Source organism: Seriola lalandi, unplaced genomic scaffold, assembly GCF_002814215.2.
Source record: "Seriola lalandi dorsalis isolate HSWRI2012SDOR001 ecotype SW California unplaced genomic scaffold, Sedor1 jcf7180002054735, whole genome shotgun sequence".
Lineage (NCBI taxonomy): Eukaryota > Metazoa > Chordata > Actinopteri > Carangiformes > Carangidae > Seriola > Seriola lalandi.
The window spans coordinates 2,098,438-2,234,870 of NW_019525288.1; the positions used below are offsets into that span (position 1 = coordinate 2,098,438).

At 40.1% G+C, this 136,433-nt stretch overlaps 1 protein-coding gene across 3 annotated transcripts; it reads left to right on the forward strand.

The window, feature by feature from the left end:
- Positions 1-59,459: 59,459 nt before the first annotated feature.
- pcdh17 (protocadherin 17) lies at positions 59,460-117,490 on the forward strand. 3 transcript variants are annotated; one of them, XM_023424355.2, is made up of 5 exons: positions 59,460-60,150; positions 60,957-63,761; positions 83,047-83,105; positions 83,620-83,789; positions 112,592-117,490. In XM_023424355.2, the coding sequence occupies exons 2-5, from the start codon at positions 61,266-61,268 to the stop codon at positions 113,287-113,289; spliced, it is 3,423 nt and encodes a 1,140-aa protein (XP_023280123.1). In that variant the 5' UTR covers positions 59,460-60,150; positions 60,957-61,265; the 3' UTR covers positions 113,290-117,490. The 3 variants fall into 3 exon arrangements, with proteins under 3 accessions (XP_023280123.1, XP_087034912.1, XP_023280122.1); XM_087178786.1 differs by having other exon boundaries at positions 60,957-63,551; positions 83,617-83,789; XM_023424354.2 differs by having other exon boundaries at positions 59,461-60,150; positions 83,617-83,789.
- Positions 117,491-136,433: the final 18,943 nt, after the last annotated feature.

Genomic DNA, 136,433 nt, shown 5'->3' on the forward strand with positions numbered 1-136,433 from the left:
AACAACATTTATAAATCCAAATGGGAGAATGTCAAAGAGAGAGAACTGGTAAAAATAAAGTAAACTTGCCTGCCAGAAAACATCAAGAATGCATTAGATGGTGACGTGAGGAAAATAAACCCCCAAGATTTATTACAAAAACAATGCAACACATCCAAACTAGCTGGGAAAAAAACATATAGTGCTATAGTCTGTATTACAACCCACAGAGTGGTAGCCAGTGCAGTCTATACTATACTAAGCCATCACTCATGTGACAGAGCTGAAAAGCAAAAGTAATGGCAATTTCTATAGAATCCTGGTTTTGAAATCTTGAGAAGTTTCATATGATATTGGACACAGTGAATGAAGTCCATGGACTTTATGATTATCTGGTACAGTCATCTGCCTTCAAAGCAACACTTGAAACTACCCTACCTTTATTTCTCACAATGCCACTTGCTGTTGTTGAAGTGCCGACTTTGACTGAAATAGGTTTCCAGGCAGTACCTGAAGTAACTCCATTTTCGCAGCAGTTCGATTAAGATGATGACATGGAACCATTACAAGTAGTGATGGAAGATTTGATGACCTGACATAATAGTTAATGTACTCTCCTTTACTTGTAAAATGGATAACTACGAGCAGTGTGACTTTGAGCACAGTGTGAGGAACGTTCATGCTCAAATATTACCTAAACCAAGGAGAAAGGCTGACATTATTGGACGCACGACATGATCTGATGTAAGTTATGCCACTTGTCCTAGGAAATACTTCTCAAAGTCAGTTTCTCTGTTTACATTCCTTCTCTATGAATGATTACACTTTCATTACTTCATACAAAACCAACACAATATGATCCATTCTGCTGTGTCTAATCCACATTTGAGTTTATTAGAAATACAGTCGTTTTCCTTCGGCTCAAAAGCAGTCCAATAATAGGGAATGATCAGCCAGACATGCCCTAGCATTTTTAGAGTGATACATCCATGAAATTGGATCCGCTTCTCACACTTTCATCCCAATCCGTTATTAATATTCTATATCATCCACACTCTTCCTGTGCTGCATCCCATACTGTTTAGTGGCCTTGCAGGAAACATTTGGCTTACGATTACACAAGCAATTAAAGTGTGTTTTACTGTACAATAATAAGACTGTTCTAAAAAATAACTGTTTCAAAGACAGGTCTTAAAGGCAGGAATTCCCCCTTTGAAAGCATAAACATGTCCATAAAATTCATTCATTACATATGGCCCATTGGGATTGATGAATGTCAGTGTCTGTCTCTGAGGGGACGCTGCCTTCTGTGTGTATGCTTTGCTGCTATTGTCACATTTTTTTTATTTTATTAAATTATTTCTTATGTTGGGTACGTGTAACTCACAAACTTTACTGAGCCAATTCCTAAAATAGTACCAGTCCTGGTCCTATTTTGCAAGTTGTTTAAAAATTTGGGTAATTTCTTTTTAGCTGATTCAGATGTACATTTGTAATAAAGCTACTACAGTGCCTGTCGTTAGGGGCTAATTGCTTGACCTATGTTAAACCAGGTTCCTCAGCAATACACCCATGATGTTTGAAGTCAATCGGATAAGCAGTTGACAAGAAAATTGAGCCAGACAGAGATTCCTCCATTTATAGTTAGAGACTGATGACTGTTTTGTTGGTGTTTTATCCAAATCTTGTAAATCATAAACATATTGTTCAATAACACAAATATTATAATCATCTAGTTGTATTAAATACCATCTGACAGGCTTTATTTTTCTTGCTGACCGAGGAGGGCGAAGGCCTGCCCCTCCCCTGCCTCAGACTGGGTAGTACTCAGCCAAGTTAAGGCATAAAGAGTAATGATTTATTAGGGTGATAGCAAGAATATCAGGGTAAGCTAATCAGAGGCCGGGTCTTGGTGAAAAAAAAAACTTTTCTGTGGTTTTGCACTTTAGATACAATGGTTATGAAATTGTTTTTAATTCACAAGTTGAAGATCATAAGCAAGGAAGCCAAAATTGTTTTAAACACGAGTTGCAGAATTTTGCTCAGGATCAAACACAACTACAAGTTAATGATGAGACACAAACAGGAGGTGAGTGGTTTATAAATACCTGTGTTATCTAACACTAGAAAACACCGCCTTTAAACGAGCTGTTCTAATTACACAAGTTGGTCACCATAAATAACCACAATGGGTAACGACTCAGCTGCTGTGACTTTGGCCTTGTTCAAATCTGGCATTAACATCCGTCTCTGGCGATCCGATCACGAGTGGACAGCTTTAAGTATGTCGGTTCACACCTGCCATTAAAATGCATCTCCACATGCGATTCCAGTGACCACTTGTGATGGGATCGCACTTCCCTGCTTTATATGCAAATAAACACATATGCATTGTTGTTTTTAGCCAATCTGACAGACGGGTCTGTTGTGTTTGTGTTTGTGTGTGTGTGTGTGTGTGTGTGTGTGTGTGTGTGTGTGTGTGTGTGTGTGTGTGTGTGAGAGAGAGAGAGAGAAAGAAAGAGAGAGAAAGAGGCATGGGCTGAGTGAATCATTGCACTCTGCACAGCTCTACAATGAAAAAAGGTTTTAGCCATTTGAAATAGTAAAATCTTTTCAGTTCATTATGAAACAGTGGCAGGACTGTTTAGACAGTGGCAGAGGACATTAGTAGAGTAGACGGTCCTTCAACGTGGCCCAGGATGCATTTACACTGCCAAAAGAATTCCCATATGTGGCCCAGACCACCTCCGGATGTGGTCTGAGTGATCGGATCTCAAGTGCGTCCTCAATGCATCTTGGATGTGTTCACACCTGAAGTTAGAGCTATCTTGCTGTGATCGGCTCATCTGAGACGGATGTCAATACCAAATCTTAACAGGGCCATTGTGACCACTGACCAAACATTTTCACACTTTCAGAAAATGCTGTGAATGAATTCTGTTGTAATGAATACCTTTCACACCATTCACAGAGCAAGCTGCCAAGGACACAACCATTAAGTTCATGTAACTTCTCCTGTCTAAATGTGAACATTTTAATGTGAAAAGACTTGCTTGTTGTGATTAACAGTCATCTTCAGCTCTATGGACATTTTGGTTTCTTTCATCTTACTGTGTGTGTGGCTCTTCTTGTGGCAGTTGACAATGACTATTGATCGTTGACACACTTTCATAGTGGTGTTTCAGTTGTGGCAGCAGGTCACAGATTCCAGGCTTACAGGAAAACAAATTATTGTGCCTACAGTTCAATGTCCACCATTCAGGTACACAGCCAAACCTCACAGCCACTGTCAATTGGCTAGAAATTACAGAATTACAGAATGAAACCGAATGAAGCTTAATGAAGTGAATATCTAAGTAATACAAATGTGTGTTCCCATAATGAATAGACATGAAAGGCCCCAGACTCCCATCACCATCCCTATTATTTACTTGGTGACTGAACAGACCAGGCAGCCAATTACAGGGTCCGTCAAACTGTCAATCATCGTGAAGCAATTCATAGAAATCAAACAGTAAACTGTCACAGCGACATTATCAGGTGCTGAGGAGAGAGAAAAGAGGATTATCAAGCACCAGTTTAAGGAGCAGGATGTGTCACTAAGGAGGAATACAATCAATGTTGACTCTGAAAATTGAGGAAGATGGAAAGAAAACTAACCTATAACCCTATGGCATTTCCCACACATGTTGGCTGCTTATTCCCCAATGGATACAGAAATCACGCAATAAACTAGATTAAGATGAAATGTGCTACCACGTGTTTTACAAGAAGATACCACCTGGCGCCAGCCAATAGCAGGGTGCAATTACAACAGCATTCTTTAAAAGCTGCTATCTGTCATTTTCTGCGTGCTCAAACTTTAAAATTGAATACTACATTTTTGAGTTGCGGTGGCGGAAACCATAACCAATGCCATCCATCGAAGGGGAAACACAAGGATGGGGGCAGCACAGGACGAGGCAGCCTGGGATTGTTCCCACAAATGATGATGTCTGGTCAAATAATAATAATATATTTTATTTACAGGTGCCTTTCAAGGCACTCTAGGACATCTTACAACACACAGTAAGAGGATTATGGTTCCTGGAAGAGCACATAACCAAGCAGAAAGCTTTCAAAAGCCATGGAGAGATAATGGATGAAGAATACATGTATAAACGGAGCTTTCTTCTTGGCTGTGGCTGGTTTGGAAAGGAGAATAAAATTTCCACTTTAAATCCTTTACCATATTCTCCTCCTCTCTTTCAATTTTGATACCTTTGCTGCTTTCATCCAACTGGTCCAGCACCAGACTCTGCTTGGCTTTATCTCTGTCTTACTTGTCGTCTTCCATTTGTCGATTGTTCACATATAGATTGATCCCTCTGTTTCCCCGTGTGCCGCCTTCGCCCTCAAACCTGCTGCTCAGTGACCGATCAGCTCTTGTGTTTTTACTTTCTGGTCACAGATACTCTTTTTGTTTGACTTTCAAATCTATACCTGCCTGACACTGTGCATCTGATTGCTTATCAGTTTGTGATCCTCAGTGTCTGTAAATCTGCTGATCTCATATCCGTCTGCTGGGTGCTGTCTGCGCTTGGGCTCTTCAGGAACGTTACAAATCCATTTAAAGGTTGGCAGGTGTGCTTATAATTGCAATCATGGCTGTTTGTTTGCTATTATTCACACACACAGGAATCAACAGGATTGTCGTCGGTCCATGTGGTTTGCTGCTCTAATGATACAAATATCCTGATCAAATCAGACTGATCTCATTCACTTGAATCACATATTGCTTGTGTGTTTCTGACTCACAGAGTTGTGAACCTCAATAGTAGCTAAAGATCAAAGGCTGTGCCCTTTGAAACAGTAATAGTAAATCTCTCCCTCGATGGGTAAAAGAGACAATGAGAGCAAGAAGGGTGAAGAAAAAGTGCTTGGTATTGGAACATGTGTTTGCTTGGAGGGGGGATGCATGCCTGCATGTGTGTGATTTCATGTGTGAGTTAAGTGAGTATATGTTTTATTACTGCTCCGGCGTCACCGTTTTCTCCAGTGTATGTACCCTGTTTACTTTGTTCTTCTCTCCATCTTCCCCATGCTGTGTTGGCCCCCTTTCAACTGGCAGCTTTCCAAAAAGAACAGCTTCCAATATTAGTGTACTTGAATGCACACAGACACACACACACACACACACGCATACCATATATACACACATGCTTTGAAAATGATCCTGAGACAATATTACTAAGTCTGGTAAAAGTGAAATTGGCTTGGACACAGCTATCTCGAAATTGTGGGTCTGCCAATGAAAGTTTTACCATTCCTTTCTAAACTTTTTTTTTTTTACACTAAAGTGAAATAAATACAGTGTTGTCCTGATTTTGTGAGTGGTATCAAATTTACTGCAAGATCTTTTTAATGCAAGGACAAACCTTGCGATAGGCTGCTCCTGGTCCACCCTTGCTCATAGAACCAGGGTTACAGTTTGCAGTCGTATTTCTTGTTCATGTTGCTGCACAATATGCAGAAATATATAGATATGTAGCCCAAATTTGCCACAAGTAAACTGGGGTTACACATTTGCCCATTGCTTCATGAGTATAAATGCTAGCTTGTCATAAACATGTTTATTTTATCAGTTGAAGGCAGTAATGGATACGGTCCGAGGCGTTGTGGCCACCGGTCTGCTGACCCGTCTCTGCTGCAGACGTGATTTCAGAGCAGGTTGTCTCTCTTGCTAGCTTTTTCTTGCAGCAGAAGTGTCATGGTTGTTGAGGCAGCCACACTTGCTTCTATTTTCTGGTCTCTCCCAGTGCTTTCTCTGGTATATTCCCCACATGCACTTCTGCATTCACCTGTCACCGCTGCATCTAATTAGCTACCATCCCTAGTGTATTTATGCCTTGTTTATGGCCAAGACATTGGAAGTTGGAAGTGGGAGACACATCAGTAACAAACTCTGTGCATTCCAGATAGTAGGCAGGGAAGACATGGATGCCCGGGTTTAGTTTTTTACTTGGCTTCTTATGAACACCAGAAACTTGAGCGGAGATAGTGCTTGACTCATTTAAAAGAAGACTCTGCAAATCAAACAAAAGACAGAGGTGTTTCACCACACTGTTCAGTAAACTGGCTTTTTAACTGCACGTCTGTACAGTTTTGGTTGCCTTGTACTATAGAGGCTGATTTGGGAAGCATATGTTATTCATGCGGTGTATGTGTGCAGCCAGTCTGACCTGTGACATCTCAGGCATATGGATACACAACACATGAGCATGCATAGGGACATGTGTATCAGGAATCTTACTTTGCCATTAAATATTCATGAGCTTGTGGAGACAGGTTGGTAGGAAAGCTAAGCACAATAATGCAGTACATATATACACTCACCAGCCACTTTATTAGGTACACCTATTCAACCGCTCGTTAAAGCAAATATCTAATAGGCCAATCACATGGCAGCAACTCACTCACTCAACTGCATTTAGGCATTTAGACATGGTCAAGACGATCTGCTGAAGTTCAAACCGAGCATCAGAATGGGGAAGAAAGGTGACTTAAGTGACTTGGAATGTGGCATGGTTGTTGGTGCCAGACAGGCTGGTCTGAGTATTTCAGAAACTGCTGATCTACTGGGATTGTCACGCACAACCGCTGGATACTAAAATATCCAGTGAGCGGCCGTTCTCTGGCTGGAGAGGAGAATGGCCAGACTGGCTCAAGCTGATAGAAAGGCAACAGTAACTCAAATAACCACTTGTTACAGCCGAGGTATGTAGAGGAGCATCTCAGAACGCTCAACACGTCGAACCTTCAAGCAGATGGGCTCCAGCAGCAGAAGACCACACCGGGTGCCACTCCTGTCAGCTAAGATCAGGAAACTGAGGCTACATTTCGCACGGACTCACCAAAGTTGGACAAGAGATAATTGGAAAAAACATTGCCTGGTCTGATGAGTCTCGATTTCTGCTGCGACAGTTGGATGGTAGGGTCAGAATCTGGCATTAAATACAATGAAAGCATGGATCCATCCTGCCTTGTATCACCAGTTTAAGCTGGTGGTGGTGCTGTAATGATGTGGGGGATATTTGCTTGGCACACTTTGGGCCCCTTAGTACCAATTGAGCATCGTTTAAACGCGGCACTAGCAAGGTGTACCTAATAAAGTGGCCGGTGAGTGTATATACCTTTTTATATAACTTATTCTGAATTTTCATAGAGGCAATAAACATTAACTGTCAGGCTAAATTACTATGTGCTTCCACAATGTCCAAAGCACTTGAAGAATGCAGTTTGCAGACTTCTCATTGTTAAGTCACCACTGACATAATGAACTGTAAGGCTCATATAAGTCTCTTTTGTCACAAGACATTCAGCTCTCTTCAGATCCTTTGGAATTCTTCCTCCACATTTGGTATACCGAACACGCAGCACAGCTTTTGAGAAACAATTGCAAGAGGGGATTATATAACATTTGTTAAGGGTATTAATCATTTTCTTTAAACCCCCATTGTGCATGGCATTGATGGGAACCCTGTCTTTTGCCGAGTAATAAGTAATGGCCTCTGTTCTCTCCTTGCGCCTCTGGGAGTTTCACAGACACAGGGATACATTAAACAGTGTCTGTTCTGCTGGTTTGTGAAATAATGAAAGGATGGTGTGTAGAGAAATGAGACAATAGTTTGCTTCGTTTTTATACATCTAAGAGTCTAATGTTGAATGATCATGTGTATTAATATTATGTCCTATGAGATTGTAAATTTTCCCACTTCTGTTTTGGCCAATTATGTTTGTTCTTCAAACTACTGTATTACATGTTCTTTTTCTTTACTGCAATGTTGCATGTGGCCACCGCCTGCAGTATTGAGTGTGGTATAGCATGATGTATTTATGTATTTACAGCAAATGAAGCACAGGTTATGCACTGTAATATGAGCATGGGTTAATCCCCTTTAATAGGCTCTGTAAGAAGCCCTGCCACCACACTAATATTTAAATGTTCTTTCCAAATCAGGACAATCCCACACAGTGCTACCTATATTCACATCTGCCTACAGTATATTCACGTCTGAACAGCATCTTCAAAGTATGCAACTCCAGCAGGTGTTCAGTTAGAAGGACCCGTCTGTTCTGCTAGAACTAGGGTTTCAATGTGTAATGTTCAATTGGTTTCACACTGTTTCCCTCTAATGGATCCCGCCGTGATCCCCTGTTGTGACACCAGCACGGTAAGAAATGGACATGGACCTGATGACACAAGAGCTGACCAGCCCTCAAGGACCCCACCATACCAAGGATGAAAAGGCTGAACACAGCCTGACTGACGACGCACAGTAAATACACGACACTCAGCTGTGTCTATATGAGGAAAGGGGAGGGGCTGCAACAAACATACAGTGAATTAACATTAATCATTCCTCTCAGATTCAGCACTTCTGTCAACCAAAGCGTGTTCTTCCACTGTGCAACCAACCTAATCTGCCAGCGTAGACACAGGTGGGAGACAGTGGCAACCAGTGAAGCCCTATCTCCTGCCTGTCTGGCACACTGGTAATCTTGCCAGGAGAGACATCTTCCTCGCCACTGTCACACTAAAGCAGCAGGACACTTGAAGAATTCAAAGGGATCTATGCAAGGGTTCAGCTCCATGTTTAGACTGTGAAAAACCACCTCACTTGAACTTTTACCCAGCTAATGGGGACAACACCCAGTGGCCCAGTAGCATAGACCCCAAGAAACATGCAGTACTGGAGCTGAGCACAGCTCCCTGAAGAATTTGGGGCTGTGAATGTACATAAAAAAACGGTATAAAGCAGGGCAAAATGTAGCACCTTTCAATGTCCAAACAGCGTCTGTGCGCTGGCAGAGTGCAGAGATCACTCACTTTCTTCATCGAAGTCACAGCCGGCAATTAAGCTCTCTTCAAGGGGAGATCAGTTTAAGAGAAATGTATTCATCGGCTCACAAGAGAGAGAGAGAGAGAGAGAGACCTGAGCACCACAGGAAGCTCCCACTGGAGGCGAGATGGGTGAAGAGTCAATTCACTCAAGGCAGAAACCGTTTGAGGAGAGGGTGACAGAACAATGGACTCTCACCAAAACCGAAACGACAGAAGGAAACGGCAGATATGTATACCTGAAAGCTGGAGAGCGACACGTCGCTGTCGATGGAAGCCGGATGAAAGACAAGACCGAAGAATGTCTGAACCCAGCCATCACCTCGCAATTTTCACGTTCACACCGAAGATCAATGCCGTACAGTTCTCAAAATGGTCTCAATTCTACATTTTCTTTTGATTTTAAAATTATGCCTTCTATAACTTTAGAATACATAAAGTCAGAAGTCATTCTAAAAGCTGTCTTATATTTGTTACTTTACATTAGAAATATCACATACGGTGATATGGTGATGGTGTTATTCACCTGCTTCTGTTCTAAAAGGACTGAAAGATAACCTTCAACATGTGTAATTAGTTCTTTAATTCTTTATTCATAAAGTGACCCCTAACCTAATAAATACATGAAGTAATTACACATGGTAAGACAATACAGGTAACACAAGCAAAGGGTGGCTGCATAGACAGATAGAGAGATTCAGTACATATATTGATTTTTTTATTCTTAAATTCAAAATAAAGGGTATGCAATAAAGCATCTGGCTTCAATTATATTGGGCATGAAACATTGACAACCTTAGATATAGGTGCTATGGTGGAACTTTATCACCACTGCACCTTAAGCTGAATTGAATGAAATCCCTTGGTTGTGGCCTGAGGGCCTGAAAAACAATCTGGACCTCAGAGGTGACAGCCCATGGATAAATAATGTAAATACTAAGAGACAACCTTTTATTGAAGTTTTTTGTGTGAGGGGACTATGAATGACTATAGTGAGCATCCCATGTGCCATGGGACAAAATGCTGTCACTGCACTGTGTGTGAAGGGCCTCGAGTGACATTTGTCAGTACGCCTGACTAACATTCTAAATTAAGCACATAACCTTTATGAAATGATAATCAATCATGTATCACCAATACACAACCGCTCAGCCACAACACAATGCTGTGCACACAAATGTTTTATTTATTAAAGTAGAGGCATAGTCGTTGTCTCAGTTAATTCCATTTGGTCTTCCATTATGCTGTTGGACATGTCTGCAGAGTCCAGAGCCAAAAAGTCTTATGACATATTTCACACTATAATTGTTTTTCTTGTCAACGCATAATCAAAAGTTAGTGAGCTAAAGGTGAAAAATCCACTCACTTAATGGCTGCCAACGTAACTTTTGTTATGTTAGTGTATATAAAATTAGGTAACAGTGACAGATTCTGAATATTTCAGGTTGAAAAAGATTAACATGACCCACCCAGTTTGACATAATGTCCTTTCAGACATTCACAAATATTGATGCACAAGTAAAAAAAAAAAAAGTATAAGACTTATAACAGCTGTGACTGTGATAGATGTTTGATTTCACAGTAAGTAACATCAGTTACCAAACTCACATTGTTTGAGGCCTGTGGGTGTCCATTGACTGCTTGGCTCACTTTTTAAAGAGAGATTTATGAGAAAATAGCTGCACCCACAGCACAAATAGCCACCGTGGACACCAGGCTTGGGAAGTTAGATGTTACTTAAGCTCTTATTGATGAAGTCAGAAGAAAAGTAACCTGTTGAGTCACATGACTTGACCTAAGTCAGACTTAGTAGAGGGGCTAGTCTGAAAATAACAATATTTGGATTGCAGGGGGAAAGAGAACATAGCACAATGCAGGTTCCACTTAGAGATGTATAGTAATAGTAATAACTGGAATGGCACTCAGTAGAGCGTATACCTCCAACAAGGCCAAATATTCCTGCACTTTAAAGAAAGTGATTAAAAAAATTCCTGCATTCGCCACTTTGACTGGATCCAAACCAAAATTTAATGGGTTTTTCCCTGGCCCATGCATTGCATAGTCCTACTGCAAAATAAACACACCCAGGTGAAAACATAACCTCCTTGTTGGAGGTAATAATAACAATAATAATTTTTTAATATTTTTTTTAGATAAAAATAATAATTGTAGCAGTGTTTGTGACTTCCACAGATCCGGACTCTACATTGCCCCAAAATGCCCCACTAATGTTTTTTTCTATTAGTAGAATTTATAAGGTTTAAGCTGCTGCAACAATTTCCATTAATTTTGAAAATAAAAATGAATTTTCATGACCACTGTTTTTTAACTGATTTAAATGTGGAAAATGGGGTAGCCTTGGTAATCAGAATTTCATATAACTTGACTTGTGACTTGCTTGACTTAGAAACAGGGACTCGACTTGACTTGCTTGATTCTCACCACAGTAACTTGAGACTTGCTTGTGACTAGCACATGTGTGACTTATTCCACCCTCTGCTATTTTGAGAGGTGAAATATAATTTGATGCAACTATTCAATATGAAAATATAACAAACATGCTTTATTACATTATGTAATGTCTATGTTGCGGTGTGCAAAACACAGCATTTCTGTCAATGAATCATTTGATATGTGTTTTGACTGGGTTTCATTATGGGCACTTGGTTCAATAAAAACCTCGATCTATACATGAAGAGGAAACATGAGGCAAACCTACTAATAAAGTAATAAATGTAAATAATGCAATGTTCAGACTGTGTATGAATACAAATTGACATTAAAATGTATCTCTGAAATTCAAAATGAAATCCGTTTCATCTTAATGAGGTAAAGCACATCAGAAAGCTAAAATTATCATCAGGATTAAAGCTGTTGTCTCCAACAAGGATGCAAAATAGTCATATTGAAACACATTTTCAACTTCACTACATAACCTCCTATGTATGTACCTATGTAACCTCCTCTGTGTACAGTATGCCTCCCCTTAGTTATAGCTCTCTTCATTATGGCTTTGCATAATTACTTGGTATTTTGTCAGGTGCCACAGAATGCATTAACCATTAACTGTGTCTAACCAGCCGCGACTGTGTTGCTGGTGTTATTTTCACCTTGTGAGTCTTTGTGAGTCTGTGTGTGTGTGTGTGTGTGTGTGTGTGTGTGTGTGTGTGTATGTGTGTGTATGTCACTGTGGCAAAATGTGGTCCTGTGAACACCTACTGTAGCAGGAACTACCACAGAGGTGGGTTTAAGTACTTTGTAGGTGTTTATATGTCTGTGGACAGATCACGACTGCGTCACAACCGTGCAAGATACAGTCACAAAACTTTACAGGTGTGAAGCTGAAATCATAATGAATGCTGAGTTTGAAGATGGGTTTGGTCAACATGTTGGAAGATTGTTTACAGTTCAAATAAATGTTGCCATGATGTATGTAAATGAACTGCAAATTTTGTGAATACACTTGCACAGATTGTAGATTTATGAGGCAAACAGTTGACACACAAATGTTTCCCCTTCTGTCCTGGGGGCTGATAAATACAGCATTTACATATAATAATATTAAATGTGATATATCTACGGACATACATGATAAAAACAGAAGCTCTTTGATAAATGAGTTCTGTTGGGCGTATAATTCATCTCCATGATTAACTTTGATTATAGAGAAACTGTGACCTGACTTAATTTATCACGAACATTCAAAACTGGCTACAGCACTAACAGGGGACCTGCTGTACTGGTCGTATTAAGTCCCTTAATATTTAGTCTCATCATTAGGAGATAGCTGAACAGTATAATTCACCTTGCTGAGTCTAATCAAGACCTCCTCTCTCTCCTTTTCCCTAGATGTTCCCCAACAAAAGCTTCAGAAGGCACAGGTTCAAACAAGAAAGGACGTGCCATTCTACAGCAGTTGATTACTGCCAAAGATCCCATTCATACATCAATTGTGGGAGTCACCTTCAATACTTCAAAAAAAGCCTCTAGTGAAAATTATTCTGTGTACAATTGAAAAAACATATCTCAAGGAACACTAAAGAATAACAAATGAAGCATCCATCTTGATAAATTGACTCTCAAGTCAATTCTTCTCCATGTAATTATAGTAGAACACTTATTGTCATTACACTGACTTGTTGAATAGGAATGTGGCTGAGATACCACTGGTTCAGACGAATCCTGTCAAACAGCTGTCTTTCATTTCTTTACCCTGAGGCTGTTCTGATGTCAGGTCATATGTGGCCATTACTTTTCCTTTTTTTTTTCATTGAGAAGCAATGACAATTCAAGTTTATTCAGGTATACATAGAATGTCAATGTGACTCATTTTACTCCACAAGACTAGCGTGGAGGCTAAATAATTCATATTGCAGGCTGCAAATGCTCACACAGACTTAATAAAATCAGCCTTACAGTGTAATGAGACAGACACACAGAAATTCACTCAAGCTTCTTTTCACTTTGGATGCAGCAGGTTTTGTTTCCTGCTTCAAATGATGCACTTTGCTGTGGAAAAATGTGCATTTTATGAACACTCCGAGTTAAACATCTCAAGTTTAACCATACCATGTCACACTGCATGTTGTTCCTTGTGAGGGAGTGATACAATTTTAAAAAGTAGAGGTCGAATACATACATAAATGAATTATAGAACCGGTAAAATGCCTCTTTCTAATTCAATAATTTGCAGTCCTCTTGAACTGCCTGCCTGTGTTACTTTTTATTAATGTCTGCAGTATTAAAACATCAGTATACAGGCCTCCAACTACAAGGACAGAAACAAAATTAAGCCTTATTGGAGGGGAATAAGAGACCTGATGCAAATTAACTTTGACTACTTTTGACTACCTAGCTTTTAGTAACAACAGCTGGTAGCAAATGAAAATAGCAATATAGCTCATCTTTATCTTAATATGAAGTATATTGCTGTATCTAAAACATGTAATAGTAATGGACAGACAATGACCAGTACAAAAAGGGAAAGTGTCTCCAGGACACACTGTATCAAGGAGACAGAAAGAAAACAATTGAAAGTCATTCAGGTGCCAGAGAAGCGACAAATTGATTTAAGGTCTTGACCATTAGTAGCTTTCTGGAGCCCCAAGAAAAAAGGAAAAGGAAGTTTCACCTTCTCAAACAGTCTCTGACAGTGAGAGATTTTGCTTAGGGTAGGCTAGTGTTGCTTTGAAATAAACTGCACATACCTGGAAACAAAAAGAAAGTTAGAGAGCCAAGAGCTTTGGGCTAAAGCTCAAAAACCGAGGGTACAAAGTTCAGCCTGTACCAACTTTAATTAAAGGGCAACTATTGTGCTTTTCCTTATTTTCTGCTATATGGATGTACATATTAAATGTGGCAAAAGTTTCAAATAATGAGTTGAACGTATGTATAAGTAATCCCTGTCAGAAAAAAGCGCCCTCTGACTGATCTGAACACTAAATCTCCAATGTTTTGTTCTAATTCTGAGAACAACTGACGTCAGCTTTTCACAGTTTTCTTTACATGTTCATTTACTCCAAGCTCAGATTGTTCTCAGTATTTTAGCAACTTTCCCTCACGTACATCTATTAACAAAGGCAGATATAGAAACATTTTTATACACAGATTGTGCTTGAAAGACTAAATCCACTGTTATTGTCACACAATAAGTAGGTAATGGGTGTCTCTTCATAGGCACTGGGATAGATGTCTTTCCCGTCACCTATGACCCTGAACAGGCATGTTTAGGTTATAAGGAATGGAGTGATGGAAATTATTTATATATGTTGACATATGATAAGCTCCATGCTCTATCCTGTCTTTTGTGACTGTTAAAGTTTTGTACCTTTTCCTCTTACATCTGTACTAGTTAGACTATTAAATGAGATTGTCAAACACTGTGTTGCCTTGTAATGAGACCCATGTAACACTCGTTGCACTCTTGTTTTCTGTGCCCTCGTGACACTTAGCATTTGCTTATGAAAAAGAGGCATCTCGCCCTTTACTTGCACAAGTACCAAATTATAGGGATAAGATGCTATTTTTAACTGATTAGACCATCGAAGGACCTTTTTAATTTAACGGTGATAATGGAGAACTGGATACTTACACAATAATAGCTTATATGAGAAAAAGTGTTTTAGAGTGTGGCACTACAACACAACACTGTGTGTGCTGTTGGTATTTTGCTGATGTTTAATTAGTGAGATTTATAATCTGTTGCTGAGACAGCTGTGACACAAAAACCTTAGTGAGAAAGATTACATGGAGAAATACAGTAGGCCTAGTTCCTTAATATACTGCAGATTCCCTGAGCAATGAATAAAATATTGCTCCATGTTGCTAGTAAGCCTCAAGAGAGGTTTCTGTTTTATGTCCACTTACAGCCATGATCTTTCATGCCTCCAGTGAAACATCAGAGAGGCTTTGAGTTGTAGCTGACCATAAACTATGGTTGGTTTGTAGGTAAATGGGGGGTACTGCCTTACTTAGAGAGACCACATGTTCAACAGCCAGTGAGTCTGACCAGACCTGCATTATGCCAACAATATATAAACGCCATATGTTTCATTAAAAACCTTAAACCACCAATCAGAAACTCATTTAGAAATTCAAAGTCAGTAAATTTGACAATGTCATTATAGTCCATGCCAGTATCAGAGAAATGCTGATGCAGGTTACTTTTTGAAGCCAAGCTGGCAGCTGTTGATAGATTGCTATAGGACACAAAAAGGTAAATAAGGTGAAGTGACACCAAACATGTACCTGATAATATGATACCTGATAATAGACACCTAATGGAAGTGTTGTATTGTGCCTGACTGACACTGATTAACCAATTACAGTGCTTGGTGGGAAGAGTTGGATAACCTGGAACCTGACTAAATTAAATGTACTGTATCAACAGACCTCTGTTATGTTTAACTGCAAACAAGGATGGAGATGCTGGTACTGTTGTTTCGACTGATTCTGTTGTCAATCACATTAGAGCTCAGCAAATTCAATATAGTCCACTGTTTGTATCATGCAAGAGCAGCATTAGTGTGAAATTCAAATAATTACCAAAACTTTTGGCATCATTAAATAAGAATAAATAAACTTGCACATTCTGGAGCTTCTCAAACCGAGAGGGAGGTGTGTTCTACTGCATAAGACTCCCTGAGAAAGTTTAGGCTGCAAACAAATATAACAACAGCAGGAGAACTTTGGAATGATGGATAGGCAGGCTAGACTTTATTCCATAAGCTGACATTTTTTTCAGCCTTCTTCAATACAATATAAATGATTTGTATTATACTATAATGAGAGCGCTCTGGAACACCAGAGGCCAAATTGTTTGGATTAAACATAATCTTAAATAGGTCAGGCGTTGCCTCCTAGGTTAGATTTGTCAAAATTCACCTTTTCATAAAATAGAGCATAATGAATTTTTTATTTTTTTATTTTAACTAAAGCTCATCAGGCTCTGGTCAATTTCAGTCATTATCAATATCCTCTATCTTATTTATAATACATTGTCTTATTTGAATTTCATAAATAACACTAATATTCTCCCTCATAAGATCGTCAGGATATTATGTAAAAGGCTCCAGGGATCACACTGCAGTGTAACTTGCTTTCCCTGAAATGGCGGAAACGCTTGGAAGGTGCTAATTTTCTTTCCCCAGAGGTGAGGAGGCCAGCAATCCTTTACCTTCATTATACAGCAGATGCAATGATGAACTCTTTGTCTTAGAGGCAAGTCATTTAACCTCCTCCTCTTACCCCAGCCATGCAGTTTGTCACTGTACAGTCATGCCACGGCAACGCCAGAGGAGAGCCAGAGGGATGAATGTCATATGAAAGTCAATGGACAGAAAGGAATTAAGTTGGCAGTTGAAGACGAATCCTCCACAATGGAGGTTGTGATTAGAAGGAATTATAAAGCACATGACCACTGGGGACTTAATCACATGGAAAATACAGGGGAAGATGATGAAGATAAAGTGGCATAGAACAGAAGAGAAAAGAGCAAGAGAAAATTGCACAGGCAAAGTCCCTGGCTCATAATGACATAAATATGTATGGGAATTCAGCTTGAACACTAACAATACCAAAGAAAACAGTAAGGCGATATTTTTGCACTGCTTTGTAACATTACCATTCTTTTTCTCATAGGCCTCAAGTTTAATGAAGGTGTTGTTGTTGTTGATGGACAGCACAGGTAAAGCTATACCCCTGATACAAGACCGTGCATGATCCCAGCCATGGAGGGATAGGTGGGAATAATGTTATCTGAAATTCTTCAGCATTTGTCTTACCATGTATTTATATGAAAGTTTATCTATAACAATAGACTCAACACTGCTCTATAGCCAAGTTTCCATCCAAATATAATGTATGCTATGTGAATATTTGAGATAAACAGCTGGTATAACTACTTCTCCACTTGAGCACCGTTGAACCTTTGCAGAAACAGAAAAGGATAATGTAATGAATAGAGCACCTATCAAACTTCACACAATGGGAAACAATATTTTTCATGAAATTTAAGTCTGCTTCATGTATTACTATTATTATTAAGAGGTCTCCTAAAATCTTTGAGATGTTTGAACATTCAGTTTTTTTTTATTGTTTATTTCTTTGTTTTTTTAAGTGGAAACTGGAAGCACATGAAATCAGGTGGATTCAAATGCATTTTGTGTCACAATTTTATGAAAGTTTGTTGTTGCTATTAGTTATAAATGTTTCAATTTTAGTCATGATAATCCCTAATTTTTCTATGAGTATGGTAGGTCAGAGGGCACTAAATACACTGTTGTGTAATGATCCTCATCTACTGTTTTGTACTGTGTGTAATAATACTTCATTGTCTCAATCAGAAATAAAACAGTCTGCACTGAACAAGTTTTGATCCAGAATCCCAAAACTGCATTGAATCAAATTAATGCTGCTTGCTTCACCATGTCACATGACATTGAAACCCCGTGGGAGCAAGTTGACTTCAGTTTTCCGAGTCAGGCGGCTGCAGTTGCTCTCCGCTGGCTTCACCGACTGGGAGCCACCTCTGTGACGACAGCACTTTATCTCGATTGGCTGAAGGCTTCACTTACACACATGACGTGTTCTACGTTTTTATTCTAAGAAATTCAGATCCTCCTTTACAGAGATGGACAAAGTACACAGCTCCATTACTTTAGTCAGAGTATAGATACTCCTGGTCAAATATTACTCCTATACAAGTGAAAGTTGTTCGGTTAAGTTGTTTATTTGAGTTAAAGTACTGGAGTACTTGAATTTAATACTTGAGTATTCAAAAGTACATTTTTTTTATGTCAACATATTGTCGTGTCGTTCCACATTTACAGAATGTAATGACTCTTAACCAACCTATTGCATGAACTGACTGTAGAATCTGGAAAATAAAAGCTTGTATAATATGATAGAAATACTGTAGACATGGACATAAAAACAACTGAATCAGCAAAAGGAGCCTTTGTTTTCGTATTTTCTTTAGTCTTAACTCAACTTTAGTGATGAAGTCTGGTCGTGGTAAACAGAAAACATTTCAAATTTAATGAATCTTTCTTCAAACGTTCAAACATGTTCTTCAGATCAGACCCTGGTGAAGAATCTTCTGCCTCATCTATCTAACGTCAGCATAGTTAAGACACTGACAGGTTAAAACATGACTAACAGTGGAGGAGTTGGCTGTGGTTGTTTTTTCTCCCGTGATGAACATAATACAGTGGAACAAAGTTCATTCGTCTGACTAAAAGCCGCTTCAAAGTAAGTATACTTCATAGTAATGTGGAGTCAGAAGTACAATATTTGTCTTTTAAGCATAATAGAGTAAATGTCAGGAGTTTCCAATAAGAATATTACTCTAAAAATACTTGAAAGATAAGCTTAAGTACAGGACTCAAGTAAAGGTAGCCTACTTAGTTAGGCTACTGTCCACCCCAGCTCTTTTATGGTTATCTTAGCAATTTATTTGATCTCCTCCTTCTGACAGCTCTTTTTAAATATAGACACCAACACTAGAGTTTTCATTTCCAGCAGAAAGCTGTAAAGCAGTTAAGATCAGAGTTTGTTACTGTAAAGGAAATAATGTTCTCATATAGGTCATATTTTTTATTCTTTAGATTTCCTTTCTTTTCACCTCCTGACAACATGGTGACCCTTGTTTTTTTATTCTCAAGTCTTCGGTTCTCAGTGAAACAAAAAGTGTGACCTTTCCCCCAAATACCCTCCACGTTTTCATAAAACATTACTAAGATTTAATTTCATGTGTTAAAAGTCTAATGGAAACTTGTGTCTGGTCTGAACATGTTTAAGAACATGTGCATGTGTTTGGGGGAGTAAACTGTGTGAATAGATTTTGCTAAACAGTCATGTTTGTCACATATAGTCATATATTGAGGGTAACAGTCATCATTTTTAAAATTTTCGGGGGTGAGTTGTGTGAACAACCTGCTGCTGTTACACAGGTGAAGTCGCGCAACGGGAAATAGACTGTCGGCCGATTTAACTGCAGTCGTGTGACACTCCGCCCCGGAAGTCACCGGCAGCTCACGGTCACAGTCAAGTCAGGCCAGTCAGCTGAAGTCTAACACACCTAATGACTTCTTACCTTTGCAACCATTCTCACTCCTCGTGCCTAAACCTAAAAAAATCCAACCGGTGAAGGCAACGACCATTAGCCAGTCAGAGGCAATGTAGGGCGGGACATGTCAGCTCTTTAGAAGGGTCCGTAAGCTTACATCCGGGTACTGTAGCATTGATTGCTAATCGAAGGATCGTCACCACTGTGGGGCCTGTTGCTAACAGGTGTCAGGCTAGGACTGACTTGGCGGCATTTGAGAAGCCTCTCTAACCACCCAACTTCAATTTTCTAGCCAGACGTTTTGGGAAAGAAACTTTCAGCCGTGCATGTACATCAACTTGGTTTGCTAAATGGAAGTGGTTTTATTACGTGACGGAGTGTGGTCAGGTTGTGTGTTTTGCTTGGGTGAAGAGGCAGCAGAGGGAAACCGGTTGATGTGGTGACCCTTCACCGTCCCGAGGAGCTGGACCCAGTCCGTCCTGATGGCCACATTTGGAGTATTGTAACTACTGGAGCACATTGTCTGCAGCTCAAGGTAAGTTATTTGGTTTAAACTGCCGCCGAGCAGCTTAATATTCAGCTGTCAATTACTATTATCTGATATAACTTTGTTGAAAAAACTTGCATATTTGGATATGTTCTTGTGTGCTGTGCGCAATGGGCTTGTGGACATTTGTTTTGCAATGTTGTGGCATTACTGTGAACTATTATTGTGCAATAGCATTACGGAGTCCTTTTTTTAGAGACCTGGCTGCTGCTGCTGTTGTTGATGCTGCTGCTTTTTTGGTGTGTGCAGTGGTATTGATGTAGGTTTATGTTGTATTTGTATGGGTTGTATTGTATGGGTTGGGGTAAAATGCTCCTTCCACTACAGCACCCCCAATTTAAAACATCTTCTGGCAGCCCTGCTTAATGCAGTCAATTCACAATTAGAGATGAATTTGTCTTTTGTTCTTGTGACCATGTTTTTATTGCACTATTTCTGATCCAGGAACATACGAAAAGATAAGGAAAGGGAAATATAAGATATTTTTTGTTTTAAAGACCAGAGGCTCTTTGTCATTTGGACTGTACATCTAAACATTTCGAGAAGGGCAGTATCAGCAACAAGCAATTATCAGTGCACTCAGTCAGTGAGAGTAGATGTGAGAGAATGAACACATTAATCATTGTTATCATGACTGCTACTAGTATCAGTCCACTACAGTATGTGGGTTGCATTAACGTGAGTGGGACTGTGCATGCATGTGTAAAAAGGGCTACAAAATGTATTAAATGACCAGGTCCACGAGAGAAGCGAGAGGTGCATCTTTGTAGGTGTGCATTAGCAGGTTATTCTTTTTATCACCAAACTCTGTGTGAGAGAAGAAAGGAAAAAAAGTGGGAGAGAAAGCGCATGGAGGTCATATCTAGAAACAAACTGTTGAATTATTTACCATGATAACGATGATGCAAGAGGATGGATTGGAAAACATTGTGGAGGAAAACACTTTTGCCCAGTACCTCGGCCCACTCAACTCACATCGTAAAACATGAGACAACTGGAATGGGATCAGTAGTTACTCGAAAGAGTTAAGGAGAAGCCTGAGGCTGTACTTTAAAGAGAAACCAAAGTGTTGTCAGAAGTCATTCCAAACATGCAGGGGGCTTTGATATTTAATGTTATGAGTTTCTTTATTTTGTTATCATCAATTTTTCCTGTCTATTTTTTTTTACATAAAATTTGAATTCTCACAAACAAAATAGTTGTGCATGATATCAGAGATTTTTTTCCTGGGATTAGTGTCACTTATCAGAACTTGTGTAAATAAATTGCATAATTTAGCCCTTTGATCAAAATGTCACCAAACCTTACAAAATATTGGACTTTTCAACTCCTCTAAAATATAGCAAAGACAAATAGAAACATAAATAAATCAGAGTCAGATGTTGTGCTTCTCTTAAATTACTTACAATGCAGCCACGATAACCTTTGTAAGTCTTATTTTCAAGAGCATGCTTAAGCATTTCTGACTGACTATTGAGCGCTCACACATCATGTTTGGATACACTTCAAAGTGGTTGAGTCTGTAGCATCTCTTGAGCTTTGGTCTGCATATTTTATAACTTCTATCATAAAATAAAAATGATGAGGGGTAGTGACTCAGTTCAAAAAATGCAGATATAGCCACCATGTGGTGATTTCTAATTAACTTATTATTGAGAAACAATGGAGAACAAAATTGTAGTAGAGTTTAGGGTAACATTTGTTTCAGACCAACATGCAAACCTCTGAGTTACATAATGATAAAGAACAACATACAATGTACATGATGTTAATCATGCAAAAAGGAAGAAAGAACATTGCTGAAGGAAAAGTGTTCCTTTTCGACTTATTCAGTGAAAGAAATGAATGCTGAAGACAATGTCACTCATTGAAAGGGAGGCTTTTTTCTCATTACTAAAGTAAAAGTAAAGTAAAATCAACAACAGCAGTTCCACACCACAGTTCATGCAAATATTTGGTTTCAATTACATAATGCCAGGACCATTTCTAGAGTCTGTTGGGGCCCTAGGCAAAAAATTGCCAGAATAAAAAATGAATGAAATCTAAATACTTTTTTTAGGTAAAATGTTCACATCAGAATTTTCAAAATATAAATAATAAAGAACAATACAAACCCAAATAAATAACAAAATAACTTGAATGTTGTCACATTGTAAACCCACATTACAAGGCCAGTGCTCATCAACAAACAAAGCTCCTTTAGGGTTTAGGTTTCCTACTGAGCCGTGTTGGCAACATAATTATTTTCTCACTAGATTTGGCGACTTTTAAAAGCCCTTAGCTACTTTCTTTCATAAAAGCAGCTGGCAGCATATCTAGTGACTTTTTGGACAGACCTTATATCTTCTCCTTCTCAGTGAATAAGCTCTAATGTGGCTGATGGTGTTCAGTGGGTGGGCCAGACAGAGATGTGAATAGGCTGTGAATGGGCGTACCTAACAACCAATTACTGAGCCCCATTGTTTTTATTCTAAATGACCTAACTTTACTATCTAAGTTTGATTTTGTGGAGTTACCAATAGTGAATTTATTCCAGTGCTCAATTAATAATATTTCAGTTACACAGTCTGTGCAATAGCCTGCATTGAAACATTTTTTAATACAAGAGTGTGAGATTTAGCTGCACACTGAGGAGCTGGGGAAGCCTCTGCATAATGCTAAAGCTCCTGTCATCCAAAAAAGAAAAAAGCATGTCTATATCTGTGATCTAAAAAATTTAAATTACACTTTAGGGTAAAAAAAAAATCACAACTCTTGGTCTAAATACATTATAAAAAATATGAATTTTTAAAAAATTGCATTTGAGGTGACGACAAATAATACAAAATTAATGATTTAGCTCAGTTCAGGGTCCTGGTTTTGTGCATTTTGGGTCACTGTCACATGGCATTGATGAATCCATGATATAACAGAGCCACCATTAATGTTATTGGCAACACCTGTACTTTTTCTGCTATGACAAGTCAAAATGTCTGCTGCAGAGAAGACCTACACAGGCTTCACATGATGTGTCAAATGTTCGTTTTGAAGCTGGAAAAATTTTAAATCGGCACAAATGAATCTTTAAAAACATAAAACCTCCCACAAAAATCACATCAGCTGTTTTCATGTAGGTTAACATTTTACTATGAAATGGCTTTTTAAAAAAAAAAAAGTATCATAAAATAGTGGTCATTCACCAGATTTTATACAGTCCAAAGAAAACAAGAAACATTTGCGGCAACTAAGTAAATCAGATTCAAGAGACGGGGGCCATAAAAAGTTACAATGTAGATCAGTACATCAAAATGCAAAGTAGAGCCCACACATTTTCAAAAAAACAAGGAACATCAGAAGACTTTAATTATACAAATACATGTAGATAAAGATTATACATATCTTGAGGCTGTAGCTGTCATGCCAAATCTGTCATCTGGGAAATTTGTCAGTAAGACAAACCAAATCCTGTCAAAACCATTAGAGGATGAGAAAAAATAAAAGACTGTGGTGTACTGTGTGCAGTAACTGCTCATTTATATCCACGTATGGATGAACAGAAATCTGACATTTGTAATGGTAACCTGAAAAAAACGACGGGATGTTGTCATCCATTTCTGTATTCTCTGATGTTGGTTCTCGGAAGGTAACCATCTGAAGATGCAAGGAGCCCTATTGAAGAACATAAACACGAACACGAAAAAGAAAGCAATTTTTAATTGTCAAAGTCTTTAAAAACAAAAATAAATATGCAATGAACAAGCAATTCAGGCAAATGAAGAATCTCAAGCAACAAAAAGGAGTTAAAGAAAAGTTCATAGAAAGATTGTTATCATAAAAAATCCTTCAGTGACACATGTTTTAAATGAACTCACACTGCCTAAGTAGATCGATCTGGCACCCCTGATGGCAACAGCTCACTATGGCCTAGGATACTATTTCAACATTTATTGTGTCATTAAAATTTATTTGCTCAGGGGAAGGTCATTCCTTTTTAAAATTCTTGAGGAGGGGTCATTAAAAACTCTTACTTAAGGTAGGGTCATTAAAATTTAATCCATCTCAATTCCTACAGGTATCGCAAACATTTTATTAACAACCCCACACCGTCAGATGTTTTATATATCACAAATAGCGGCAAATAGCTAAAGGAAATGTGCTGCTGTGATGTATCTGATTCAAGCCGTACTGTATCTGTTGTGAAGGCAGACTCCTGGTTTCTCCTGGTCGTTCATTTACACGAGCCCGATGCAGGGTTGTGCCTTTATAATGAGCCGGTTCTCACCAGGAAGAATGAGAGCATTGCTTGTTCATCCAAATGCTTAAAATGACAAGCTGCCTTTTGCAGTCTTGTGAGTAATGATGCTACGTAGCAAAGATGGAAGCAGCATGACACACTGGAAAATTCTTAGGGAGGAGGTTGGGTGCAAAAGGTGTGTGGCAGCAGTAGTATGTGCAGTCGATGTTGATATTTTCTCTCTAACCTTAACCAAGCAGTTTTATTTGTTAACTTTGCATGCTGCCAGGAAATGCACAGTAGGTTTGTCAGAGCTTTTTTTTAATGAAAACAGACATTTCTACGATGGCTGAAGATGATGTTGGTGATAGTGGTGAGAATGAACCCATGAAGTAAAGTTTCAGGTCGTGAAAACCAAAAGGACAAGCTGAAAGACGCTAAAAGTTTCTGTGTGGCTGAGGGTAACTGTGGAGCCTGGTGATAATTCACTGTGGGTTCATTACTACGAGTGAGCCCCCTGACATTACATCAAGTCACCTGATTCATTGTTATTATAAAATATTGATCAGAGCAGCTCCAAACAATCCTTAATCATAAGTTGACAGGTCAGAAAATGCTCCTATGTATCATTTTTTGCAACATTTTTTTTTACTTAGGTTGTACTACAACAAACTACCACTACAATCAACCATCTTTGTTGTTAAGGTATGAGGATTTGTTATAGCAGAATCTTGGCCACAATGTTAAATAATGTAGATTAATAATTTTAACTTTATATGCATGGGAAATCATCTTTATCTAAGTTTGTATAATGATATAATATTTAACTGCCTGCATTTATGTATATAAACTTATATACACAATACAGCATAGACTCATATATGTACACTTGTGTATATTCTGTACATAATGAGGCTTGTAATCAGTTGAAGGAAAATAGTACGTGTCACAATATTGACTTTGGAAGACCAAATTGAAAAGCTCAAAGCAGAAATATATGTTGGCAATCAGAGTGAATAATAACTGTCTGCTTGATATGCACTAGTGAGGCTTGAGATCACTTTTGTATGTTTTTGCTCAAGTGTAATTAAGTTAATGAATCTCATTGCAGATGCAGAGCATAATAAGATTAAACATTATCAATGGTAGTGGACTTTTCCAGCCCATCAGATTTACACTCCAGTCCCAAGGGATCTGTGTATTATCAATTAGGTCTGAAAATGAGGAATGTTCTTGCATCTTGTGGGGGAGGAACAGCACCTCTCTGAAAGTCTGCCATGGCCTGCTGCTCATGTTCACACTGATCTTGTGTGGTAACTCCTACGTAAACACACATGCACACGCACACACATACACACAAACTAACACGATATATAGATATCAACATTATAGCTTCAAGCTCACTGATTCCAGTTAACATACATGTAACATACAAGTAAGTTCACGAAGCACATAGAAACAAGGGACATGCACTTCAACCAAGCATATACTAAAAGTGATACAGCTGAGAGACTATGGGCATCATAAATATTTATAACTTGAATAAAGATCAACACGTAGTCACTCTAGATATTTTAGTAGACTATTGGTTGAACATTGCAAACCACAAGCGAGCTCACCACTGAGAGTTAAACCCACTGCATTAGCAATAAAGTAATTATTTATACAAGACATTAATAAATCAGCCTCATTATGAGCTTGGTTATGTTTCGTACTTCACATGAAAGTTAAACTGATGTAAGACCTGAGCTGTTTTAGGGTTGTGATCTAATTTGGGATTACTCAGCCAAAGAAAGATCTGTCAAAAGCACCCACAGGTTTGTTTCATACTACAAACTTTAGGCTACATTTACCATCACACAGTTTTGCTCCTATGGTTGTGGACAAATGCACCAATCACTCAACTTGCTTCTGATTGGACTGGAAATAAATTAGCTACCAAAATAAGGTTCCAGGTGTGTTTTGAGAAATAGGCTATGCAGTTACTGAATTATGCCCCATTTCATATCTATCACACCAAGGTTGGTGTAATACTTAATCCTAAAGTTCAGAAGTACTGATGGGTCTAATATGTATCTGGCCCGACTTGATCAGTTCACTGTTATCCAGTCCATGTTGTTGTGGAAACTTGGTAAATGTTGTCTGGCTCTGACTTTACGGTGGCCCTGAAAACACACCATTTCACAACACAACGACACTTCAGATTACGGAAAGGGTGGAACAATAATTCAACTATGTGACTGGACAAAACCCAAGTCAATTCAGAGTTTATTCAAAGGATTTGTTAAGGTGGATTGGTGGTGGATTAGATCAATTGCTGTGATTGATGGTTTCACTGTCAGGCAAATGGTGGCATTCTGGGCATGTGTTGACTAGAATCGTTAACTACATGGAAGTCCGTTCGATAGCTAACTGGCCAATAATTTAGGCCTTTGGTGGAAAAAGCTACGCCTGGAATGCTTAATTTCCAACTAGAGTTTGTGTTGCATAGGCCCTCTGCATCTTGTGGCATCATGTATCGGGCCGAGCTGCAGACCTGCAAGATACGATGAAAGCATATTGAGAATTAAACCATGTCATTTGCTAAAATCATCGGTGTAACGTCAGAAAGACGTTGTACTCTAGTGACTGTAATGTAAAACAGATGTTAAATTTTTTACAGCAGAACTTGAAGTTTCTTTAAATGATTGTTGTAAATGAGCATTTCAGACCAAAACAAATTCCCCTCACATTCTCAGTCAACTGAATTAAGTTATGTGTACTTGAGAGCCAATTAAAAACAATCCAGCCACAACCATTAGCCAATGCTAGGATTGCTGTGATATGCTGACATGGCATTGCTGGCAGTAATCCAGCTAGCGATAGCAACGTTTGCCGAACACATTCATAATATGGGTAACAGCAAGTTGGCTGAATTATCATACCTTCTGTAGCCGGTCACTAACGATAACAGGCATGTAACATTTAGAAGCCATCCAGTTACTTATACATTTAGGGGAAGAAAAGCCAGTCCTGAGTCAAACTGGAGCCTCGTAGTAGCTCATAGGACTCTCCATCTTGGTAAAGCAAGACCAGTATGGACTAGGAAAGATTCAAGCCTTCCACTTTTCCGCTGGGACTGGCCACACAAATGACACTGATGGAGCTGGTAAAGACACTAACAGATGTTTTGAGGGTCCCATGGCCAGTCCACCTGTTTTTCTGACATTTAACTTTGGTCACCTAACGTCAGAACCTATATTCAACCAAATGTCAACATCTAACCATGTTGGTTGCCAGCTGCGTGCCTGCTGGGTGTGTTCACTCAGGAAGCAGAAGACCTGGGCAGGACTGCCACTAGTTAGAACTGGTTAAAGATTAGTATGTAGAAGCATGCATTACATGTTTTAAAACACCATATCTGACCTTATGTCAGCATTGTGGGCCAAATATCAGGAATACGCAAAACACATTTTTCAGAGAGATGATTTCAATCATTTAAACAACATATTTAAACAAACTATAATGCAGAGCTTAATAGATGTGAGTCATTTGATTGTGTTTCAGGCACCCTTTGGTGGCAGAGCTATGAGGTAGTTTCAGTTCAGTTTGCTTTCAATTAAAAGTTTTTGCTGGAACAAAACCTGAAAATAGTCTATGGATAGACGCAAACTAATGGAAATAATAGAAAGAGAGAAAAAAAACAATTTTGATAACACCAGAAACATCATGAATGTCATTGCTCTTGAAACGATTTTACCAGGGTGTTGAAGAATATTTCTTTACTCAGAAAAAAAACTGTTTTGAGCCTGAATTAACTCACAGAACGTTGCCAGTCAGTCAGTGTGCATGAATCTGTACGTGCACATGCAGCCAAATCCAAGGGAAGGAGGAAGTCATTAAAAGGGTGATTCTTGGCCTTGCTCAGTGTCTGTTGATTTGTTCACTAGTTGAGGGCAAAGTGAAGGATACAACCATCAAATGGACATGAAGAAGCCAGAAGGAAGTGGTAGAAGATGCGATGCGATGAGAGGTGGGGTGGAGGTGGAGGGGAGAGAGGAGAGGATCTGTAGGAGACTTGGATTTGAAAGAAATCTATTAAGGTATTAAAAGGAGGAACATGAAAGACATTTAGGCTGAACTGAAAGGTAGACAGCACACACTTCATAGTGTAAATCACAGGTGTACTTCTACTGCATGAAAAGGGAAGGTGTCCTAAAACAGTCTTTCCAAATATAAATAATGATGTCTTCTAACTTCCTCGTTACTCAAATCTCAAAACAACATCTTGTTTCACACACTCAGCGACCCCAATGTCTACAGCAACAAAAGAGTGTTTTATTGATGGTAAAAGCTCATCTCTACACTCCAGAATGTCAGGGCATCAATGAAAATACATCACGGAGAGGAAGCAGTCAACTTCAGCCTCCACACTGACAATAAATCTGAGATTGAGAGGGCCTTGTAGGATATGTGAAAAAACTCGTTCTTGCTGATGAGAAAGGTACGTGACGCAAAAGGACGCTCCATCTAAAATGGGCTTCTGTCAACACAGAAATGGAGGGGATGAAGCAGCGCGGGGGAAGGGGTGGGGGGTGGGGTGAGCAGTGGATATGCGAAGGACAGCAGATGAGCAGTTGTCTCCACACCAGATTCATATTCTCTGAGCCTGTCAACAAGACACTTGGAGAATACATTTGATTCCAATGATGGGATTAACACGGCAGGGATGGGGAGAACTGATAAAGAGAGGAGTAAGGTGTAAAGTAGAGAAAATTGGGAGAAAAAAGAGCCGTTGTTTGAGAAATAACAGCTGCTGCTGCAGACTGAGACAGAGGGAGTGAGTGCACTGAAAAACGGTGAGAAGATGAATCTCTGTTGGCCTCGAGTTCTGCAGACACTCCCAGACTCACCTGACCTTTGCAAACCTCACCATTTCACTTACCTGTTATGTTTGTGGTAGCAATCTGAGCATTTTCTATTGTGGCGGATTTTTTGTTGGTCTGTATCAGACAAAATGTTCCCAATGTAAACTGAATATCTATCTATCTATGTATCTATCTATGTATCTATGTATGTATCTATCTATGTATGTATGTATCTATCTATCTATCTATCTATCTATCTATCTATCTATCTATCTTACACACAAACAGCAATAGCCTGCATTGTGCTTGCTAGCAACAAAACATGTTTTCACAAGTTTTGTCTAACAAGGAGACACTCTAGTCAGGCTTCAAATTGTACAGCTACAAGCTCATCCCTGTCAACCTCTCCAGCTTCTTTCCAGTCTCTTCTTCCATACAAACACACAGCACTTGCCTCCTTTGTATCCAGCACACTGCTAACTGAAAGCAACAGGACCACGAGTGATCGACAGTGTGCAGAGTTCCTTGCTTCTGTTCGGTCTACAGAGTTTTGGTTCCATGCACCTGTCACTAAACCGTCGTGGTGTACAAGACCTCTTTTGAACTGTACCATGTGCACCACAGAAATAATTTGAAAAATACAATAGGCTTTTGTGTTAAAAAGCAGCTACTCTATCTTCCAGTCTGCGCTGCTTGTGAACACAACTTTAAGTGTTGTCGGCTCATTTGTTCACCTTATTTGTACTTGTTTTACTCCATTGCTTTGGAGGACTATACTTCTGGCTCTTGTTTACACTGGGCTACATGAGATATTATGTAACGTTTAAATATCTACATGATTTACTCTGCATGAGTGAGTTAATATGTAACTAACCGTGCAACTCTGTAAAATTAATATTACATTACAATATGTGATAGTATGGAAAACAGTTTAAAAGGTGGAACTTCCACATCTGCAATTTTAAGTTGTCTTATTAAGTCTTAATTAGTGATCATACTACTGTACATATTTGAACATAGTTTTCATTACTTTCCTACGATTAGACTTTGAATATAATTTAATACAAATGATGACTTCTTTTCAAATAAATTGTCTGTTTATAAACACTTGAAAACATTATTATACATGATGTTTATTTGAGACAGAAGTGACTGCAGAGATAAAAGTACAATAACAAAGTACAACAGTGCAGAACAACTAGAAAGATTTTGCTCTATCAAAGGCTTCAGATTATATGTATTGGCTTTTTCATCAGGCCTAATGACCATTACATTTTTATTCCATTTTTTTTTTTAATTCTGTCAGAGCAGAAAACTATGGTATCAGAATATTATAACATATTAACATTCTCATTAAAGGCACATCTAATTTAATTAATTTGAGCAAAGAACCTGAGGAGTGAACTCCATAAATTACAAGACTCAAAACTGACTAAAGCATTTCTTTTCCGCTGCGGTGAGAAAGTGCAGGAGCTGATCCAGTGCTTTGGAACCATTTTACAGCAGCCATGTCACAAAGCTCCCTTGGCACACAATGATTTGTAATTTGTAATTACAAGGATTGATTAAAATGACCTCACTGGGTTACAATTTATTTAAAAAAAAATCCAATTATTAGACCGTTGAGGTCTTCAGCTGACAGATTGCAATTCGGCAAAGCATATCTGGGAAAAGAGACATGCAGCCATCTCTTACCAAGGGTCAGATGTTACAAAAATAATGTCAGCTCTAGGAGAAAACCATCATCATTTCTATGCATCTCCAAAATCAGCATTGATTTGATCATGCAGTATGCACTCATGCTACTTGCCATACAAATATGATTTTACCTCAGTCTCCCTTAGTCATTGTGAAATCTCTGTCTAATGTTCCATCTTTTTCAAATAGAAAGAGCCTGGATAACAAATTAACTTAGGCTGGACACAAAGGCAGAGGTGGGGGAGTGGTATCCGTCACTGGCAGCCATCACATCTGTCACCACTCTTCAATAACTCTCAAAATGTCGCTCTCCTTTGCTTTTAATCAGATCCTGCCGTTACAGCACTCAATTTGTCTCTCAGTTTGTTTCGACAGACTCTCAGTTTGTCTCGACAAGCTGGCATGCTGTGAATTATGTAACAGACCCCATTTGAGAGCTGCGATAACTAATATACATGCATCAAAATTCATATCTCTCGCAAGGTCCTAAATTATTTGTGTAGCTTTTGCAGCGCAAATTAAATCTCACAAAGATGTGTGCTTTGCTACGTGGCTCCATCTATCTTAGTCTGGAGCAGTAATTAGATTATCATTCAGCTGATGAGCTCCCATCACTCGGCCACCCATTTACTGAACTACTGTATGTACACACTCAACACAAACAGACACACACAGTCTTGCTCTTGCTTTTTCTTTGAATACCAATTGTAAGCAGTGCACACAATGTTGAAAGCATTCAGTTTAAGCTGGTGTAGCAAATGTACCTGCAAACATATGGACAACCACATATTAATGAAAGATTAATAATATACAGAAATAATTGTGATGTTTATTTTTACCCATGTAGCTTGTGTTCATTAAAGGTCCCATATTGTATAGAGTGTGATTTCCATGTCTGCTTTAATTATAAAGTAGGTCTAGATTCCAAAATAATACTATGAAAGTATCAAAGTGCTCAGTCCATGGATTAACACACACATCCTGTATTCAGAAAGTGAGCCTTAAAACGAGCCGTCAGGACCTCTGTAACTTAGTGATGTCACAACAGAGCAGTCACCGATCTCAGCCATGCCCCAAGCCCAGCCCACCTTGACCCAACATCCAACCTTGCAGGATCTGGTTTCATCTGGGTGTTTACCTGAAATCTGCAATAATTTGTAGTCAATCACTCAGAGTTCAGTCAGCCAATCAGAAAAGAGGCTCAGAATCGCTTGTCTGATTTGCCGACCTGTTGTTGCTATAGCTCCAGAGAGAAGCGTGAGAGAGATGTAAAATTACATTGAGATGGTTTTTGGTGCTGGTATAAAATATGGGACCTTTTTTAATTAATTTGATCATTAAAAAAACCTAACTTAAGGGGAGCCTTAACCTACACAGAGAACAATACCTACAGTCTACATATAATTTGTGTGTAGTGAATAGTGCCTAGAGGGTGAGAGAGAAAAGAGAAAAACAGAAAGCGAGAGATCACAGTGAATAATAGCAAGAAGTGTAGAAAGCTTGGAACAGATCAACCATGAAGCCTTTGAGAGTTATTAAGTTATTAATGATGAGTAACTATTGATGAGTCATTCTGTTTACACCGGTTTGGCCACCCTTCAAACCAGGATTAATCAAACTAAGCCTAATCAATAATGAAAATAACAGCAAGGAGTAAGAAGATATTTTCACTCCTTGCTTTATTACATTTACTGGACACCAGAGCTTCATAACTGGAAAAAATTAAAGTTTAAGGCAGACAGCTGGATCCTCCGTTGGCTTGGCACCAGTGTGACACAATTATAGTAATTCCTCAGCACGACCACAAATTCTTACAAATACTTCTGTGTATTCAAAAGCCTGTTTGGGAAGGAAATGATGTTGATTTCCACCCCCCTGAAATGTCAGTTTCCTTTTTCATTTGATTATATCAAAAGATTATCTAAAGCATGGATAAGTGGAGGGAATATTCAACAAAGATTTAAAATTTATGTCACATTAACGTCTGAAATCATTCAGACGTTAATGTGACACAGGCGAGGTCAATGCCAGGGATAATGAAGAACAGCAATGTAACAAGAAAAAAAAATCTGTGGTTGAAAGGTCAATGTTTGAAGATAAAACTTTAAAGTAAGATTTAGTTTAAAGCAAAAGAACAGAACACTCAATATCAAGAAACTCTAATCTGATCTTTTTGGAAGCGAGAGAAGAGCAGGGATTGGACCACATCTTTTTTGGCAAGCTTAGGGGTCTGATCTGAGTATGTAACTTATGCAGGGCATCATCCCAGTTTCACAGCTGGCTTCCAGAACAATCTCTCCTCAAACATCGGACAATCCATCTTGCCTTTTCATGCTATTCTGTACACACAAGAAGAAAAAAAAGTGGGGGGGAGTAACACATCACAAGAAGAGATTAGAAAGATGCTATCTAGCCTACATCTGTGCATACCCCTATCCAAACTATTAATCAAGGATTCATTTTCCCCTTCATCGTGAGGACTGTTAATTCCTTTAGGAGATGAGAGCATTACTACATCCTTACCTCTGTAAGCTCTTCATTTCTGCAGATTTAAAACAGCATAGTGTCAAATCTCACAACAGACCGGCAGCTCCACTTTGTTCTAAAAGCATTAGTCTCTTAATCTCTTCTTTTTTGTGTGTAGCAACAGGAGTGGTGCAACTAAGCCACAGCCACTCACAAGTTAAGATGGTGAATAAATCAAATCCGCTCAAGCAGCTTATAGATGCGGCAAGATTGCAGCGAATGCCATATCTGAAAGAGTCCACTTTTTCTTGTTTATCAAACGTGTGTCCCATCAAGGATCTGGTTTCATAGATACTGTGCATGATTTGTTTTGAACCACCCCAACACAACTGTCATTGTTTACCGATTGCAAGGCTGTTAGTGTAATGATAAATCTTTTTGCATGCATGGTAAACAACAGGTGCTGCTCCTTTCCCTTCTCCACAATCAAAGACAATAAAAGAAAATGAATCCTATTTTGTGAAAATAATAATAATAATAATAATTGTGAAACCCATCTTAGTTGGAGTAAATCTATAAACATAGCGGTGTTGTTTCTTACCATGCAGCAGTTTGTTAATAATGTTTGCACCATTCTGTGTACTTGTCCAATAATTGCCAATAGGAATGCGTTGGTTGGGAGCACCTTGAAATTGATTGTTTTAGTCACAAACTCTGATATGACTCTGTTTACATGTCACCACTACACACAAGGACAATTATTTCTATTGGCCATCCACATATGGAGTAGTTAGTCAGCCAATTTCAAGGGGGCGCCTCTGTCCTAGATCTTGAAGGATAATAGAGCCAGTAATTATGATGTGTTCATTTTAATGGAGTTTTATTGACAAGCATGGTAGCAGCTCAGCCTTCGCCCCCAGTTGTAACTGTGTGAATACAGCTTCGCAACTCAATTAGATCTGACATTGTATTTGACTCGGTGATAGCACATACAGGTGAGAATGGGGGAGCAGATGTATGCTAGAATGCTAAGCAAATTCATTTGTTTAAAATGAATCATGAAGGAGGTTAATGTTAACACAACTCAAAACAAATACAAAAATTCACTGTGTGCATATATTAAAAATAATTACTCTCTCTTATAACCTTAACAGAGACAAGAGAGAGCACAGGAAGTTGTAGAGGATCAAAGGTTTTGAGAGGATAATTTCCCTTTTCTTTTGTGCAAAGTGTTCGTAGGATATTTATTATCTTATTTTGATTAATTCAACGATGTACATGTTTTTGTTTAACAGATGAGAAGTTTAAGGCCCAAGGGTCACATTCTTGTCATATTCATTTGATTTCCTGCGTTGAGGAGATACAGCACAAGTAAACCAACAACAAAGCAAAGTCAACTGCCTTTTCATTTTCTAAACCTCTTTTTCTGTTCTCGCTCTCTATTAACCTCTTTATATATGGTATCATCAGTCTGACACTTTCTTTTTCACTGAGCCTCACTCTGGATAGGATGTCTTTAACATCCTTTTATATCACTCTTTTACATTCTCTCATTTCTGTCCTTTTCTTGTCCTTTCTGTGTTTTTATATTCATTACTTCAGATTTCTACTTTCATTCCTTTCTCCCCACTTCTCTCTTTTTTTTTTTTTTGTCTCTTCCCTTGAGACTTTAAGGTCATGGTCAGCCATTTATAACCATGTGCTTTAAATGCTGTTTAACCTTATCTCTGCATGCTTTATGGATGCTTCATGACTGATGGCAGAAAGCCTCAGTACTCTATTCCAGGTACTGCATGCAGACAAGAGCTCTCTCTCTACCTCTCCCTCTCTTTCCGTCTATCCGTCTATGTCTCTCATCCTCTCTTTGGACGGTACTTGTCATACGCAGCTCTCGTGCATCAAACCCCCACCCCCGCACCCCCGCACCCCTATCCCCACCTCCACCCCAGTATACAGGTAGTAGTGTTAGAGCTGAGACTCTGACAAATAGGGATAGGGATGGCCGATCACATGATTCAGCTAGCCCACATCCTGTGTGCTCCCTGTCGAAGGACACTGACGTCATGGGGTAGAACCAGAGCTGGTGCAATGACTGTGTCAATGTCACCTTATGTTCTGCTTAGCTGTTAGCATAGTGTGCTTGGCGCCGCTGCTCCTGTCGTTATACTGGCCTGGCAGCCCTGAATGTAGCAAGGTGGAGGCAGTAGAGTGAGTGACAAGTCATCCTAAACTGCCACTTTAAAACCTGCTGTGGCTAATGATGTGTATCTAAAAGCAGCGTGTGTGTGTGTGTGTGTGTGTGCGTGTGTGCGCGAGCTTATATGTGTGTGTACGCACATGTTGAGTGCTTGTGCACCATTACATCTGAGGGTGTCGTTTTTAATGTGTTTTCATTTAGTTTAGCAATAAAGACATTGTCCATTAACCTCCTAATATAAATTTAATCTATTTTAACCCTTTGGTAAAGGTCAAAACACAAGAATAATCTAATTAATGGCCAAATAATGTTGTTTAGCATGCATTGCTTCTTCCATTTCATGAGCATGCCATCCATTTATATATTAGAAGAAACAGCATTCTTTAGCCTAAAGGAGTTGTGTACATTTAAAGAGAGCTATTCGTGATATCTCAAGATCGTTAAACCTTCTCTGATTGCGCAGTCAAAAGATTGGTATAGTTGCTCTCCATATCATGTGTCCAAAATGTAATGTTCCTTTTGTGTCAGTCACCTAATTATCTCTAAAAATAATAAGTTTGTCTGTTTTATTGTAATCTGCAAGCATATGTGTTTTCTAAACCTCTAGCTGCACAGCACAATCCAAATGGTACTGTAAAGTGTGCAGCCTAATTACACTTCATTGTCAGGGGGTCACTTCACATCAAAAAAGAAACCAATCTCTTCTCCTTGAAAGCACAGAGAGATGATAGGAGGTGTTCACTGCGTGTGTGTGTGTGTGTGTGTGTGTGTGTGTGAAAGAGAGAAATGGAAAGAAGTAGGGACTGCACATGCACATGCACATGCGCTGGTGTGTGTATGTGGCGGGAATACTAAATAACAGTAGGGAAAAGCCCTCCAGCCACTGTCAAAATTATCTTCTGTAGCAAGTCCCTGTAGCACTGCTTGGCTCTATCAGGAGCCTGTGGGTTGGACTCACAGTCGCAGCTCTGCTTGCAACTTGGACAAACCATCAGTCTCAGTCTCACCACAAACTTCCTGCGGCCTTACCTTATTGCCGACAACATCAATGCAAAATAAATAAGTAGATCAACAGGCATGAAGTCAAATTTAACAAATCAGTTATGGCAGCATGTACGGGCCTTTCTCTCTCTTGTCTCTTTCTATTTCTGCATTGCCATACCCAGTTGCCAGGATACCACTTCTGTAATGCACAGTCCTAATTGTTTTGACTGAGTAACAAGCTGTTTAATAAAGGCACCTTGTACAATGTTTTGATTCAGGTCATGCACAAGCTCAGTGGATTAATTTGAGGAGGTGGTTGTTGGTAGTGGAGGGGCTGGTGGTGGTGTCTGTACATGTTCAAAACAGCTACACATAAACATGTACATCAATTATGTTGGATGGTCATCTACAGCTCAACATGAGTTGACAATAGTACCTGTAAAAAGTATCAATTTTATCATAATAAAGGGGCCTCTTTGCCTTTTTTTTCTTTTTTTTTTTTTTTGCTGTAATATGGCTCTTAAACGAGAATGGCGTCTCAGCAAGTAGCAACACATGCAGAAGGTGTTGATATGTGAAAGTTACCAGTGCTTTTCAGCTGCAGTAAGCCGACAAATGGCAATGAGCCAAAAGCAAAATTATGCCAGTGTTAAGCTTTAATACCTCCATGGACCTTGGTGCTGCTGCTTTTTTGTGGTATCTTCCACCTCAACCCATTTTCCAATTAACAATAGCAGCTCTTTCCAAAAACCCTGCAAAAAGTTCACAAATACAGTGAGCCTCCAGGAAAGAAAAATCTATTCCACTATTCAGCTTTTTGCACCGACAGCATGTCTAGAAAGCGGCAGCTGCTTGGGAACTCAATATTAATTTGACAACCGATATTTTTTTATGTTTATTTTTGTCGGAAATTTTATATCCAATATATTCAATTAAACCTAATTTTGATTACACTCGAGTGCCTTCCTACACAAATGCATTTAACATCATGCAGCCAACTAATCACACTTATGATTTCATCATAATTTCTATTTTGATCGATGTCATGTAAATTTTTGCTATTTCCATCTCAGGCACTACTGACTGTTGTTTAACTATTACTTTCATACATCTAAAAGAGAAACCTTGTGGTTTTTTAATATATATATATATATATTTATATATATATATATTATATTATATATATATATAATATATATATATATATAAAGAATATAAATAAAGAAATTTAGGCATTTGATCAATACTATGATGAAATATCTTAAATGGACATCTGTTGTCACTTATTTATTTAGCACTGAAATATTCTTCAATATAAATAACCACATATTGCACACATTATACTATTCATCTACTTACATTGTGGGAAGCTTACAGAAGAAAGAAACTAAATGCAACCTACTTTTAAGTGGTACAGATAAACTAAAAATACAAATAAAACGTAATTACAAACATTGTATTCACACAGGTCAAAAATGATGCAGAATACATATGTAATTGTGATCGCGTCCCACTAAGTGGTGATTATTTCCACATTATGTACTGTAAGTAGGTAAAGATGTGAGGATGAGAGAGCAACTCAGTTGCTCACTCTTGTTTATGTTGGGAGCCTTTTGGTGCAGAGGATAATGCACTCAGGTTTCCATCTGAGCAGTAACATAAAACCTTTTGATTAATTTCAAATGAATTTTTCTTGTGGTGAATGTATTGGCAATTTAAAGTGCTCTTAGCATCTTTAAAAATACTAATGAAATCTTCTCTGTCATATAAGTACATTAATGTACAGTATCATTGTTACATGAGCCATAAGGTACAAAGGGGATATTGTACTTGAATAATAATAATTACGGACAATACTGGCTCCAAAGCCAACTCCCACAGGCTTGCAAGACAATATGTACATCATGCTGTACTTACTGAACATAAATGTGTTTTGAATAAAGTAAATTTAGTTATTTCCCAAAGCTTTACAGATACATTCAACAACTTTTAAATACATCTCTAGTCTGATTGAGACAATGAGAGACATGAAAAGAATCATTTCATTTTCAAGTTTTTTATTTAACAAACAAGCATCTGTCCTCCATTGCTGCATGACTTTTACTTGTGCTAAACATCTACCTAATGGTGATGGTGTACACTCACCGAGCACTTACATCATACTAAAACTAAATAGGGCCTCCCTTTGCTCTCACAACAGCCTCAGTTCATTGTGCCATAGATTCCACAACATGTTGGAAACATTCAGTGCTGTCATGTCCATGTTGACATGATTGCATCACATATTTTCTGCAGATTTGTCAGCTGCACATTTGTGCTGCCAATCTGCTGTTCTACCACATCCCATAGGATCCAGATCTGATTCAGATGGAGACTGGGGAGGCCACTGAAGTGCACTGAACTCATTGTCATGTTCAGGAAACCAGTTTGAGACGACTTTTGCTCTGTGACATGGTGCATTATCCTGCTGGAAGTACATGTTGGAAGATGGTAAATTATATCCATAAAGGGAAGCACATGGTCAGCAACAATATTCGGGCATTCAAACAATGATTGATTGGTATTGAAGGGCCCATAATGTGCCACCACCACCAGCCTGGACTGTTGACAGAAGTCAGGTCGGGTCCATGGATTCGTTTTGTTTATGCCAAATTCTGAATCTACCATCTGCTGCCTCAGCAGAAATCCAGATTCATCAGATCAGGTTAAGTTTTTCCAGTCTTCAATTGTCTACTGCTGTGCCCACTGCAGCATCAGACTAATGTTCTGGGCAGAAAGGAGTGGAACCCAATGTGGTCTTCTGCTGCTGTAGCTCATCCACCTCATTGTTTGATGTGTTGTTCGTTCTGAGATGCTTCTCTGCTCACCACAGTCGTAAAGAGTGGTTATCAGAGTTACCATAGCTTTTCTGTCAGCTAGAACCAGTCTGGCCATTCAACTCCTCTGACCTCTCTCATCAACAAGGCATTTCAGTCTTTTTTTTTTTTTTTTTTGTGTTTGTTTGTTTGTTTTTTGTTTTAGAAACTCCAGATATTTGCACTTAAAATATCCCAGGAGATCCACAGTTGTCTTAACATGATGAGCCAGATGGTTTGTTGCAGGGAACCATCAGGGAAGGCTTCGTTGGAAACTGGAAAATGGGAGACGCTTTCAAAAAAAACACTTGGCAGGTGATTGGAGTGAACCATCTGTCTATCATATGATGTAGTAAAAGAGTGCCAAAGAGGAAACACAATACAACAACAACCACCAGTCTGAGGAGCTTTGAAAGCTAGTTAGCATGTCTTTAGATGATTCTTGATATTTTCAAAAGGAAAATCTTTGCTTAAGAGGCTCTTTTATGAATACCAAAACAGTCGCTTCTCCATAGCTGCCAGTAGTTCCTCCGATTGGCCCAAACCACTGTTATTCTGCCACAAGTGAATAGCTTGGAGCCTGGCAAGATGGTTCCTAGTTTGCAAGAAATACAGCTGCTGCACAAGGTTAAAATAGTGTGATACCAACAGTCCTGCCACAGTCAAAGTAACTGTGATTACATTAAGTGAACCTGTAGCTGCATGATTATATGCTTTGTGCTGCTACCACATGATTGGCTGAATGGATAATAAGCAGGTGTACAAGTGCTTGAGTGTATAGACGTAATGCTTTTTTCTTTTTTATAGTAACACAGACTACAGATGAATCATAAAGTTACTTTTAACAACATGCTCTTTTTTTTTTGCTTTAAATCAACATTCTAAATGCATTTTTTCACAATAAGAAGCTAATTTACATTTCTTTGGGAAATCAGATCCTCAATTGCCTATGGAAATAATGTTCTCCGGTAAGGCATTTTTAAAAGTCATTTCAGCATCTCTCTATAATTATTAAAGAAATAGTTTAAAGTTTTTGGAAATGGGTTTATTAGCAAAAAGTTTGACAAGAAGACTGATGGCAACTTACTTTTGCTTTTTTGCCTCCAGAGACATACATAGACATTTGGTGACACAACTAAGGCACCTTAACCAATCAAAATATACAGTTCATGTTACAGATATACAAAGACTATGCTATTACACAATATGCATAATATTGTCTATAATGTTTTCTGTAAAGTCAACATCAATATGATATAGCCCTATTACTTATGGCATACTTCATCAGTGATTTCAACTCACCCTCTTGTAATCAACAGTCTCTTGTGATAAGAGCGCCAGCACTTTCTGTGGTCGTTGCTCTACAACCACATATTGTTGTTGTATAGTGAAAATTGGTCCAATGGACATTATGCTAAGGACTACTGTCCATTAGACATGTAACAGGTCTGTGTCAACAGATGTGATTCTAGTCAGACAATCGGGTCGAAGACAACGCTCAAGTCACTTTACTTCATCACAGAGTGAAAAATGTGAATATGAGTAAAATCCAATGTGTTTGTGTGGTCTACAAGAAAACGAATCTGGGAATTAACATAACAGGCCACGTAACTTCAATCATTATACAACTGAACCTATTTATCCTTAGCCAGTGCTCAGTTTGGCCCACTGTCTCCTTAATATAAAGCTACATTAACCTTAGTTAAACAAGGTCACCATTTAACCTATTACAGTGCTGAGCAATTATGAGCTCCAGGATGTAAGATTTAATGTAACATGATTGGATCAGTAATGAAGATTACATCAAAAGAAATTGCACAAGCCCTGATAATTCTTTTTACAATTCTTAATAGATAGTAAAATTTAAAGGCTAACAGTAATAACAATTGCAACACACTGACCACAAAACCAAACCCAAGTAAATCCCCCAACTAAACTAAACAATCTTACAATTCTTCCTTATTTTCAACTAATCATGCAACTTGACTGCTGAGTAAATCACTAATGTTTATGTATATAAATCGATATATAACAAATAAATAAACTTACATTGTGTTCATTCACACACAATGGCAAATGAAGAGTCGGAGAAAGAAAGACGAAAAAACGCAGTCACTGACGGAAACTATTGCAAGCACTGAGAGTGATGACGTCACCACCCATTGAACAGGAACCCAGCGAGAGCTGCCGTTTGTGAGAGGATTTTCACCTTGTATTTTTTGCATGAGTTGAAGGGCTTCCGGGTTTGTAGAGTCGGTGTGTTTTATGCCCCAAAAAAGCCAATGAACCAACTGTACAATTAAGGTGTGTGTGTGTGTGTCTCACTCACTCCTTTTATCTCTTGTCATTTATGAGCCACTTCAGCCCCATTTGTATCCCTATATCCCTATTTACTACTAATTCTACACAGCTGTCACTTAATTATCAGAAATATCGTTGATTTATTTTATTTTCCAAATCAACACATAGCAAAACAAAACCGCTAAAAGTCCACTACATCTGTTGATATATTTTATTCCATTAGTAGTTAGCCTTTTATTTCCTTTCCAACAACTGCTCTCGAGAAGTATTCAAAATATGTTTGTAGCAGTGATGGTGCTGTATGAAGCACTGCCTTGTTGGGAATCTACACCAATTAAAATACAACATGTGAAATGTTTCTTTTAAAGAAGGGCACAAAGTAGTTTGTTAAATTGCTCCAGCTCTGAGTAATGTGGGCTATACCAGAAAACACTGGAGTATCACAGAAGATATTTGAAGTAAACCTGTGTACATTGTTATACCAATGGAAAATAACTTCCTGTTTATAATTGTCAGTCAGTTTGAGCACAGGGAGGCAAGCGTGAGTGCTGCATGCAAATGACCAGGACGTCTCTGCCTGGGCTCCACGGGGGATGCTAATGTGAGCATCAAGCTTTCTTTAGAATGCAACTCAGACTCGAGTGGAGTGCACACAAACATGAACTTATACCTGATGAGGTGAGCGCTGTCATTCAAATGCATCCGAACCAATCAGCATGTGACAGGATTACTGACTTTGCCCTTGCAAAGTCAGGTCCTCTATGTCTGAGGTAGCTTTAGAAAACCACACTATTTTCTCAGTTGTCATTGGACTCTGAAAGACAGCTCATATGTATTCATTACACCTTTGCATAATAGTAGTTTTCCTTCATATAAGCCATACATTATATTGTCTTAAACCTTTTCACACTGCAGTTTGCATGAGTGGGTTGCATGAGTTGACTGTCCATTGGATATTTCATTTACTAGGTTCTTTGAAAGTCTAAAAGCGATGGATCTTACATGAGAATGAGTTGGATTTGAATCAGAAATATCAAGCATAGCTTGATAAAAGTATTTCTTGTTGAAACACACTAATTACCCAAATATTCAGAAAAAGGAATGTCATTTCCCTGTTATCCATTTCACTTTTACAAACCTCATTTAACATTAATCATTGCTGTAATTGAAGACGATGAACAGGAGGGACATTATCAAGATGACTTAGATGTTACACAGACTAGTTCAGTTTTACATTCTTGAAATGCTCAGCTATCAAAGTCCATGACAGACTGAGACTGAAACGTTTCTCAGGATCCTGTCTGTCTAATAAAATGTCTGGTAAATGCAGAAGCGATGGTGTTCACAAACACTTTTCCGCCCACAGTGAGTCACATTACATGGAGTGTGTGACTGTACTGTAAGCTGTGAGTCAGATATTACAATACTTTTTCTTGGCGAGATGAAATGTTGGCCAAACTAAAATGATTTTTTATTTTGTTTATTTACCATTAAACATAATTATTACATTTGAGAAGTATGTTTGATATGGTTTCCATACATCCAGTCACATACAAGCTGTCCAAATAATTTTGAGAAGAACAAAGGTGACAAATAAGAGGGATCCTTCTCTGCTTACAGACCTAAAGCATTATTGTGCCAGGTCAAGTTTAACTCTATTTTACCAAGACTCTGTTCAAGCATAGGGATGAAGCCAGAGACTCGCACATCTCACCATAGACAATACACATTAAGGAAGTGAAGTTTAGGCCACCACTTTTGACCCTTAAGGGAAGCCATCAATGTCAGTCTCTCGTACACATATGGATGATATGACGCTGCACTTTGAAGAACGTGAACAGTCTAGAAGACTGAGTAGCATGGGAAGGGTGGGCCACGTTAAAAAAAAAAAAGGAAAAGAAAAAAAAGCTCACTGAAATCACTTTCTATTTGTGTTACTCTCTAGCAGAGACTCTGAGCATCACTACTTCTTCAGGGCAGACTGGGCGCTACACTGACCGGGCTGGAGCTAGCTGGTTAGCATGCTAACTTCATTAGGAGAAAGAACTTAATAGAAATAGAAGCAGAATTTTTTGTGGTGAAAGCCCAAGGGTTCCTTGTATATATTCCATTTTCTAAAACAGTGTCCAGACAGACTGGCCCGGCATGATGACTTGCAATATTGTCACAGTGATAGATAACTGATACAGAAATTCTCAATAAGTCCTTTATTGACTTTAATCTTTTCTCTCAAAATCACCAGGGGGTATTTTATGTGTCAACCTTTAAAAGCATTGAATTCCATGAAGCGAGTCTATTTCAGTTCAGAGTCTCTGGTAAGACAAAGGATAAAACTAAAGTTGTCACAGGTTCAAGAAAATGAATCACTAACGCAAGCACAGAACCCGATAACACCAGTAATTCTTTTTAAAAGAAACGTTAATCCAATCAAGGCCTAGTTGGGCCAAGAGGCCATCTTTGCAGCAGAGCTCCTCTGCTTTTGGCTGATAGAGAGACAGAGAGACAAGGATTACTGCCATCCAAACACCTGGCCTCTCATTGAGAGAAGAGAAGCTATAAATCAGCTGAGGTCCCCATTTACCCTGCTCTCTTGTTTTCATCCCTGTCATATACACCCGTTCAGTTTAGATTGGTGTATTGAGTTTGCAGTCGTATTAAACCTGTTAAGTATGGAGTAGAACTGACGAGTGTGTGTTTGTTTGTTCAGTTTTCTTCTGTTGTGGACCTACTACATGCTCAGTTATTGTGGCAAATAGTAAAGATTTACACACCATAATCATAAGCACCGAAAACACAAAAGAGCACAGACTGGCAACTGGATGACTGTGGGTTTGAGTGTTTGGGTAAGATCCATTAAATCTGCTTCAGTATTTATGCTAAAGCGGATTGCTGAATATTTTAAGGTGGATTGTCTCACAAACGAGATAAGTCTTGTGAGGTGGAACCATATTAGCAAGAGGTGACACTGCTTCAGTGTAAGCACCCATGTTTGTGGTATTTTCATGTATTTTAGATTTTAATGGGAAATACCAAATTGTATTTTTTTTTTTTAGTGGCCTTAAAATGCAGAAATGTCCCGCTATTCACAAGCAAACAAAAAGATTAGCCAAAAGTTTGAAAAGATCAATAGTATTCCTGCTCATAAATTGTGTCTTCTGTTTTCCTATTTCAACAACCCTCCAACCTGAACAGCCATGTAGGTGGTCTCTCCCTCTGGTACGATCCATTGAAGAGTCTCCTGAAAAACAATGCCCCCACAACATTTGTCCTCATGGTTACGATGGTAAACATGTGGTTAAGCTTATGGAACATTCACAGTTTGATTAGGTTAAATGTAATGACTAATCGGTTTAAACAAATACCATTTATATCCAGCATACTATATGCATGAATGCAGACTGTGAATTATTATTTATTTTAGTTATTTGTTATTTTAGTTTGGGGTTAGTATATAGCTGAAATATTTAGGTTTGTCTCACAGTCAGTAGTGGAACTTATGAATGTACTTTGCACTATATGATCAAAATAATGCCTTTGGCACCAACCTGAAGCTTTCCTGTGATTGGTTTTGAGACCATCTGTGTAGAGTATTTCTGGATTAGTGCTCAAAAGCATCTGTGGTATCTCTGTTTCGAGCAGCAGAAAAGTTTCATGTAAAAAGGCACCTTAGATGCTTCTTTTTAACCCAGATCTTTGCCTGAAACAGAGTTTTATTCAATAGACTGACGCTTTCCCATTGATTATCTGGGGCCAACCCAACTTCTCTTCTCTATGTAGGGGCTGTTTTTCAAAACAAAACCATATTTTCTGTTATGTTTACGGCTGCTAGTCTCGTTTCAGGAATATGGAGAAGAGAAGGCATAATGAAAACAGCGTGGGACTGATGAGAAATAACCGAAGACTTGTGGCCAGAGACTCAGAAGGACTGACTCACTCTAATGGGAAGAGCCCTTTAATGAGAAGTGCTAGTGATTGTAGGTGGTGGTATTAAGAAAGGCAAAGGAGGATTGAAAAGTCAAGGGTTGCACTTGCTCACCTCCTTGGGCTTTGTTCTCCATTACCACAGTGGTATACAGTAGTCGTGGCACTGCTTGCATTATGCTCCAACATCAAAGAGGAAACTCATTTTCTGCCTCTTTAGCGGAAGACCTGGGGAAACAGAGATGCTGGGGTGGGAGTGTGAGGGAATGGTGCTGTCGAGGGATAATGTGTGTTTTCAGTTGCTAAGGAACTGTCTGGCAGACCATCAGAATAGATGGAAGCAGAGAGAAAATCATCAGAATTAAAAACAAAAACAAAAAAAACCCAACCTTTTAGTATTATTGCAAAGTCAACAAGGGTTCTCGTGTACTCTGAAACTCTTCATTACTGCAAAAATATTAGTTAATCAAATCATTTTTTCCATAAATTATGTTGACTATTGATTATCAGGACTGCATTTTTCAGAAATCTACAATCTTCTGTTGTAACGTGGATGTTACTCCTCATTCTGTCATCATTTGTCATCTTCTGCGTCTATTTTGAAGAGTAAGAAGGAAGAGCACTGAAAAACGCTGATAACAGTGAATATGTTTTCCAAGCAGACGCAGCTCAAAGCTGAAATTATCCTGTTAGAAAAGAGGATCTGGACTAAAATTGTGTCGACAAAAGGCTAAACAATTGCTGTTTTATGCTTTAAAGCAATCTTGCTTTGTGCTGTAAAATTGCTACTCTACGTCTGTTGCTTCTATTTCTAATATTGCTAACAATTCACGGAGCTCACATTTACTGAGGACCCACAAAAATTCCAGTAAGATTGTTTTCATAAAAAAATGGCAACTCTTTTAGAAATCACAGCTACTGTACTGTCTACCGTTGCTACAATATAATGCAAATGCTTATATGAGAACCTTTTGTTGTGGGTTCATTGTTGATAATGAGGGGTTAAACCTTCAGGTCTTGTTCTGTAGTAAAGCTGGTACAATATCAATTAACAGATTTCCTTATTCATTTTATCATATCATCAATATTCATCATTACTCTAAGCTTTATTGAACAATCATGGAACAGAAACCCAGATACATGAGTTTATGTCTTCAGTGGCAGCTTGCTGAAAATGGGGTTATAACATCATGACAGCACTCACGCCTTTCATTCACAACAATTAGTATTGGCAAGACAACAACATACGTCACAAAAATGTAAACAGATTGTTTTGAGGGTTTGGACAAACTACTGACGTTGTTGTTTTTCTGGCAAGGGTAGTGTCGACTGAAACTTTTGATATTCAGTATAATTTTCCTGATATTTTAAAGAACTTCACTCTTCAGTTGACACCTTGGCAAAGGCGAGAAAGCTGCTAGCCATAGCAATAAGGACCCTAGTCCAGATAGAGGCAGGAGATATGCTTAACAAATGTGTTACCTTGGCAAAGCATAAACACAGCAACCAACAAGGCAACTTACTATAACTGCTCTAACTTGGCCAGTCTTTGGCATGAGAGGTGAACTCAAGACCCGAGAACATTAACTGTGTCAGGCAACAGGTGAAGACAATGATTGGACATGGTAAGTTATTGACTGGCACTTCCCGCTGCTGACAACCTTGCCACTGGCGTGGGCAGGGAAGAAGAAGCAGCCAAGATAGAACCTTTGGCCAGTCCCAGCCTCGAGATCAGCATCATGGAAAGTTCTCAAGTGCACAGTCTAAACATGATGTAACTGTAAAACAACTGTTCAGCTATAAACTAAGTAGAGAGAAAGGCAGAATCCTTAGACAATAAATACAATTTAACAAATAGACAAATGAAACGGTGAATCACACAGTGTGGTTTATGTCATTCTAAGCTTGTTTTGAATATCAAATCAAGCCCCCCTATCTATCAAGTGTGCCCCGATTCATCGTGTAAGTTTACAGACATACTGTACCTCAGTGCATTCATTGGATGTTATGTTGAATGCTGGCTTTTTTTTCTGCTTGGAGCTACTTCAGAGGAGGTGTTTTTTGGTGGTTGTACTTGAAGGTTGTTTTTTTTTTTATTTATTTTATTTTTTATCTAATCCAGTAAAAGATGTGATTTATTCCTGTTGCTTCATGTTGCAGCATAGGTTGAAGCTAAAAATAATAATAATAATAATGATCAAGGCAGAAGCTACGGCATAATTGATTTTCAGCTATCGATATTTAGTATATGTTCTTTCTCTTTCTCTCTTTGTTGCCTACTGTTTCCATGTGGGTCCTTAATAAGACCCCAAAAAATATCACACTGCGATTTGATGCCTCCTTCTTCCTTGTGTCCAAGCAGAAGACTACAATTACACGCAGTGTCCATAAATTACTATGTTTACTCCTGCTTCTAGCATGACCTTCACCAGGGGCCTTACAAACACTGGGAAAAAAAAGTAGGCTAAGAAAAAGAAGAGAGAGGACAGGCAAAAAAGAAATTTTTAGATATGTTTTATTTGTGATCATATTACTGTAAGAAGTGCCAATTCAATAACATAAATTTACATATTCATTCAGTGTCAAACATTTTGAATTACCAATAATATTTTTGCCAAATTATATTCATATTAAACATGGTGGAAACGGCGAGTGTAATTGAGTTCACCATGACTTTGCAACCACATTATTACTAGCTTCTAAAAATGTACAATAAAATTATGTTTTTTTTCTATTTTGAAAATTAGAAAAGTGAAGAAAGAGACAGGAGAAACACAACTATATAGTGTGGATGGTCAACAAGATGTGACAAAAGATCTGAAATTGGCGTTAAAGGCAGACAGAAGGGGGTGAAGACAGAGACAAAGAGAGTTCGTCATCCAGCTCCATGAATGATACAGTCAGTCAAAGTCTGATTGCTCCTTCTGCAGTCGGGATACACCTGCGTGCTGGGGTAAAAAAGGGTAAATGAAGTACAAAACGTATAAAAAAAGTACAAAAAGTGAAAATGCAACAAACTCGACAAAGCCATCTGTTAAAGCACTTGGATGCTGACATAAAAACCAGTGGCAGATGACCTCTGACACTCTCCCACTTCTACAAATACCAGAACACCACTGTGTATAGCTGACATTTGGAGGGCTTTATTTTTATCTCTGGAAAAAAAAAATAGACTGCTCATTTCAACACAACAATCTGTTCTTCGGTACATATTTTAAAACTGAAAAAAAAAAAATCAAAGTAAAGTTCTTCTCTCTTACTGCAAAATCTTTCAAAAATAGAGGGACCATCACAGAACTGAAAGCTTAAGGATTTTAAAAAATCAAATATTCGTGTACTCTGTAATTAACTCTAATATCGTCACCTTCCTAAAATAATGGCCTAAGTCATTTTTTGACAAAAATGTTTTTTTTGCCTAAATCACCCCCTCATGATGCTGGCCACCTCTGGTAAAATCGCCTGAATCCTCAGTTGAGGGGAACATGCAATTCTACCCCTGTTGTATAATGGCCTATGTCTAAAGTGTGACTCTTTTGTTGAGTTTTTTGTGTTTCCTGAAAAACCTGAAAAAATGACTTAGGCCATTATTTTAAGAGGGTGTCGATATGATAATTTTACATCTGATTTACAGGATATATTTACCTGATATCTTGAATGATGTCAGTAATATGGACTATCCTTGTAAATACAAAAGTGAACAAACTTGTCACTCAAAGTTAACTAGCTATAAAAGAAAACAGTAGCATCAGTCGTATCATTATGTATTCAACAAATGCAGAACTCCCACTGGAACAGCCTGTGGCATACCACAATTAGAATCATATCAATACCCTGACCACAATAATTAACTCTATTATGTAGATAAATGGCACATTATTCTTGCAATGTGGACTTCTAGGCATTTAGATTTGACACGAAGTCTCCTACATTAATTAATAGGTACTTGTTTGGCTGGGTTAATTCTTCAAACAGTGACTGTGCAATTAAATATGGATGCCGCAAAACCAAATACATCCCAGAGGGAGTAAGACAGTGGTTTAACATTAGGCCAGACTGATTCAATATTTACCTCGCTGAACTTCACTATACCGCTATCAGTGCTGCTTTCACAGTGACGCAACAAAATTATAACCTGGACGTCTCAAATGGAATTAGAATCATCCACACCGTTATGAGTGACACAAATAAGAAAATAACAGGGAGAGAATACAGTGGTGTATTCGTAGAAAGGCTTGTTATGCGCCTTGATTTCTTTTAGATGGTATGGGGATGAGTGACTTACACGAGCGGTGCTTATTAGTGGTGTATAAATGCTCTGGCAAATGGGCTGATCTATTATATATAACATGAAGCACTGGCACTTTCAAACAGGTAAAGGGGGATTTTAAGAATAAATGTGTGTGAGGACACATTTGAAGTTAATTACATGAACATGCTGGGAGTGAATTCATAATTTAATTGACATTCATAATTCTCTACTATTGGTTAATTAGCTCTGGTTTGAGATTTCTATTAATCAGAGTACTTCATCTGCATGGCACGATGACATTATGTCAGATTATACAATCTAATGCATTTTCCAGGAAGTAAACAGCTACAGATAGATGGATAGATGTTTACCGTTTAAGGCCCCAATTATGATTTTCTCATAAAAACTGCAGGTTTTAGCCCACACATGTAAAAAAAAATCTTAAAAAATACATGTGACATCATGTAATGGGACAGAAAAGTTCTTCTAAACTTACCACTAGATGGTGCTAATGTGTTTTCCTCCCTATTCCTATCAGCAGATGGATGTCCTGTTTGTAATGCTTGAACCATTAATGGTTAAACACATAAATTAAATATATTCAGTCACAGATGAATTTCCTACTGTGCTAAGAAGAAAAACATTTAAAAGGCTCACCTTAGTATGAGCTGTGTGCATTTTCTACAAGGACAGAAGGGAAAAAAAGAGTGTGCTGTTTCCATTGACAACCAGACATTAAAGTATGGTATGAAGTATAGAGAGTACTTTTTTTTTTTTTTTTTATACAATTGATGAGGACTGTGAGGATGCAGAAAACACTTGGAATGGATTATGGAAACAGTGTAAATTGAATACAACATATCACTATCACATAAATAAGCTATTACTCCTCAAGCCATTCATCTTATGGAAGCACCAAGCAGCTTTGGCTCCAACAAATAACACGCCGTAAATAACTGATGTTTGAGGGAAATGTGAAATGTAAGTGCCTCAGTCTGTTATTTTGCATGTTAAACATCATTGTGAGTAGCACCTGTAGACACTTCAGAGTCAGAAGGTTATCTGCTGCTGTTGTGTATATCAACCGATGATGAACACAACCCATATGCATACTTCAAGGCCTTGAGAGTCTACAAAGACTCGCAGCAGCTCTGAGGGAATCAGGTGCTGCTGCACTCTCACTTCAGCGTGATACACATGTAAGCGCAGGCACTGCACCGCTCTATAGGGATGGGTTGGAGTCTTTGTTTTGCATTCAACCCCTTTGATATCTCCTGGTGGGAAGGTGGGGTAGATGAGGCGGGGGAGGAGGGGAGGGGAGGTAGGGCGAGAGGGAGGAAGGGGGGTGGGGGGGGTTGCATGTGTTTGCTAGTAGAAGACGGAGACAAAAATTGCAAGAGGTGAGCGAGAAAGAGAGAGTGAAGGAAACGAGGTGGGTGGGAGGTTGATGGGAAGCACAAAAATGTACCTCCTGTTTTGCCTCTGCTGTCCAGGATCAGAGCACGGAGCCACTGTGGATTACTCACTACATGTGTTAGCTTGTTGTTATTTATATAAGCCACTGTTCTGTGAATATGAAACAGTGTAGGGTGGCATCCTGGATGAGGAGTCTCACATCTTTCTGTTAATGTAAATGTAGAACATTATGAACCTTGCAATAGCATCTTGTGACAAGTGATCGTGATATCACAGTAGTTATCTGCCCGTCCAATTTTTCCCTTCAATCTCGATTCGTTATATTGTCACGATGTTGCACACGTATGACATACTATGGAATGTGGCTGAAAAACGAAAAACAATCACCCTCGGCTTCACTGTTTAGGTTAATTCACATTCCAGCTTGGTTTTCAGATGCAGCTAGCAGGTGGCTGTTTTCAGGCAAAAAGCTCTGATAAACCCACCGTACGCTACCTCCTCGCTTGTAAACACAGTGAAGTATTTAGCAGCTAAATATCCAGATATTTCCCCGAAGAGTTGGTGGAAACGAGACCAGAGCTGGCCACAAAACACAGCTCCAAATGAATGCTAATGCTGCCTCATATTTGCTGGGTTTGTAAATAAGCAATTGGTTGCTAACGCGTTTGCCTCATAACATAAATAGACGATAGTATATCAGTGTTGTGTTTCAAATGTGATAATACTGCCCCGAGAAGCCAAAATCTCAGCTAATGTAGGTTTAATTTAAAAATCCTGAAGTTGCTGATAAGCAGAAAGAAAATCTGCTTTTATAAATCATTACCTCTTCTCCTACTACCATGCTTTATAGTTTAGATTGGCTGATTAGGACATGTTTTCAGCTTTAAGTTGATATGTATTAAAGCTTTGCCCATTTATACCTGGAATAAAATGGTGAATGCTTTTTGAGAGGGGACTGAGAATTCAGTCGTTTAGCTGTATATGTAATGGACTTCTTCCTGATTCCTCTTGAGAGCACACCAGCTTGATGTGTTGAAGGAACCAAGCTGAGTCACTCTGCATTAATCTCCATACAAGTTCAGTGAGGGAAAAAAAGAAAAAAGAAGTTGTCGACAAATGTTCCCCCAGGTCTGGGAAGGCGGTCACCGTTGGCACCACACTGCAGTGTCACTCCCATCGCCTTTAAAGGGTGGAGGAAGGTTACTCTGTGTGGGTGTTTGTCTGTCTGTGTGTCTACTCCCTGACATCCAAGCTGACCGAAGTGACTATGGACCAGATGGACCTTGATGTGAATGGCTTGATCAAGTGGAGCGTTATCAGACCACCCACTCTGGCTGACATAAGCTGTGAGGGCTAAGCGTATTAGGAGGCAGGGGGTCCGAGGGGACTATGGAGACACTTCAGAGTAATAAACTCATCAGGAGAGAGACAGATACACCTGTTTGCTACAGGGTGACTGAGACAGAGGGCACAGAGAGGGAAGGAGACAAGAAAGATAGAGGGAGGAGTGGTTGGTATAGTGCACAGACAGAAAGAAGGAGATAGCTGCTGAGGAGGGATGGGGAGAGGGAGATAAAGAGGAAGAGACAGAGACGCTCAGCTACAGAGGGTGAGACTGTAACCATCCCTGGAGTCAAAATCGCCTTAGACAAGACAAACTGAGCTGGCCTAGTTGAGTCCAAGTCAAGCCAAACACCAAAGAGGAAATTTCAAATCCTGTTTACAAATCCCCAATCTTTTGAAATCAAAACGACAATGCTACTCAGACGTGTTGTCGAGTAAAACAGCTCAATTAGGAGTTCATTTGGGGATTCATTAAGATTAGTTTCTTGATATCAGACCCAAACCAAACCCTCTAAAACAAGACCTTGAGATATTATGAGAAAATATGAGGCAAGTGAATGGCTTTGAAAATGCAAATTCACAATGTTTTTGTTGTAGTCTAGCCTTGACAGACATGGGGTAGCTAACACTGACAGGCAGCCATGTAGAGGAAAGAGCAAAGGCTATTAAGTCCAGATAAAATGAGCTGAGATGTGAAAGTGAGAGAGATACAAATCCACTTCTTCCACATACAGTAAGCCCAATGCAGGACAAATATAGACACTCTACTAGGTCACCTATATAAAATTGGTAATTTTCAACAATCCTACAACACTTGTTCTTTCTGATTTTCCAGAAATAATGCAGTGACCCATATGGTTCTACTTCCTCTGTAGAAAATCACTTTGACCTATTTTGATGTAAAGTAGTCCATGTTCTTATTTCTGTCTTTTGTCATATGAACCAATGAATTAGACGGAACACGGGAGCAAGTTTGGACATATGCCTGTGCAGTCCAGACATTATTCAGTGTCATTCCAAAAAAACTACTATTGATCTCACTGCAAGCAAGAGCCTGCTGACCCGATACCATCCTAAAGCATTATTTTTCTCATTATGATTTACGTGAGACTTGGTGGTTAGATGGTGCTTTAAACATAAGATAACTTTGTGTTGCAAATTCATATGTGAAAAGGCAGCTTCCGACTCTTTGAACAAGACCCTGTTCTTCAACTTTCACGGGCTTATTAAAGTGTTAAATCATGAATGTCATTCTCCGTTTCAGTACAATTTATCAGCCGAGTTATAAAAAAAGCTTTGTCCATTCAGTGATATTAAAACAGGTGCGCATCCTCTTGCAAGTGGTTGGGGTAAGGATAAAAGATTTCCACTGTAGATTACAATGTATTAATATAGATCCTGTGAGCAGGGGTGCAGCTGAAATTGGACGGCAACAATACCTGTCTTCAGTGCATCGTAAAATTACTGTTTTGTTTATTATTTAGTATCCTTGAAATACTTTCACCTGTTAATCTCCCCTCTGTCGTGACCTGAGCAAATGGAAGGTTCCAGATTGAGAAAATGTGTTGCCAGTCACTTGTCTGTCGGGAGGGATAAGGTCTGTCAGGCTGAGGGTTTCATTAATAGAGTTTACTTCGGTTTAAAGTTGTCTTTGTTAAACTTCTTGTCACCCTTTTGCATGGACACCTACCTACACTTGTTGCAATGTTGTCAGCATGACATGCACAAATAGATGTCGATTATTTTAAAGTATGGTGAATTTTAGAAACAAGTAGGAGAACATACATCCTACATATATATATATATATGTATGGTCATGTCTCTCACATATGTACTCAATCTCAACAGCTTTAATTTTAGACTAGTTTAAGTCAGTATCACCTTCTTGGGAAACTACCTCGTAAAATTTCATGAATTTTTATTTATCAGATGCTTTCGTTCAGCCGACCACGAGTGCAAACAATTGAATCAGGTGTTGCTCATGAAATTGTGTAAAGCAATACCTTGGTGTGCATCACTCAAATTGCACAAGGTACGTGCGACAATGAACTGTTATTAGACTGAGTAGTTTTAAATTGTTATGCTAATAGGAGAAAAAAAGACATCTTGCTAATAAGTGTTGATGAAAAGGTATTGTCTGTGTATTATTTCTCAGGTGGCCTCTTCTGTCACTTTGGTGAGCCCTTTATGCTACCTAATAAACACTTCTGTTGTGTTGCTTTAATTAATCTCTCTAATATTGGTAAACAAAGCAAAAGGAGTGCAGGGGAAGGTGTAAATGGTTGGCACCAATACCAGTGGCTGCCCAGTCTGAATTCTCACGCAGAGTTTTGAAACTGTATGAAAAGTGTTTCACTTTCTTTCTTTAATGTTAGGGTAAGATTTAAAAGCCCACCCATGCCAAGGGGGGATGTCGGTCTCATTGCCTTGTCTCAGCAAGACACCTGGCTCTGCAGGTGAGAGGAGAGGTAATTATTTGCACCTCAAGGTGAGAAGAAGACATTCTGTAGGTATAACCACGGGCACGCCTCTCATTACCGCACCAGTTTCCTGTGTCCAGTCTCAGCTGGCCAAACGAGATTTGGCTCTTTGTGAGCACAAGGTGTTGCTCACAAGCTATAGGAGGTGATTGTAATTCATCTCTCGTTCGTTTTCTGTCAGAGGAGAAGAGCGTTATTCCGCTAAGAGAATCCTGAGAGCACTAATGTATTGCATCCAGCTCAATGACTCCAGTTCAGGCATCCAGAGGTACAGGCTGTCCATGCAATTTGCTTGCGGAAAAATCATGCCTGACAAGAATTCTTCTCATTTTCACTGTAGCGTACAAGCAGGTCGACTTGTAAATATCTCACAAAAAAAATAAACAAAACCCTTTTCACTGAGGTAATCCAAGGTCATGCCCTCCACCCACAAAAGCTCACCATCCAACAGTGGAGACTGCGATGAAGCAGAATCTGTTGCACAGCGCGCAGTGATCGGGAAGTATTTCTTGAAACAGTGAACATTTGGTTGACAGAAAAACACACAGGCAAACAAACAGAAACAGGCGTGCGAGCAGATGCAGGTTGTGGTTGACCATTGAACACATTCGTCTTGTCCAATAAACTCTTTAAAGGAAGCATTCATTACCCGCAGCCCATGTAAGGATAAATTAGAAATCAACATTGAGACACATAGCTGGAAGAGAAGGAAGAGAGAGGCTGCATAGACAGATGGATTCCCATGGCTCAAACTGTAGCCCTGACCATGCTCATTGCTACTTACCGCTATTGAACCTCTTGAAGCAGCTTAAACCTGCATTGGCAGTCTACCTATATGGGCCAATGCATTGATAGCTGACTTTGCTTTCCGACCGTCCTCCTGACCTGCTCGTATAAATGCAAGGTAGACATAACACCGCTTTGGTGAACATGACTATTTTTGTCTACTGTTGTTGTTGAGGTGTTAATAGTGTTACCGAAGATTTAATCAGTGTGCCTCAAACAAAGTGCTCTGCTTAAGCTCGTCTTTCACTCTTCACACAATTACATCTTTGGCTTTTCGTATGTAAGATCAAGTGCCACATCACGAGAGCCTTCTGAGGAGAGGCGGCCTGAAAGTGTCCACCATTTTCCACACTTCTACATTCATGCTGCCCCTTTGTGTGATGGCAGACTTTTTGCAACACTTTATGCAAACTAGTTAATTTGAAATGTTTTGAGACTGACTGGAAAAATGTAAAAAAAAAAAAAAAAAAAGAAGAAGAAAAAAAAAAGCCATTATGGGCCCAATAAGCAAGCAACAGAGAGCAAGTGGGCGAAAGACAACCTGAATTAAAACTGAAAGTTAACTTTATTTAAATCTTGTTCTATGAGATGCTATTGTTCGCAGTTTAATTCTGTGGTTTGGCATTAAATTGTGTGAGCTACAGCCTCTTTTAGATGCTCAGTAATCAAATATACAGTATACGGGTTCAAATGCGGGTTGAACTAACTTTCGGTGAAGTGTGTCATACGCAGGTTACCTGTAGGAGAGAGATTAATATTAATAGCCTCGTGCAGTCAGACTGCATTATACTTGGGTGCTGCAACTACAGTACAGAGGGCTGAGGGTCTTTCAAGAATGAAAGAGACACATCTCCTTAAAAATATCATCAATGCTACTGTCTCAGCTTTCATACTATCATAGGCAAAGACAAAGAGTTACTCAAACTGTGTTGGGAACCAGCTTTACTGCTGAACCATAGCAAAGTGAAGTAAACAATGAGATGCTACACCCACTCTCCCTCTAAACAGAGAACAGCTGAACAGTGTAAAGGAGAAAAGAGGCGCAGATTCAGACGGCAACATGGAAAAATGTATGTGGGAGACAAACAACAGGCAGGTAAAAAGTAGCGGTGAAAGAGGTGACAGGTTGCTGCTGGAAAAGCTCTCCATGTGTGAAAGTCAGCTCTGATTCTTTCTTTTTTTCCTGACAGAGGTTGTAGAGGTAAAGCTCACTCTCTGATTCCACACGGTCCATCTCCATGGCTTAAATTTCTTTATGCTGGAAGAGTATAACATCTTTTATTGCTTGAGGGAAGAAGAAGTGAAATCAGAGTGTAAGAGTGTAAGGAAAGGTAGAAAAGAAAAATTCAAAAATTGGGTTAAATAGTGTAGGCAGGGAAGAGGCCTTGTCTCTGTTATTACCACCTGAAGAAAGGCCATCACCATTAGATTGAAATTTAATTTACGGAATAGTGTTTTAATGCACCTGTTCACCAGCAGCCCATTCCAAATACGCTTTCTGTCAGTGCATTTCCTGAGGGCCATTTAATTGGGCTAATGAAGAAAGCTGCTAATGGCTGGGTTTATCTCTGGCAGCACTGGTGACATTTCATCAAGGCAGGTGATTTTCCAGGCATTGTTTAAGCTCAGTGTGTAGCATTTCATAGTTGGAAAGGAGAAGAAAAAAGGAAACATGTTATTTGCATAAACTATAAAAGAAAAAACTGCAGTTGGAACAATGTGGTTTTGATTTAACTTCATCCAAAAGCAGATTGAATTATTTTAAAATTATTTTCCGCACATGTTGCAAATCATATTTGGAAAATCACCTTTGCTACTCAGCAATTCGTCTCGGGCTGTATCATTTGGGGAATGACCACATAACATTGAAGACTTCAGAGGCAGGCATACAAAGTGAAAAGATATGCAACACACACACACACACACACACACACGCGCACACAGTATGCAGATAGAGACAGTGATCTGACATTTACCTTCATCAGTTATCAACATCTTGACATTAGTACATCAAACCTGCTGTTTCATAATGAGCTTCAGTCGCAAACTGACTAACGAATGATTCTGACACTCTTGTCATTCCCTCCTGTCAGGGAAAGGTCAGTGGCAAAGTCAGAGAGGTTGAGACCCATGTTTATACATGGATGGACGACAAGATTAAACTGAACAAAGCTGACATGTTGAAAGAGCAATACCAAATGAAGGGCATGGTTAAACTCTGACAAAACTGCAGCTCTGTGACAAAGTAACACTTGAGTCAAAAGCCAGGCTGGCTTTGATATTTTTCTGATATTTTTATGGATATGGAGTGAATTGTAATTTAAAAAGCTAAATAATACAAATGTGAATGGCATGTTTGCTTAGTGATTAACAATACTGTTTCACATCAAGAGGGTCAAAAAGCTGTTTTTTTTTTGGAATTGTTGTTTTGCATGTTTTCTTGGATCTTTCATTGACCCCTGTGCTCTTGGCATCTGTCCAGTGTGTTCCCCTGCACTCCTAATAATGAGCTGCAACTACATTATTTTCATTGTAGAGTGATCTGTTGAACATTTTTCTCTGTTAATTGTGTGGTGTATGAAATGCTAAAAAAAAAAACAAAAAAAACACACCCATCACAGTCTTCTAAAGTCTGAGGTGATGTCTTCAAAATCTTTTGTTTATTCTAACAAACAGTTCAAAATACAAAGGACTCAGATTTTCCATCACACAAGATGAAAAAAAGCAGCAAATCTTCACTGAGAAAGTAGAAATGACTAAAAATATAACTGCATTTCCAAAATTGTTGCCAATTGTTTTCTATCCATAGACCAATCCTTTCACCTCTACTTCCAGTGCTGAGGAAAAAAAAAACTTTTTAATGGACATCCTGTTGGTTTTTTCTATTTAGAACAGGAACTAGAATAAACAGATAAGATGGAATGAAGTTTTCAAACTGTAATAGTGATAGGATCATACAGAAAAGGATGGGCTGGGATCCCTGTCATTTCAAATGCCTGCTGCAATCATCAGCTCCAAATCTCATAATCTTTCTGTCATAATTTCCCAGGGATTCAATATACTTTTAATTACATACAAAATTGTTTAAGCAATTACGGCTGCTCCTCAGGTGGCATAACAGGCCTGCATAATAACGCAGGATACTTTCATAGATAATATATGTAAACACTGGTACTGGGAATTTTCCATAATAGAAAACTTTAACTTTGAGGAACAATAAACTTTGAGTGATGTGTGCTACATTCACGGTCAAACTTATAATGCTAATGTAAACATTCTTAAGTAACCACATATATAGGCTATATAAGAGTACTATTTAATGTGTGCTCTTCTTTTACATTATACTCATGCCGTCTCTGTTCTGACTCAATTTGAATGAATTTCAGAATAAAAGTCAGCCCATTAACATGAATTCATTTCCACTGAGTTGAAATCTCTTTGTCTGCCTTTTTGATAAACGACTTAACTGAAATTTCAAACCACCCCAGCCTGGCCCCTGCGCGTCTCCTGGCAGGCGTGTTCAACGCACGGTTTCCTTTTTTGTAAACAACAATGAAGTGTGATATTTGAAAAAAACAGATGCGCCACCGGTGAACTACGAGCCACCAATCATTTGTAGTCTGTATCCAAAGCGGCTTTTGAATCCCTCCTTCTCTTCCCACCTCTTCAAATTCATTGGCCGCCAGAGGAGTAGCGACAATGTTTAATGCACCATGCGGTGTCCGGAGTTCAGTCAGTGAGAGGAAGCGCTCATTGTGCTTAGGGCTGTGTTACGTGCGGAAAATACTAAATAACGACTGTGCGTATATATTCAAGAAAATCACCCCTTTTTTCCCTGACAGCTACAGAGAGACTTGTAGCAGAATGCGGCGTTGTTGCTGACCACCTCCTCAGCAGCTGTCTCCCTGTGTGGACTTTGACGGGGACGGCGGACAAGGACAAAAATGCCACTTCGGGAAACAGTCACCCAGCGATGTTTCGGACGGGGGAAAAAGCACTGATTCCCCTTTGAATATCCACTTTGGATCTACCTTACTACACATCTGGATTTTGTCTTCTTCTCCTCCTCACAGAGTGTTTCTCCGAACAGTTTTCCTTCCTGAAGAACGGTGACTCACTGCAGGCAGAAGGCGAGCCGCTGCATCCTAATCAGACAGCGGATAGGACTTCAGCTCATTGACATTACAGTCATACTTTTGTGGAGCACTTTTTTTTTTTTTTTTATTTCCACTGCGCTGCACTGTAGCCTGCCTGTACGGAAGCTTGTGGATTTTTTTTCCTGCACAGAAAGGGGAAGAGGGATACGGGTGGTACGTTAGTGAAGTGGTCAGGGGATGAAACTCTCCCTGAACCCTGCTGGAACTGAGTGTTTTGATTTTTACACTTGTATTTTTTGGACTATTACAGCAGTTTCTTCCGGTAAGTTTACGTTTTTTTCCCTTCATTTTTTTTTTCTCTTTAGATCTGTTTGTGATTGTGTAATTTCCCACTACAAGCTCTGTCTGTTTCTCGTTTCCAAACGGTTCCTATTTAGCAACCATTCCCGTCCATGCGGATGCAACAGCTTCTACCAGGGACCGTTGAATGTTGCAGAGAGAGGGAGAAACAGAGAGCAGCAGTGAGAGAGAATTACACGGCTATGCTGAGATGTTGGCAGCTCATTTCAGATTTTTTTATAAGGCTCATTTTAAATATCCGGATTATGCGGATTTGTTAATGCTTGTAAGACGCTCATTTTATACACACTTACTCCAATAGCCTCCACAATAGGCCATCTTCAATTGTACGCCTGCAGTGTTTCCATATTATTAAAGTTGCCGTATTACAGTTTCAGTCAGCATTCTCGTAATGTGTGAATGGGCCATTATCATGCCAGGGTCAGGTCGCGCGTTGCACATTAGTGATAGATTAAAAACTGCATTCTGAGTCTCGTGTTTATAATGATACATGTGGTAAATAAGCCACAGGATGAATCTTTATTTCCCTGTGTATCAAGGCTGCGCAGTGTCTTCCCAAGGTTAACTAATTGACAAGCTTCCCCCATAATTGTGGAGATGAATTACACATGAGCCCTGTTTCATTCTTGGCACAGCGGTGGATCTGATTTCTTCCTGGCAGAATGGCTAGTGTAGCGTGGTCTGTTTTTTTTTTTGTTTTTTTTTTGGGTGACCATTTGACATGTATAGATTATAACAAACATATTTTTTTCTTTTTTTCTTTCTTAGGTGGTACGAGTGATCACTTACAATGACTATTCTGTTTGGAGACTGGATCGCGACTACTGCTCAGATGAGTCTGGGCGCTCAGCTGAATATAAATTAGGTGTTCAGCGCCACAGATTGCTGGAAGAGGCAGAGGAAGAGAGCGATAGAGCAAAGACAATCTACAAAGACTTAATGCCAAGGCCTCACATGATGAACAGAACTCTTTTTTTGATCCCAAGTAATAGAAATACCAAATTTGAACAAAATATCAACAGGTCAAAGGAAGCGTAAAACACAACACAGATTATAGCGGCTTTCACTGGAGTGGGGATGTATCTTTCTATTTTCTTTTTCCTCCTCTTATGGGCTCAAGCCCTGACATTGAAAAACTTGAATTACTCTGTCCCAGAGGAGCAGGGTCCGGGGACAGTGATTGGGAACATTGCCAAAGATGCCAGACTCGGACTCGAACAGATTGGGCAAGGAGGACAGGGTAAGAAAGCCAACTTCAGGGTGCTGGAGAACTCAGCCCCGCATCTCATTGACGTGGACCCCCAGAGCGGACTGCTGTACACAAAGCAGCGGATCGACAGGGAAACATTGTGTAAGAGAAACCCCAAGTGCCAGCTCTCCATGGAGGTGTTTGCCAATGACAAGGAGATCTGCATGATCAAAATAGATATTCAGGACATTAACGACAACTCACCCATTTTCCCCTCAGATCAGATTGATATTGACATTTCTGAAAACGCTGTGCCAGGGACACGCTTTCCCCTGACCAGCGCACATGACCCAGATGCAGGAGAAAATGGGCTGAAAACCTATCAAATAACACGCGATGACTACAATCTGTTTTCCTTGGAAGTAAAATCCCGTGGGGACGGGACAAAATTCCCAGAGTTAGTTATTCAACGACCATTGGACCGAGAAGAACGAAGCCATCACACCCTTATTTTGTCAGCCACTGATGGGGGTGAATATCCTAGGTCAGGTACCATGCAGATAAATGTTAAAGTTATTGATTCCAATGATAACAGCCCTGTGTTTGATCAGCCTTCATATGTTGTGGAGATTCCTGAAAATTCACCTCCTGGTAAAGTCCTTATCGATTTAAATGCCACTGATCCTGATGAGGGCAACAATGGACAAGTAGTCTATTCTTTTAGTGGCTATGCTCCAGAGAGGATCCGGGAGCTCTTCTCCATAGATTCCAGGACAGGGGTCATAAAGATTCAGGGTGAAATTGACTACGAAGAGAGCCCAGTTATTGAGATTGACATCCAGGCAAAGGATCTAGGTCCCAATCCAATCCCAGGCCATTGCAAAGTTACTGTTAAAGTGCTTGACAGGAATGATAACTGGCCATTAATAGGCTTTGTGTCTGTGAGACAGGGAGCCATCAGTGAGGCAGCACCTCCAGGCACTGTCATTGCTCTGGTCCGTGTCACAGACAAGGACTCGGGCAGGAATGGGCAACTTCAATGCAGAGTGCTAGGTAATGTCCCTTTTAAACTTGAGGAGAACTATGATAACTTCTACACAGTGGTGACAGACAGGCCCTTGGACAGAGAGGTGCAGGATGAGTACAATGTCACCATAGTCGCCAAAGACAATGGCATTCCTCCTCTAAACTCTACGAAATCCTTCACCGTAAAGATTTTGGATGAGAATGATAATGTTCCTCGCTTCACCAAGTCAGTTTACCTTCTTCAGATACCTGAGAACAACATCCCCGGGGAGTACTTAGGTTCAGTTCTGGCACATGACCCAGACCTCGGCCAGAACGGCACAGTGTACTACAGCATAATCAACTCCAACGTGAGTGGGGGTGATGTCAACACCTACGTTAATGTGAACGCTGCTAATGGAGCCATCTATGCTGTGAGATCCTTTAACTATGAACAAATTAAGTATTTCGACTTTAAGGTTCTAGCGAAAGATGCAGGATCTCCTCACCTGGAGAGCAACGCCACAGTGCGCATCAGTGTTCTGGATGTCAATGACAACATCCCCGTCATTGTTCTGCCCCTACTCCAAAACGACACAGCTGAAATTCATGTGCCGCGTAATGTTGGCGTTGGCTACATTGTCACCACAGTGAGGGCGGTGGATAATGACTATGGGGAGAGTGGGAGGCTTACCTATGAGATCTCAGATGGCAACGAGGAGCACCTCTTTGAGGTTGATCCGGTGACTGGAGAGGTGCGAACTGCCCACCCATTCTGGGACGACGTGAGCCCCATTGTGGAGCTGATCATCCGAGTATCGGACCACGGCAAGCCAACTCTCACTGCTGCCGCCAGACTCATCATCAAGGCTTCCAATGGACGTCCCCCTGATGGACTGCCGCGCACAAAGGACAGTCAGAACTGGGATATGTCCCTGCCTCTTATTGTAACTCTAAGCATCGTATCCATCATGCTTCTAGCTGCCATGGTGACCATAGCAATCAAGTGTAAGCGGGAAAACAAGGAGATCCGTACCTATAATTGTCGCATTGCAGAATACTCGCACCCTCAGCTGGGGAAAGGCAAGAAGAAGAAGATTAACAAGAACGACATCATGCTGGTGCAGAGCGAGGTGGAGGAGCGGGATGCCATGAATGTGATGAATGTGGTAAGCAGCCCTTCCTTGGCCACCTCTCCCATGTACTTTGACTACCAGACACGCCTGCCACTCAGCTCACCAAGGTCAGAGGTCATGTACCTCAAACCCACTGCCAATAACCTCAGCGTGCCCCAAGGCCACGTGGGATGCCACACCAGCTTCACAGGCCCAGTCACCAGCACTACAGACACACCTACTAACCGCATGTCCATCATACAGGTAAGAGAAATTGCACTCTTCTCCTTCACTGTTGTGCCACCGTTTTCACGTCACACTCCTCAGAAAGCTCCCATGTCCTAGATCAACGCTTGTAAAATGAAAGAAAAAGAAGACAAGGACAGGCAGAGGCAGAGAAGCCCAGGAGCACAGAGCGAAAAGAACGAAGGGAGGGGTGAGCATTAGAAGGATTAAACAGTCATTCTGGTGCTCTCATAGAACACAGCCAGTGACATCAACACAAATCAGTTGTGCTTCAAATATGTCACGACAGGCTTTTCAAATCTGTTTTCCTGTAGAAATTTTTCATAAATCACTCAATCACTGTTATTTCATTCCTGTGGGGGAAAGATTTTAGCCTGTGGCTCATTTTTAAGCAGTCCCATTTTAAACTACCCAATTGTCCCACAGATATTTGCATGTCCTAATCCAATAACAATAATTATTTTGAAAACATACCTGTATATTACTTTAATGCACATAGTAACAGTTGCAGCTGTAATGTCATAAAATGAGAGTTAAGTTACTCAAAACAATGAGAGACACTTGTTTACTGTTTCATGCTACCGTTTATAAGAGATCAGTCATCAAATTCTGCCGCTCTTTGTAGTTAATTCTAGCGATTTTAATTCCTAGAGATTAGCAGATTGTACTTATTTTCACGGCTACTTTATACGTATTTGTGTGGAGCACTTGGGTGTATAAGCCTCTAACGTGATAACTTCCCTGTGTCTTTGGCCTTAAGCCCATTAAAAGTCTGTCGTGTCAGACGAGGATTAAGACCTGCTTAAGACGGTGGTATGTAACACTGGGGATAATGGGCAGTTCTAGCATTGTGAACTCTTTTTCTCATGTTTACCTATTGTTAACAAATAAAAAGTTTATGTTCCTAATGTAATTTGATAGAAGAAAGAGTCATCCACGAGTTTTATTATTATTACTTTCTGCCTGGTACTATTTGGCAGAATAGGAGAATTCTTTCAGTTACATCCTGATGGACTGTAACTATTAGTGTCTCGATTAGGCTCTTTGCTGTCTTTTCTAGCCCGCTATTTGCGCTGGACTCGGATGTGACGATGACTGTGATCAGATGTGACGTGTTCCCACCAGGGAGGAAGGCCACTGTCTGTTGTTCCCACTCTCAGTCTCAGCTCTGCTTCTATTATGAGCCAGCTGCATAGGGCAGGGGTCAGCACAAAGACCGTTAAGGCTTCCTAATCAGAGGGACAGAATAATTGCTGATCCATTCTGCAGGCTGTTTCTCTGCCTATGCAGCGATGATAAATTAGACTGTGTGAGGCTGTTGCACACCCATTTTGTGCACTTCTTTTCTCTTCCCCCCTTCAGACTGTCAAAGGGGAAAACAAGCAGAAGCAGCAACAACACATTCCTTAGTGTCTTGTTTACAGAGGGTCCCCTCAACGCATCAGGCGTGCAGGGTGCTCTATTGTATTATTCAACAGAAACCTGTGTAGAGGGAGATGGCCTGAGGCATTAAGTTTCTTCAGAAGCTGTACAGAAGCGTATCACTTTCTTCCCTCCTCCCTGCTTCCACCTCCTCTCTCCGTTCGTGTGGACAGTAAGTAACCTGAGTCAGAGGAGAGTGGCTATGGGAAAAATGTCAGGAAACAAAGACAGAATTCCCCTTCCATCGATCCCAAGGCCTCTCAGCCCATCTGTCACTACAGTTGCCACGGGAGGAGAGGTTGAATAGGAAAAATAAATAAAGAGATTGATAAAGGGGGAGAGCATATCGCCTGCTTAGTCACTTTCACAAGGGCACCTTAGTGCTGCTGTGTTCGTCTGCACCTAGTAGAGCTACTGTAGCTATCTGCAACTCCCAGTCTCTCTCCACACTGCTGCTGGTCTCTAATGATGTTTTATAGTGGTGCACTGGCATACAGACTGGGTTTGGTCTCTAGCTGGGAGAGGGGAATAATATGAACATATCAGCAGAGCTCTGCTGGCCTTATCATTGTCACCGCCGTGCCAGCACCCGGCCCAGTGGAGAGCTTCATTTCATTTGTAAAGAGAATTCCTGGGATAAGGAGATGGATGATACGTAATGATGCCTAATTCCGCTTAAGGCGTTGAAGGGAATTACTTAGTGTGGAATCAAGGTTAAAACCAATCTGCTGCAAAATTCCTCAATGCTCTGGAAGAAGGGATTTCAGTAATTCGCTCCAAAGAGTGAGCCTACGCCCACTCTGTCTTTGAATACATTTTAGGATTTTGTCCCACATTATGTTTAGCTTCAGCAGCCGTGCCAGACTGTGGCCCACTGACTGCTTCATAAGTTTTTCTGCTGCTGTCTTGCTTCCTTGTTTGAAAGGCTCTCCTCATTGTTATCAGACATTCAAAAGACTCCCGTGACATTGCTTTCAAATGGTCCATAATTTATCATATTGATTTGTTTTGATAAGTTTTGAGTGTTGTAATTTGATTCACCGTGAAACTCTAATTAAACAGAGTCGCAACTCGGTGGGACACGATCCATGTTAATAAGGTGCAGGTGGTACAGAGGCAAAGGGGGTCTGAAAGGCTATAAAAGCCGCCTTTAGGTGGCGGCATTCTGCCTTGTGTGGGGTGGCATTGAGATGAGGGTGTCAAGGAGAGAAGGGGCTCTGTTCTCTGCTGACTTATCATTGTCACTCGTCACTTGATAAGGAGAATCCTCCTGCTCCAATAATAATAATAATGATAATAATAATGAAACTGTTAGATATAAATATTTAACACATGGAATGTTTTTTTTAACTTCCCGACAGCATTTCATGACAATTATTTTGAGTGACAATCAGTGAATTTACCCAGCAACCACTGAATCCCTGATATTTAAAAGCTGCTGACAGTTTTGCTGAATATAAATTAGAAAAACCTGGCAGATTTTCTCTTGTAGCAATTTATGATAAACTAAGGTCTTTGAGTGGTCTCTCAAAATGACTGGCAGCCATTAACCTATTGAGTGAATTTATAGAATACCGGGAAAGAAAAACAGTGAAGAGGTGTGATTGTAATCATTTAAGCAGCGTGTATGCAATATAGGAGATAAACATTTCACTCCTGTCCTCTGTTTAGGTTGAGCATATGCATGCCAACAATGTAGCTGGAGCAGATGTTGAAAATGGATGCTTCCAAGAATGGTCTTACTCTGCATAATTTAGGGAGATTGTGTGTGTGTGTGTGTGTGTGTGTGTGTGTGTGTGTATTTGTGTGTGTGTAGGTGTGTGTATTTGTGTGTGTGTAGGTGTGTGTAGGTGCGTGCAGGTGCGTGCGTGCGTGTGTGGGTGCAACGTCATTGTGCATTCCAGGCGTGTGATTTAAGCCTTTAGCTGGCAGACTCCATGACAGAGCCCCTCTCTTTTATGAGTGTGACAATCTTGCATTTGTCCAAACCTTGAAACACCCTTCCTCCAAGTGACACACACACATTCGTGCGCGTGCACACACTCGTGCACACAGACACACAAATGCACATATAACCAGGCTTGGGCTGTTTTTAAGGTTTCTACAGCAAAGTCTTATCAAAGCCTCCGTTGTATATTGTATTGAAATTGCTCCCACACTTCACTGGCCACTGAGGCAATGAATAGAAAAGCGCTCTTTATTTCATTTCTCTCCCTCCCTCTCCCCCATCATCTTTAGATAACTTCCTTCCGGAGCTTTCTATGGAATGAGTTTGGTAAACCTGTATGTACTGGAGCCTTCTTGCTGACGGGATTGGGCCGCTCAGCAGCCAGATGCACTGACAGTCATTTACAGGAATGAGAGGCAGTTCAAGAGGCCATTTGTAATTTGTGTACTTTTGTCCCCTAGTTGAGTTCTTCTGGGCCACTAGGCCAGATTTATTTTATTTGAGCTCGCCAGTGCATAAAAAAAATTATCAGCTTGCCTTAGGGTGTATCTTCATATTTCCTCAAATAAACCTGCTGCTACTGTACACAACACTACATGCTGAAATTCTGAATTATTAATAGGCAGTTTTATTTTTCTTCGTCTCCCCCAAGCTCTAATGATAGACACAAGTGAGAGGAAGTGAAGTCAGACCACAGAATGTTGCTCCGGGGAACAAGGGTAAATTATGTTATCTCTATTAAAACGAAACATAGAAGTTTTTGTCATTGGGTGTTTCGTTTATTAGCTGCCATCGCTGCTATTTTAGCGGTGGTGTTAGGCAGAGGCACTTGTTTCAGTGCCGACGTGTCAGTACGTGTAGCAGTGTAACACACAGCACAAAACAGCAGCTATATTTGCATCCCCTTTCATTAATAAATCATAACATTTAACAAATCAGCGGAAAGTGGAAGATGTCACGATAAACATCAGAGGTCTCATGCTACATATTTGTGAAGATGGGAGGAGGAGGAGGGCAGAACACATGGTAAGTAACAGAAGCTGCTTATTTTCTGGTATAGGCTGAATTTGAGCATTCATTTGCTTTCTCCCGGGTCTGTTTGCAATGTGAGGCAGCATGAGGAAAAGTAGAAATTACTGTTATAATCTCTCAAATATCCTCCTCCACTCTCAACACCTAAGTGTTTCAAAGAAAGGTTGAGGAAATCTCCCATTTCCAAGAATGATGATACAAATTTCTCATGCTGAAAACTTCCTGCAATTCCTCAAAGAGTTACACAACTAATAGTTCATGTGCAGATACATATTATAAGTACTCAGAAAATTAGTTTGAGATTGGAGGCTGCTGTGGAAGTTGATGTTTTATTTATTGCCAAGTTCTCAAAAATCCAAGTCACCCTGCTAAATAATTGAATATAAATGTAGGCCCCTGACTATGCCCAAGAGAAGACACAATTTCTCCCTGTAACTTATAACAAACTGTGGACAGAAGTAGGCAGATATGCATAGATGGATGGATAGATGACTGAAGCCAATAATTTATGTATGCAGGGTATTGTCTTCCCTGGTCAGCCTCTGGAAATCCTTTCACCCAGCTGTTGTGCATTCATGTGTCCAGAGCACTTAACTGTGCTGCATAATTTCATTATTTTAACAGACCTCCTGGTCTGACAATGCAGGGCAACAAAAGAATTTTGTTTTTGCCAGTGCAGACAGGATATGAGAACACAAGTTGACCTCCGTGATGGCCGGACTGGCCGGACACATTAAACCAATTTGCTTGGTTCAATAGGAAGCAGCCTATTGGAGATGGCATGGGCACGATAATAAGACTGTGGATTGTCAGTAGACGTTCAATCCCGACTTACTGTGTGTTTGTGTGTGTGCGAGAGAGATAAAGGGGATGTGGACGATGAGGACTCCCTCTGCCTAATTCGCTGACACTGGAGCTTCAAAGTATCTCGTCATTTTGTCGTGTTAGTCCTACCAGACTTAGTAATTACTTTTCAATTCTGTTGTTACAAGGCTACATGGCTGCTCTCGTTTTTTCTTTTATTGTGGCTCTTTGTTTGACAGTGTATCTTGTTTTCCTGCCTATGCTGATGCTGCAAGTATTGAATGTAAGTGCACGCCTACACCAGAAGGATCTGAGGGTGTTCTACCAGACAATCCTTTTAACTGCGATGTGTTTTCTTTTTAATATCAGCTCTTTCAATACATGCTATTTTATATAGGAAAAAGAAGATTGTGAATAAAAAAAAAAAAAAGAATAAAAAAAAAGTCTTTGCATTCCCCCAGTAGACTCTAAAACATTTACTTCTTTGCTGCTGGCATTGTGCTCAAACAACTCAGGCACAAGGAGCCAACCAAGCATCAATGAGGTCACAAAACAAGAGAACAAAACATAACCTTCACAGTGGAGGAAGCGAAGATTCAGCTGCCATGCGTCTGTGTGTGTCTGTGTGTGTGTGTACGTACGTGCACACCTACACATGCACCTGTGCTACCACCAACTGTGCTCTGAAGCACCGGTCTTGCTGGTTCCCTCAGATTGGAATGGGCTTCCCTGAAGGGGCCGTCTGCCCCCTGTGGGCTCTTAGATCCCTCCTGGGGTCTTTAGACTTAACATTTTAAGCAGCAGGGGGGCTGGAGCTGAGATGGGTATAGATAGGAGTGACCTCACTGTAATGCGCACCGAGATGCTCGGCACACAGAAGGCTACATAGGCGTACATGGCATGGCAATGTATTCTTTGAACTGCCGGCAGCTCGGTCTCCTTGCTGTAAATCAAACACTTTCAAAGTCAAACAAAGTGGAACTGGCTCTGCTGCGTCTTGGCACCGGTCCAACCTGAGAGTGCTTTTATTTCTTCCACATCTTCCTTCACTGTGCCCCCTAGGCATGTGCTGTAGCAACAACACGCAGCTCAAAGAATGAGTTATGTGAATCTGTTCTCACCTTCTATCTCATTAGTATAAGAGAAATGATTTATCCCTCTCTCCCTGAATCTCTCTCTCCTTGTCCTTGTCTTCTACAGTTCAGCACTTCTTCAGCTTCATCAGTAATGTGATTAATTGATCGGAGAGATATACCATGAATGCCATCTCATTTGCTCTAATTTCACCTAACTACATGTCAAAACAAGCTGCTATAAAACGAGCTCCCTCTCCCTCGCGCAACCGCTGGAGTTTATTACAGCGACCTGATCCAAAAACAACAATTTGCCTTGCAATTTGAGGAGTATTTTTCAAAACAGTGATGTTTGCATATCTGAGAAAGTCCAACACTCTAATAGCAGAGATCCCACTGTCTCTTCTGCTCCCGCTTTATATCCGCAGCGCAGTTTGAAATCTGACTCCCATGTCTAAAGCCCTGCGTGTGTCTGAGGGGAATTGACGGCCACTGTGTTTTGCAGTGGCTGTTACATGTTTGTGGAAACAGAGGTGAATGAGTCGGCACACTCAGATGTTATTGCCTAAACAAAAGGCCCACTAAGTGGTGGGCACACAAGATTTGTTGTTTGCCTGTGTCTGCTCTTCAGGGTAGCAGGGACAACGCCGAATGCTAATGGCATATTGAAAACGGTGTACTTGGCCAGTCTCATCTTTTCCCATTGTACCGCACAGATGTACTCAATTGGCCCCTCGCTGGGTTTATGTCTTAGAGAGGAATCTTTTTGGGGCCTTTAGCATTCAGATCAATTGCTGGTTTGCTCCATTTCTTATTGATTTTTGCTCTGTTTGGTACTGAAATACTGTATTTCATTATCTTTCGCTCTGAGCATTGTTTAGTGTTAAAAAAAAAAAAAAAAAAAGCCGCTCACTCACTCCCTTCTTCACTTTCCCAGCTCTTGCTCTGACTCGCTTCCTTTTTGGATTCCCTCTCTTTCTCTGTGCTCTTGTCATCTCAGATAAGCGTTGCAATTGCTCATGTTACTGACGACCCGAGCCAAATTCATAATGATGAGATTATCTTGTCAACAGTACAGAGTGTATATGTCTACTGTATTGATCTGCGCACAGTCTTAATAAATGAAGTACCACGATGGAAGCGTTGGCTCAATGATAACTCTGAACAGATCTTGCTATTTATACACTCTCAACACTGCTGAAATGATGAATGGAACTTGTGTATTCTGCTCCTCTCCTCTCCTTCCTCTCCTCTCCTCACTCTCCTCTCCTCTCCTCACTCTCCTCTCCTCTCCTCTCCTCTCCTCACTCTCCTCTGCTCTCCTTTCCTCTCCTCTGCTCTCCTTCCTCTCCTCTCCTCACTCTCCTATCCTCTCCTTTCCTCTCCTCTCCTCTCCTCTCCTCTCCTCTCCTCACTCTCCTCTCCTCTCCTCACTCTCCTCTCCTCACTCTCCTCTGCTCTCCTTTCCTCTCCTCCCCTCTCCTCTCCTCTCCCTTCAGATTGATGGGGTAAAACAGCCCCTCTCCCCGCACACGCTGTCTGAAATGCGTCCTCTTTGAGGTCACGTTGACATGCTGAGTCGATGTACTCCCAGGTGGAGAGACATGGGTGCTGCTGCTGTGGGAGGAACCAATCAGATAGACTACGAGGGAGGGGTGAGCGGGGAGGGAAAATAAAATTACCAAGCGCCAGAGCCCGGGCCTATGTGTGTCTTTAACTGACTGTGGTTTCGAAAGGGAGTTTATCTGTGCATTCGTAGAGAAGGTCAGCAGGGTTTAGAGCTTGAGATTATGTGTGATTGTTTCTTCAGTGGGCTAGCTGATTAATGCTAAAGCTGTTCTGACAGATTCTTAATGCACCATAGACGCACATAAAAGAGACTGAGAGAAAGTGGCGTCCAACTCTTTGACAACGGAGCATTATCCTAAAGCCTTTTCTGTCAGTTTTTACCCAGGTGTATGGACAGTATCCTTCCTGTCTTCCGTTCCTCCTTTTCCCGGCCCCTCCTTTGCTGAGATAACTCATCACCACTGACCCGATACATATACACGAGATAGGTCACCTTGAAGTGAAACTAGGCATAGTCCATCTGCTGTGTGCGTGTGTGTGCGTGTGCATGTGTGTGCGTGCAAGGGGAGACGGAGAGGGAGAACCCAGGTGTGCGTTTGTGCACTTGTGCATGTATTGACATGTGCGCGGTGCATGTTGTGTGTCTGTGTTTGTGTGTTTTTTTTCTATATCTGTGCCTGGCCTTGGTTCTGGGCTTTGGGGAAATATCTAAAACCCTTTCATGTACGGCACAGCTCTTCCTCCATCAATTCAAACGGAATAATTTTTTTCTTTAATGTTTTTGTTCACAAGCTCTCGGCTGCGGTCCTGCTAACCCGCTAACTAAACAGCATGTTGCGGATGGTTTGCTTCAGCAGTACATTACAAAATTCTTGTTTCTTTAGTCAAATTTGATACATGCACTGGATAAGAGGGTTTAATAATGTGTTTTTGTGTTGCAGTTTATTTGATCATATTGTCCGACTCTAAAGTAATTTCTACTTCCCATCCCATCATCTGAAGAGGGAAAATGCTGTAGCTCTAACAAAGCATTGCTAACATGCTCATGAGAGCATGTTTTTTTTTTTTTCATGAAACCTAATCTGGGAAACACATTTGTTTCCTTTCTTGCTGAAACTTCGATTAGAAGATTGATACGGCTCTCACCACTCTGTACCGCAACCGGTTAGCTTAGCTTAGCATAAAGATTGCAAACAGGTCGAAACAGCTAGCCTGGCTCTGTCCAAAGCTGTTTGTTTAAACACAACATGTAAAAATAACATGTATTAGTTTTATGGGGGGGTTGTTATGTGTCCAACTATTTATTTTCGAGAAGCAGTGATTTTCTGGAGTCTTGTCGCCATGAGGTTCATATTTAACGTGCCGACATGAGAGAGGCATCAATCTTCTCTACCAACTCTCAGCAAGAAAGCAAACAAATGTTTTTACCAAGCTGTCAGAGGTAATGCTTTAAAGTGTTGTTTGTAGGCTTTCTACCTCTGTGCGTATTATGTATAGTCGCATGTGTACCCGTCTTCATGTGTACGATACGATTGGCCTCTTACCTCTGTAACAGCTTTGGATTTTTGGGCTGACTTGGCTTTGGACTAATGCGGGTGAAGCAAGGTCAGTGCTGACTCAAGACTTCAGTTAACAGCAAGGATGTTGGACCTATTGATGAGCAAGTACTGAATGATTAGTGGCTTACACACCAAGATCACATACTGCACCCTTTCCCTTTTTTCCATCGTAACTTCAAAGGCATATAAATTATTTAACATTAAGTGAAGTCCTCTGTCTCCCATTCTACTTTTTCTCCCCCAAAATTTACATATTTTCCTTCATCAATAATCAGACTGGTCCCAGCTGTGTATATACCCAGACTAGCTGGTTAAATGTGTCTTCAGAAAACATCTCAAGTAGAGAGGGAAAACAACAGTTATTTTAGGAGAGCTGGCAGACTGCTGTGTTAGGGGGTTTTTCTGTGTGTTGGAATAAATATCTATGCCAAAAGCTACATTTATCACTTACTCCTGGGGCTAAACTGCCACAGATGTGGATTGTGTTGATAGGAGTACAAACACGGCGTCTTTAGTCGCCCCTCCTCTTCACGGCACAAAGGTTTCCTCTGAGCTGGCTTCAGAGATGGCAGGTGTGACTGAACTGGCTGCTCAATTGTTGTCAGTGTAGTTGATGTTTTAAAAGTCGTACGAGTTAGAACTGCAGACACACAAAAGTGATGTTACAGAAGAGAATATAAAAGGGGACTGTAATTAATGAGAAAGATTAGAAGGAGGAGAGCTTCTTGCCCTTTTGAAATCAAAAACCTGCTTTTTGGAAAACAGAGACCTGTTCAGGCCAAACTGCCTTTGCCTAGTTTTTTTTTTTTTTTTTTTTTTTTCATTTCATTTCCAATTCCTATTTCTGTCTGAAGTGCAGATTGCCACCATCTGAACAGACTGCCTTATTATACTGCCCTGCACACATGATGACACAATTTCATCCACCAGTTCGTTCCTGTATGTTTGTGTCAGTAAATATACATGCGTGCTGTGTTTTTCTTTGCCTGTTGGTAGGAATTTGGCTTTTTCGAGTGAAAGACGAGAAAGGAAGTTCAGTTATTCAAATGACAAACTTACTAAAATTACTTCTCTGAGACCCCACCCGAACACACACACATACACACACACACACACACAAACACACACACACACACACACACACACACACACACACACACACACACTGACTCCCTAGTCTGGTAGCGGAGGATTATGGCAGACGTTTAGGTAAGTTTTAAAACCAGTCAAGGTCAGTCATGAATTCGCTCCATTTGAATGTAGTTTGCAGCTTGTTATAGGAATGGTGCCAATGCCACGGTTATGAAACTAGAATTAATTTTGCTAATTGAATATCCCACTCAGATGGTATTTTAGTGATCCTCACGTTCAGCTTGCCTACAGACAAATGTAACAGCAGCTGGTGAACAGGCAGTATAAATTTACAATGATGTAGTCTTAGGAATTATTACTGTATTACATTATTTATTGTATTTTATTTTACAAAATCTGATAATGTGTGTTTGTGATTCAAAAATGTGAGGAGATGATAAGAAACAAACCCTACAAAAACTCTTATTATAAAGATCGCATCATTTGCAGCACAAAAACTCTTCACTATGTTTGGGAGATGTGGCAGAGTTGTCCTGTTAACTACTGTCACCCCTTCAACTGCCAGTAGCCAGTGTAATTAGTAAAGGTGGAGAAGCTCCACTACGGGCAAGACATCTCTGTTGTATAGTCTACAGGAAAATAAAACAGCCTTGAAACAAACATCTCACCACTTTATTTCATTTGCTGCATATAACCTTTAGATCATTTGCATTTCCGCTCCATCCGGGTAAAAATATGCTTAAATCAATCTGCTCTTCTAAAGAAAAATCTGGTTGTTTGGACGGGACCTTGGTAAAAATGAATAACAACATTCCTTGAGTGAATGCTCATCTTGAATTCAGTTTTATTTGATTTCAGGCTATAGGTGCACTGTAAATTGGGGCCACAGTGAAATTGGGTTTAATTACCAGCATTTAGCAAAAAATAAAAAGATGCTGACAGTCTGCTGTGGTATAGAGCTTCAGTTGTGTGCATCCAATGTGTCAGCTTATTGTAATCTTTACCCGAGGGGATGTTGGTCAACATCACATCGGTTTATGGGTAATGTTCTTTTTAGTTAGATAACGATGAGTTATTCAATAATAGCTTAATCGTCCCATTAATAAATCAATTACATGCAAAGAAGTTAAAAACAGATTATTATATATTTTTGTAATTTGTGGTAAACAGATTATTCTGTATTACTATATGCCTATTATGACGAGCCTTCTGAGCCATTTTGTTTATGCAGGATTTAGTTTAGCCCATCATTTGATTTTCATGCATCATAAAATAGACTAGACTGTAAGATCTCCAGCACCTGCAATTGTGTGTGTGTGTGTGTGTGTGTGTGTGTGTGTGTGTGTGTGTGTGTGGTGACTGTCTAAGAGAGAGAGAGAGAAACAAGTTCAAGGATGTGCATTCTCTCAGGAGGTTCACATTTTATTATTTTCTACGCGAGTTGATTCTCAAGATGATAATAACAGGCTTAAGAATAGAGTTTAACAACGCTTTGTTGACCATCTCTCAGGTTCGGGGTCTGTTTATCCCTCAGCTATTCCTTTTCACGCGCTTTTAAAGTAATTTAATCTTCAATGACAAACATTATTACAAAGGATGAATGTGGTCTGCAAAAGCGGTTCTTCGGATACTTAAAAAAAAACAAAAAAAAAAACTTTCATTACTGAACTCTTACCGGCAAATGCAGCTATCCCACTTGTACATAAAGAAAGTACCTTTAGAAATGTGACCAAAGTAGTCATTTATAGACAGAAGAGAAAATTACACTTGCTCGGGCTGCTGCTCAATAGGAATTATAAAGTTGTACCAACCGGGTTGAAGGACACCAGCTTTGAAACAGAATTTTTATTTTGTCTCGTCTCTGTTAATGAAGAGACACAAGCAGGACCAGCTCAGCCCTCCCTCCGCCTGGTGCACCCTTCTTTCCTCTCTCTCCTTCTTTGCTTTTCACCCGTTGATGATTTCTATGATGTATTTATTGCGGATGATAGGTTGTGCCACATAGATGACTTGATGCTTTCCACTGGGCTCCTAATAGATATCTCTAATGACACTGCATGGTCAACCAAAATAATAGGCAATCAATGTGAGTGGTTGCATATTAATTATGAATATTGTGTCGTCGCTGGTGAGCAGTGAATATACAAGGGAGAGGTCATGCTGTTTATGCAATGGTATATAAAAGCCTCCAAAGTGCTACTTATTCCTATTTAATGAAAGAAAAAAAAGTCCTATTCCCCACAAATGAACATGAACAAAAAAATAAAAAGGAATGCTGTTATGTTCAAAATTATGAATTATCGCAGACTGTCATTAACAAGATGAGACTATTGAGTTGGATCAGAGCTGCCTGAGTCACCAGCTTCATAATAAACCAGCAGTTTTACTAAAGACCCCCATAGCAGCTCCATAAAACAGTCAGTCAGGCAGTGGCAGCACTACCACATGTAGCCTAGATGTGGGCAACTTTATTCGGCTTGAGTTTTGTTCGATTTGTGGGACTGAAGTCAGGTTAAGTACAATTAGAGATGGGGAAGAGAGGACAGAGTGTCTGTGTGAAAGGTACTTCGGGTGGGACAAATAATCAGTATGTTCTGATACAGTCTTGAGTGATATATTATTGTTACACTGGAACTAATTTCACAGCATGTCCCCTCGATTTCCTGCAGACATTTCTGAAATATTCCTTGGCTGTCCGAAAATCAAACCAACCAATAATAAAAGAAACGGATACCTTTTCATTCTGCCCATTTTTGCACATGCATCAAGTCTGTTGAGGGGTTACGTTGCCTTACATCAAACGGACCCAGAACTTTAATCATAAGTCATGTGGCATGTTGGCTCACTCGGGCATGTGACAGTTACGGTAACCTGCCATTCTGTGGCAGACATTGTGGTTTCTAGGAAAATCACCACAGTTCATGCAGGTGACTCACAGTAGCAAATCCTTCTGCACACAACCCTGCTGCAAGGCCTTCTTTATCTTCTGCTGTGGTCTGACTCGCAAAGAGCATATGAAGTCAGTCAAGGCTGCAACTGGACTTAATATCTCATAGATACAGAGGAACAGGAGAAGATACATCTCAACATATTCGGATAATGAGGCTTGTAATTCTGAAAAAAATTTCCCAGTTGAATACGCATCATGCTTTTGGGGGTCAGGGTTCACTATGTTTTCGGTACAGCTGGAAAAACAAAACACAGAATTTCTTGTAATTTATTTTGAAAAACAGTACACTTGCTTGTTGGCCGTAGATCCTGCTGTCGATTTGTAAAAAAGAAAAAGATGGATAGACTGAAAACTCCAGCTGAAACTATCAGAACTAGAGGAGTACAGTAGCAGCTGTGGGATTCAGATGAATAATCCAGCAGACTAGGTGTGAATGCTCCTTTACTGAAACATTTTTTCATCTTTTTCTTAACGTTATGCAGCGGTCTGCTGAGAGTGCAGGTTCGATTTCAGCCTTGCCTTTGGTACCTTTGTCCACAAACACAGCTCCCTAGGGCACCTTTATATACAAGAGGATGTGTTTGAGCGTAGCTGGCGTGTTGGACTTTGTTATACTTAAGTGGATATAATTCAAAACCATTTGTTGGAAAAGTTGGTGCTCTCTTTGTTACCTGCATTACAACATCTTTCTTTGTGGAATGATTTGCAAATAGTGTGCATATTGTACGGTACAAATGCAGTTTATAAAAAGTTGCCACAAATATTTATCTTCTAAATATTATCACAGACTGCTTCAGACCAATAGCAGCATATCATCAACATGACAAGCAGAAATGTTCTTTTTCCACAGAGGAACAGCTTCCTTCTAATATAGATATGGAGAAAACAGTCTTCTGCATATGATTATACCTACACTATATAAACTACCCTCACCCAGCACTTTATTAGAAACACATGTACACCTGCTTATTCATGCAATTATCCAATCATGTGGCAGCAGTACAATTCAGGAGCGTCAATTAATGTTGACATCAAAAATCAAAATGGGGAAAAACAAATGGGATCTCAGGAACTTGGATTGTGGCATCATTGTTGGTAGCAGATGGTTTGAGTATTTCTGAAACTGCTGATCTCCTGGGATTTTCATGCTCAACAATCTCTAGAGTTTTTACTCAGAATTGTGCGAAAAACAAATAACATCCAATGACAGGCTGTTCTGCGGGAAGCGCTAGAAACACCTTTTAGATGAAAGAGGTCAGAGTAGAATGACCAGACTGGTTGGAGCTGACAGAAAGGCTATGGTAATTCAGATATCCACTCTTTACAATTGTGGTGAGCAGAAAAGTAGAATGTACAACATATCAAACCTTGAGGTGGATGAGCTGCAAGCAGTCAGCAGAATACAGAAGTGGCACAGACTCACCAAAACTTGACAGTTGAAGTCTGGAAAAAAACGTATCCTGGTCTGATTAATCTGGATTTCTGCTGAGGCAGCAGATGGTAGAGTCAGAATTTGGCATCAACAGCATGAATCCATGGACCCAACCTGCCTTGTGTCAACAGTCCAGGCTGGTGGTGGCGGTTTTCTTGGCAGACTTTGGGCCCCTTAATACCAATCAATCATGGTTTGAATGCAACAGCCTATCTGAATATTGATGCTACCCATGTACAGCCTTTTACGTCTACTACTATTATTACTATCTTCTACCATCTACTACCTGGCTTCATTAGCATGACATGAGTTTAGCGGAGATCTCAATCCAGTAGAACACCTTTGGGATGTGATAGAGCGGGAGATTTTGCAGCATGAACGTAGATCTGATGAAGTTATGTGATGTGTGTCAACACGGACCAGAATATCAAAGGAATGTTTCCAGTATCTTGTAGAATTTATGCCATGAAGAATTGAGGCTGTTTTGAGAGCAAGTGGTGGCTCTACCCAGTATTAGTATGATGTTACTAATAAAGTGCATGGTGAGTGTACGTCCAAAACATGCCGTGTCACCTTGAAAGCCAACCGCCTTTAAAAGTCTGCTTTATGACAAAGTACTGTCCAGAATCATTAGCAAGGTGATAAGACCTCATTGTGGATGAAATCCATCAAGCCTCCATTTACTACTATCAGTGGCACTTCCTTACTTGTCTAAATTTCATTTGGACCAGACGTCTCCCACGTTATTTGGAAGATTTTTAGCAAGCAGTAGACTTTGATGGCTTTAAGTTCACTTAAGCCCATTGATTGATTGGTCTGTTATCTTCAGGAAGATGTATAGGACCAGCTAATTAGATTTGATCACTTACAATTGCTCCACAGCCACTACGTAATCGATAGAGTCTAATTATTGTTTAGTTCCCCCACCCCTTTTTCCTTACTTTCTTTATCATCCTCTCACTTTGCCGTCATGCTCTCCTTTCTCTGTTCTCAGCTTCAATTCCTGCTTTTGCCGCATTCCTCTTCACTGCTGTGTTTTCTTTCCTGTAACCTCAATTTCTCTCTGTTTTATCCTTTACCCGCTCTTCCCATTTGGCTGTTGCTGAGCTACTTTGACAGTTTTCCAAGAGGAGTAAACTAGAGTTCCCTTGGTGCTAACGTCACATACACACATAAAAGCATACAACAGAGACATAGTTTATCAAATTAAAAACTGCAGTCCAGATCTTTATTGGCTTACGCACAAAAAGATGGTTGGATTTGGACCTGCTTACACCCTCTGACATGAAGAAACACACACACACACACACACACACACACACACACACAAATATGCTGTGTGTATTTTTGGAAGACAGTAAAGGACAAATGCATGTATCATACCTAGCAGGATAGGTAGAGGGAGGGGGTGTACTCTTGTTCCTGTGAATAAAAGAGAGTTGTCCAATGATGTGTGAAAGAGAAGCTGCAATTTGTCCTCGTTCACCACCCCTACCTAAGATATCAGACACACATGCGCGCACACACACAGTCAAATACACACAAAAATAACCCCAGTAGAAATAAACAGAGCCCCCAAAAGGCACCAACAAGACCTAAGAGTAGAATAGCACTCCAATATGCTCGTCCCATTTGTCTCAATCGGCCTGCTGTCTGCTCAGTCAGTCTTAGGGCCTCAGTGGGAATACAGAATAGAGTGCAGCTTTTTACACTTAGTCAGCCTCACTGTGCACAGTGTCCCTCTGACCTTTGTGGCCTTGCTGCATGGTTTACATACAAGGCATCATTCAATACAGTTCGATAACATGCTTTTGCAATTCTCATCCAAACTAACTAAACATCTGCTGAAAATACGTCGATCCCAAACCTCTGAATTCATCTTGTATTCAATATGCTCAGTGCTCTTTCTAAACATTTAAGGTCAAAGACTCATATTTTAGGTCAATAGAGCAAGTCATGTTTTCAGACCTTAAAGGCCAAATATACTGATGCTGCACTTTGGGTCAGTTCACTTGAGTTCACTTGAGTTCAGTTCAGTTCAGTTCAGTTTAAGAAGGCTCACAAAGGGAAATTAGAAGGCAAGTAGTACAAGCATGCAACATGATATACTCAGTGATACTTACTACATGCTAAATGAATTTATGTACTATAGAATACAATGTCTAATAATAATTATAATAAAACTACTGGACATCTAGCCAGTATTTATCATTCCCCCCTCAAATTATCCTGTATTCATTGGGGGCTCTGACTGGCTGAGTACAAAGCAGCTCATACTGGCCGTTATCGATCCATTAATTGGAAAGTGGCCCATTGTAGTGAAAGGGCTGGGTAGTATAGACAGACAGGAAGAGATGGAGGCTTAAGATCAGCCTGGACTCTTAATTGGCAGGAAAGAGGCTTCTATGAAGTGGCATAATGTGCTTTTTATTGGCTTCTAGGAGAGGTAGGTGGTGGTGGGATGTAGAGCACATGCTACTTTAAGTGTGACGTGTTTGTTCGTTTTTCCTTTGTGGTAAAGAAAAACTACTGTCACAAATACAATTTTATGGGATTCAGTGGTTTATTTCCATTTAACACTATCAAAAATTTGAACCTAAAGCACAGTAGACCATTGCCATTTTATTTTTATTTAATCAATGGTAAACACTACGAAAGATGAACTTATAAGACGTTCTGTGCACAAAGGTAGCATTGCATTTATATGTTATATATATGTACACAGCTGCGGAAAGTAAACTAAACCACATAACAAGCTAGGTAATGTCTTTTAATCCTGATCAGATTCAGTGCTAACAGGGCTGAGTTGATTGAATAGCATGTCCAAGGATGAGTCCCTGGTCATAAAAGTACAGAATGGGCACATCAATATAAAGATGTTCATGTCCCTTTTTTTTTTTTTTTTTTTTTTTTTTTTTTTTTTTTTTTAAAACTCAGGCTGTTATCATTTCAATGCCAAACACTTTCAAACATTCATTCTTCTTTTGCTCTGTGGACAGATTCCAGCCTTTGATATATTCTGTGGGTGTTTTCTTTTAATCTTGGTGAGGGCTGAGGTGGAATAGAATGTTTAGGTAGAGATAAAGGTGTTGGCAAAAGCATGGAAGGTCAAAGTACTGAGGTGGCCTGTCTGACCTTCACACACACCCTTTTTCATACTGAGCCACCGCAGAGCACGGATGACATTGAAATACTCTATTGACTGTGAGTCAAGCTGTGCATGTGAAAAACCCTGGCACAACGAGACATTACTCACTAAACATGACATTTTACTGCTCTTGATTCAAGACGGAGAGTTGTGCACTACATAGGGTAATTATTTGTGTTACTATGATGAATACCACTAACACAGTATGAAAGCTTTTTCTCTTGAAGGTGTTTGTTTCCGCGCTTACTAGTTTTGTGTAACTGGGATTCTGAGATATTCTCGTAATCATTTTAAGAAAATATAAAGACATACGTTTCTTTCTTCCTGTGTTCTTCGTGGCTCACAGTGCTGTCTGTACATTTGATCGTTCTTACGTTGGGCAGGTATTTCTGGCAGTGCCACAAAGCACACTCGGATCACTGTGACCTTTTTATCTCAATGATTAAAAACCCTCATATACTGTACTTTGATATAATTAAGGATAGAGCGAGAGACTGGGAGAGAGACAGAGTGCTTTCCATTGCCAATGTGATTGATCCAGTCTGTAATGCACTGCTGCATACAGGGCTGAGGACTGACGAGTGTTTGTGCAGTCTATAAAGTATAGGGTCTGCGCCAGTATTCCATTATGCTGCTGTATTTTGTCATACATGCCATACTGTTTGTTTGTGTGCCTGCTTTGCCGTCTTAGTGTGCACAAGCGTGTGTGCTTTTACCATCGATCTACATAGCATGAAGCCCCCCGTGTGTGATCAGGTAGCCCCATAGCAAATAAACGCCAGATAGTTCAACACACACAAAGCTCCAGTTCCACACAAACAATTTCTCCGTGCGTGTGTGAAAGGAAGTGTCGAGGCTCAGAAATCCGTTTCCAGTAAATTGTATTTTAGTTTCTGTACATGTGTTGCAGTAAATTGTGTTACTACATGCTCAGTTGACACTACAACACAATAACTGCAATGTTTTCTAATGCTAAGACTATTGTCCTAGCAGTTATTGATTATACGCTGTCCACCTGATTTGATGTTCAGCTCTGCAGTTTACTCTGGAAAGGCTAATTAGCCTGCTTTATTTGTTCGATGAAATGCTCAACCCTAAACTATGTAGAACTCACATCCCCAGTATTCCGTTTGCTTGTACTCTGTCCACTCCCTCATTTTTTTTTCCTGCATAATTAATCATATGTCAGAAGGAGATCTTGTTTCACAGCAGGACTCCTTTCTGTAGAGCCCGCTACATACTTTTTTTTTTCTTTCTCTCTCTCCTCTCCACAGACGGACAATTTCCCAACTGAGCCTAATTATATGGGTAGCAGACAACAGTTTGTTCAAAGGTAAGAGCTCGGATCTATAACCGTCACTACATCTCAGACCTTTGTTTTCGTTTCTCCAATAGCTCCAACACAAAGCTACGCCAACAGTAACTTAACTGACAATTAAGTGTACTCAGTTGTAGCAGAGAGGGGAAGGACATGTACATTTAATTGGGTTTAAAAGTGGTCAGTAGTGCAGTATTTTCTATAATACATGACATATTCTATAATATATGACATATTCACACACAAGATCCTCTCTTTTTTAGGTCCATTTTTAGTTTCTTTTAGCTGACAGTACGGCAGGTGAGCTATTTTTAGAAGCATTTTATTACATCCTAAATCCTATTATATTTGTTCTTGTGCTATTCAAGCATTCAGGGGTGCTCATCAATGTTTCATTCTTTCTCTAAACTTCCACTACAAAAAAAATAAATAAATAAACAAAATGTTTGAAAAAAAAAAAAAAATAATAATTGCCTCTTGAAATTCTCAGTCACACACCGTGTTTCTGTTTTGTTTATTTGTTTAGTAGTTCAACATTCAAAGACCCGGAGCGAGCAAGCCTCAGAGACAGCGGTCATGGTGACAGCGACCAGGCCGACAGCGACCAGGACACCAACAAAGGCTCCTGCTGTGATATGTCTGCAAAAGAGGCCCTCAAATTGAAGGCTACGGGCGTGAAACCGCCGCCTCTGGAGCAAGGTGAGTCCTCATTGGCAAATTTGACTGCATGAGAAATGAAAAGACGCCGTGCCGGCCAAAACACACGCCAACCAACTGACGATCAATCGGTTCTCTGTGCTGCAGTTATTTGTATAAAGGATTGAGCTCTTCACTTGCCTGAACACTCACTATCTGAACTTATACTTGGCTACTTTATCCCCCCCCCCCCACTTTGTTCTCTGCACTTTTCTCATTGAACGTGTGTGTGTGTGTGTGGTGTGTGTGTATGTCTATGTGTGCATTTGAGGGTGTGAGTGAGTGTGCATTCTATACACGTCCTCAGTTTATCAAAGCAGACAAGCCCATTATGTTTTTATAAGCCCAACTACTTCAGCCTCTCCATTTAGTCCCCCTTCCCTGAGCACCCGTCTCTGAAACTTTGATAATGGAACATGGAAAATGACTTAGTGAGCGGCAGGCGATGTAGCTTCGTAGCGTGGTGATTAAATATGAATAATTATTCTAAGCGCTGTGGGTCGGGCAGATTACACATGACATGTGTAGAACAATAACTCCCCAGATATGAGTTGTTGCAGTCCTCCTTACCCTTGCCACCTCGCATGATTAGTACAGGGTCAGAGACAAGAAAGCCAAGATTATACATAGGTATAGAGAGAAAGCAATGGAAGAGCAGGTATGGTGAATTTCTCACAGCAGCTTCAACCAGTCATGTACCCTGGTGTGAGCCATTACCTGCTCGGCAAAACACATATTCCCAAACAAATAAAAATTCAGTTAAATCTCTACACTGAGATGTATGTATCTCAGTGACTGGATCCAGAAGTGCAGCGCTGTATACCGAACATGGATTCTTTCTAATGATGCTATTAATCCCGGGAACAGAAGGGCTGTTTTACTCCTCGCGGAAGGACAATGACAATTTGTGCGACACTCTGTGCTGTAATATGCATGTGTGACTAGATAGCATTTTTTTTCCTTTCCATTGGTTTTTCGAATGAAAAACAGCCACACACGTTGGCAAGAGAAATTGGCCAATTAAAAAGCTCCATATGTTTCTCATTTTGAAAATGTTCCCATTTAATTGTCCATGAGGGACTGAAGGAATCACATTTATACACACAACACACATGACAGAGGGAGCTAAGAGTAACTGATAACTGAGATTAACTGTTTCAATGCAACACTGGTTTTGGATGTGTCCTGCCACAGTAAGTGCCAACCGCATCCTGGCCATCCACCTTTTACTGTGTGCTGTCTTTTGACCATCTCAAATAAAAGATCGTACCCATAGACAAACAGACACACACCCACACACCCACACACACACACACACTCAAAGCTGATGGTGCTGGAAACTCAGTGAAAGGCTTTAACCTGCCCATTCCTGTTTCCCCACTTATTGCTGCACTCCCATTCCGTCTCACCCTCTGCTGTGTTTTCACAGCCCCCCCTTTCCATGACTTTCATTCCACTTCTCCACCTATCCTTGTTTGGGGAAATCGATTGATGTGAAATTAGACAGTTAACTGGCTGCAGCTGGCTGTGTTTAGCCAATAACATGTGGTCTTAGCTAAGCTGTGGGGGAGGGCAGGGGCAGGAGGCCGAGGCATGGTGCAAGAGCAGTGATGAGGAGTGAGGCGTGGTGAACATCACTGGCAGTGTTCCAGTGCATCTTTATTAAGTTGCAAAGATATCAGCTGAATGCTGGAAAGCAGCAAGTTATGCATCACTTTGCGCTAATATTTATATTAGATACAGTATTATGATGTCCTCTCAAACTGCAGGGTCATCTGCTCAGAAAGGTCTGCTTTTATGTTTTATGTCCTCCCGCTGTTTATTAAGATGAATGATAAGATGGTCACCTTGTGTCTGGAAAGCTCAGGAGTCGTCGCATCTGCTACTTTGCCTTCAGTAGACCCACTCAAGTACAGGTAGTACAATATAATAATTTTATGGATAATTAATGAGGCTTAATAAAACAAAACTTAGACAAGATATATTGAAAGAAATCCCTGTGTGCGCACACATGTACTGTACACAGCAAAGCACACAGGTATGTCTATTATGAAATGAAAAAAAAGGAAAAGGGAGCTTGTCATTGGTCAGTGTCCCAGGGGTCATTTTCCTGCAGGCTTATTTTCTTCACATCTCAGCACTTAGCATCTACTTCATAGGTCTCTCTCTCTTTCTCTCAACAACCCCCCTCCTTCCTCCTCCTCCTTCATCGCATCTTAAGTCCTCTGTTCCTCTCCAAGCATAGCCCTCCCAATTACTCTCTGTAGCTCTCTCTGCTTGCCTGCCAGGACACTGCGGCCTCATTCACTGGCTCAGTATAAACAGAACTACAAGTGCACAAAGCATGTAGTTCAAGTCCCAATCAATCCTCAACCCTGTTTCAGTTCTTAGCCTTTATAGCCACTAGGTTGTAGCCCACAGTGTATTCACATTGTGTGTATTTTCCCGTTTTGTTTGTGATTTCATCCTTTTTTTAATTTTTTATTATTACACTTCTTTCCCCTCAGTTTCACTATTCATGCTCTCCTCTGCTAATGGGCATTGGTAGAACAAACATACGACTCCTAATTTCCATGGATGTTATTCATCTTCTTCTCTGATGTTCAGTTCGGCTTCCTTCAAGACAACATAATCTGGACATCTTCGCACCAGGGACCAGACGCAAATTGATTAATTAGGCCTGGAAAATTGGTAGCAATGTATTAATTAAGCTTAAGTATATCAAATGCATTTTTTGCCAGTTTTAAAAGGCGATTAATTGATGCTCCAATGCGCCTGCAGCAGACGCTGATACCGGCTTGTCTGGCTCCGGCGGAGTGGCTGGCAGCACATCGCTCGCCTCTGTGGAGACGACTGCCATAGTCGCTATCACGAACAGACAGGCGGCAGTGGTGTAGAGAGATGGTACCCACTGATAGAGCTGTCCAAGGAAAGGAAGAGAGAGGGATGATGGAAGAGGAGGAGGAAGAGCGTGGTGGGACGGATACTGTGTGACTGTACCAGCTGACCTATCCTAATTAGCTGCGATCGGAGTGTGATAATCAAACCACCTCCTGCCTTGTTTTAAAGGGAAGGCATGAGTGGGACAGAGGAGGGGGGTGGGTGTGAGAGGTGGACGTGCTACTACAAGGACAGCTTGGATACAGTGTAAGAGAGACAGCATGAGGCGTGTTCCTCTGACAGCGCAGTGGAAGACAATGAAATTGACTTTTCCTTGTTATTTGTGGGAGGGTGATAAACCCCCACCCCCATCCCTCAGCTTTGTGAATAGCTTAAATAAGGGAAATGTCATGCTTTGTCAGTCGCTCTCGCGCGTGCAATCTCTTGGTACATACACACCCAAACAATGCTGTAACTACACACATACAGTATATACTGTACACACATAAATGATGATGTCGGCAGTGTATTTAATTGTTACTTGCCAACTCTATGTTTATGTGCTGCTCGTCCTCTCTGCTGGTGTTCAGTAATTTATAGGGCTGAGGGTGTCAGTGAGTCCTCTGAAGCAGATGCATGTGTAGTTTATATATCAAACGTGAGATTTTAAAGGGAAGTTTCTAAAACATGTTATATCTTAACAGATCTGGGTGAAATTCATAACTTCACCAAAGAGGAACTGAAGATGTTTCTGCTGACTTTTTGGCACAATGCGGTTTACATTTTTGACTCATAATTACTTTTTACACAATCCCAAAAGCTTAAGAAGAAGAACAACAACAACGAAATAAGACTGAAGTCCTTTGTTCTATATGAATCTTTCAGTTAAAGCTATTTATAGTAAGTAATATTTTCTATTTAAATAACTAGTATATAGTAGGATTTTGAAGCTGTTGCAGAGTGCTTTAGTGTTAATCCTTCATTTTTTTTTCAGCTTAAGTTGACATTTTAGCCATTATGTATAGTACACTAGTGGCTTCCTTTATCTTGCATGAATGTGTCATGTCAAATATGTTGTTGAAGTTCTGTTGACGTAACGACATCACAGGATATCTCACTGTAAGTGTTTCATATGAATGTACCTGAGCGAACAATGAGAGCCCATAAGAGCCCATTTATTCCTTCAGACATAGGGCTGATGAATTTCCCCACTATTGTTACTCTTATCATTAGCATTTTCAATTAAACACAGTAGCCAAAACAATAAGCACAGTAAATATTTTAGAAAAGCAATTCCGTGTAATGGATTTTTGAGTCCTTACAGTGTTACTGTGACACTTCCAAGCCAGATGAGGGCATGACTTTACATTTATTCATCTGTTAAACATGAGAAAATTAAGTCTTTTTTATGTTGTTTTTTTGAATAATAGTTTTTTTTTCTCCCAGTCCACACTGAGACCAAACACACTAAATATTCAGACTTTAATCTGTCTTAAATATTCACCCTTCTTCCCTTGTGGCGGTCTTAATCTTAAGACTCTAGCATTACTGTACTTTTCTAAAGTCTCAGACTCTCAAAGTCTTTTCCGTTTTTCTTTTTCATTCCCCACAGTTAATTTTGAGTCATGAGTGAACCTTTGATTAAAAAAAAAAATGCAATTGTAAGATTAATTGACTGGTCAGAAGTAAGATCAGATGCCCTTTTCACACTTGTAGCCATAGCAACCTCTATCCAGCTCACTGTGGCCTTCAATAAACCTTTATCTGACTGTTGGAAAAGGGCATTCCATTCAACATCATTCATTTTTCATGGACAGATAAATGCAGACATGTTTTCCGTGGGGTGGCTAGATGCATATTACATCTGTGATTTGAATGCTGCAGAGTTAGTATTCAAAATTCAGCACAATCAGCCTGCTGTGAATTCATTCTTGACATGTATGTCATTTTTGTGTCTAACAGTACACTTAGGCCAATTATGATTTCAATAAATAATGCATCTTAATATGATTTGGAGATGCATACATTCATTATTCCCTTAAAGGCAATATTGAGCCTTAATTATGGCTGACTAATTGTACCTTTACAGGAAAAACTGTGCACACATGTGACTAAAACAGTTTAGCTTATTATTAGTGCATTAGAAAGATTTTTTCATATTTTAGTGACTCAGATAATTTACATTGTTTCAGAGAAAATGTGTGCAAAACCAGTGCTGGTTGCTGTAAGTGAAAAGTTTTAATGATAGTTTATCACAGTCTGATGGATGAGTTTGTATCTTACATTGTTTCAAAACAGTCATTTTCATGTGAGCTCCCGTTTAGGGCTAAATTATTGTTTACAATGTAAAGTTTTCAGTTAAAGAGAGAGAAAGACAGAGAGAGAGAGTGAAGCTCCGAGTTCAGACACGGCACTATTGAATCCTGAAAACAAATGAACAAAGCAACACAAAATCTGGCTGCTGAAAGGCAGGCTGCTTGAAGACGCTCTTCTTCTGAGACATTGCCAGTGGGCAGTTTATCCAAAGTGGAGATGTGACGGAGCCGCGACACTGCCAAAATATGACTCATCTTGTGGACAGAAAAACTGACTTTTAGACATTTATTCATCAAGGCAAGGCAAGGTAAAGTAAAGTGTATAGCACATTTCATACACAAAAGCAATTCAGAGTGTTTTACATAATGCATTAAAAACATAAAAAAAAAGAAAAAAAGCAGAAAAACATTAAAATGCAAATTTAAACAATAGAAACCTTTTTAAAGGAAATTAAAGAGGTAAGAGCAGAGACATAAATACAGGAGAAGTAAAGATGTAAGGGCAAATAGGTTTGTGATTTAAGGTGCAGTTGAAGGAAGGAAGTGCAAAAAGATAAAAGTTCCCAACCTGGATTTAAATGTAGTCAGAGTTGGTGCAAGTCTAATAATCCCTGGAAGCTTGTTCCAGCTCTGTGGTGCAGAGTGGGCAACAGCTGCTTGTATGTGTTTTAGTTTACACTCAGGGAGCAGTTAGCAGACCACTATCCGGTGACCTGAGAGGCCAAAACTGTTCATATAGTAAAAGAAAGTCAGAAATGTATTTTGGTCCTAAGCCACTGAGAGATTTATGGACAAGCAGCTGCACTTACACTCAAGATGAAAAGTAAAAACACAACTGTTGCTATGAGGAGTGCTGGTCCACTGACATTAGAAAAGAAAAAGTTTCTATTAATATATCCTTCTTACATGTGATATTTGTATATGTCATAATATCCTGTGTAATATTCAAACCTTTGATCAAGAGGCTTTATTGCAGTAGTGCAGAAATAACTCCCAATCCTTTGTAAATGTCTATTATCAGTGACAACAACAGATATAACACATTCATTTATCATTGATTTACACTTTTACACATTACACACACTACTACAAAAATTAAGAATTGAAGATTGAACCATTAAGAATCATTAAGAAATTTTAGAGAACAACCTCTATCATTTTTCTAAAACAACCTCTTATTAGCAAGTTGGTTCAATAAACTTGTTGAAAGCCTCCGTCAGGGTGCAGCCTCCAGTGCAGAGAGAGCCCTGCTAATGTGTGATTCTTCACACGATGCTAAAGTAATTGTTCTGCAGGTTAATAGACAAACATCTGCTCGGAGAGAGAAGCTTCATTTATGAGCATTGTAATTAGTCAGTTTACAAACATTACTCTAAACAGGTAGCATATGGAGGAGTCATAGTTTCATGTGATGCTATCACATCTGTCTGTTTAAACATGATTAACTGAGGCCATCAGAGTGTGTTTACAGCGATTGTTCCAGCGGAGACGTATATGTGCGTCATTCCAGAGAGAATTCTCGCAGCAGCATCAGCGTGAGCAGGACTCGATGTGTTGCAGAGCACCTCTTTGCTCTTTTCATCAGTAATCATTTATTAAAACATTAGGATCTTCTTCTTTTTTTTCTCTTTATGAAGTTACTGTCATGTTCTAATCTCAGACCACTTTAAAGAACTTATCTAGATGTCTGTCACGTGGCCTCGGGGAGAAGATTGGAAAAACAGGCAACATCTGAAAACAGCAGCCGGACGCTCATGTTTCTTCTTGCTGTTTGTGTGAGCCATTGGACAGAGAGGATTTGTCTGTGAGCCTTTCATCTTCCCCTGCTCCTCATCTTCTCAGCTCTCCATGGCCTGTCCCTGGCCGAGCTGATAGTCTGATTCATGGCAACATCACCAGCTACTTTCCTGGTGGGGAAAATGAGAACCATCAGCAATCTGGACTTCTCCAGGATGCATCACTCAAAGTCAAATAAGATTTGTGTGGGAGTGCATGTGTGTGTATGTTTGTCTGCCCATACACATGTGCCAGATCGTGTGTTCACCCCATTCTTTGAGGATATGGCAGTATTGCACAGCAGTGAGGCGATTTGCGGCTAAGCTAGTGGAATCCTGTGGAAAGCCTAAAATCTTGTGGGGTGAAGGGAGGGGAAATATCACAGTCTTAGGATTTCTTCTCTCTCATTATGGAAGATTTAAAGGGATTAGTCTATTTTCTTTAATACACCAAGTTTTATTAAATTCCATTGTTATGATTGTGGTTCATGAAGGGTAATGTCCATTCTTGTGTCCTTCTTCTTGTGCCGAGTGTGTGTGTGTGTGTGTGTGTGTGTGTGTGTGTGTGTGTGTGTGTGTGTGTGTGTGTGTGTGTGTGTGAGATGGTAGGCCGGGCTGGCTGTGGGGTGTGATTTCCACCTCCTAAGCCCCAGCCCGCCTGCATGGCGGCTCACCCCCTGATCCTGATTCAGCCAGTGAAGCCTATCTCAAGCACTGTGGCACCACAGCGTTGGAGGGGATTGATGAATATCTCTAACTCTTAACACTTGGGCTATAAATCTCTGACATTATCCCCTCACCCTGGTAGCAGCAGTGAATAATTATGGCATGTTTATGGAAGCAATGAGTAAAAATCCGTCTTATTTCACTCAGAGCGCCATTACAACCTCTCATCATTACATGATTGGACTTCTCATTACTGGATAAAAAAAAAAAAGCAACTTTTGATGCCATTGAGAGTACTCTTTCTCCTGCACCTTCCAGTAAGGCCTGCTGCCCCTGAGTGCTTACAGCTGCCCAGCTCGCTCTCCTCACACCACTCCATAATGAGAACATTACAGGGTATTAATCCAAGTGTGTGCTCACTCATATTAGACACTGAAAAACACACAAAGCTATTAAATGCTGTGGGAATGTCATTCAAGGCCCATTTAAAAAAAATGTAGTTGCATTGAGTATGAGGATTAGTCCAGAGTCATGGAGATTTAAAGTTAATCACTCTTCAACTGTATTGTTAAAGTTTCATCTGCTGTCACGTCCAGTGAAACCTCAGTGAAGTTATTGTTTTTTTTCTTCCTCTTAGTTTGTTCCACAATGCCCGTACTCAGCTCTCTGGACAACAGATTTTACATGCATGGTATCAAACACAGTTTTAATTTTCATTTTTTAAAATTCTGAACTGAAAGTCTAGCTGCAGATGCCTTTGTCATTGTTCTTGCCAGAAGCCCAACCTGCAGATGAATTGGAGTTTGTTTGTTTTAATGCCTCATTTGTGTGTAATAGAAGTCAGAAGCTGAAGCCGGGCGGTTTGATTAGTTTGCATATTTCATGTTTATACTTTATACATGCACACAGACTCGCTTGCTGTAAACACACGTGAGATATATTCCCCCAAAGCAGCAGAGAGGAAATCCAGCGCATTTATCAGCTCCATCACCACGGCAGACGATTGTTTCTGCTCTCAGTTGTTCTCTTTGTAATCACATGAACAACAACCTTGTAGATGTGGCGTCTGTGCTATAAATGAAATTAATTAACATTTTGTGGCTGAGCCCCATGGCATGGCAGCCTACGTTTTTTGTTTTTTTTTTCTCTCCAGGCATTAGCCTCTCATTGAACAGCTTAGTTAAATTTGTGATTACAGTACACACAATTAGGTTGTTATCGTATCTTTTGATGCTGATTTATTTTAAGATAGAAGATCTGCTGCTGAATTCAGAGAGTGGAGACTTTGCTGCAGTTTTTTTTTCATCTCATGGGTGGTACCAAGTGAGCTTTTACTGAAAACAACAAACAAGCTGGATGGTGAATCAGAGCTTTTCAGCCTTGTGCTTGTGTCTGTGTGTGTTGGAGATTGACAGTAATAGCTCCTGCGAGCAATCCGAGACTGATTTGTAAAAGGCTGAGTGGATGTGTTTTAGAACATGCTGCTGCCTTCCACACATTTGTACACATTTGTCCTTTTGTACATTTCTTTGGTGCATTAAGAAAATAATTGTGAAGTTCTGAGTTCCGGGATTTGAAAACTTGGATTTTCTCTCCAAGTTTTAAAAGGGTTAAACAAAGGAGCATTCACAATACAAGTAAGTTTGTCGTCACAGCGCCTCTCTAAGAGTATGTGTGACAGAGCAGCAGAAGAGCTGTTCCAGTATCTGCTCTCAGTGGGTGAAACATGTTGTCCAGCACAGCAGTAGGGAGGATACAACGGCGCAGATTATAATGATACAGAACATCGTCACTTCCTGGACCAGAGCCACTCTGCAGCCATCTGTCCTCTGTCCGCGGACAGCCGGGCATTTGTGTATGTGTATGTGTGTGCGTGCTTCGGATGTAATTCTACACATTAACCACACTCTTTTACATATGCTTTGCTAGCCTCTTTTACTTCCTCCCTATCATTTTTCCGTCGTATACCTGATCATTCTCATCTCTGTAAGCACTGTTTTACGTGCCTTGAAAAGTGGTTTCAAATTTGATGATTGTTTAAACAGTTTATCAAGTGAAAGAGTTGCTGCTTACACGCTGCAAACAAACTGACTCAAAGTGCAAAGAGCTGCTTGCTTTGCTCATTATGCAGTTACATCAATAAGAATAAGTTAGTTGGTTTATTGATATTTGTCATGATTTTCTGTCTTTTATAGCCAAAGACTAGTTGATTAATGGTAGAAAAAATAAATGAATGAACAGTTAGTAGCTCTGCAGTTCTTGTAGATTTCTGTTGGTATTGCAGCAGTCAATGCAGGGCTGCTATTAGTAGTTTCTGTCTCTTGAGTTTAGAGATGTGACTGAGACTGATATTTTGGGGACTTGGGGACTTTATCACGTCTCTTTTATCAAATATTTCATTTACAGTTTTATGATTTTCTATCTTTTGCTTCTTGTTTCTGGTGCTACAGGCATCTTCAAAAAAAAAAAAAACTGGTGACGTACAATGGGTTCCAGGGACGGGACCGCTACCATTGTTAACAAGACTTGCCTGACTGAACGTGGCGGACCCTCTTAGCTTAAATGTTTCAAAATGAGGTCCACTTCACCAAAGTCAGCGAAACAACTGAAAAAAATGCAGTATTACTCCCCATATGCATCAACCATCCCCATAATGTTAAAGAAAAAAAAAAGGTGCCATTTTTGATAACTTCAGAACAAGAGTGAGGCGCCATTCTCTGTCCAAGAAACTGAAAGGGCTAAACCCAGTTGAAAAAGAAAAAGCAGCATGCTCCACCTCAGCCACCACTGGTGTTGCACCTGATTCTATGACCTGTAGTAGCAAAACCATTTTGCCTTCAGGTAATATTAAGTGTATTGTACATGCAAAAAAAAAAAAAAAAAAAGATAAAGTGTAATTAATATTATTTTCACAGTGTAGTTTTTCCTTGAGTTTCTGCAGCAGTAGCACGGCACCCCCACTGAGGAGCAAAGTCATTTTCCCTTGCAGCAGTAAGAAAGAAAAAAATGCAGGCAAGGTTAATGAATGCCCTACACCTCCTCAGCTCAGTAGAACCTCTATGGATTAGGTATGCTACTGAGTGGAATAAAAGCAGTGCATACGTTTTTTTTTTTTTTTAAGTAAGATATCTTAATTTCCCACCAAACTAACTGCCAAAAATCATTCGATAAGGGATTTGAAAGCATTTAGATTCAAAAGGGGATTCAGGTTTGATAGAAGGCTAATCAAACCCCATGCCTATTGTGGATCTCTTTCAGACCACAAGAACTGAATCTTCCAAAAGCCCATGTCGTAAAATTAAAGAAACATTACACGTAGCATCAGAACGCAGTTATGCCAATGTTTCTGAACTGATTTTGTGCCACAATCAGCTTACTAGTTCATATATTTCTGAGATTTCAATCACACAACACTGTGGCTTGACATATATTGTGGTCTGTTATATTATATCGAATGCAGCTACATTACTAATTACAAAAACACCAAGGGACAGATTGTTTGATCAATCGTATGCAGGCCGCTACAAACTGGGAAAATTGTTCAGCTTTGATTATGAGCAAATGAAATGCATTGTAAAAAATTTCCCTAGACAGTGAATTCAGCACGACTTCCATTGAATCAGTTAGATATAAGTGAAGGGCCCCCTTTTGTCCAGGCTGTTTCCTCGGCTGATGTGAATGAATATTTGTGGTGCCCTGGGGCATTATTTCCCCATGTTACACTGCATCAGGAACCAGAGAGATAAATGGGCCTGGCCTGTCCAAGGCATCAGGACTTCTTCTCTGTTCAACCATAACTAGTAATGTCCTTTCATCCACTGCCTGCAGTGCTATAGATAATGGAGTATTTGAAGAAGAAGAAACACTGAAACAAAGAGAGGGGATGTGGTTTATGTGATGACAGTGGATGGGATGATCGGAAATGTCGGGGAAGAAGAAAAATAGGACGTATGAAACGGTATATATCATTAGGGCTTAAATGTATGAAATAAATACAAACTCGAGAATATGTGGGTTGAAAGAAACTGGGTTGCAATGAAGAAAGGAGGAAACACAGCAACCAGTTGAGAAGTGATAAGATGATGAGAAGAAAGAGCTCATATGTGGATGGATGGATGGATGGATGAATGGATGAATGAAGAGGGGTGGGACAGCAGGCAAGCTCCATGGGAGATTGGCTTAAGTAGCATTGTGCCTGGCTCCCTGCAGTCACTGAGCCACCAGTTCAAATTTAAAAGAAAGACATGCCTGGACCCAGTCACATGTACACACACACACACACACACACTCGTACCGAGAGACGCACTCGCAGGCGCTGTGAGGGCATAAAAAAACTGTCATTAATCTGACCTCCACAGCTGTAATAAATATGTGTGAAAGCATTTTTCACTATAAATAGCGCTTTGTGGTATCTGTACAGATGGCAATACACAGCTGTATGAATGTCATCAAATATGTCTGTTACACTTGTGGCACTGTATTATAGCTTCCCCGTGCTGACGGAGATTGAGAGGGAGTATGTGTGTCTCGGCAAGTATGCGAGGATGGTGACTGGGAGTGTTTTTCTCTGATAATCTCAGTTTGTTACTTTTTGATCCTGCTAAATTAAGATAAGGGGCTTGGTTAATTAAACTGTCACATGGCAATACCTTGAGGAATTGCGAGGCCAACACAGCTTTAATTGGGTGGCTGCTATTGTCCCTGCGCTCTGGGTAGCAGCCCCACAGAGGGGAAAAACACCCTCATGGCTACTGGCAACGGATGGAGAAGTTGAAGGAATGAAGAGCTTGAACATTCAAATGAAGACGGCTACGGCGGAAACGGGGTGATCTGATGTTAAATGTGTAGGAAATGATGTGCCCTGCTCAAAACAAATAAAGACATAATATACCTAACATGTGATTCCTGCTGCGGTTCTATGACAGGCTGAGGAGCATGTTAGACTTGAGATGAGGAGTATTAACCGCCGCTTCAGTATGCATGAATGAGAGTTGTGTAATTTCTCTGTGCATCGCAGTAATCTCTGCGGTGCATTAGTTGCAAAGCGGGTCTCCAAAGTCCCACAGACAATGTCAGCAAGCTTAAGATGCATCTGTAATTACCAGCAGCCAATTAACAGCTGACCTCACCATCCCACCTCAAACCACAACAAAGATCTATTATGGAGATTTAGGAGGCTCGCAGTGTAAACAGCTAAATGCGATGGGTGTTCATACAGTCCTGATGGGTGTTTGCACCTCCTGTTCTGGTTTACACACACACACACACACATCATTGAAATTCAGACCACGGTGAAGCAGACGGTTGGATGTGTTTGCAGATGTGTATGTTTCTCTGTAACAGGGTTTGAAAGAGTCCACCTCTCAGTCGATCAGCCTGTACATGGTACTCCCGCTAGTTAGCACCTGGGCATACACACATTTCTGAGGCGCTACACATTTGCTGCACATATTAACTGAAACATTTGCAGCTGTATCTGATGTATAGTTTTAGAAAATACGCATTGCTGTAATTATTGTGGGATCTTAGAGACATTGTGGGGGTTGTTGCTGAAGGAAGTATCCTGGATAGCATAATGGCCGTTCTGTGGTGATGTTTTGAAAACAGTAGTCCATCTGTCCCTGAAGGTGATCAAAATCTGCCTTGATTAACAAGTGGGAAATCTGGGGGATGGTCCCCTGTGTTGCCTCTCATCCCCTCCCAAGTGGGGATCAAAGAGGATGAAGTTTTGAGCCTGGGGATAATCTAGTTCCCTAGATTGTGATAATGCTGCTCAGGATGATCATGTGGATGAGAGCCGGTTCGGGTGCGCTCGTGGCTGGTTGTGGGTTTGTGCTTGCGTGTACTTGTGTGCCTGCGTGTTGGTGCTCAAAAGAGAAGAGGCAGACAATAGCAGAGCGAACCAGCGAATTAGCACACATAGACTGACGGAAAAATACACTCTTGCTGTTGCTGTATCTAGGCAACCACATCAGAATTCAAGACATATCGAACAACAGGTGATTGCCACCATCTTCCTTTTTTTAGCTTGGAGCTGCTAAATTATGACCACTTCTACTCAAATATGAATTAATATACAATAATTTTCAAGTGGCTATAAAATTAGACAAATCCAAGTGAATATAGATGCTCATTTCATAGAGAACACCTTGTTTACAAGAAGACACATTTGCAGTGTGAAATCTAATCAAAGCATTTAAATTGTAAAAGAGTAATTTCTTGCAAATAGCTGCGACTTGTGGCCTGTTTGTGATCTTTGTGTGTTTTCCTTTTCCTTGCGACTCACAAACAGTTTGTGAAATGACAGTGAGCTTAAGCTCTGTTGAATCTCATTTTAGTTTTAAGTTTCCCGTTGTTCCGCATGGTCTCTTCCCACCCTGATCCGTGTCTGGTGTTGGTGTCCAGCTGTTCCATCAGCACGACAAGTGGTTCAGGAAACTCCCTCATTGTTCACTGACCAATCGCAAACCCACCAGAATGCTGTCAACGAGCATTTTCCACCCAGTGGTTTGCATTTGCCTGCACCTGTGGTTTTAGCCCAGAGGGCAGGGGATGCAGGGGAGGGGTGGCAGAATGGGGGAGAGTCTGGGCATTGAGGTGGAAAGACAGCCAGGGTTGGGATTAGGCTGTCTTTCTGTCTGTCGAGATTAAACAAAATAGATTCATTGTGAGTTTCTCCCATTTTGTCGTGTTTTCCTCAAAATGCATCACAGGACAGCTGAGCCTTACTTCCCGAATTGGCATTTTTGTAATTTGCATGAACTCGTTGGAGCTCGGAGGCAACTTACAGTTGTGTGTGCATGCATGCATGCATGCGCCCGTGTGTGTGTGTGTGTCTGGGCATGTGCTTAGTAATTTGACAAGCAAAATAAAGAACTTGTCCAAACAATCTAGTAGACATGACTGGAAAGAGCCTGCACTGCGTTCATGGAAATCCAGCATTTTCAACTACCTGGACAGTTTGTCCAGCATTTGTTGTCCAATATGTCCTGGAATATGAAGAAATTCCACTAACTGACTTCACTGACGTACAACATGTTGTAACACTGTATCATACTGCAGTAGAGAGTCTACTGTGGAGAGTTACTAGAATAGATATACTCTGCACTGCAGTGCTTTGCTAGCCTGGGTTGTGAATCTTATCAGGCGGAATTGTGGTAGTGGATTTTGTGTGTGTGTGTGTGTGTGTGTGTGTGTGTGTGTGTGTGTGTGTGTGTGTCTAAGTGTTTGTGAGCTTGTGTGCCTGCGTGTGTGTGTCCAGGCCCCTCTGGAGTCCATTAATCCCAAATCTAACAGACTTACTGCAGAGGCAGCCTTTGATGTGTGCTGAATTCCTCTCTGGAATATTGGATGCTGCTTCCATAATATCCACATCCCTTTCTATCATCAGGAATACATTGTTTTGTTTTCTCCCCCCAATGATGCCAGGATTGTCCAGCAGGACAGGTGGCTGATGTGTTATGAGTTTGTTTACAATTCAGGTGTATTTCCACCAGTTCTCTGATCTGTAATTTTACATCTCTGAGCTCTTTTAATCCCATTCTTATCTTGTGTAAGCCTTCTAATCTTTGACCCTAATCTTAAACCACCACATCGAATGGGGCAGCATGGATGGAGGAGAGTTGTTTTTCTCACCTTCAAATTCAATGCATACATTTGTCAGAGAGAGCCAGGGTCCTCTAGTCTTTGGGTTTTCCTTTCTCAAGAGCCAAATCTGAGAGGTATTTATCGCTATATATATTTCTATTTATTTGTCTTTTTATTGCAGTGGCCCGGACTTGAACCCAGCCTATTTTAAAGTCTCGTGCTCATAACCCATGGGTCTCAGGAGTGAAAGAGATGGAGAGGCAAAGAAAGTATAAATTAGATGGTGAGATGGAAAACACATTTCTATTTGAAATGATTATCCCCCCTGATGGGTAGACTAATAGACCTTTATTGCATTTCCGTCAGTTTCTTTTAATCTAATCATACTTATAAACAGACGAGTGAGAGTGTTAGCGTGCGCTTATGTTTATCCATACAGAGACGCAAGCAACCAGTGTCTAGACTGCAAACACAATTTGGCTGGGGCACAGAGGAACATCAATGCTAAAGCAATGGTGCTGAAACACAAGGCATGGTCCCTGAGTCTTGCATGGAGAGGAGAATGTAGTGACAGACAGACGGCGATAGGAGGAGGAGGAGGAGGTACAGAAGAAATAGAGGAGAGGTTGGCAGAGCTCACTGTGGCTAATACATCCAAAGTGTGTCAGTTAGCTCTCTAAATGTGTTAGGCCCTGGGGCTGAGAAAGCCAACACCATCGACTCAACCTTCCTCCCTCCACCTTTCCACTTAGCCTCTGTTCAACACCTGCCAATATCCTTAGGGGAGGTACACTGCTGTTCATTGGCACAATTGATCAAATGCCGACATGCTAAAGTGTACAGTTTTCTTATTGCTCATGAGTACATGTGCTAGAGGATGAATTTAGAGAGCTGTGCAGCTATGGGGCATGGCAGGTAGATTTACAGGTGGTGTGTCTTCACATTTCTCTCCCTCTTTCAAGGAGATTTATCACAGTGTTTAGCAAGCAGTCAGGCTGAGGGCAACCTCTTTTATTACAGTGGGTAATGATGATATTTCATTTGATGGTGTGATACTTCAAACAGTATCTGTGTCAAGTACAGTGCAAAGAACAAGCACAAGTCATTTGAACTTTACTATTTATATTTTCAGTATTGATGACGGTGGACATTATAAATGTAGGCAAAAACTTTATTCGCCAAGTTCTGTGTAAGTCGTGCATATTTCCATGTGATCTACTGAACTCAAAAGAACACATTAATGATAGTATACACAGCTAAAATGCCTGTCTCTATGTGCTCTAGTGAGTCAAAGAAGAAAAAAAAAAATGAAAATATCTGTACACATTAGTAACCAGGCTGGGTCTGTCAGATGCGGCTGTTTGAAAACATCTGACTGGTGTCATATCAGGTAAATGTGCTTAAGCTCACAGTGTGTTTGTAGCTGAATTAATGTGGGAGAAGTACACAACAGATCTCTCACACTGATTCCCTGGGAATTACCTGCAGCCTCTTCTGTGGGACCTATGATTAGTTTGTATCAGTTACACAGCAGCAGACTCGTGTGTGGTTAGAGTTTTTACTCCACGAGGCTCTGGTGGTGGTAGCGCATTCTGCAGAGCTGAATCCAAATGAAAACAGTACACATCAGTGGTTTTTCTTAAGAATTTTAAATGAATGTTTTTGTTTTTCTGCATTATGCATTGACTTCTAAATAATTTAGTTTTGATTTATTATATAAAAAACGCATTCCTGATATTTTCTGTCACTTTTTTTTGATGTCTGCAAACATTTTTCATAACCCAGCCATGACCAATTCATTCTTCCAGGCTTTGGCCACTTGTCTATATTGCATTAGGCTTGAATGTCAAGCCTCTCGACACCCACCTACCCTGTCTTTATTGAGTTTGATCTGTTTCAGCCACTAAGAGGAAGGTATTGCTTGAGGCGGCAAGCTGTCAGATAAGCATAAGGCTGACTCAAGTTTCCCTTTGTGCATTTTTTTGCATGATTTAGATGAATTTGGTCACCTTAATGAATTTTGCCAAAGAGCTCAGCTTCATTCAACACAAAAAATGATCAGGTCAATTGATACCACGGACCCCTCGATGCAACAGGAAGGACAACACTAGCAGCAGTAATAGTGTGCAGTGTACGTGTTGTTGTATTACAGTGATGGTTCTGTTGAGACAGAGAATCAGAAGCACTTTCCCTAATCCTGCTAAAGCAGTACACATGGGAATGATTACTTGCACAAAGCCATGACACCCTGAGTTGTTCAAATCCCTTTGTTCAAAAGAGAGCGACAAACAGAGAGGCAGAGAGAGAAAGAGAGAGAGAGAGAGAGAGACAGACAGAGAGAGACCATAAGAGAAAGTGATTTAATTCAGAAAATGTGACAGGATTGTATGATGTCTTGTTATTGTATGGACCTCTGAATGAAGCCTCCACAATGCTTCATGTTTATCCTTGTCGTCGCTAGACCAGTTATCAGGAGCGGACCACAGCGCCTCATTTTAGGCACTAAATCCAATCAGTTTAAGAAGAGATCCCACAAATCTAGAGTGTTGGAAATAGCATCATTAATGGAGCATGGTTAAAATGTAAAAATATGGTGGAATGAAGCACTTCAAAAGACGACCCTCTGTGAATTAGCAACAAAAGGTTTCCCTTCATTCTCTCTTTAATAGGGTGTTTTAAACCTGTTTTCTCCTTGGATAGAAACAGGATTTCTGTAATGAGCTGGTGACTCATAGATTCTCTCGGCTTAATTTTTTTCTAATTCCCTGCCCCCCCTTTTCTCTTTCTCTCTCTCTCCCTCTCTCTCTCTCTCTGTCTCTCTCTCTCTCTTTCTCACTTTATTTCTTGCGCTCACTATCTTTCTAAATGGGCCATGGCAAGTTTCCTTGCCGACTACTGGGGGGAAGGAACTAGATTAAGGCTATTAACAGGCAGGAGGATGCTGATCAGTCTTTCTCGTCCCTGGTCTGATGTCTGGTCCGCACTGTGCTCTCTTCAGTTAGAGGCACTCTTCGAACTTAGTGTTTGTTTATTTAGTGTGTGTGTGTGTGTGTGTGTGTGTGTGTGTGTGTGTGTGTGTGTGTGTGTGTGTGTGTGTGCTCTCACATGTGCAGTGGAGGAAGCGTTGTTTGACTGAAACAGCCCATTTGATTCCCACAAATATGCCCAAATACAATCCAAGGGTGTCACGCAGCGTCCAAAGCAGCCAAAGATGAGTACACTCTCGCTCACATCTGCAAACAGTAAGTAGTAGTGAGCAGAATAAAACATGGTGCAGACATGCTGTGTCTGTTTATGTTGCTTATGAGTGAACATGCTGCGATGCACACACAGTAAAGACAAGACACACGCAAGCACGCTATATTTAGATGACAAACTGCCATAAACCCAAGCTAGAGAGGGGAGAAATAAACAAAAGAGAAGAAAAAAAAAAAAGCAAGGCGGTCCAGAAGCATCCCCTGTCACGGTGCAATCCCCCATGTCCTAATTACACAGGCTTAGAGGAAACGGAGGATTAGCCACTGATTCACCACGCTTCTCGCCTCATCTTCTAATAAGTCCCCTCCTTGTCTCCTTGCCACCCTTTGTGCCGCCCTCCATGTCTCTCTCCAGGTAAAGGTAGCAAGATACTATTGACCTGTGGCTTTCTGCCTCTTTTTGTTCCTTGTGGCTAACATGTCTGCCTCAGACAACACCGCTTAATCCCAGAGTAAAAGTAGGCTGTGCAGCAGACTTGTTTTGTTAGCTGTTCTTGTTATTTTATCTTCAATATTTGGACACAGGGCAGTGTTTGCATCAGTAATACATAGGATCCCATTGTTACATGTAAATGCTTTGTTTTTTACGTATGGATTTGTATATGTTTGTCCATGTGCGCCTCTTTATAATCGGGTAAATATGCATATTTTCATTTTTCTACTGGTCAGCTTCAGCTGTAATCTCTAGAGTCCATGTATTCATCAGTGTATGCAGTAAACTGATCATGTTTTATTTATGGCAAAATAACTTTATTTACATACCATGTGGAGACAAGCTGAGAAAATTGCTGATAGAGGCTTTCACACAATATTGAGATATTGAGCTTTTTTCTTTTCTTTTTTTTTTTAAAGTAATCTTCCTACCTTTATTTTTTTATTTACAGCAGCATGCATACTTTCAATTGGAAAGGGCACAAAAACAAGTTGATGTATTATAGATAGTATATCGATATGGATTTCTTACAGTTTTCTGCTGTATTCGTGAATATAAATAGTAAATAAATATTTTTATATGATAATAATAATAATGTTTTATGGTAATATTGTAAGAGTGATCATCTGTAGCAATAAATCTGGACTGCAGGGCAGATTTAGTTCAGATTTTATATTTTTATAGCAAAATACAGTATAAACTGTAGATATGGCATGAGTGTATAGGGAAATAAAGCACATACCTTCACAGAGTTGCCATATATACGCATAGATTACAGTATCTCACTCTAAACTATTTATATTATTCTCTTCCTGGTTATAGCTTTTAAATGTTAATTGTTTGATAGGTATAAATAGCTTGCTGATAGCAGGAATGATGTAAGGGCTGTTCCTCTCAGACATCTATATCTAATCGCTTGCCTGTGGCTGCTCTGCTGCAATTGCTCCACCATTAGAACGCTTAAAGAGTGAGAGAAAGAGAGAGTTGAGAAGAGTGAGCTTATAGCTAGAGGAAATGTGAATTATACAAGGCCTTGAGTCACAGGTTGGGAAAGAGGCTCAGGTCTTCTGATAGGCTGAAGCAAGGATATTCCTTGGCTGACCTTGCAATATTTATTGAGTCCCTCTGACTGCTGTGAACAGCGAATTGCTATACATTTCCCTACACCCCCAACCCAAACCCCCACCTCACCCAAACCCACCCCTCCCAAAAAAAAAGAATATACAACTCGTTTCCTGATGTTAGTTTTCTTCCTCCCTCTTCTTCTTCCTCTCGCAAAGAAGCATCTCAATAAAGAACATGTAAAAACCTGGTTGAAAAGGTTGCTCAGACACAGCAGTGGGAATTTTCTGAACAATGTTGTCACACATCACAGATGTAGTTACAGATAAACATCAGTTTGCCTATTCTCAGCACTTTTTTGGCCTTGGAAAGGTTCCCATGGCCGTTGATCACTGTTGAACCTGTTTGTTGAGGTTGCTGTTTTTTGTTTTGTTTTTTTTTCTAGTCTGAGGTCTGATCGTCAACAGATAACAGAGAAAAACTGTGAGATCTTTTCCCCCTCTCTTTTTTTATCAGACAGTTGTCTCAAGGCCTTCGAAACCTTGGCTTACAGTTGAAGCTCACAGAAACATTGATGATTCAGATTATAGCACACGTCTCAGCTGTGAATGACGAGTCTACAGCAGGCAATGAAAACACACAGAAGCCAAGGAAAAGCTATCCATATTTTAATGGAGTATCTTTAAATGAGATTCATTAAAAAACAATCAATACGCCCTCAAGTTGCAGACACACTGACACTGGCAGAGTCTAAGTGCACATTCCATTCTGCTCTATTCAGATGCGAACAGGCAAACACACACACGCTCACACACAAACTTGCACTCATATGGAGCAGCCTTTATATAACCGGGTAGGTCGCTTGCAAACAAATTTGTATTTAGAAGGACCACACTGCATTTTAGGGCCCTCATTGCCGCTTTGTGTTAAAGGGAAAGTGCTGTTTGATAACATCAACCTGGCCGTCCACATCCCCCTCATCTCTACAGCCCACAGACCTTTCCGGCCACCCACAGCAAAGCGCACAGCCCCTGCTTGCTCATCATTGATTAGGCTTTGTGTGTTTGTTTGAATATGAGCTTATGCTCCTCTTCTTCCTCTTCCTCTTGGGTTTTTTATCCCTCTCTCTCCTATGCATAAATACTCTCTCCTCGGGGTGTTCTTTGAACAACTTAGCCAGGCATTAGCTGACAGAGGGGCCTGCAGTTTGTGAAGGAATGCCTGAAGAGAGGACGTGTTTGATCCTGAGATATACGTCCTTGATTCAGTGTCGGCATCTCCAGCCACCAGGCAGCCCCGCCGCTGCTGCCAAGCATTTCCTGCTATGCATCGGTGTTCTCTTGCCTCCTACTGTGATAAAAGCTATTAACACTGGGGGGAGAAGTATCCTTCTCCTTGTGCTAAGCCACCAACTGCACAAAACAATGCAGATCTACTCCCCTCAACACACAACCACACTAACAATAGAACTTTGACTATTATCAGAATAATAATTATGTCTTTATAATATTGATACAATTAAATTATTTCGATATATTATAGTGTCTGTGGGTGTTGATGACAAGGATGTCAAATATTCTTAAGTCATGAGAGTTTTGCTTGGAATAAACGTACATGTATTTAAAACTGCCATTTCCTCTGATTTACCCTTTTAAATCCCTCCATGGATGCTATTTTACTGCTGTAAAATAGGCCTCAAACAGAGCAGTGGGCCAGCATAAAATGCAGGTCCCACAGCAAACTGCGATGACTAAACCAAAACAGCAGTTTCATGGAAATACTATTGCATTGCAGGCGCTTGAAATAATGTTGGCAAAACAGACAGGCCAACTGTCGACAACAACCTGCCTTTCCAGCACCACTCTTGTTTTAGAGTCATAACAGTATCGGGTGCAGTACTGCACTTGAGTAATGTTCTCATTTTCACCATAACAATGCTGCGTAAGGAGAAAGGAATATAAACTAACTGGATCTATATCTGAAGCGATTGGTGAAATATAACATTCTGATCTCTGTGGACCTCGGTCCAACCCGATCTGCCTCAACAATGAATACCATATTCTTTTTTTTCTTTTTTGTATGTAGCCCCAAAACAAATTAGTCACCCAGTTTACCTTGCAAGCTGATTTCTTAGAAAACAAAAAGAGGAATTTCCAAAGCACAGTCTATTCCCTCAGACCCAAAGTTTTTGAAATTCTATCTTGAACTGCAGTTGTTTGGCAGACTGGCGACCTGAGAAGTCATAAGATATTTACTAAACATTAGGCTCAGTCACAGTGGAGACTCTCTCATCTGTGCAATTCAAATATTTAGTCACCCTGATTGGGTGAGAATGTCGGGGAGGTGGGGACTGGGGGGGGGGCTGTGCTGTGCATGGATCAGCTGGGTGAGATAACAGTAGGCGAGGAGATTAAAAACACAGTAACACACACACACATGCACATATAAACACACACTGTGAGCTCCCTCAGGTGAACAGGTGCAGTCATGGTCTGTCACAGATGCTCTGCACAATTTGTCAGCTGCCATTCCTCCTGTCCACCTTGGGTGGGTTGGGGAGGTATTCACCACAACACAGCCTCAACACACGAACACACACACACATTATCCAAAATCATTCTCCAATCTCATAGGCTACTTTAGTAGCTCATAGAGCTGCCTAATGACTACCCAGGTGTGCACGATGGTAAAATGATTCACCAGCACTGTGATGGATGCTAAATTGTTATGTGTCTGTAGCTTTTTACTTTCTTGAATTTTATTTTTGGACTGTTGCTTTGCTAGCTGTAGCATGTGTATGTACAACTCTCTCTTCCTCTCTCCCTCCCTCCCTCCCCGGGAACCACAGTGTGTGACAGAGGGACATTAATCACAGGGCTGGGTAATAAAGCGAGGAGGGATGGGCATGTAGGGCCAGGGGGGCAGGCGTCTGGAGGGAGAAAAGGGTGTTTAGGGAAATCACACCATGCTTTATGACACACACTGATACACAGGCACACTTTTTACACTCCTAGGTTTCGGTGCACATCCTTCACGCACCATACTGAGACCTTCCACACTGAAAGTTTGAAATATTAAATTGAGCAGAGGAGCAAAAACAACTCAGGATCCGAGGAAAGGTGGCCATTTACTTTCTATTAGCCTGTGTTGAGGGAGAGCCATGTGTCTTCTTGCCCACCTATGTGTGATTTTACGTGGCCTGTGGCCCCCATTAATTAAGTATTCATTTAGTAAAGGACCTTTTCTGGAAGGAAAACAGAGGGGCATTTTTGTATAATCTGGAAAGAGATGAGAGGCATTTTATGGCTCAGGAGAAGAAGAGCTCCCAGTGTTGCTGTGATGCTGAGATGGCTGCGGGAGGTTTTCATGATACTGATAACTCATGATATGAGATGGCGATAAAATGCAGCTGTATATCGTTAGTTGCTAAATGACAGCAGAACACACAATTTAGTAGTCCACTGGGTTTAACTGTATTACGTTTTTTTTTCCTTGAACATTTTTTTCTGACCTCTTTGGGTTATTGGAGTTTTTCTAATATCAACCTCATTCCATCTTGACATTTTACAGTGGACACTGGGTTGTAAATCATATCAAGCAAAGGCGTGATGCTGGATATTGTCTGCGGTGGGTGGTGGTGTATGTACGTATGGGTATGTACCACCACCCTCGATGCTTTGTTGTGTATTTTCTCCTGCGTCTGCACTTGCATGTTGCTCCTCGAGGAGTATTAGAAAAGCGTAGGTTGAGAAATGAGATACAAATAATAGTTTAGTCTACACAACAATGGCTCGGTACTCTACATCCCCAAGACTGGAGCATGCAACTAACAGAAAGCTCAGAGAACAAAAGAAAAACATTATTCTTAAAATGATTAAAAACAGTAGAAAATAGTTCATTGTCCTCATGTTATTGTGTCTTTGTGTCACGGTCTGTCACTATTAAAGTTGTTCTTTTTCCATTTGGTCTATGTTTATTGGATAAAAGTGTTAGGTTACAGGTATAAACTAACTTGTATATACATGCATACAGAAACATACATGTACATATGCACTTTAAGTGCACGACACGAAGTACACGATCTTGTTCTCTGTTGTTTTGTCCTTGTCTCACTCTGTTTTTAAATCATCAGACAGTCATTACACACCATGTTTCCGATGTTCTACTCTGTTTTTAAATAGAATTCATCATTGAAATTATTCATTCAAAATATCCATAATTTATTCTGCAAGAATTGCCTCTAAAAATCTCCCAGTCACTTTAAAGAGATACATGTAGGGACTGGTTTTTACAATTTAGATAAGCTTACCTCATTGGCTTAGAAAGTAATTTACAAATCCTTCATTCATCTACAGTGGGATCCAAAAGTCTGAGACCACCATCCCGTTCAAATAAATGGGAAAACTTTGTTTTTGGACCCCGATGTATCTTCTCACTTTCACTGACCTGACTCACCTCGGGTGCTGTAAGGGGACATGGCAGTGTACGATGTGGACGACCAACATAGTGCACCAGGATCACTTACAACTTCTCTTTCCCTTTGCAGTGTTGCTGAATTCTTTCAGAGATGGTAAATGTGCTTTGACACTGCGTGTCCTTTTGCTATTGCTCAAAAGATTTCTTAGAGCAGCTTTGATTTGCTTTATATCGGTTTCAAGTGCTCTTAGCAATAAAGATAACTGGCAGCTACATAGCTGTCCCATCTAGCTCATTGTTACCCAGTCATGCTATTCTGCCCTAAAGCAAGGCAATTAACCCTGCCAGAGGTATAAGATAGCTCTGGATGCTCACTGTTAAACAAGCATCCACAAGTACAAAAGAATGTGTGGAGTTAATTAAACCTTTGGTGGAAATAGATGTGTAATCAACATTTCATTTCAATCAGATGGGTTTGCAGAGATACAAACATTAACTGTGTCTGCAACCAGATCTACATCCACAGCGCTGTGTAAGTGCTGGAGAATGGTCTGGATGCACCCATTATCATTCTGCTATTGGGTAAACAAAAAATAAATGCAGCGACAGTTCTGCTGCACAATAGTTTCGGGGGTGGGGTGGGGGGGTGCAGGGGCAATGGGGGCTTGTTTTGGTAGAACATTTGCTCTTAGGAAGTCGAGCACTGTCATTAAAATGGCCATTTCTCCGCAAACAACACCACAAAAAACAGTTAAAGACATACAGGGTGTCAACTGTGTGATCGCATGGTCAGAATCTTCATGTAGGGTTGCTAACTCAGAGGTTATTGTTTCCCATAGTGAAGGGGATTTTGAAAAGGGTAACGGGCAGGTTCATACCCACGGCCTACATCCGCTGAGTCAGACTACAGGTTCAGCGAGACTTGTGACTGAAGCTGAACCTGTCCTCCTCTTTTCACTCTGATGTCTACGATGTTTCGGTCATGCTCGATAATCTAAAGCTCTTGCTGCATATCGTTGTCTCATTCCCTGCCTTTTCTATTTGGTCCCATTTGGTTCAGGGCTGTTGTGGTTATAAGACGCACTGTCCTTTTCAAGGCGCGTATGTAAGATTAGATTTAAGGAGAAATTTTTCTTTAGCTATACAATATCAGTGCCTGAGATTGCAAACTTGATAGAAAGGTGAACACTCAAAGATAAAAAATGCTGTGTCCCTGTTGTAAACACAGATTGATATCTTTAGGTACAAGCTATCTCGAGGTTTTGATTTTACTACAAATACTTTGAATTTCGGCAGCCACGTAAAAGCAATGATGTTGCAAAAATGAAAGAAAAAAAAATCCCATGATATATTGAGGCATTTACTTACGTCATATATAAAAAACAAAAAACATAAAAGTGATTTGACAGCATATAGTTAGCATGGTAATTTGGTAATGTGATTCATTTCCTTATTGATTTACTATATATTCACAAATAATGAATAAAGTGTGTTTCATCATTGCACCATATCAAGTCATTGACTGGGAGATGAATCAAAATGTGACGAATGGTTAATAGTTGGTTGTTAGTGTATCCATCAGTGTAATTTATCTTGGACCATACACACCGCAGAGGAGAGAGACTGGAGAGGAAGCGACTGAGCATGGCCGCTGGTAGCCAAATTATCACAGGCAAATGTGTCCTTGGTGGAGGTTTCTGTTGCCCATCCCAGAGAGCTGGTGGAGCCATGCTGGAGAGAGAGACAGAGAGAGAGAGATGAATGTCACCCTTGCTCTCATATGTCATATTGTTAGCCATAGATATTAAGAGAATGCCTCAAGGTTGAACGTGCAGCTGAGACATGAATAATCTATCATAGGTTTCCTCCAACTAAATAGAAGGAAATATGTCTGCATGGATTATTTATGCTTTAATATGCACGCGGTGAATGGACAATCACCTCTGAGAGCATGAAGACATTGTCGGGGGCCAAGTTAATTGTGTGTGTCTGGAGCGCATGCTAAGGCCGGCTGTGTGAAAAGCCGTGGTTGTCTAGCTGTTAAGCTTGGTTACATGTAGAGTTTTATATTTTGTGGCTTGGTGATGGATTACAGTAATAGCGTGTTCTGGTTGGAAAGTGTATTCAGGTTTGTATTATTTATGTACAAGCTCTCGAGCAAATCATCGATCTTAGTGCTTTGGCATGTTGATTAGTTGTTTCGTGTCGGATGCATTCGCTCGCTACCCACACCATTTAAATGTAGACCATCTGAAAACCGGACCGGCTCCCGCTTCCCGGCTCGCCTTATTTTCCTCCTCCGGGGTGACTGGCTTGACGCGGAAAAATGCCAGACTCAAGTTTGCCAGCGCTGTTTGGCTTCTTCAAACATTTTAAGCTCATCTCTGCAGCTTAGGAGGACACTCTCTCAGGAGTCTCGGCTGCTGACCTGCAGCACGGCAGAGACAGACTAGCCAAGTGCACTCAAGCACATCCACTCTGCCCGCTCATTCGCATCAACGAAAGATTGTATTAGTCCCAAGTTTGCGGGCTTTAAAGCAGCACTCTGGCCGTGCTGTAAAGGTCCACGCATCACATAATGGAATTGATGGGGTGGCTTTACAGCTCCTGACAGTAATGTTGTTGTCTTCTCACATTTGGTTGAGAATGATAGTGGAGTAAGTACAGCTCTCAGCAGCCTCATTCTAACTCCTGTAAATGTTGCCTTTGAAACAAGAGAACATTTTCAAACCCTGTGTTAAGATGTTTCTCAAAATTACCACCTTCTGACTTTGATTTGAGAATTCAGACCACAGGGGGCTTGTCGGAGCAAGATAAATTACACTGATTTAAAAATGTGTTTTTCATCCCATGCTCAATATACGGAGAATGAAGATTCATCATGAGGAATAAAGGTTTAAACCATTAACATTCAGAAGGGGAGGTGGAAAGTAACAATCTGTTTTCTGTTAATTATAAAAGTATGGATTTGACTGCTCAATTCAAATATTGCCATATGCCACTTGTGCAACTGACACTTTCACTGGGCTATTCAAACATCAATAATGCAGAAATTAAGCTCCTATGAATAGACTTGCCTAATTCCTCTTAACAAAGAAAGCTGCCCCAGTTCTGTTGCTGTTTGTTGTCTTGTATTTTAGCAAATGTACCATAGGAAATAAGAAGTGTGATGTTCATCTGCAGCGTTTGGCAGAGATGCATCCATCACATATCACCAATATGCAAATTAGCCTTAGCTGCTGCATTTGTTTAGAAGCCTGTGCAAGTGACCTTTGGATTTTATCGGGGAGCAGTGTTAGATTCTGGTGCTATTTCATTCTTGGGTTTGTCTAACCTGTACTTTGGGAAGTTTACACTTCTTTGATTGATGGAGGATTGTTAAGGCAGCCTGCGCAAATTGTCTGTTTCAGTCCTTTTTAACAAGTAAAAAAGTGACAGTCATCATACGCAATCAGTGTTTTTAAGTCCATTCTTCAGAGTTTGTTGTTAATGACCATTTACCGTGTATTGCGCTGTCAATTGTGGGGAACTATCAAGTTCTTTTGTGTTGTCTTTGCTGTTAGGGTTGTGTTTGCCTACTCTTGGTTTCATCCCACGCGGCCAATGGAAAAATTCCATTTGTGGGACAACAGATGCTGTTTTTTTTTTTGTTTTTTTTTTTCATTTTTCACTTCACGCCCAAGAGGGGAGAGAAAAAAATGTGCTCCTCTTTTTTTATTTTATTATTATTTTTTTAAACCAAGTTCTGGATCCATTTGACACAGGCATGAGCACTCCCATAATCAGCCAGAGTGTGCATCCTTCTGAATAGAGATGAAAGAGGGGAACACACACACTCACACTTATACACACATGCGTGCACACACAACAACAAGGAGCCTGCAAATAAACAGGCACAAACACACAGGGAAGAAGCACAAGCCATTTGGCACAGCCTCTCTGTCTAGGGAGGGCTTCAAAGCCCACTGACATGAATTTATGATAACGGCACTATGCCTTTGCCAAACCTCAACTGTTGTTGTTTTTCTCTCGCTCCCTCTCCATCCCTTCTGTATGCTCTGCCATCCCCTTGATCAGAGCTTTGGAAAATGCTAGCAGGTGTCCCCCAGTCCCTTGGAAAGGTGTGTGTGTGTGTGTGTGTGTGTGTGCATGCGTGCATGCACATGTATTTTTATGTGCTTGGAATGGGACATCCTAAGCTGGCTCTTCCTTTTTTCTTTTTTTTTTTTTACATCATTTCAGTTGGCTCTACTTCCCTAACTTTTGGCCCCAACTCTTTGTACAGTTCATTTTCATAATAGTACTATGATTCTGTTATCCTCTCACTGTGTGGTTTTACTCTGTTCTATGCACACTACTGACATACATATCACTTTCTTCTCCATCTGTCCCCTCCCTTTCTTTCTGTCCGCAGATGAGGATTGTGTGAATTGCACAGAGGAGTGCCGAGTACTCGGCCATTCTGACCGCTGCTGGATGCCCCAGTTCCCCGCTGGAGGAAACCAGGCGGAGGGCATTGACTACCGCAACAATATGTTTGTGCCAGCGGGGATGGAGACTGTGCCCGAGACAGAGACCTACGAGACTGTCAACCCCAATGGCAAGAAGACATTCTGTACATTTGGTAAAGAGAGGCGTGACCACACCATTCTGGTCGCCAACGTGAAGCCCTACTTGAAGGCGAAACGTGCCCTCAGCCCACTGCTCCAAGAGGTACCCTCAGCCTCTAGCAGCCCCACCAAGGGCTGCTCCACCACATCTCCGTGCTCCTCAATCAAAAGTCCAGCCGATGGAGCCGAAGGCAAACCTCCTCCTGCCACCTGCTCTGGCCACTACGGGCCTCCCGATGGTCAGTACCTGTCCCCAACCAAACAAAGCAGAGACCAGGGGGTCTACCCACCCTTGCCTCCCTCAGACCCAGTGGCCAAGGTGCTCGCCGAGGCTCGCTCCAGGATCAGCCAAGAGGCAACAGGCGAAATGGAGTGTGTCCTGGAGCAGGTGGAGCCCGATCCGAGCCGTGACGGAATGGATGCTGACCAGGTGGTGAGAGACATCGACAAACTATTGCAGGACTGCAGAGGAAGTGAGGCCACTGGCACACTCAGGAAGTGACACAAAGGACTGCAACAAAAAGAAGTAGGGAGGTAGAGAGCGGAATAGGATGCTATTCCAAAAACTCTCATACCAAAACTGTCACCAAAACAAAACAAAGTTGAATGGCTCTCATGATAGGAGCTCTTTTCACTGTATTTGTTGTTGAAAAGTACCGACATTGGACGGATGATGGGAACATTTATTATGTCATTTGGCACCAGTTTCGGTGCTAAGATCCCTACCAACAAAAAAGAACTGTGTAACAAACATCTGAATTCTGCAGAATTTATAAACTCCTTTTGTTTTGGATTCTTAAACAAATTGCAGAGGCTTATGCCTCTGGCACCTCGCAAGCTATTATCTAAGTGCCCACCAGCTCATAAGTGTGTTGTTCATGGTCTCTCGTGAAATCCTACATATCTTAAGTGTGTGTAGATGGATTTCTGTTATGTGTGATGGCCATAGAAACTGAATGAAAAAGGACTATTTATGGTCAGACATGACAATCGATGCGGAAACAGAAACAAATTGTAATCTATTTGGGACAGTGAAAGACCAAAATACACAAAACAACCTTATCTTTTCTGACTTTAATATAGGTGTTTGACGTGTAATGGATCCTGTATCTGAACATGAAGAGATTGGTTAATCAGGGGTATGTTCACAGGGGTTGATTCCGGACTTGGGGGTTGGAGGGGCTTAAATGCTCCGCTGAAGGAGAATTATTGAACAGTGTAACCATGTTTCACCTGTCATATGTAGCCACATGTGTAAGTTGTGTCTCTCTCACACCTCTATTTAAATGTTCATGTTGCTGACCGGTGTAGCTGCACGCACCAATTTTAGACACGTGCGCTACACTTTTACGCATACACATGCTGACACGCTCACATGCACTGATGCCCCCACACACACGCAAACACACACATACACACTAATGCTTATACACAACTGGCCATCTGTGTAATTGTCTTACATGTACATCATCAGCTTTCAGTCCCTTGTGTACAGTGATTTATCATGTGTGTGACTACGCCTTAAGGCAATCACAAGTTGTATAAAAAGGGACATTTTTCCTCAACTGTGAAAAGATGATATCTATATGATGATATAGATGACTATATGTATGAATCCATGTATAGTGTCCAAATATTAACAAAATATTTATACATTTTATTAAAAAAAAGAAGAAATGAGGAATCTCAGCAAAAAGTGTCCTGGAGTTAAGGTGAAGAGCAGGGTATTAACTCAATAGGACACTGCCATTGTTTCGAAGACAAATATCCAAAAATATAAATAAACAAGAAAATGTCCCTTCACATTATCACTATACATAATATCATTATATGTGTAAATGTATCCAATTTAGATGTGTTTACATCAAAAAATTGACATATTTTTATTGATTTTACTGCAATTTCTGTGCATTTGAGCCAAATTGTTATGTGTACAAAAGCTATATTGTGTATTTTATTAAATTAATATATAGTTGTGTTGCAATATACATGGGCTTATATTGTATTTGGCAAAAGTTGCCTTAGTAGCTGTCGAACTCTGTGAGTTTGCTTTAGTTTGGGTTTTTCTTGGTCTTTTTTTCCTCTCTATTCTGCATCTTTGCAGGCTGGCTTCAGTGCTTTTGAGATGTCGCCTCTTTTTACCCTGAGATCCAGCTGGATCACATATAATAACTGTTGAAAGCTTAATGAGCCAGCTGATCTAGAATACAATTCAAACCAACGACAAAAAGCAACAACCACACGATAACAGTTTGAATATTTTTACTGAGCAGATTTTTACAGGGCAGCTATTTTCTTTAACAATAACTAGTATGCGTATTTTGTGTTCATTATGTTTTTACTTTCTTTCCAAAAAAGAAACCTGCCATATGGAACGTAGAGTGGTTTCCTTGGTGATCATAAAACTGCCTTACTGTCTCTGCGGAGAGCTTGTTGTATCTGTGGAGCTTGTGACTGCTTATAAAGCCCTGGTCCACCAGAATGTGCATTTTCTATAAAGGACCAAAAGAGGTTCTTTCTCAGCAGTCTGTGTTGTTTATGTATGTACTCCTTCTCGATACGTGTTAGTATTCTCATACTTTGCGGGAAAACTTGACATCTGAAATTCTATCTGAAGTTACTTTGGATTTGATGTGTTAGCTGTTTAGGTAGACGGTTTATATAACCAAGTGTCTTCACATTCAGGCTTTCTTAAAAAAAAAAAGAAAAAAAGAAAATGATAGACATTTATTTTTGAAAATTTTGGCACATTTCGGCCACTCTCTGAAATAATAACGGGAGGTGCTTTTTCTAATACTCTCTGACGGTGAGATACGCAGAACAGTAGGCTGTTAGACTAGGCGTGTTTTGGAAAATGTGACCACAATCACCAAATCTATGTAAGATGCAGCCATGAGAGGGAACAGTGACTTACATTCATATATGGCTCCTCGTGTATTTACTGTATAAAGTGGATCTGAGCTGAGTTGGAATCTTGACAGCTGACACAACATATTCTATTCTGCAGACATGTCGCATCTGAGTGTTTGGGTGTTTCTGTTCTTGCGTTTTCTTAATTGAGGCACATGCTTAGACGTTCTCCTGTCATTCTGTCATTGTGTGGTATCTCTTACCTACCTGCCATCTTTTCTTATATCACTATTCATTTGCTTACTTTTCTTGCTCTTCAGCTGTTTGCTTTCTCGCCTCTGAGGAGCAAAGTAACTGTTGCCTTTTCTCTGCTCTTTCGTCTGTAAAGAATTTGGTTTCAGTTTACCCTTGCTCTTTTCCTGGGAGATGGCAGAGGCTGTTTTTAGAGAGAGCTTGGAGGAGAGAAATATTTATGGTTATTTTTAAATGAGATTTTTTTTTGTTTTTTTTTGTTATCTCTCTCAAATATCTGGATAAATCAAGCAAGCCTGACATTCACATCACACAAAAAGTACAAAACAGTTAAAATGTGCCGTTCAAAGTGTGCACCGTAACTGTGATCCTGACAAAAAATAAATGCTGATACATGTGCACGCAAGCACGCACACAGATACACGCGCAAAACACCCGGGCACTTCAGCAACACACTGCCTTTTATTTAAATACATTGCCTCTTAAAGGTGAAGTAAAGGCTGAAAGAGAGGGCGAAACACTACCCAGACAAATGTGACACTTTCACACTTGTCTTCATGGTTTATTTTCTTTTTATCTCATTGTGCTCAGTCTTCATGCTGGATCAAGCATTCTCTACACCGTGCGTGTGTTTGCATGTGCTTGATTCGCTTTCATGCCCCTCATTGTTCGACAAAACAATTCCTCTCTTCTTATCTAATTTCTGTTACATGTGTGCAATAGATTCAATTCCAACTGACATTAAAGCTCTATTGCTGTGGTCTCTCTTTCATTCAGCCATTAATTAAAACAAAGTGTAGAGGTCACCCCAGGATTCTGTTTTTCACTCAGAATCTGGCTGCCGCCAACAGTCACTGTCGCAGTTCAGGCACATTTTAAGTGCTGTCCCCTCTAATGGTCTTCCACTGGCCCAGCCACTGTCTGCACACTCACAAACTGTGGGCAGGAGATGAGCTGGGTCCGGTGGATGGAAGGTGTTCTTTAAAGCCATGCCCCCCCTTCCCCCCCTCCCCCCTCCCTCTCAGGCTATTTGCGGTTTAATAGCGCAGAGGCTGCTGCTGCTGAAGTCAACACATAGTTGGAGATTGAGCATAATGTAAGGCCTCTCATTATTGTCTAATTAAACAGTGTTGGCATCATACACTGTTGGCAGTGCATTACTCAAATCTAGAGTCGGTTATTTTTGCCCACTTGAGACTGTTGGTTTTACCAAGTGATTAGGACAGGGCCTTGATGAATGTGGCGGACCGCCTCTGGTCTCTGACTCACACTGATGCAGGTGCACACCGACTCAAGACAGCCACTGCTTCACACACACACACACGCATGCATACATATACATACGCATTGAGACAACATGCCATTTTGGTTAGTTAAAACAAGCACCCAATGTTTGTCAGTGTCGTCCCCTCACCCCCTCAAGCCCACACCGATAGCATAGGGCTCCACGCTGCAATGGGCAACTGGTGAAAAAGACCAGGGACATTCATTTGTATGGATTATTTCAACTGCTATTGTCTAAAGGCTGTGTTCATTGTGATCTATCTGAAAAAAAAAAAAGATGAAAAGATCAAATAAAAAAAACCAACAATTACTAATAATGTTTGCTCTTGTCCTTGTGTGAATTGGTTGAGGAATAGCTAGTCATGGATTTGATTTTATTTCTTATATCCCGAGAGATAACCTTGCACACTCGATATTTTTGTTCTCTCAAGCATCTGCACGGCCAATTTTGCCTTGTCAAATAGGATTGCATTGTTTACTTTCCTCTTGCCAGTTTGTTTGGGAAAAGATAGAAATGGGCTTTTTCCATTGCCCTCCGTGGTGTTAAATGCACATATGCAAGCACCTCGAACTCAAGCACGCACACACACACACACACACACACACACACACACACTGACTTCAGATTTTTCGCTTTGGGCAAAGGATTCTTCATTCATCACATTAGTTCACATTTTCACCACACAAAAGATTACTGCTCATGCTGTGGGTTTTTCTTTTTTCTCTAATGGCTCAGAGGCAAATAAATTGGTGCTTGAAATTATGTATACTAATTTTTCTAAGATAAGATGTTGCACTCCACCCTTCAGCTAGATTCGCATTCAGAGGCCAATTTGAAGTCTCTTCAACTCTGGCCTGTGGTTAGAGAGATATACTGTATGCTTCTCATTTGCTCAGTTAGATCTGGTTTGTTTAATTCCTAATTTATGGTTATTAGGTGGTAGATGCTCAGAGTGGAACATACTCTGACAGAGGCAGATGTGACCTCCCTCGCATTGTTTGGTCCCCTAAAAAGAATAGTATCCAAACTTTAAAGAGCTGACTGGTACTGAAAGTATTAGTGCTTTAAAATGGGTTTTTAATGTCCTTTTACAGTGTTTTCCGATACAAAATGACAGACCATGGAAACTAATGATACGCCATTACATTTATCTCAGGAAAATATTCCATCATCACTGTTTAATTGTAGACGTACATATGGCTGTGTGCCTTCGTGACTCCACGCATCAATCAGCGTACTGCTGTCTAAGGATTCAAGTTAGTGGTTTCCCAGACTGCAGTCTCCCTAAATGCTCAATCAGGGCTATCACATCCTAACTGCACAATGTCTTCCCATAATCCAGCACTGGATATTTTCTCTGTGTTGAAGAGATTAAACTTTAGAAAACTTTTAAATAAATGGTATAAATGATATAAACTAAACTAATTGTTTGTAGTTCATTAAGATGGGTCTCAAGATCCATCTTAATACACCTGGATTTTAAAAATGAACTTGGATGGTAATATTAGCACTTCATGTGAACACAAATTCTATGCCAAAAAGAACTCATTCAAACACATCAAGATAAATTATTGGTGGAATTATTCATTATTTGAAGAGGAATAGATCAAATTAATTTTCATTTTGACCACAGAGGGAGTGTTTTACCCCGTACTGGATTTGCAGACTATTGGTATGCACCAAGGCTTTTTTTTTCTGTTTGTATCTAACTATTCGCCTCAAGGCAGATATTAATTAAAAAGATAGCAGAGTTACTCTCTTCAAAACACCATTTCTAGAACTGCCGCGGCTACATGCAGCGGTTTCTCTTTTGGCCCAGTGGTAAGAGTTTTCTTACAACGTACCTTCAAGCAAATAACAGCCTGTCCTCTTGTACGTGTCAATCACGTTCAATTATAGTCTCACACAACTTGTGTGTGTGTGTGTGTGTGTGTGTGTGGGTGGACTATTAATTGTATGGGAGACTACGTGGCAGGTAAAGAGCAGCTACGAGTAAATAATGTAAACAAACCTGAGCTAAAACCACAACTTGAGCTTAATGAAAACCTGACAACACATTACATTTGACGACATGGATCAGTCCGCAACAGATGCGTGCATTAGAAACAAACGTCAAACTTAATATGTGTTTGTTAGATTACTGCATAAAGTTAGAAAATTCGCAAACGAAGTTGAAGATAGGAAAATCAGAACAAGATTTAATCAAGTAGCCAACTGTTCTGTACTGAGTTCGCTAAAAAGGCAAATGGAGAGGAGATCTTTTCAACACGGAGGAGAGGAGGTATTCATCATATTCTATTGTTAAAGGACAAGAGTCCTCCTTTCAAGAAGGAAGAACAAATTGAAATACGTGCCTGTGTGTGTGTGTGTGTGTGTGTGTGAGAGAGAGAGAGAGAGAGACAGAGAGACTGTGAAAGAGTGTGTGTGTGAGTGTGTGTTTGTGTGGTTGCATAAAACAGACACGAGAGACTTTGACGGTGGAAATGTGAATGTATGTCTCACATCAGGGACAGTCAGTCACGTGTGACGACTTTGATTTGATGCCACTGACAGAAAAGCCACAAAAACACAGAGGGTATCTATGGCCACGGTACCTGAGTGGGTGTTTTAAGAGAATCACTTCTCAGCAAACAGAAGAAGAAATGATTTCACACGCGGCAATCATTGCAAACAGCATCACATGCCTAAGTAACAATATATGGTACAATGAATGCGCCACGGTGATAATGAGTTTTTTTTTTGTGGCGCTTGATGTAAATATGCACTCAGACTCTGTTGTAATTCTTCCTTCAGCCTGTGTCAGCTATACTACATGCTTTTTGAGGACAAGTGTCACACAGTGTCAGCAGCTGATGCCTTTCTTACAGTATGTGATATAAAAAACATCTTGTGAGGCTTACTTGCTATCAGACAATGGTAAATGCTGAGAATCTCACCTCAGTTGGGCATCTCTCCCCATAATCTGAGATAGTGTTTAATTAAAAATCTGTAAATATTATTCTGCCCCTCCCCCAGGTTAATATGAAAGACCTGTAGAAAATCACTGTTATTTTTTTTTTATTATTATTATCTTATTTTTAACAAAAATAGAGCTAGTGTGAATGAAAACACAAAGGGAGCTATTAACATATGTTTATTACATTCACCCATTCAGGAAACTTGGGAATGTGACTGTATGCACCCGGCACCTCTTTCACATTCAGGCCCTCCTTCCCAGTCACCTCCAAGAGAAGCAGTGGTTTAAGTGTTCAAGTGTTTCTCACCCCAAGCAGAATAGAAAGCAGCAAAATAATGGTTCCAGACAGCCTCTGTGAAAGGGCCAGCTACCATCAGTGAGGGAAAATGCTAGATGAAAAGGTCAATAAGCAACACGGGAAACTTAATATGAAGTAGACATATGAATTCCATCACATGGATTAGTGCCCCTGGCAAAGTGCAGGACTGACTGACACTGCTGAATCAATTCATAAATATCCAATGTCTGGCGTGTAAGACACTGAAGAGCTAAGAGGACCTTTCATTAAATGTCACTTGGACTTTTAACCAGTTTTATTCACCTATTTTGTCTCTTGTTAATTGTAAAATTGTTCACTTTTGGTGTTTCTGGTCAAATTGGATAGAGTCTCTGAGGTTCTTGATATGTAGTGCTTTGTCAGGGTTTCTTCCTTAGATGTACCAGGGGAATGATAGCAGTCACATATAACGCATATGTTAGTAAAAAAAAAATGCAAATGTTGATTAAATATTAAAGCAAAGACCACGTTGAACGTCGATATCATTGCTTTTAATTTGTAAATTTGTGGGTGTGATGGAAATGTATTTATTTATTTAGTGTTAACAAGTATAAAATGCTTGGATCAGTCAATTTTGAGAGGCAGTACTCAAGTGATTTCATTGTCAGACTTTGTTAAACTGCCACTGAGGCCATCACAGAGAGGATGTACTGGATGAAAGAGAAGACAGATGCCTAAATGGCTGTGCGATAACAACAGGATGTGATTTGGACAGAATGTCAGAGGGGAACAGGAAGGTCAATATTCCAGTAACAGAATATGACCTTGGGGACAAACGTCTTACTATTGAAGCTGCTCTCCTTTGGCAGAGCTGCACCATTGATCCCTTGCTCTAATATCAATTAGCTATGCCGTCATTAACTGAGTTCTACCACAATGTCATTTTGACAGTGTTCTTTGGGATATTTCCTGAGCTACTTCAGTTTAGTCTAATTTTTATTTATACATAATTTGAAAAGTGCAATATTTGTGAAATCAAGGCTAAACGCAGAGTTAGAAATCTTTGCACAATATAATCTCCTATTAAAATTCTTCTAGGGGAAGAGTCATTATCCAGTGTAAGGTCGGTGCAACCCAATAAACAGAACATGTACAGTGTGGAGTTCCATTTCACATATGTGAGTACGCATGAAGAAATGTGAAAACACACACACACACACACACACACACACACACACACGCACACACAGACAGACTTGCACCCCCCTCACCCCTTCACCAATTACTTTTTGCTGCATGATAAATCTCATGATAGGGAAAATAAATTAGTGTGGCAGATAATTAAATTTACCTTAATAGCTTGCGCACTTTATCTGCCATATTGACTCTCTTTGTTAAAATAAGAACATAAATGACATTTCCAAGCAATTATGTGATTCAGTGCCGGGAGTTGTGTCTGTTTGATGTTTCTCATCATCAGCACTCAGACTGTCCTCAGTCCTTAGACTGGTTGTGTCCAACATGGTGGAAAAATACATATCACAAACATAAGCAGAAATCCCTAGATTATCTAACAAATTATCTACTTTGCTACTTTGTAAAACAACAAGCATATGCTGTACAATCTCAGTAAACTATAATATTTTTGTCACTGTCCAAAAATAAAACCCATGTATTTTCAAATTTGGTTCATTTAGAATCTTTCAGAAAAACTTTACCACTGGGCATTCCTTCTATATTGTTGGTATTGAAGAGGAAGTTTCAACAGGACATAACCATCGTTTTTAAGGTGAAAGTTGACATTTTCTGTTGTTGTTATTGTTGTTGTTAACTGTGGTGAAGTTATGCCGGCTCACCAGCGTGTTTTTGCATGGAGATGCTTCCACCAGGATAATACTTCACTTTGATGGCTGAAGACGTAGACTTTGACCTTGAGAGTCAATTGGGCACAGCGAAAATCTGTGAGACATTTGTCTGCTGGCATCTTTTCAAAGACTCAGTCTTGGCCGAACTACAAGCTTTTGTATGGTATACTATGTACAACAACGGAAGCTGGCAACTTTTAGTCGGATCAAAGCCTCGTGCCTCTGCCTTCCTCCCTTTGTTTTCAAAGTTTATGTATCTCCAGTATGAACACAGGGACGTCGGCCCCTCTCTGAACTCAGAGGCACGGCTGGCAAAGGCAATTAAAGCCTCTGACAGCATGCCTGCATATGATTAGACCATCCTTTAGAGCTTTGAACCCCCACCCCCACCCCTAACTATTCCCCAAACTTATACATCGAAACAGTAGCGAAAAATGAATGCGCGGTCCGCATCAATGAGGAGTGAGGAATGGAACGATCAAATAGGAATCAGCAAGGGAAAAACAAACAAAGAGTTGCTAAATAAGCTGAGCGACAGACAGAGGCCTTTTCCTCGGCTAATGGCTAGTGCAAATAGAATGGGCCTTGAGGGATTTAAAGGCTGCGGCTGACAGTTAAAGCAGTCTAAAGCTGATCCACAACAAAGTGAGAATGTGATGCATCCGCACAGCACCAACCTAGACAGGATAAGAGGGTGTAAATAACAGGCAGTCCCCAGAGATGTGTGCCACATAACACAAAGACTCCCTGGTTTGGGTGTTTGATTTGTTTGAATGCTATCTGACATTTACTTAACCAGCTGCGGGGAAATTATCTTTAAGGATTCTCATTTTGGCTCAACAATGCCTCTGTCGGTCTTTCTCCATGTGGGGGGCCAGCGCACAAATCTGTACTACATATATTAAATGAGAATGAACAGCACATATATTTTGCTTGTGTTGTGTATGGGATAGTAATGCAACTTTATAGAAGGAGGCGACGTAACACTGATGCGCTGCTACAAGATGAGCATTTGGATTCAGAGTGAAATCATGCTAGCCTGAGGTTATCCAGGAAAAAACAGTGTTCCATTTCCATTTATGTCTCTTTCTGTTCTTATCTGATCCAACATCCCTGCCATCACATCTCCGTTACCTTAATGGAAAACATAAGAGATGCCTTTCTAATGTTTCCCCGTCAGATATACTGCTCTTTTTCTGCCTCCCTTTGTCTCCCTCTTCCTCCAGACCACCCAGAGTATCACAGCGAGTGACGTGAGCGTGTGTGTTTGTGTGTGTCTGTGTGTGTGTGTGTGTGTGTGTGTGTGTGAGTGAGTGTGTGCGTGTTGTGCATCTGGGCTAGTGTTACAGCTCAGATCACAGCCCAGTGAACATCTGAACACACTGTTTTCAAGTGTCAGTTGAGTGGCAGAAGGACAGTGACAGTGCTGCCTCAGATCTGCTGTTCATGTGACACAATGTGCCTGACACTAGATTATAATAAAGTGTCACGCTACGCATCAAAGGACATGAACTCGCCAAATGAGTCAAGTCAAATGACTTATTTTGTTTCTGAAAATCATGTGTAGGTGTTAATTGATTGATTTAACCATTTATTGATTAACTGGCTCCTCAACAGATCAAGCTATTGATAAAATAATTGATAAGCACTGGGAATATGACTTCTCTTTGTAGTAGAAGAGATGAAAGAGAGTAGCATGAAATTGCTACTCTGCTGCAAAGTTCTAAAGTTCTCCTTACAATAGTTAGTGTTGGTTTCTCTAATGACATGATCTGTTCCACATGCCAATTATCCTTCCATAACCAAGTAGCTTTACATCTTAGCCATAGATGTGGCAGATCAAAGAAGATATTCATCTGAGTCATTTTATAACAGTCACATTGGTTATTTTTGGAAGGCACTGACAAACAACTGCTAATTTGATGTTAAGGTGTGGGGATTTGAAACCTCAATATCATGCTTTAGTTGCTTAAAAAGATATGAAAGAAACACATTATGTTAAAATACATGATCAGGACAAGACTGGTGGAACAACAGCTAGCCTAAAGCTGAGACAGACAACAATAGGTCATCCCTTTTGGGAGAGAAACTCACAATCTTAAAACTGTTTAGCCTATGGTAAATAATGGACAATGTGACATACTACTTAATATCCATAGACCAATGATCAAATGTCATAAGATAGAAGTGAAAAATAAAATGAAATAAGAATGCATAATGCATGTTTTGCACTGTTTTGTCCATTTCATCACCTGCAAAGTCATTTTTACATGCAAAAAGTCTTTGCAGGGCCAGATGGTTCAGCTCCTGACGTACATGAACCGTTAAATTTCAAAAGGTTGAGATGGTGCCACGGGTGGCAAAGCTGCATCTGGCATGGTACTGTGAGGCCTGTGTGGTATCTAGACCACATCCACTCCTGATGGCATCGTCCAGGATCACTGTGGCACAAGCCGATGCCCGATGATGACTGGCAGGGTCATAAGAGGAGCCCAGAGTCTACAAAATGTCGAATAGAGAATATAGTGACTCCTTATTCATAATAGCAAAATATGCCATGAAATGTATTTAATAAATTCAATTTGGCCCAGTTTTATGTTTAAATGTTCAAGCACTTGGTAAAATAAAAGTGTTTATGTCATATGTGTTAATGAATTTCCATTTACGAAATATATGTACATATGAAGCAAAACACATATGTACATGAAAGCAAAAAACATATATATGAACCCACATTTAGAACTATGAGAACATTTTCATATATTGACATAAATGTCTAGCCTATACCAATATGTACGTTTATGTATGTATGCTTATATTGTAGACATATGTGACATACATATAAATCCATCCCAAAGCCTGTCCATATATGTTGATGTTATAAATGTAAATATATATAGACATGTAATATAATAGATATGCATGTTTAAAATTAATTTAAAAAAGATATATAAGCATATAGAGTTTTATATGTATATAGTTTTAATAAACCTATACAGTATATAATACATATAATACCATATAAGAATTCATTGTATACATATTTGTAATACATGGACATATACAAATTTTATTATGGGTATTTCATATATGTTATAAACGTAATATTCAGAGGATGTGCATATGTGATAATAATATATTACCTTATAATTAACATATATTGCAAAATCATTCTTGATATAGAGGCATACATGTCATTTAGTACATTAAATTACAATTGTGTTTGTACAGCTCTTCGGACTGACTTTGATGAAATCCTGCCATACATTACTTATCGAAATAGTCAGTATCAACTGATTGCTATATGTTTACATTCATGTCAAAATGTATGCAAATCACCACTGGATAACTCACTGCAAAATGATGAAAAAAAATCTTCATAAAATATATGGAAAAGAAGAAGTCATTTTAAAGGGTGCAAGGAAAAAAAGATCAACTTGACATATTGGGTCTCTCCAGTATTCAACTAATCTAAATGTGTTGACCTAAATTCAGTATGAAGTGTGCGTTGGATCAAGAGGCCTGTGATGTCATTACTCCCTCTGTTATAGCCCAGATCACAATCACATGTTCCATGGCAGTTGGTCATGAGATAAGAAAATAGATTCTCTTTTTTTGGGGGGGGCTAGAAATATTGTAATCACTAAATTCATTTAGTGGTAAGCTTTTAAGAGTACGAATAATCTAGAAGACGTTTAACGTGATATTATTGTGGGTAAAACACTCACAAAGGCCAAATGTCAGACACAATCTCTGTGGCTTGCACTGCTCGGAAAAGGATGCGGTTGTTTAATTTTCATAATGTGGTTCTCAATGCTTTGAGCACAGCAGAATTCCAATCACCTCCATTGTATTGAGATGGCAGCATAACTCTCACTGGCAAGAGATCTCAAAACCTTGGCAAATACAACCAAAACTATCTGCATGGCTAACTCCTGGAAAAAAAGTGGGAAAATATGTTTATTTGTGATTTGGGTGAAGTGACATGAGTTGCTTTTACTGTTTACCTGTAGTCCAATGAATCAATTGTTTAGCGCATTAAACGTGTAGTGTTCTGCCAATGTGTGTGGAAAACAAGACTTCCCCTTAGAGAGCCGACAGCACTCAACAGACGACTGCTTGTTGTCACACATAGGTTATGTAGGCCAGGATATGTAGACTGGCGAGTACAAAGGAGAGCACTCAGCACCACCCCTCTAAAACTTGTTCATAAATACTGCAGGGTGACGCTTTGTCTTTCTGCTGCACTGAACCTACCCTCGCTTACAAGACAGCTGTGCTTTGGCAATGTGCTTCGCAGCCGTACACAGCATACACCCTGACAGGCCCCATATATTCTGATGTATTGTAGTTAATGTTTAAATGCTTTTACTGCCATGCCAATAAAAAAAACCCTAGTAATGTACTTCCTCACAAGCCGGAGATGGAGAAATGGAAAAAATAGGGAGCATGAAGCTTATTTGTAGATATAAGTTGGAAAATATTTTGACCAGACTGCAAATCTGACGTCTCTCTGACGTGGAACTGCAGCATTTACTAACATCATTTATCTAGTTTGCACACCTGACAGCGTGAAGCTTTGCATGTACAGTAAGGCTCTGCTGTCGAAGCGATGATGTTGTGCTAAGCTCTTTAAGGTCACAGTAGTTTCAAATAGCAGAGCAGGTGAATCACACACCTGATTAAAAACTTAAACCTCTCCGCAGGAGATGTTGCTTCGTTAGAAAAGGTGTAATTTGGGAAAAAAAGCCTGCTTTTGACAGATGAATGTTGGGGAGGTTTGCATTTCAGCATGAAGTCTGACACTTGTTTACACAGTAAGTTCAAAGCTGTCCAGCTTACATCCTGATGTAGCTGCTTATTTGGATGAAAAGTAAGACCCTGTAAAAACCTTTATTTGCATAAAACCTTTGATTTAACACAGATGAGTGCGCAGGAGAAAGCAACGGCCGCTTTGTCGAGATTAGAAGAGTTTATTTGTCACATTAGTCAGATTTACTTGGTGTTGGTGTCGTCTGTGTGGAACAGGAGCAGAGAGGGGGGCATGGGGAGAGGAAAGGTCGTAGCGAATCACAGCAAGGGAGAAACACTATAGCGTAGGTACAAGGAAAAAGAAGAGAGAAGAAAGAGAAGCATTCACTCTGTACCTCCTTGCCTCATAAGGCATCCCTCACCTCCTCCCACTGATAATAACTAGCTTTGCACATTCTGAGCCACGGGAGAGAGGAAAAGCTCCCTTTGCTCCTGCTTCCTTCATCCTAGGGGGGCTTGATGTGTTGTAGAGGAACCAAGCAACTCCGCCGGACTGAACCTCTTCTCCCCTCAGTGTGGTGGCTGGAAGGATGTCTGCTATGACAGCTGGAGGTCTGTTTTGATGAAGGAGGGCTGTGGAGTTAGATAAACTGCCAACTGATGTCTGCTTTAGAGGGGACTGGGATCTGTGATACAAACAAAAAGACCGATCTAGACAGAGAGAGAGAGAGAGAGAGAGAGAAAGAGGGGCAAAGAAAGAGATGAAAGGGGAGAAATGAATGGCAGGGATCATGATGACCATATGTCCCTTTGCCTTCTGGTGTAACCTCTGCTTGTCCCCTTTGATTAGCTGGCTTATATCTCACTGGTCCAAAATCATAGAGGTCACGTCGTCATAAATCCACCATGTAAACAAAACAGAAGGGGGGAGGTAGACAAAGAGGGCAGATAATCAACCAGTCTTCCTCACAAGTCCTAATGTTTGTTTCTCTCTTTGGCATTTTGTTCATGAACAGATGCTAGAGCAGATGAATAACATGACATTGAAAAGGCCATGGCTAACTACCATTATAGTGATTATACTGTAAATTATGTTCCTATCTGTGGACTGGATGTTTTTGTTGTTGTTGTCTTTTTGTGTCTGTGAGAAGAAGGAAAAACAGAAAAAAAAATCTACTTGAATGTGTACTTGCAGCAAATCAGGCTCCCCTTTGTGCTGCTAAAGTCCAATTTTCCCTACCTGGTACTTACTTCTATGCCAGTCATCATTTCTCAGTTCTTACAGACAAAACCTTTTCCCTCACCTGGTTTTGTTTACGCCTCCTTTTTCATCAGGGTCAGTTAGGTAGCCGATGCTCTGCGGAGATACCATGAGAGTTTCATGAGTGTTCTGTGCTCCTGTTTTTGCTGGACATATTTTTGTTTGCCTCCGTCTAGATCTCTGCCTGCTGTTGCATAAAATGAGGCTTGTACTACAATAGCTAATAAAGTTATGCACCATGCTGCTGATGCTCCGAGCTCCATGCTATATTTCCTTCTCCCTATTTTAGCTTGGCTTTTGATTTTTTTTTTTTTTTTCCCCTCCCTCTCCTCTAGACTTCACAGTCTTTTGCTAACTTCTCACTCTCCTTTCTCGTTTCCTTTCCCCTCCCTCTCCCTTTACATCTCTTCTCTTCTCTTCACACGACTCTATAACCATGTCTCGCCACGCTTTGTGGATTGTGCTGTTTTCCTGAAATTAGAGTCACATTCTGCCTCTTATCCAAATATAAGTATGTGGGGGGCCTTCGCGTTTAGTTGTCAGTCACAACTACAAGCCTCCACTCATCATGGTGTCATAGGTGTTGATGAGAAAAAGACTGTAACCTCTATTCTCATGCGCGCATTCGGGAGCAGCTCAACGGCCCCATCAATCCTGCCTCCATCAGCCTGACAGAGTCGTAATAACACAAATTGCTGTGACTTTCAAATGCAAAATGAAGGTAAATCAGTAGTCAGCTCACATCTTCTGCTGTTCTCACAATGATACAAAAAAAATGAGGCGAGGTGATGTTATGAATAATAAAATTTACTTTCATGGTTACAGTAAATTTTTTCCGAGACAGATTTCCAAGAAGAGCTCAGTTGTGTATCTTGTTGGTTTTTTTTTTGTTGTTTTTTTTTAATACAACTGATTTTCTAATGTTGACTTAACAAGATGAGTTGATGTAGAAGATATTTTTACTTACATCAACAGCTACAGCAGGCACTTGAAAGCTGGAGAGTCTGACACCCACTCGGGGTGTTACTCTCACACTTGCCCAGCACTATTATGTTTTTTTTTTTTTTTTTATCTGCCGGCAACTGTGCAGCTCCCCTGGATCAACTGAAGGGTTCAGTGCCTTGCTCAACTGCACATTGATGGTAGTGGTTGAGGATAAGAGTGGTACCCAGTCAGTTGTTTGTAGTGAGTCCAGAACTGGAAAAATATCAGTAAGAATGCTGTTTCTCTAACCTCCAGGCTACTACTGGAGCCAAGTGTGCGTGATCCTAGAAAAGTATTGACGCTTGTTGTGTAAATGTTTCACTAAGATAAGAGTGATGCCAGACTAGGTTACCCACAAGGCTGGTGCTACATACCCCTGACAATATAAACCTGATAGTTTGCATTGTGTTGTTGTTTTATTGGATCTAATTAGACTCTCTTTTCTTTTTGCTCTTTTTTTTGCTTTTATTCCTGTCTCATTTTTTCCACCACTGCAACATCCTTTCAGTTTTGATGAAGGGCTATTTAAATCCCTGAACTTGAACAAGCTTCACCCATCGGTAATTTTCGAAATGGTTTCCTCATCATTCTAGTGTGGTGACAGAAGAACCGAATGTCCCCTCCCCCACAATGTGCCATTCAGCTGTTTACTGACACCACTGGGGGAGAAATGGACCAGACTAATGTATACCGTTTCATGACAATAGTTGTCACAAATCTTTCTTAAATTCAGGGCCTGTCCTGTCAACTTACAACTCCTGTGATTTTGTGCTTGCCTGTCTTTCCATGAGCTGAAAGTCTCTCTCCTGCATCTTGCTGCACTGTGCCTGGCTGAAGAAGTATTAGGATTATTCCTTTGAACTGACAGTAAACATATCCCATGTGCAGTGTAGAGGAAAAATATCTAAAAATCACTTCAGTAGTAATGTTCAAAATATTTACCATTAACTGACAATGACACTCTCCAGTGACAATGCAGAATCCTTTATTTTCCTGCCCCAACTCCTCATTATCCCACATGCTGACCAAGGTGATTAGTGGAACACCTTACTGATTTGAGATGATAAATCACAGTGTAAGTGACTCGTTTCCTTGCTGCTGCTACCTCTTATCACTGAGGAAGAAAATACTAATGAAATCATTTTCTAACGTGCAAGTTTAGTTTCCACACATGCATGTGTAAAATTATCCGTGCAATGTCATAAAACTGAGGACAACTTGGCCATAGCCAGTCACCTGTGAAACATCCCAGAATTATCTACAATGCCCATGCGCAAATGGGCAAAAAATGATGGTCCCCCCTCTGCTTGATAAGCCCCACCCTTTGACAACGGGATATGGACACACCCACGAAAATGACAGAAATTATAGCCATTGGTAGTTAAGCTATCTTCCAGAGACAATAGCCTACTGAAACCACAAGAAGGCATTGGATTACTATATGAATGCAAACAGGCAATATCAGATTCTTTATGGGACAGAATGCTGTTCTGAAATGTAAGGATAGTGTCATGATCTGCTCTTATTTTTCTGAGTTTAGACAGTTTTTTTGGACTTTGAATTTTTATTTAGTTCCTGTTTTACTTTGAAATTATCTACCTTGTGCGTTTTACTTCCTGTCTTTGTTCCATTTCCCTCGTTAGTGATTGTCTGCCCCACCCTAATGTGTTTCACCTGTGTTCCATTACCCTTGCTTCCCTTGTGTGTTTAAGTCCCTGTCTTCCACTCTGTCATTGTCAGTCTGTCTGTTGTAATCCACTTTGCTCTTGTGAAGTTTTGAATTTAATTTCTCAGATGTCCTTGTGTGTCAGTTTGGTTTCCCAGTGCTTTTTGTTCTCTTACTCCCTGTGTCGCCCTACTGGATTTTGTTGAGTTGAGATTTTTGTTGGTGGACTTTGTTTTGTTTCGCCATCTTGGATTTCTTTCACCTGTTCCGTAAGTCTCTCAGGTTGTATTTAACTGAACGACTAATTGTCTGCATTTGGGTTCCAGTGAACTTCATATCCTGACGGAGAGAAAACGGCTTGCTTCCACTTTGGTATCATATTGGTATCATTTTTAATCAATGTCTATTTTTAGCTTTAACTGGTCAAGCACTGCTCGCTTTGTTTGCCCTGACGGCACGCCACTGTTCTAGATATAGACTATGAGCATATGCTGGACAGATCCTGCCCAGGGGCTGTCCTTGGGTTATTTTATCAGCAGTGGCTTTCATAAGACCACTCTGTCACTGTGCTAGAAGCAGCAACAGGCCCTTTGTGGTTTGTAATGTTTCAGCAGCACTGCTCATTACTAATGCTGTGCTGCAGTGTCCCTAAGCATTTGTGACCTTGTTAATATTGACCACATATAATATGATGTATTGGAAGTGCTAAATTCTATGAAACGCTAGCAGTCATCAGACAGAGGGATGTCCACAGAAATCAGCGTAAATTATCTTTTCACTGGTTTGCCAGTTTGCTTTTTTTTTTTTTCTACTGTGATTTCATATTCCTACTTGAGATCTTGTTTCACAATAACCACAGCAGCTTACACGAAATGGGGTCGTCACAAGGCAAGGACAGCTTACTTTACTTTATGTAATAGACAGTTAAAATATAAGGGAAAGAGGTGCTTTGGGCTTCAGGTAAAATACTTGTTTTTGTTTTTTTTTAATTCATTTAATTTATTTTGAATAAACTTGATGTTAAATTTTTTCCCTGTTTATTTTATTCAAAATGGGTATAATAAATCCTTACTTGTATTTATATTAAAAAAAAAAAAAAAAAAAGCCCTAAGCAAGGTATTGAATTCACTGTGCTCCTCTACTGTAAATTGAGATATATATATATATATAGAGATATATATAGATATATATATATAGAGATATATATAGATATATATATATATATATATATATATATATAGATATATATTTCATTCTTTCTCTGTATTTGTTTTTGTTGAGGAAAAAGGTGAGGTTCCCTAATAGTAAGCCATTGTTTATGAGTTAACAATGGGACATGACACTCTAAAGTGACTGTGTGGATATGGAGAGTCCACTGCAATCACTGTGAGGCTGGTGCATTCCTTAACTGCAGTAATGAATCTTTTATTTTTATTTATTTATATATATTAAATAGCATGAGGATGTCAAATACCAAAAGGCTACAGCTTGTCTGCAATGGTCCCCACAAACATAACAAACTCGCCATACCGCTGCCTTCCCTGTCAGCTGATCACATTAAATAAGCAGCAGGCGAGTTTAAGCAGGGACAGCACCCTTCAACTTGAAGGCCTAGTATCAGGATCCTGTGACTGCAAGCATCCAACTTGTTTAAAGGTCTTTGAGCAAGATAGCACACCAGTAGTCCATGCTGACTCCAGAGGAGCTGCTCAATAACTGGACCTCTCTGACCTCCCCTGTGAAGTCAGGATAACTGGAGGGGGGGAATTCTTCTTTTGAGATGTGTAAAATATCACAAAAACTGATGCGACTAGAGATTGGGGGGAAGAAAAAAAAAATTCACAACATTTAACTCTGATATAACATGAACAAAAGCATAGGAGTGACCAAAACCTTGCATGACTGTAATATTTTCATCACCTTTTACCATCTACACAGCAGTTAACCAAGCCTGTGTCGAGGGCAAAACAAGGTTCAAGTCAGTATTTTAAAAAGGAAAAAAAAAAAAAAAATCCTCTATTTTTGTACCTTGTGAATACATTACACATGTTGCATCATAAAACATCTGCCGGTAGTGCTAAGATAATCACTGATGCTAAATATAGATAGACCTGTGCTGCCATTATCTATCAGCAGAGAGCTATCGGGGGGTGGGGGAGAGATGTTTAAGGGAAGCTTGCCAAATGCGATTTCAGACAGAAATTCCCCAGGCCAACGGTTTGGGTTTAAAGTGCACAAAAGGCAGCTGCAGATGAATCAAGCTGGAATGGCTAAATGGAAACACTGAACTGCCCTCCGTTTTGCAATATTTTCCTTCATTTGACATCTTGTGTTTTTAAATCTATTATTAATACAATGTACCTCCTGTGTGCCACAGTGTCTTTGTTTGGAGAGGAAGTACAAAAATAACAGGATTGTTTCCCCCTTTCTCCATGCATGAAATGAGGAACGCAAAACTAATTAGCCATGTCAACAAGGGCAGTTGTATAGAAATTATACAAAGGAGGATACACATTTTGTAGGTTTCTCATTTGGGGATGAAATAGTGTGACCTTCTTTTCTTATTTTTTTGTTAAAAAGCAGTTTGTGGATTTATGGCCCAGTGACATAAAATTTACAGCATAGTTTAGAAGGGTTACTTTATGGTAAACATGCAAAGCATCTAAATCTCTACCATTTCAGCAACCTTGGTTTATTTTTCTATTGTGGCGAATTGAATTTGCTTTGCTTTTCTTACAACCAACCTATCTGCAAATCTGTTCTTTTTTTCCCCCCCTTTGTTGTTGACTTATTCCCAGGGTTCCTATGTTCTACTTTCAGAATGAATGTACAAAGTTGTACTAACAGTTTTTTTTTTTTTTTTTTTTAAACAATAAGAGGACAATGTTGCACATCACTGTGGGAAAAACACTGCAAGTGGCATAGTTATGTTGAGTAAAACCAAATTGTGCTGAAATATGTGACAACCTTGGTATGATGATGGGAAACGACTTGTTTTCTCAATCTAAACGCTCGTCTTTAGAATGTTATGACAAGTAGCTGAGACAAGTGTTCAATAGTTCAGTTTTCAATCTAAATACAGTACAGACATCATAACATACTATACATGTTATTAACACTGTAAGAGTTGAGTTACAAATTAAATTTTTGCTCTTAAAAGTTAGTAACTTTGATAGATTTGCTGCATGGATTTAGTTTCCAGATCTGCAATTATTGCTGGCAGTTGAATCCAGGCTGATGAACAGAAATGTTCCTAGCCCATACGCAATATAATATATGTACATATATTGGTACAACTTTACAATAAGACTACCTTTTTATAAGGGTTATAATTAGGTTATTAATTTGGTTGTTAAGTATGTTTGCCTCACACAAATATGTATGTTTATATATGTATGCTTATATCATGGACAGTACACACATTTATATCCATCCCAAAAGTCTATCAATAGGCTATATGTCGACATTATATACAGTAGAGTCCAAACCTCTGAACCCACTTTCCCAGAATGGGAAGATAGACATGTTTAAAATCAATGAGAAATGACTAAGAAACATATATAAGCATGTTTTGTATGTTGTTTATAAACTTGAATGTATATATAAATTAGATATATATCATGAACATTATATGGTCGCAACAGGTTATACCAAATAAAAATTAATCGTATTCATATTTTTTGATATATGTACACATACAAATTTTATTATCAGTATTTCGTATATGTTAAACTTGTGTCTTTATAGATCCAGAGGATGTGTGGGACCTATATGTATAATAATATTTCCCCTTTAGGTGACGTATATCACTCATGATATAGGGACATATGTATCATTTATTACATTTGTGTATGAGCTCAACAGTGACTGCAAATCAAATTCTTTTTGTGGTTTGAAGATTTTGCATGTACAATGATAGTCCATCACTTTGTGAAGGTTGCAGGTCTTTCAGATAAAGAAATCTTCTTTTATTCTGTTGGCCAAGCAGATAAGCAGCTGATAGAAACATTGCCCAAATTTGGGAAGTCATTCTTTGGCTTCGCTATCACCCCTCTGGCTTTAGACAGTGTGTTGATGTTGACAGGGTGCATTTGCCAAACTGCTTACAGCAAGAACCGCTGTAAGCAGTTTCAAAGTAATAGTTTTTTGGCTATAGATGGGCACAGGGGCATATGGTGCAGGTGTTGCATGTTTTAAAGTGAATTCCTCTCATATTTGCAGACAAATGCTACAACAAGACGATGCCAAATTATGGGTGTTAAAATCCCAAACCAGATTTAGACTGTAGTTTATGAAAAAGATAATACACAGCACAGTTGTAAATATTAACTTAATAAGCATAAAAAAACTATTCATTTTTGTTCTTTAAAATAAATCTTCATACTACCATTGGGTATTTGCTTCCCACTTTTATCCACTTTGAATGCATTTCACTTCTTCTGCACTTTATTTGTGGTATGGTAACTGAAGCAGAGCTAAACTATCATCAGGAGCATAATCGCACCCATGTATATTAAATAACTATTTTTTATTGTGCAGAAAATTAAACTCCTGTAAATTAACTGTATCCGAGACATTTATAGTTTTAGCTCTAGAATCAGTGAATCCATGTGACCACTATAGCAGCTGGAATCCCACAATAAAGAGGCAGGAGACAAAGGTAATATGCTGTCTACCACTTGTGGCTTTTGTTTTTTTAATAATCGCATACCACCCCAGTGTAAACGCCAACACCTTCCTCAACTGAGAGCATCCAGCAGCTGTTCAAAGATCCCTGATGCACATAATTGGCTGGAAAATATCTACCTCTGGCTCTTTTAACATAAAGTGGGAAAAAATGGAAAACAATGTTTACATAAATTCAACATGAAGAATAAATGTAATACAAGATAATAATTACATTAATTTAAAAAACAAAACAAAAAACCTGTACATAATTTGATTACATCCCCCGCCTTCCTTTTAATATAGAGATGATCTGCAAATACTATTCATGCGAAGTATTTATTTGTACATGTGGTGCTTCTTCCGTACCGTGTAATCAATACTGAGTGCAGAGTAACGTGCAGTATATGGATCAGTGGCTGATGAAGGAGCCTTTGCTTTCTGTTACACTATAAACATTCAATTTGCCGACGCATTACAAAACGTGAGCACAGTAAGTGGGTAGACAACAAGCATTCAGAAATACACGGCAGAGAATCCTCCCTATTTGAAAAAGGCAACATATGTCAGGTTTAACCGTCATCCCACCCTCGCCCAACTGTAGCCAAACACGCTACACTCATGCTTCATCCGTCCAAACCATCTTATTCTGGTCCAGCTCAGTTTCCTAATGTACCAGCATGTTCTAATATAAGCATCAAGCCAATTCCCATGGTCACCTGAGGAGATCATTACTTTGGTATAAATTTTAAGTGTGAAATATTTAGTAATAATCGCTGCATCTGTTTTCTATAAACAGTTTAGGCATTGCAGCACTTGACAAGCCCCCCCCC

Bases quoted from the DNA above. Each gene is read 5' to 3' on its own strand.
- pcdh17 (XM_023424354.2), top strand. From the start codon at position 61,266: ATGTATCTTTCTATTTTCTTTTTCCTCCTCTTATGGGCTCAAGCCCTG. The intron at 63,762-83,046 runs GTAAGAGAAATT...TCCTCTCCACAG, and splicing joins ACCGCATGTCCATCATACAG to ACGGACAATTTCCCAACTGA. The intron at 83,106-83,616 runs GTAAGAGCTCGG...TTATTTGTTTAG, and splicing joins AGACAACAGTTTGTTCAAAG to TAGTTCAACATTCAAAGACC.